General features: G+C 43.6%; 1 protein-coding gene across 2 annotated transcripts; it reads left to right on the forward strand.

Moving 5' to 3' along the window:
* Positions 1-10,415: 10,415 nt before the first annotated feature.
* On the forward strand, positions 10,416-118,178 carry MBOAT2 (membrane bound O-acyltransferase domain containing 2). 2 transcript variants are annotated; one of them, XM_024999544.2, is made up of 13 exons: positions 10,416-10,573; positions 58,277-58,422; positions 63,029-63,106; positions 85,460-85,555; positions 96,016-96,071; positions 96,731-96,785; positions 100,244-100,427; positions 103,734-103,926; positions 104,496-104,599; positions 105,531-105,595; positions 107,055-107,187; positions 108,770-108,921; positions 111,792-118,178. In XM_024999544.2, exons 1-13 carry the CDS (start codon positions 10,481-10,483, stop codon positions 112,015-112,017), a joined length of 1,581 nt encoding a protein of 526 aa, XP_024855312.1. In that variant the 5' UTR covers positions 10,416-10,480; the 3' UTR covers positions 112,018-118,178. The 2 variants fall into 2 exon arrangements, with proteins under 2 accessions (XP_024855312.1, XP_024855313.1); XM_024999545.2 differs by lacking the exon at positions 10,416-10,573 and adding an exon at positions 47,026-47,124.
* The last annotated feature ends 11,349 nt before the right edge of the window (positions 118,179-129,527 follow it).

Genomic DNA, 129,527 nt, shown 5'->3' on the forward strand with positions numbered 1-129,527 from the left:
AGAGTAAGTTTGCTTAGCCTCCCCCTTCCTCCAAACAATTTTTCCTGCTGTTGAGGCAATACTGCCCCTGTTGAGAATGAGTATATCATCTGGTTCCTAAAATCCTAAGTATCAAACAGCAGGAGGTAGATGTACAGAATGGTGGTGTGTAGGGTGGGATGGTGGTTACTATTTGAACAGTCCAGTGGTGTGACTGAGTGTTGTTCCTGGCTGTGCAACATCCATGTGTTCCAACACAGGATAGAAGTGAAAGGAATCCTTCCATGACACCAAAAAAAAAAAAGAATCCTAGGCTTAAGGCTCACTTTAGAGTTTAGAGAGCAGTCAATCCAGAATGAATAAGGAGAAAATAGCGTTCTGGAACATAAAACTGAGAGATTATATGATGCATATGATCATGGTGATAAGAGTTTTAGAGTCATGTGGTAGGATTTAGAGATGAATTAGTGATAGTTACATAGAAAACAGAATGAAGAAAATGAAAAGGCAAATGTTAACCCTAGGAAAAATATAAAGTAGTAGCAAAATGGAAACATGATCATAGTATACAGTGTGACTTATCTTTGAATGATATTTATGAGGTCATAATAATGAAAATTCTGAATATTTACTTAATCCAAAGTAGTGATACAGTTATATTGGGAGGCAAGTGTTGGAGGGAGAATGAGAAAAGAGCTGTATTCAGGCATAGTAAAGTTGTTGATGTATAATATTTAAAATGAAGAGGTCTTGAAATAGCATATAGAGACTTCCCTGACAGTTCAGTGAGTTAGACTTCGCCTTCCAATGCAGGGTGGTGGTGGAGATGGTGGTGGTGGTGGTTCAATCCCTGGTCAGGGAACTAAGATCCCACATGCCTCATGGCAGATAAACCAAAATATAAAACAGAAGCAATATAGTAGCAAATTCAAAAAAGACTTAAAAAATAGGTCCAGGTCAAAAAAACCTTAAAAAAATAGTAATATAAACTTTTGTTTTTAAGAAAATGCAGAGGACAATGCCAACAGAGACAGTTATAAGAGTTGACTCCAGCAAGCAAAACCGGAGTGGGGGCAGGTGGGACTAGGGACTTGACTTTTTCATGAAATACAGTGCTATTTGATTTTAAAATTTACACCTGTTTTACTTCACCTTGGTATGTACAGACTTTTCCACCATTTCTCCTCTTCACTGCAAGTATTTCAATAGAAAACACTGGTGATCAAAAATATCTGTGCCTTGGACTTTCCTGATGGTTTAGTCGTTAAGACTCTGTGTTTCCACTCCAGGTGGCAAGGGTTCAATCCCTGGTTGGGGTAGTTTCACTTGCCACCTGAGATCACTTAAAAAAAAGCCTGTCCCTTGATGCTGAGGTCATCCAGCTCTTTGCCCCGAGTGTACATCATACCCTCAGCGCCAGGCTCTTTTACATTTGCCCAGTTAATCTGCACTGGGGGAAACTGATCAGAAAGAGTGAACAAGCTCAAAGGTATGTTAATAGAGAAACACTTAAATGTCATTATTGTTGTTATTGTTCAGTTGCTAAGTCCTGTATGACTCTTTGCGACCCCATGGACTGCAGCAAGCCAGGCTCCCCTGTCCTTCACTATCTCCTAGAGTTTGCTCAAATTCATGTCCATTGAGTTGGTGATGCCATCCAACCATCTCATCCTCTGTCATCCCCTTATCCTCCTGCCCTCAATCTTTCCCAGCATCAGGGTCTTTTCCAATGGGTCAGCTCTTCACATCAGGTAGCCACAGGTAGCCAAAGTATTGGAGCTTCAGCTTCAACTGGGTTTTAGTTCATAGGAAGCAAAGAATCAGACAGTACTGAGCGACCTACAAAACTTCAGTATATGCATGAGTATTACACATTGCTAAAATGCAGATTCCAGTTCTTTGACCTAAAAATTATTGTTCTCATTTTTCTCCCTTTTAAAAAAAAAATTCTGATTCTTTATGTGTTTGGTATGGTCCAGGAATCTGGATTTTAAACAAGTGTCACAGGTAATTCTGATTAAGGTGGTACTGTGGAAGCCATGGAGACACACTCACTTGTTGAGTTGTGTCAGACATACTAGAGTTGATTTTATTTTTCTTTTATTTGAGTGACACTCAAGGAATTCCAAAGGGAACAATTTTAACTGCTTTCTCAGCTAAATATCTAGGGACCAGTAGCTGAATACATTTTACACAAAGAGGAATGGAGTAGCTTTATGCAATAAGATCAAGTTCCTGGCTCCTGTCCTAGAATAATGTAAGATCATTTCATTGGTTACCAGTTGGATGCTAACCAAAGAAAGATAAATATTTGTGGATTCAGAGATAGTATTTAAAGAAATACTGTAGAGAAGGATGAAGACTAATGCTACCTGGAATTTTCAAAATCATCAATCACAGTAATCATTTTTAAATGCATCACAATGTAATATGGCAAATTATAAATTATACATTCATTTGCTTAGTTCTTACCCATGAAATTCTTACATAAATTACTGTTTGTCTTTTTTTCATCCTTTTCCTCTGTGTAGGTTGTAAAGGCTCAGAATAGACACTGACAGTTGAAAAAAATAATATAACTTACCATAATATATTCCAGTATCTAAGAAGATGAAAAAGTTTAAACCTAGTTGTCATTTATTTTTGTAAGTATAAAGCTCTGTTAATACTTTCAGGTGAGATAGGCCAGGACTGTTGTAAATCATCTAAGTTAATGTCCTTTTTACACTCCAAATCTTAGCCCTTAGTGTTCCCCACCTCCCAGCCCCTATTTGGAGGCAGAAGCTAAACCAGCCTTTGTTTCTAATCTCCACCTCTACGTTGTATATTGTGTCTATGGTAAATGTGACCATATACTGTAAGGTCAGTTATTCCTAAAATAATAATGGTGAGGATGATAACGGTGATGGAGGTGATGATGGTTAGTATTTATTGAGAGCTTACAATGTTATAAGCATTAAGTGTTTTATGTGCATAAAGTTATTTGAATGGCATAAGTCACTATAATTCCCATTTTATAGATGAGAAGATTGAGACCCAGGGAGGTTAAAAAATCTTGCCCAGTATAAATTAAGTAACACTAGGCTTCAAACTCAGATATGCAGATGATACCTTCACTCTAAAGGCAGAAAGTGAAGAGTAACTAAAGAGCCTCTTGAGGGTAAAAGAGGAGGATGAAAAAGCTGGCTTAAAACTCAACATTAAAAAACTAAGATCATGGCATCTGGCTATCACTTAATGGCAAAGAGATGGGGGAAAAGTGACAGATTTTATTTTCTTGGGCTCCAAAGTCACTGCGGACAGTGACTGCAGCTGTTAAATTAAGAGACACTTGTTCCTTGAAAGGAAAGCTATGACAAACCTAGACAACATATTAAAAAATAAGGACATCACTTTGTAAACAAAGGTCTGTACAGTCAAACTATGGTTTTTCCAGTAGTCATATATGGATGTGAAAGCTAAACCATAAAGAAGGCTGAGTGCTGAAGAATTGATGCTTTTGAACTGTGGTATTGGAGAAGACTCTTGAGAGTCCCTTGGACAGCAAGGAGATTAAAAGTTAATCCTAAAGGAAATCAACCCTGAATATTCATTGGAAGGACTGTTGCTGAAGCTGAAGCTCCAATACTTAGGTTGCCTTATGTGAAAGGCCAACTCATTGGAAAAGATCCTGATACTGGGAAAGATTGAAGGCAAAATAAGAAGGGAGTGACAGAGGATGAGATGGTTAGATAGCATCATTTACTCAGTGGACATGCATTTGAGCACACTCCAGGAGATAGTGGAGGACAGAGGAGCTTGGCATGCTACAAACCATGAGGTTGAAAAGAGTTGGATATGACTTAGTCACTGAACAACAGGCTTCAACAACAGGCAATGTCATTTGCCTGTCAACAACAGGCAAGCAACAACAGGCTTCAAACTCAGGCAATCTGATTCCATGGCCAATTTCTTTACCTGGTACTTTCTATAATCCTACCTTTCTAATGCCTCAAAAAAGTTAGGGGTAATATTTCAAATGAAGAATCTGAGAAAGGGGCTTCTGTTGGTGGTGGCTACTGCTGCTGCTAAGTCACTTCAGTCGTGTCCAACTCTGTGTGACCCCATAGATGGCAGCCCATCAGGCTCCCCTGTCCCTGGGATTCTCCAGGCAAGAACACTGGAGTGGGTTGCCATTTCCTTCTCTAATGCATGAAAGTGAAAAGTGAAAGTGAAGTCGCTCAGTCGTGTCTGACTCTTAGCGACCCCATGGACTGCAGCCCCCCAGGCTCCTCCGTCCATGGGATTTTCTAGGCAAGAGTACTGGAGTGGGGTGCCATTCCCTTCTGCCTCCGTTGGTGGTTATTTCCCCCTGATTTGCATTCTGGTTTTGGATGTGCAACGCATTATTTATAAATTTAGTAATACAATTGATTTGAACTACCATGGGACCATTTGGTATATCTTTCATTACAGTTTTTCCCTTAGTTTTAATGTATTGTGATTTTTATAAGAACTATCATGTGATAGACAGTATTTTAAGCCTAGGTCAGAATTTACATACAAAAACCTAAATAAGAGAGAATAACTATTGGCTTTCAAATGGAAAATAAGTGAAAAGATAATTTGATGAAATAGAAACCAGGCCATAACCTTTTTATAAGGATGTTAATTAGCAGGTGAAATGAAAAGTCACTCAGCTGTGTCTGACTCTTGCGACCCCATGGACTGTAGCCTGCCAGGCTCCTCTGTCCATGGCATTTTCCAGGCAAGAATCCTGGAGTGGGTTGCCATTTCATTCTCCTCCTTAGCAGGTATACCTCATGTTTAACCAGAGGAGTCACCTGTTCAGGAGAGCAAGTCCTTTGGCCAGGGGACAGGGCTAGGTGTGGTAACCAGAGTTGACACATGGACATGATTGCATTCCTAATTCCTCACCACTTAGGGCTCTAGCATTGGTACTGTAAGCCATGGACAAAGCCCAGCATCTGGAAAATGACAATAATATAGGAAGGATCTAAGGAGAAAACATATGTTTTTCAACACTCACGAAGAGGGAAACTTGCTGAAAGTGATAGGCTTCTGAGGGGCAACAGAATTCTTTGGTGGGCTGGAAACTCACCAAAAGCTTTCTCTTTGTCCCAGAGCCAGCAACAGAAGAGGTGAGGAAGCAATTCCTGCTCTAGCAGCCAGACCGGACTATTTAGAAGAACAGTCAACATCTCTATTTGACGTGTCTCTGGTTAGAGACGTCAACATATTTAAGGAGGGGAACTCTTCTTATAATTATAGACAAGCTGAAATAACCTGAACTATTAGGCAGAACTGAGAAAATAAGTCCTTCTTAGCCTATGTGTTACCCCAAGTAGAGGCAATAGTACAGCTAGTGGTGATGGTGATTATGATGAAAGCTGTGGTGGGTATTTTGACTTACATTTAAGCTATTTCATAATCTGGACACAAATGCTATTATGCAAACATGGGGAAGCATGGGAGTTTGTACTCTGTTTTTCTACGCCTAAGCAGCAGAGGGTTTCAGATGGTGTCATTATAGTAAATAAGCCCTAAGGGGGTGCTCTTTTAATTGAGATGATTCATTGATGTAATGGTAGAAAAGCCAAATGAATCTATGAGGGAAATATTTCCCCAAGATCCACAGACACAACACAGAAATCATCACAGATCCTTGAGAATCACAGACACTGTTGAGAAAAAAGTTGATTAGATTTGTAGTAACTTACAGGTAGTTATGAAACCAGCGAAGCAACTGGAGGGCAATGCAATTCTCCAATTGGTAATAGGAGTTTGGCTTGTATCCCTTAGTCAAACAAAACTAGACTGAATGGCTCAGAGAGACAGAAAAAAATTCTAGAAATTCTTGGGAGTCATAATTTCAGAAGAAGGAGCCATTGAAATTACTTAGTTTTTTAATCTCTTAATGTATAGACAGTGAAATGGAAGAGGTTTGTTTGTTGTTAAAGGTCATTCTTAGAGCCAGAAAACAGCTGCTCCAGGACTTCAATGGCTCCAAGCAAGTCTCCTATCTCTACTGTTTTCTGTGCTTGTTACCTCTGGTTCAGTTTATTTTTTGATGTCCTAACTGAAGCATGTATGTCTTAAAGGGCAACTTTCTGAATATCATGTTTTGGTCTCAAGCTAGGGTTAGCTTGTTGTTGTTCAGTCGTTAAGTCTGACTCTTTGTGACCCCATGGACTGTGGCACTCCAGGCTTCCCTGTCTTTCACTATCTCCTGGAGCTTGCTCAAATTCATGTCCATTGAGTCAGTGATGCCATTCAACCATCTCATCCTCTGTCACCCCCTTCTCCTCCTGACCTCAATCTCTCCCAGCATCAGGGTCTTTTCCAATGAGTCAGTTCTTTGCATCAGATGGCCCAAGTATTGGAGCTTCAGCTTCAGCATCAGTCCTTCCAGTGAATATTCAGGGTTAATTCCCTTTATAATTGGCTGATCTCCATGCTGTTCAAGGGACTCTCAAGAGTCTTCTCCAGCACCACAGTTCAAAAACATCAATTAACGGTTAGTTTATAAGTGCTTAAAGATGCCAGTTGGTTACCTGGGGCTTTTATTATGCGTATGGTCCAATGCCCTTCATCAGAGTTATCCCAAGATATAAGAGCAGAAAATAGGCAAAATAATTGCCTTGCGAACTCAAATTTCATGACACATACCATTTTTATGAAACAAAAACAGCTTGGCAAATTATTCATTTCTTCTGAGTGGTTTATTCAAAGTTAAAATAAGTTGGGAAGGGAAACCTTCATTTTAGCAATCTTCAATTACTATAGCCAATTTAGTGGGGGAGACCTAGGTAGCCCCACTACCTAGGGTAGAGAGATGATGAGATGAGAACACGGGTAGATGATCATTTTATTATATATGAACTCTTAATGCTCTCACAATTTGGTCTAAGTAATTCTTGTTAAAATGTGCTTGCTACATTGAAAGCTCTTTCCTGCTAATTATTATTTCTCATACTAATATTACAAATATCTTTAAAAATAATTAACCTATTATTAATTTTATGCTGATACTTCGTTGCTGTGCGGGCTTTTCTCTAGTTGTGGCGAGTCAGGGCAACTCTCAGGGATCAAACCTGTGTCTCTTGCATTGGTGGGCATAACAATCCATATTTAAGGCACAGAGATTTAAGACGGATTTCTCAAGTTCATAGCTGTTTGGTGCAAAAATCAGGATAAGATGTTTGGGGTTAAAATATACGCACTAACATTATATATACAATAGATAATCTAGAAGGATCTGCCATTGGAGAAGCAAACGGCAACCCACTCCAGTATTCTTGCCTGGAGAATCCAATGGACAGAGGAGCCTGGTGGGCTACAGTCCACGGCGTCACAAAGAGTCAGACACAGCTGAAGCGACTTAGCACAAGAACCTACTGTATAGCAAAGGAACTATACCTAATATCTTGTAATAACCTATAATGGAAGAGAATGAAAAAAAGGAATATATATTTATATATACACATGTATAACTGAGTCATCTTGTTGTACACCTGAAACTGACACAACATTGTAACTCAACTATATTTCAATGAAAAAAAAATGTCAGGCCTAAAGTTCAGGTCTTTTGACTTTCAACCAAGTTTTTTTTTTCTCCTGGATGCATCTTTTCATTCTTTAAGATCAAGTACGTGACTTTTATAAGATGCATGTTATCTGAGTTAGGACAGTGAGGCATTATATATAATTAATTCAATTATTTCCCCCATCATCACAGTTTAATAAGAGCTTCAGGTCTAATTAGCAGATACTGGTCAAAAGGCCTGCATCAAATTTATGCTATCATCACTGAGTTATTAGCTTGAAATATGGGCTTCACTTCCTTCATTAGAAACATGAGGATGCAGTACTTTTACTATGAGAAAAATAGTCTCTATTTTCAGAATCACATCACATCTCTTGGATGGTGATGAACATTTTTTAAGTCTTACTATATACCAAGCACAGTCTGAGTTCTTAGGTAAGCTTTTATAACTTTATAATTCAGAGCTGGTGCCATTATTATGCTTTTACATATGAAGAAACTGAACCTTAGGTTAAGTAACTTGCCCAAGGTCTTGCAGCTAACAAAACACAGAGACAGATAAAACCTAGGTGGGTATGACTCCCAAACCGAAGTTGTTAATACTCTACTATACTATACCTATAGCTTTGACACAATTATAACATGATATTGACACAGCTAAAGTTACCAGTTGGATAATACTTTCCCCACTGCAGTTATTAATTGTAGTCACCTCAAATAGTGAACTGTGTTCTGTCATGTCCTACTAAAATAAAAATCCAGTCTAAAGAAACTTTTTTGTAGACAGTAGTTATTCTAGACCTGCGATTGTATCTTTATCCTACTTTAGGTTGTAGTATGTTCCCAACGTCAACTTTTTAAGTTTTTAAAACAGTATTTCAAGTTTTCCTTCAGTCTGTATGCTTAGCCACCTGTATATTTTTTCTATACTTCCCCAAAGTGGAGGAAGGGAAAAACAGAAAACTTTCTGAGATTAACAGAGGGCTCCAGTTTATTGGGATAATATGTTTGAATGCACAGCCCGTTGAACAGACTTGGTTTCTAACTGATTACAGCTCCCCACGGAGAAGAAAGGCCCTAGCTTTTTCATTCTTCTCTGAATCTCTTGTTCAGTTTGGTTGTTAGGATTAAGTTAAGCAAGCAAAGAAGGTTAGGCAGGAAGCGATTGAATCAATTAGTTCAACCGCCTCCTTTTCAGAGAGACAACTAAGTTCCAGGAGAGTTGATGATTTACTGAAGCCCGTGTATACAAATCTGTGCTGTCTCACTGTCCCAAGAGTCTACAATAGCTATCAAGAAAATGGCACGCTTGATAGCAGGTGAGAATTTCTGGGCTGGGTTTAAGAGCGAAGAAGAAGAGGGTGTAGAAATTACGAAAAACTCCCAAGGCCCATTTCTTGGATCCCAGTCCAGCCTTGGCTATTTATTCACAGTGCTGTCTTGGCCAAGTTATTTCTCTGTGGCTCCATTTCTTTAGTTGAGGGTGTTAACTAACTAAACTAAACTACCGTTTAGTTAACAGTACCACCCTCACGTGGTTGGTGTGGGGATTAAGTGAGCTAGACCTTTAAACAGAGATGAAAGCATTATGAAAGCGTTCGGCTGAAGTCTCATGAACCACTGTTTCTATCAAAAATTTCAGACGCTTAGATCTTCCAGTTTTGAGCTCTCCCATGCTCTATCCTGGCATTCCTCAGCGTTTGAAACCTTCTAAACAAAGTCGATACCTGCATTTTCGAAGAACTGAAATGGTTCACGTTTATGACACACTGAACAGATACACATTACACACACACCAGCACACATCGAACGCTGTTAACGTAACAGCACAATAGAAAAGAGTCTGGGGGAGCAGGCACTTCAGGGGTTATTAAGAAATGCTGAGAAAGAGCGTTCCATCTGAGCAAGGCGGTCCTGGGATGCGGATGCTGGCAGTTAAGGACACACACAGGCCGCAGGCACCCTGGGGCTGGGCGCCATCGCGGCGTCGAAGGGGACCAGTCTCACCCCTCCAGGCCCAGGTGGGCTGCAGGGTGACCGAAACGCACACTCAACCTGAAACTAGCCCCAAGTTTGATTTTTTTTTTTTCCCCACAGCAATCCTGTGATGCTGGCGATGGACAGGGAGGCCTGGCTTGCTGCAGTCCATGGGGTCGCAGAGAGTTGGACACGACTGAACAGCAATCCTGAAGACAAAGGCACTTCTTATCTAGGTCACCTTTTTGGGGGGTCTGTGGCCCTCCTCCTCCTCCCAGCCCCCCGCCCCACGCCTCGGCTTTGTCCCCAACTTCCCCCAGCACTGACTCGACGGCGCCCCGCACGTCGGCTCGCCTTTGTCCGGCGGCCGCCCGGCTCCCCTTTGTTGTCCACCGCTGCTCCTGGAGAGGGGTGGTCTGGCCGCCGTGCTTGAGGAGGAGGAAGGAGGGATAAGCGGTGGGGGGCGGGGAGAGGAGGCGGAGAAGCCCCCACTAGAGGCGGGAGGCCGGCCGCGAGCCGTCGGCCAGCCGCACCGGGACAGCCCCTGGTCCCCCCTCCGCCGGACTCTGGGGCCCCGGGGGGCCCGGGATGGGGGCGGAGCGCCGCGCCGGCGGCGGCCCCTGATTGGCTGCGGGCGTCGAGGAGCCGCGCCGCGATTGGGCCGCGGGGCTGTCTGGCGCGAGGGCGCGCGAGGTGGGGAGGGGGCGGTTGGAAGCTGCTGGAAGTCAGGGGGCGGGACGCGCGCGGGCGGCCCCGCGGGGCGCGGGGCGGGTCGGGGGGACGACGCGAGGGCGCGGCCGCAGGCAGGCGGGAGGGGGCGCCGAAGGAGGGCCGAGCGGGTGGCCGCCCCCCGGCCCCGCCCCGGCCCCGCCCCGCGCGCTCCAACCGCGGGCGGCCAGCGGGGCGGGCGGGCGAGCCGGCTGTATCCCCATCCTCTCGGGCACGCACGAGCGGCTCGGGCGGAGCGGCAGGCCGGCCATGGCCACCACCAGCACCGCCAGCACCACCAGCACCACGGGCTCCACCCTGCTGCAGCCCCTCAGCAACGCCGTGCGGCTGCCCATCGACCAGGTCGGTATCCGAGGCGGCCCCGCTGGTCCCGCGCCGCCCCCTCCGCGCGGGACCATGGGCGCGGGGCGCGGGGGCTGGGGCGCGAGCCCCACCGAAGGGAGGGGCGGATCTGCTTGTTATTGTCCTCGCGTAGCCAGGCACCGACTGCCCCCCTTCCGCCCCCCCGCCCAGCTGCCCACCCTGCCCCCACCTCTCCGGGGCAGCCCGGGGGTGGGGGGCGCCCGCGGGGCGCCCGACGTGCGCGCGTGCATGGTTGGCCCTCGCTCTCCGCCTGGGCAGCGCCCGACCCCGGCGGGCAGTCGGCGATCGAAGCCCTGAGCGGCTTCCAGTGCGTGGTGGGCACGAGTGTAGACAGTGCGTGGAAAGGCTGGGCTTTGCGGGAGCCTGGGGTGTCTGTGCCCTGCGCGCGTGGCACCCGACGCTCCGCCGGGAGGGGTGGAAAAAGGATGGATGTGCCTAGGTGGACGGCGCAATTGGACGCGCCGTGGTGTGGCCTGGAGGAGGCCAGCTTCGGGGTTGGCCACTGGCCCTTGGGGACAATTGGCGTTGAAGTGCGGCTTATTCGAGAAGGAGGCAACCGTTTGGCGAGGGGGCGGGAAGGCAGAGGTTCTGCAGAAAAGTCGAAGTGAGTTTAATGACCAGGGTTCCCAGCGGAGAAAGTGGCAACGTTGTAGACGGGGGACACCCTCCCCCGCTCCCAAAAAGCATTTGACACAATATAGGGGAAGATTTGACATTTCAGTCCTCACTTGGGAGTTTGTAAGGAAGGCCTAAAGGGTTATTGAGAAAGAAACAGTCTTGCGATGGGAAAAGCAGCGCCATTTTTTAATTCAGAAAAGAAAGTTTGGGAGTTGTCAAGAGTGATATTTAGAGCAGTTGGGGGCTCAGAGACCATTGCTTTAGCCCCAGGCTAGAGGTAGTTCGCTGAAAATTTTGCTTCAGATTATTTCAAGTGGATTTGATCTAGAAGTGTTTGCACTTTACAGGGGATCCTGGGTCACTGTCCTTCTCTTGAACGTGTCGCTGTCATTGATGTCATCAGGGATTTCATTTCTAATACAGGATTCCTCTGTGTCCAGACTCCGTTTCATAGCAGCAGGAGGGGACATTATCCCGTGCTTGACGTTGTGACACTTGGTACTTCGTGCTTCAGTGTTGGAAAAGTAAATAGAATATGTCCAATGAGTATGGAAAAATTCTCTGTTCAGATCTGAATTCCTTACTTATATTTCAATCATAGCTGTTGGTTCTCCTCCATCCATGGGATTTTCCAGGCATGAGTACTGGAGTGGGGTGCCGTCACCTTCTCCGTCTTAGTAAATACTATCCCCCATACATCTTTTTTAAAAATTAAAAAAAAATTTATTTTATATTGGAGCATAGTTGACTTACAATGTTGTGTTAATATCAAGTATACAGCAAAATGATTTGGTTATACATACGCATATATGCATTCTTTTTCAGATCCTTTTCCCATGTAGGTTATTACAGACTGTGGAGTAGAGCTCCCTGTGCTGTACAGTAGGTTCTTGTTGATTATGTTTTATATATAATAGTGTTTATAAGTTTCTCCCAAACTCCTAACCCGGTACATCTTAAATGAAAGTTAGAATGTGAATCTTGCTAATAGATTCAGGTGCTAATAGTGAAATTCATCGCGTGTTGTAAGAAAGTAGTCTTTTCTGTTTATTAATAAACTGATCAGAACTCAGGGTTTTTTGTCTTCTCAGTCCTGTGGAGAATTCTCACTTTCCTGAAGTGGAGCACTGTGTATGCCTTTTAGTGTATTATAAGCCCCTTGGCTTAAGTAGGTTGCAGCTAGGATATCAGCAAATGCAGGGTAGGTATCTGGTTTTTATTTAAACATGTTTTGCCATTGAAAGCAAGAGAGATAGGCCTATAGCTTTTCACTTGATTTAGGAACAGGATTGTGCTCTTTTTCCTCCCTCTTTCTCTCTGTTTCTCTCCCTATCCATGACATATTTTCTCTGCTGTGTTAATGCCTTTTAGTTTATATAATGCTTGTAACTTTAAAAGTGATTTGATGTAATGAAATCATTTAAAAAAATCTCAGCAATCAAGAGCAAGTTCATTTCGGTCCTGACATAAAGCAGGAGAATCAAGGGATGGTGACAGGACTTAAAATTTTGACTTTTTCTCCTTTATTATTTACAGGTATTTTTTCTTTTTTTGTTGATTTATTTTTGGGAGCACTGGGTCTTCCGCGTGGGCTTTCTCTAGTTGCAGCAGTCCAGGCCGCTCTTCCCTGTGGTGCGCCAGCTTCTCACGCCATGGCCTCTTGTTGCGGCACTCGGGGTCAGTAGTTGTGGCTCCCGGGCTTAGTTGCTGCGCTGCACGTGGAATCTTCCTTCAGTTGGGATCGAACCCACATCCCGCTGCATTGGCTGATGGATTCTTATCCACTGCACCACCAGCGAGTCCTCCACAGCTTTTGATTTTGTACTTTGAACACCTTCATTCTCTTGAGACTACTCTGAATTTGCATAGCCAGTTGTATTTTGGGTTGTTCTTCCTCTTAGCAAATCTTAATATTGGTTTAATACAAGGCTTAACTTTTTATGGTGATAATACACTGTTTTTTTGAAGCACTGAAGAATTGACTTTCTTTTTTGCTGATAAAGCACTTGGAATAACTAAAAACTCTTTTAGTAAGACTGGATAAGTAGTCATTGAGCCACTATTTTGAAGTTGAGCAAAACAGAAATTAAATTTGGTAACATGTAAATAATCAGGTCCCAGTTGAGAGAAAGCCTAAGAATTAGTTGTAATCAAATAGTGTGATTCAACTGGAGAAAGACAAATCAGGAAATGTGTAAAAATATAACTTGTTAGTATGTTAATTTGGTATGTGCTAATTAACAGTGTTTTGAAAAATTAGGAAATTATAAAAGCAGTTATCTGATATCAGAGGATGAGAAGGACCTTAGAGCCAGAAAATAGCTTTTTTTGATAGAGTGAGTATGAAATTTTGGAAATGATAGAGATTATGTATGGGATATAAGAATGCACATTGTAGGATCATGTAGGCGAGAAAGGAGGAAATATGTTGCACTGAGGCCAGGCGAAGAAAAGGAGCAACCTACTTAAGCCAAGGGGGTTGTAACACACTAAAAGGCATACACGGTGCTCCACTTCAGGAAAGTGAGAATTCTCCACAGGACTGAGAAGACAAAAAACCCTGAGTTCTGATCAGTTTATTAATAAACAGAGAAGAATACTTTCTTACAACATGCGATGAATTTCACTATTAGCACCTGAATCTATTAGCCAGATTCACATTCTTTCATTTAAGATGTATGGGGTTAGGAGTTTGGGAGAAACTTATAAACACTATTATATATAAAACATAATCAACAAGAACTTACTGTTTAGCACAGGGAGCTCTACTCCACAGTCTGTAATAACCTACATGGGAAAAGAATCTGAAAAAGACTGGATATATGCATGCTGCTGCTAAGTCGCTTCAGTCGTGTCCGACTCTGTGCGACCCCATAGACGGCAGCCCACCAGGCTCTCCGTCCCTGGGATTCTCCAGGCAAGAACACTAGAGTGGGTTGCCATTTCCTTCTCCAGTGCATGAAAGTGAAAAGTGAAAGTTAAGTCACTCAGTCGTGTCCGACTCCTAGCGACCCCATGGACCGCAGCCTACCAGGCCCTTCCGTCCATGGGATTTTCCAGGCAAGAGTACTGGAGTGGGTTGCCATTGCCTTCTCCGGATATATGCATATGTATAACCAAATCATTTTGCTGTATACTTGATATTAACACAACATTGTAAGTCAACTACGCTCCAATATAAAATAAAGTTTTTTTTTAATTTTTAAAAAAGATGTATGGGGGATAGTATTTACTAAGATGGAGAAGGCGATGGCACCCCACTCCAGTACTCAAGCCTGGAAAATCCCATGGATGGAGGAGAACCAACAGCTATGATTGAAATATAAGTAAGGAATTCAGATCTGAACAGAGACAGAATTTGTCTATACTCATTGGACATATTCTATTTTACTTTTCCAACACTGAAGCACGAAGTACCAGGTGTCACAACGGTAAGTATGGGATAATGTCCTCTCTTGCTGCTATGAAACGGAGTCTGGACACAGAGGAATCCTGTATTAGAAATGAAATCCCTGATGACATCAATGACAGCGACACGTTCAAGAGAAGGACAGTGACCCAGGATCCCCTGTAAAGTGCAAACACTTCTAGATCAAATCCACTTGAAATAATCTGAAGCAAAATTTCGGGCAGCTGGAGGAGGAAATGGTAACCCACTCCAGTATTCTTGCCTGGAAAATCCCATGGACACAGGAACCTGGAGGGCTACAGTCACTTGGGTCACAAAAGAGGTGGACACGACTTAGCGATTAAACAACAATATATGTACATATGGTATTAAGCATTTGAGTAAAAGGTCTGTTTTAATTTATTTTTTTAACATGTGGCAAGTTGTTTGGTAGATCATTGTTTTAGATCCAGGTTGCCAGTGTATTTTTGGAGGACAAGGTGGAGAGGAAGACCTTTCCTAATGCTGAAGTGCTGGTGGAGATGATTGGGGTGGGGAAAACCCCGTGTGGGCAGAAGAGAGAATCCTTGTATCCTTTTTTGGGGTCATTTTGTTGATTGACGGTTTCTATGTCTTCTCCCCAACTCAGTGCCATGTAAACAACCCACAAAGTGAAATACTATCTTAGGGAAAAGAGTAGTTTAAAACATTAACCGCTTTAATTCTCCTACAATTGTGTACTGTGATGAACCGTGTTCTATAGGTGAAGAAGCAGATGATATTCTCAGTTTTGAGCTTTTTTAAGATTATGACTTTTAGGAAAAGAAGGTGATTGGCAACAAAACAAGCAAATCAAAGGTCTGTTTTATTTTAAAATTGCCATTTGACTGCTTTAGGTTTTGGACACAAATATTTAACTCATTTGTCCCTCCTGTCTACCTTTACACTGGTAATGAGGCTCAGCCTTCATCCTGAGAACCCTGCCGTATTGAGGCAGTCTGCTGTGGAAGATTCCTTTTCATCAGGAAGACATATGGGCCTGAGAATCTTGACTCTGTATTTTGGGCCCTGCCAGTTAACTAATTTTGAATACGTCACTTTACATAAATGAGTTTCCCCCTGTGTAAAATGTGTGTTGCAGTTGGTTTTAGAATTCCATGATTCTGTGTTTGTTTCATCCAGCTGCCCCAAATTCTCTTTGGACTGAGTTGAAGGGAGTATAAATATGAACTTGGGGAGGAAAATGGACTAATAAATTTTGATGTTTTCAGCAGTAAGTTTAAACTGCCCATCTGGTTAGTCCCAGGGCAAACGCAAAGGACCGGGTGCCCTAGGTTGTAGTCTGTGTTGGTTTCCGTATCAGTTTCCCTTCCTTGATAGAAAGTAGTAGTACCGTGGCGGAGTAGAAATGGCGTGCTTGGTTTGGAACAAGACTCTGCCAGCCTTGTGCTTGTTGGCGAATTACTGTGTATTTCCTGAAGACCCAGTTTCCTCATCTATAAAATAAAGATAATAAATAGTAGCTATTTGTATGCCGAGGTATGGAAGCAACCTAGATGTCCGTCAACAAATGGGTGAAGAAGCTGTGGTACATATACCTAATGAAATGTTACTCAGCCACAAGAAGGAATGAATTTGAGTCAGTTCTAGTGAGGTGGATGAACCTAGAGCTTGTTACACAGAGTGAAGGAAGTCAGAATGTGAAAAACAAATACTGTATATTAACACATATATAGGGACTCTAGAAAGATGATACTGATGAAGCTATTTGCAGGGCAGGAGTAGAGATGCAGACATGGAGAGCAGACTTGTGGACCCAATGGGGGAAGCAGAGGGTGGGATGAATTGAGAGTAATATTGACATATATTTACCGCCGAAATGGCACCCCACTCCAGTACTCTTGCCTGGAAAATCCCATGGATGGAAGAGCCTGGTAGGCTGCAGTCCATGGGGTCGCTAAGAGTTGGACACGACTGAGCGACTTCACTTTCACTTTTCACTTTCATGCATTGGAGAAGGAAATGGCACCCCACTCCAGTACTCTTGCCTGGAGAATCCCAGGGACTGGGGAACCTGGTGGGCTGCCGTCTATGGGGTCGCACAGAGTCGGACACAACTGAAGTGACTTAGCAGCAGCAGCAGCAGTAAGATCGCTAGCTAGTGAGAAGATGTATAACACAGGGAGCTCAGCCCAGTGCTTTGTGATCACCTAGAAGGGTGGGATGGGTGGGGTGGCAGGGAAGTTTAAGAGGGAGGGGATATATGTGTACTTATGACTGATTCATAAGAAACCCATGGTTTCTGTATGGTAGAAACCCAACACAAAATTGTAAAGCAATTATCCTCCAATTAAAAATAAATAAAAAATAAATAGTAGCTATTTGTAGATGATTGTGATGGTTAAAATACATGACCTATGTAAAATACCCGGCTCCTTTACAAAGTATGCAGTATTTGGGATGTGTCTTCTATTTTTCTTTTGGGGAGCTGACATCTGTTCATATATATTCCATTTTAAGTCTCTAGGACTTCCTTTTTAGGAAGGGAAATTTCAGGCTCAGGTTCAGTCCTATCCCCCACATGGTGATTAAACTGGGATTAAAATCTCATTTTGAATTTGGAGTCAAAAGTGGTTTTTCTGCTTCCTCACTGTTCAAGAGTTCTTTGTCCTCTGGTTTGAAAATGCCTAAGTAGGCTCAGATAACCTTAGTCTCTGTTTACTGCGGCCCATCAGAGCTGACTTTCCAGGGAAATAAAACGGCTCACATACAGCTTTTGCCTGCAGTCAGTTTAGCAGGGGGGATTCTGCGATGATAGAACTTGGCAAGATTTCCTTCAAATAAAACAAGCTGCAAACAGGGGCCCCTGGAAGCGATCATGTAATGGTTTTATGAATGACCTGGGTCCTGCTTTGGTAAATATGTAGGGTGCGGAACAGGGCAGGGACAGCTGAAGTGTGAAAAGGTAGAACTGGGCTTCAGGGGATTTGAACAGGTGGCACGTGCCGCCTCCTTTGCTTATCAGAATCCTCGCTGTTCTTTCAAGCCCGCATCCAGTGCACTTTGCCCATGAATCTTCTCCCGAGTCCCATCTGATGTGACTGCTGTCGTGTTTGAGCCACAGAGGCATTTTGGATCTGGCGCTGTTCTGGCATTTATGTTCTGCTTAATGTTGTATGTATCCGTTAGGGTTCTGGTAGGAGACAGGCTGAACTAGGTAACCACAGAGACTCCAAGAACCATTTGCTAAGTGGTGGGCAGGTTTGGGGAAATCAGCAAGGACTGGATAGTCTTCCAGGGCCAACTCCTCTAGGCCTGGGGAGTGAGAGGAGGGAAAGGGAGAGTCCTCGGGAATGAGACCGCCCCCCCCCCCCAGGGGTGGAGTAGCAGCTGTGGCCCCCCCGTGAGGACCCAGCCAGCCTGCGGTGGGCTTGAGGGAGAGGGGAGGGGGGATGAATACCCCAGTCCCTCCATCCTCTCTTTCCTGCTGGTGACTTGGTCAGAGGGCAGGTTGATGCTTCTGCGGGGGGTCGGCGGGGGGATACAGTGCAGTGGAGAGTGGATCCCGAGGGCACTGAAGTCCTGTGCAGGACGCTACCATCACTGATGCGCCCCCCACCGTGTCACTCACCTCTCCACATGAGGAATACAGATAAAAGCCCTTTTGTCAGCCCTTAATGTGCGTCTTCATCCTGTCTCTTTCTTCGCAGTCGCATGTTTTGAAAGAACAGTTGGGTCGTGCCTCTTCCATTTTTCTCATTTCTGTTCACTTCCAGCCATCATAGTCAGGCTTCTGCCGCCAGTGCTAATAGCCACACCCAGTGGCAGGCTTTGCGCCTTGTAAAACTGATGGGTTATGTGCTTACAACTCTGCCCAGCTTCCAGGCTGCCCTTTGCAATGCCGTTCTCTCTTTTCTCTTTTCTTTGCTTAGGTTGCACCGGGTCTTAGTTGCAGCACATGAGATCACATGAGATCTCCAATTGTTGCTGCACACATGGGATCTTTCGTTGCAACATGTGGGATCTAGTTCCTTGACCAGGGATCAAACCCAGGCCCCCTGCATTGGGAGCTCGGAGTCTTAAGCACTGGACCACCAGGGAAGTCCCTGCAGTGCTTTTTAAAATGTGACCACTAAGACCTCCTAAGACCACTTGTGTCAAAAATCATGAGGGATAGTCGTTTAAAAATGTATATTCCCAGGCCCTCCCCAGAGCTACAGAATGAGGGCCAGGGAACCTACGTTTTTAACCAGGCTCCTTCTTAGCCCCTCTCCTACCATCAGAGCTACATGGCTACCTGGCCGCATTTTTTAGGGTTCTTCGTATTATTAAAAGGTAATGTGATACATTTTTTAATTGTTTGCATTTAACTAATTAGCTTGTAGTCTCCAAAATGTAATGCAGTGTAATTGTGCGGTTGACAATATAGTTACAGTTTTGGGGAAAGATAAAATCCATAGTGCACACTGGGCAGTGTGACCCTGAGTTTTTAGCGAATGGTGTACATGTCTCCTTGTAGTCCTGTCATTGTATCTGTAGTGACTGTACGTGTGACCTCATTGGAGAACATGTCAAGAGTCTAACTTTGGAATCCTTCCGGAGTGTGAGGCCTGCTCTGTGAGAGGCCCTACCCCCTCCACCGTCCCCCCCGCATTCTATGCCTGCTCACCTCTGGGAACCCTAGGCCTGAAGGAGAGGCCTAGAGCCTCCCTGAGCCAGTGGAGGCCAGCTCCCCTTCTGTTATTCAGACTCCACCCTCACTTTGGTCTTCTTTCACACACCCCTAGCTGTCTCCCAGCAGGAGCTGGAAGTTGCCAGTACTGCCAAAGGTTGTCAGGCTGGAGGTTAGATCCTGGTCTGCTGCCCACGGTACCTGCATGAACCAGTTACTTAAGGTTCCCACAGTACATCTTCCTATCTTTTAACTCCATGCCTTTGATCAGACTTCTTCTGCCTGAAATGCCCTCTGCACTCCTTTGGGCCAGCAAACCTGTACTTGGCAATACTCAGCTAAAGCCTGTGCCTCCTTGACGAAGAATTTTAAAGACTGAAAAATCCCACGGACAGAGGAGCCTGGCAGGTGACAGTCCATGGGGTCGCAAGAGTTGGACACGACTTAGCGACTAAACCACCACCACCATCCCATCCTTTCCAGTCCCTTGCTGCTTCCTCTGGGCTTCCTGTGTGTCTGACGCAGGCGCACACAGTAGGTGACGCAGGCGCACACAGTAGGTGAGTGCCTGCTGCTGCCTGAGGCTGTGCATCCTGGGTGGAGCCTCATCGAGGAGCTGCTTCTTGAACCTCTGGGGTGTTTCTGCCGTGAGGCTGGTGTTGCGGAGGAAGCTCAGAGAGGAGACAGACAAACGGACAGACAGTTGTCCTGTCTTTATCTAGAAGGAACAGAGAGCTGGGCATTGAGTGCCCCGCCCTCTCTCTTGTGGGTGGGGGCCCTGCAAGAGGGCTCCTTTCAGATACCACCCCCTCAGCCAGGTCCCCCAGCCAGCCAGCCCAGGAAAGCCAGGCTAGTGGCAGGTGTCACCAGGGGCTCCTCCCCGCGTGGCCCGTGGCCCTGGGGAGAGATGAAGCCAGGGGCCAGCCCAGCTGCCAATCAGATGGACCTCACTCTTCCATGAAAGTCCCAGCCTCCTACCAGCTCAGCATCAGACAAAGATGTCACATGCTTTCTGTTTTAATCCATAATCCTGTAGAGGCTTTTTTAATTTTTTGAGGTTTTCTATGCCAAACTGGTTATCTATAGAAGGTCAGAGCTATAGGTAGTATATACATTTAGATATATTTAAGTTACTCAGTTACATGTTATATTAAAATAAATAGCTCCCTGTTTATACAAACAAAAAATTCTGAATCCTTTCGTTTTCTGTTTGAAGGTAGGTTATAGGTAAAACTACAGTGTATGAAAGACATTTAAGTGATACTTACCTTGTTAAAACTGCAGAGAGGCGCTGCCTTTTGCAAAACACTAGTTTCAAAACCACTGGTCCTTTGGGTGTGAAATAAATAGTGATTGAATTGAGTGTATCTGATTTAACAATATGAAATTTCAAAGATAAATGTGAAGACTTGCAGTGAAGTACTAGAAATTAATTATATAGAAGGAGACTTGCCTGAGACTAGCATTAAATTTTATAAACCATAGGAGTTTCTGTTTATTGTAAGGTATTGTGACCTGACAAGGTCACGGATCAGATGAAGTAGTTAATATCAACGTGAGTTCCAAACTGTGTCCTGGCCAGGCAAGGAACATGAATGGATGTAAATGAAGGTATAAACAGCCTGACTATCTGGAACACCTATGCCCAGCCCAAAAGGAAAGCCCACATTCACATTCACTGATGGTTACCAGAGCTGGTTTTTCAGAGGAAGCCGGACTTCTGGATTTTTTTGTGTGAAAATTTGTGATTTTTAAAATTTTGCCCAACATTTTCTTAAGTTTTCTTCTTTTTTTTTGAGCCCAAACAATTTAGCTAAGGTCAGATTTTGCTTACTGGCCATTAGGAAGAAGGTAGCTGTTTCTGTTACAGTCGATAGTGGTCATTCCAATCTGAAGGACACTCTTCTCTGGAGACATCAAGGATACTTGACAGACCCCATGATAACCATACCAGGCAGTCAGGGCTGCAGAAAGCTCGGGGACCATGTCATGTGATCCTTGAAGATGTAAGTCTCATGTTTCATCACTTAGTAATTTTGTCCTTTAAACTGGCCAGCAGGATTTCAGATTAAGTTTTGTCTAACTAGTTCTTGTCATTTGGAAAGGGTCACATCTCAGAAATAATCTTGAACACTAATCTCATTAAAGTGGAAAGGTTGGAATTTCCCACAACTACCATTTTATTCTTTTTGCAGATGGAGCATTTCAATTATTAATGGACCTAAGTGGTCAAGGCTGTTTTATGGGGTGTGAAATTAGGAAAAATATGTCTGGCTAGTAGAGAATAAAGTCATACTTGGAACAATCTTGATTGCCAGATAAACCCCTACCAATTTTTAAGTTTTTTTTTTTTTTTTTAAGTGTACATTGAATTTTGGTCAGCATCTTTTATCTTGTGATAACTGTTTGGGCTTTGAAGTTTGAGTTTAATCTATAGTGAGTTTCACTGTGAGGTTTAAGTTTAATCTGTAGTGAGTTTCCCTGTGAGTGTTAGTGTGCCTTTTCTAATACTGGGATGGACACAGCTGTTCTTGTTAGCTGCTTACCAAGAATAGACGTGACGAAGACTTTTGGTGTCTGTGTAGAGCTGAGAGGGTAGAGATGGAGGGCAGGGTAGGGTGCCCTTGGCTGGTACTTTCGGGGGTGGTTTCGTGTGCTCAGTCTAAGAGTATCATCCTGCTGTGGGATCCCCATACCTTTCCTGTAGGATGAGACAAGTCATATCTTCTCCTTTTGTTCTTGGAAAATATTTTAAAAGCCACACAGTAAAGGAAAATCTTGGTTATATTTGGCATCACAGCTTTGAGCTTCAGCCTTCCATTAGATTTGAGTGGAAATTCTGATAAACTAGTCAAAATTGAAGAATAGAGTTTGTGGGGTCTTGTTGAACTGTATGTTTTTTCTTCTTTCCCATGTGGATTGGGAGGATTCATTTCTAAAGAGTTAGGTTTCTTTTTTTTCTTAATTTTAGGACGTATAAATTAATGGAGAAATAAATATGTTGTTCTGAGAAGGTTTTTGGCATAGGCTCAGTTTTAGCACATGGGACTATGAAATAATTTATAAAGGAACTCTGTTAGGAATGTGGCATTTGGTACGAAACACGTGTCAATTTAGAAAAAAATCCTGCGTGGAATATTAAAGATAGAAGGATGTTAGGATCATTTCAGCGAGGGCAAAATAGACTGAAATAGTGCCAGAAGGCTGGTCTTGGATTGTTTCCCCCCTTTTTTTGTATTGATTTTACTGAAAGCAGGAACCTCTGGAAAACAGTGAAAATATTAAATTGCTTTTGCCCATTCTGCCCCTAACTCCAGATTTGGTAAATGTACCAAATATCGGAGTTTTAGCTCTTGTAAAATGAAGGAGTGCTGTCAGTGACAGGCCAGCACCCTGGCCAGGCTGGTAACGTAGGTTTGCAAGGAAGACTAGTCATCTTTCTGTTGGACAGTGAGCAGCGAGCAGCGAGGGAAAGCCTAATGTGCGTTAGTAAAAGTTATATACTGGGGGAGATGGTCGGGGTCAAAATCAAGAGCCTTCTCTGAAACAGGGGCCCAAGTCAGCTATGTAGGAGCAGTGTGAAAGACAGACCTTTGATAAGTTGGCACCATTCTGAGAAACTGAGAAGGTATTAGTCTATAGTGAGTGTTGTTACTTTTAGAAGGTTTTTATACAAGGAAGCTGCTGGGTCGTCGGTATCATTTTAGATGTTAGGGATTACCGTTTTGGCAGTAAAGATGTAAAAGAATGAAGGTAGCACTGTCGATCCAGCGCGTGGTGTAGGACAGGGGTTTTCTCAGGCCCTGGGGAGATGCAGAGATAGCGTGAGCCAGTCTGGCTCCTGAGCTTCTAGTCTAGAGGGAGGGGAGAGACGGACGCACCTGTATGGCGTGTGAGGTGTTTCAGGGGAGAGGTGCCAGGCTTCGTTTGGACAAGGTCGTTTGGACAAGGCTGCTGCACAGAGTCCCACTGATAAGGGGCTTTAAAGACAATAGACTATACTTTTCTCATGTCAGTTTTGATGTAAATGGTCCAGATTGGTGGATAGATTGCTCCACCTGGTCCTACAGAGAACAGTGTTCTTCCAGCACCTTGTTCTGCTACTTCATCAGCCTGATTGTGGTTGAGGCTGGTTACCTGAGGGCAGAGGTCCTCACACGCGAGGTTTCGTGAGAGTCCCCTGCTGCTGCTGTTTGGGTGCTCAGTCGTGTCCAACTCTTGCGACCCCATGGACTGCAGTGCGCCAGGCTCCTCTGTCTGTGGGATTTCCCAGGCAGGAATAGTGGAGTGGGTTGCCATCTCCTTTTCCAGAGAATCCCCTGCAGCGCTGTTTAAAACACAGATTGCCCAAGCTACAACCAGAGTTTTTAATTTAGTTGAGTCTGGGTTTGCAAGTGTGAACGGTTCGCAGGTCATGCTACTGCTGTGGGTCTGGCGACCAGACCTTGAGAACCTGAAGAGGAAAGAAGAAGAAGACAAGGAGGGGGAAAGGAACCTCTCTGGGTCCCAGTTGTGGGCCAGAAGTGGCACATAGCGTGTTACTTGGACTGTATTTCCTTTTGCCAGTGCTCTGTCACATGGCCATAGGTCCCAGGAGGGGGCTGCATGGGGGTCAGGTAGGGAAAGAGAGCAGGGCTGGCTGTACCACCCTGGGACCTTCTGGAGAGAAACATCTGTAACTCGGGATTGGACTGGTTGGGACGAGGTAACATTTGAGCCAGAATCTTGAAGGATAAATTTTCCTGGGATCCCAGAGCAGAAGTACAGCTGGTAGTTAAGCAAACAGTGTTTGCAGAGGCACACAGGGCAGGCTCACCCCTTGAGTGAGTATGGATGGATGTCCAAGCTCCACTTGAGGCCTTGAGCTACAGCAACCAGAGGGGAGACAGGCAGGGTCTGGTGATGCCGCTGATTAAAAAGCAAACAGGTTTCATGGGTTAAGAGTCTAGCGGTTAAGGCTGTGGACTCAGGAGTCAGCTCAGGTTCAAGCTGTGGTTCTGTGTGAGTGGTCTGAGCCTTGCTTTATCTACGTTGCAGACCCTCATGGGTAGTAAGCGCTCTGTAAACGTCAGCAGTTGTGGTCATCGCACCTTTGGTGTGAACTGCTAGTGCGAAATGAAATCTTCCCCCAGAAGTCTCTGGTGAATGGTTGTCTGGCTTCTACATGAAGGGTTCTGTGATGGAGAGCTTGTTGTCTACTCTGGGGTAGCCAGGTCCATTTCTGCATAGCTGTCGTGGTTAGAGAGTTTGTCATCTTGGTGCTTACAGACATTCTGGTGTAATCCAGAAGTGGTCTGAATAAGCCCACTTCTTCATGATCACCTTTTGGATTGTGGGAGACACTCCATTCTGTCTTCACATGGTTGGCTGATGAACAGGTGCACGTTAGTAAATCAGGTATCGATACCCCTAAACCTTCTACTGTGGAGTTTGTGGGTTCCTGAGTGAATGTTTCTAGCTCTCCTGCACCTGGAAGTCCAGTTTCCAAGGATGACGTCTTTAGAGCATTACAATGTTGGCATCCTTGTTTGAAGACTTGTTGCTTTTTGCCTCTAATAATTTGCAGTTGTGTTTGACTCTTTGCAATCCCACAGACTGTAGCCTACTAGGCTCCTCTGTCCATGGGATACTCCAGTCAGGAATACTGGAGTGGGTTGACGTTCCCTTTTCCCGGGGATCTTCCTGACCCAGGGATCGAACCCTGATCTCCTGTGTTGCAGGCAGATTCTTTATCATTTGAGCTACAGGGAAGACCTCTATTATTTTAGTATGTACTAAAAATAAAAATAAAGCTACTGACCTGGTAATAAGCATGTTCTTTGAGAAATGTAATAGCTGAGACACTGTAGAAACCATTAGGCATGCCCCAAATACCACCTTTCTAGATTCAGTGGACTCGTTGTACTCATGGCTGATTGTTTTCAGGCATGAGAAAAAGAACATAACTGAAGAGCGTGGACGAAATATCGGAAATGTATTATCTAAGGTTGCCTCTAAATAAGGGTCCGTAAATCACAATCTATGTCTGATGGTTGAGTGTTAAAATCAATAGAGAGTCAAAGCTGAAAGTATCCAGACAGATCTCAGAGATTTCTTTGTCTTCAGCTCCTGTAATCACAACATGCCCTGTAATCATTTCTGCAAACATGTCTGTGGACTCAAAACAATAGGAAGTCTCTTAGAGCATTCTTACGAAGACCATTGGTCTCAGGTTTGATCAGTGAGAAGGAAATATGTTTTGGGAACCCCAGTTCACTTTAACACTTTTGTTTTGTCCGTATTTCTTACATATTTTTATTATGTATGTATGATTCATTATGGATATCATGGTATGTGAGTTTAGAGTTCTTTCTCCTTGTGAAATTGAGATGACAGAGCTAATTATTCTGCTTTTAATTCATTAGTGTAGAGTTCCCAAATAGAGCCTTTTCATTAAAAAGGTCATTTTTTCATGACTTAAAAGGAACTAAATAAGTAAAAATCCTATATGGTTCTTAAAGGTTTTTTTTATTTTATGATAGTACACTAAACAATTTTACAAGTAAGAGAATTATAAAATAATCTTTTCCTGACTTTTAAAACATTTATAAAATTTTCCTCAGTGGATATAATGTTCTTAAAGTTGTCATATAAATGAACCTTTCTCAACACTCACGTTAACTCATTTGCTTTCCTGTTAATAGTTTTTATACTCATCAATTATAATAGCATTTTACTGTCATAACAAGCAACTATTTATATATTAACAGACAGAATATTAATATAAAAGTAACATAAGATAATTTCAAGTGAAATGTAGAATGCTTATCTATATATATGTATATTTGAAAGTTAATTTTCGTTTATAAACAATAAATATGAATGACATGCACTGTTTATATTATTGGTGTTATTTTGCTGACCAGAAATGACAATAGGTTAAAGACCTCAATGTAAGACTGGAAACCATAAAACTCCTAGAAATAAGCATAGGTAGACCACTCTTTGACATAAATTGTCAGTCTCTTTTTGGATCTGTCTCTGAAGATAAAGAAAAAAAATGCAAAAATAAACAAATGAGACCTAATTAAATTTAAAAGCTTTTGCACAGCAAAGGAAACTACTGACAAAATGAAAAGATAACCTACTAAGTGGGGGAAAATACTTGTAAATGACATGACCGACAAGGGATGAATATCCAGAATATATAGACAGCTCATACAACTCAGTATTTTGAAAAACCAAACAACCCAATTAAAAAATGAGCTGAAGACCTGAATAGACGTTTTCCCAAAGATAACATGGAGTTGGCCAACAGGCACATGAAAAGACGTTCAACATTGCTAATCATCAGAGAAATGCAAGTCAAAACCACAGTGTTATCACTTCACACCTGTTAGAGAGGCCACCATCAAAAAGACCACAGATAGCAAATGCTGGTGAGGCTGTGGAGAAAAGGGAACTTTCCTGCACTGTTGGTGGGAATGTACATTGGTGCACCCCCTGTGGGAAACAACATGTGGTTACTCAAAAACTGAAAATAGAACTACCATATGATCCAGCAGTTTTACTCCTGGGTGGGTGTCTGAAGAAAGTAAAAACACTAATTTGGAAAGATACACGAACCCTAGCATTCATAGCAGCATCATCTGCGATAACAAAGATATGAAAGCAGTCTAAGTGTCCATCAACACATGAATGGATGAACAAGAGGATACATGTATGTGTGTGTGTAGTGTACACGTATGTACATATATACACAGGTACACATACGCTTGCATATATATAATGGAATATTAATCGTAAAGAAAAATGAAATTCTGCCATTTGCCACAACATGTCAAACAGACAAAGACAAATGCTGTATGTTTTCACTTATATGTGGAATCTGAAAAATAAAAGCAATGAATATAACAAAACAGAAATAAATTTACAGATCTAGAAAACAAACTAGTGGGTACCAGTTTGGAGAGAGAAGCAGGGAGGAGCAAGATAGGGATAGAGGATGAAGAGATACAAACTGCTAGGTATAAAATGAGTAGTCTACAAGGGTATATTATACAGCATAGGGAATATAGTCACTATATTATAACTTTAAATTGAGTACAATCTATAAAAATACCGAATCACTGTATTGTACACCTGAACATAATATAATGTTGTATGTCAACTGTACTTCAATTTAAAAAAAAGAAATGGTAGATGGGTTTATCTCAAATGATAAAATTGAGATAAGTGACAAATGCCAGGATGCTGGAAGTGACCAGGAAAAGGCATTAGGCCTTTTTTTCCTTTCACAGGCCATGAGTCAAAGCAAAGCAAAATAGAGGATTTGAGCTGAGTGTCAGAGTGAAACCAAACTTTAGTTCATCTATAACGAAAATTGAAAAGTGGGTGAAATTAGTTTCCTTTTGTCTGTTTTTTGCTCATTGGAAACTGATTCTTCTCTATTTATAACAAGTGGATGTGTTTGATATTTGTGTATCTCCGGTTTCACGTGTTTCAACTAATGTGTCATGTACCTGAATAGGGAACTGAATATAGTTTGTATGTTTTCTGTCTGATTTTAAAAGTAATATATGTTCATTTATAAAGTGCAGAAAGGTATAAGATGAAAATTTAAAAATCACTCATTGCTCTTCAACTTTCGCAACCACTTTTTTTTAGTGTGTGTATTAAAAAAAAATTGGTTGCATACCAAATATAAGATTTTTGTAACCTCTTGTTTTTGCTTAACACTTTGATAGTCACTTCCAATTTTATTAAACTGATTTTCAAAACCAATGTAATATTCCATAATTTGGCTAAATCATATGTAATTATTCTTCTGTTATGTACAATTTTTTGCTACCATGATTTTGTGACAGACTTCTTTATATATACATTTGGTGTATATTTGCGGTTAATTTCCTTAGGAAAAGAAGCTTCTTCAGTCTGAAGCAGCATGCAGAATCATTGGTTTTGAAACAATTATTAGAACTTTTGCTTTTGCTCATGTTATAGTTTCACGGTTCACATACTGTTGAAGCCTGGCTTGGAGAATTTGCTAGCATGTGAGATGAGTGCAATTGTGCGATAGTTTGAACATTCTTTGGGATTGAAATGAAAACACCTTTTCCAGTTCTGTGGCCACTTCTGAGTTTTGCAGATTTGCTGGCATATTGAGTGCAGCACTTTCACAGCATCATCTTTCAGGGTTTGAAATAGCTCAACTGGCATTCCATCACCTCCACTAGCTTTGTTCATAATGAGACTTTTCCTAAGGCCCACTTGACTTCGCATTCCAGGATGTCTGGCTCTAGGTGAGTGATCACACCATCATGGTTATCTGGGTCATGAAGATCTTTTTTGTATAGTTATTCTGTGTATTCTTGCCACCTGTTCTTAATATCTTCTGCTTCTGTTAGGGCCATACCGTTTCTGTCCTTTATTGAGCCCATCTTCGCATGAAATGTTCCCTTGGTATCTCTAATTTTCTTGAAGAGATCTCATCTTTCCCCTTCTGTTGTTTTCCTCTCTTTCTTTGCATTGATCACTGAGGAAGGCTTTCCTGTCTCTCCTTGCTATTCTTTGGAACTCTGCATTCAAATGGGGATATCTTTCCTTTTCTCCTTTGCCTTTCACTTCTCTTCTTTTCATAGCTATTTATAAGGCCTCCTCAGACAACCATTTTACCTTCTTGCATTTCTTTTTCTTGGGAATGGTCTTGATCACTGCCTCCTGTGATCAGTGTCACTAACTGCTAGCCATAGTTCTTCAGGTACTCTGTCTATCAGATCGAATCCTTTGAATCTATTTCTCACTTCCACTGTATAATTGTAAGGGATTTGATTTAGGTCACACCTTAATGGTCTAGTGGTTTTCCCTACTTTCTTCAATTTAAGTCTGAATTTGGCAATAAGGAGTTCATGATCTGAGCCATAGTCAGCTCCTGGTCTTGTTTTTGCTGACTGTGTAGAGCTTCTCCATCTTTGGCTGCAAAGAATATAATCAGTATGATTTCAATATTGGCCATCTCGTGATGTCCGTGTGTAGAGTCTTCTCTTGTGTTGTTCAAAGAGGGTGTTTGCTATGACCAGTGCATTCTCTTGGCAGAACTCTTGTTAGCCTTTTCCTTGCTTCATTTTGTACTCCAAGGCCAAATTTGCCTGTTACTCCAGGTATTTCATGACTTCCTACTTTTACATTCCAGTTCCCTGTGATGAAAAGGACATATTTTTGGGGCGTTTGTTCTTGTAGGTCTTCGTAGAACTGTTCAACTTCAGCTTCTTAGCATTACTGGTTCAGGCATAGGCTTGGATTATTGTGATATTGAATGGTTTGCCTTGGAAACGAACAGAGATCATTCTGTCATTTTTGAGATTGCACCCAAATACTGCATGATGTGAACTTCCAGATGTTCAAGCTGGATTTAGAAAAGGCAGAGGAACCAGAGATCAAATTGTCAACATCCGTTGGATCATCGAAAAAGCAAGAGAGTTCCAGAAAAACATCTACTTCTGCTTTATTGACTATGCCAAAGTCATATATGGATGCGAAAGCTGGACTATAAAGAAAGCTGAGGACTGAAGAATTGATGCTTTTGAATTGTGATGTTGGAGAAAACTCTTGAGAGTCCCTTGGACTGCAAGGAGATCCAACCAGTCCATACTAAAGGAAATCAGTCCTCAATATTCATTGGAAGGACTGATGCTGAAGCTGAAACTCCAGTACTTTAGCACCTGATGTGAAGAACTGACTCATTTGAAAAGACCTTGATGCTGGGAAAGATTGAAGTTGGGAGAAGGGGATGACAGAGGATAAGATGGTTGGATGGCATCACTGACTCACTGGGTATGAGTTTGAGTAAACGCTGGGAGTTGGTGACGGACAGGGAGGCCTATGGTGCTGCAGTTCATGGGGTTGCAAAGAGTCGGACATGACTGAGCAACTGAACTGAACTGAAGCCTTTGACTGTATGGATCACAATAAACTGTGGAAAATTCTTCAAGAGATGGGAATACCAGACCACCTGACCTGCCTCCTGAGAAATCTGTATGCAGGTCAAGAAGAAACAGAACTAGACATGGAACAACGGACTGGTTCCAAATTGGGAAAGGAATATGTCAAGGCTGTATATTGTCACCCTGCTTATTAAACTTATATACATAGTACATCATGCAGAATACTGGGCTGGATGAAGCACAAGCTGGAATTAAGGTTGCCGGGAGAAATATCAATAACCTCAGATATGCAGATGACACCCTTATGGCAGAAAGTGGAGAGAAACTAAAGAGCCTCTTGATGAAAGTGAAAGAGGAGAGTGAAAAAGTTGGCTTAAAACTCAACAGTCAGAAAACTAAGGTCATGGCATCCAGTCCCATCACTTCCAGTCCCATCACTTCCGGTCCCATGGCAAATAGATAGGGAAACAATGGAAACAGTGAGAGACTTTATTTTGGGGGGCTCTAAATCACTGCGGATGGTGACTGCAGGCATGAAATTAAAAGGCGCTTGTTCGCTGTGACCGGTGCACTAAAGCGCGGCCGAGAGGAGCTGCCGCACGTCCGAGGTCAGGGGAAGAAGCCGGGAGGACTCCATGCCTGAAGGGCGGCAGCCAGGAGGAGTTACCCCACGTCCGAGGTCAGGGGCAGCGGCCGAGAGTGCCAGGCTGTGATGGTGCAGAAACGGCCGAGAGGAGCTACCCAAATCCGAGGTCGGGGCAGCGGCCGGGAGGAGCTACCCCACGTCCGAGGTCAGGGGTGGCAGCCGAGAGGAGCTACCCAAGTCCGAGGTCAGGGGCAGCGGCCAGGAGGAGCTACCCCACATCCGAGGTCAAGGGGGGGTGGTGGGGAGGAGTTACCCCACACCCAAGTCCAGGGGTGATGGCTGGGAGGAGCAACCCCACGTCCAAGGAGCGGTGGCTGCGCGGGCGCAGGAGGGCCTAGAGGAGCTATCCCACGCTGAAGGTCAGGAAGGGCGGCGGCGAGGAGATGCTCCTTGTCCAAGGTAAGAAACATCGGCTGCGCTTTGCTGAAGCAGCTGTGAAGAGATACCCCACGCCCAAGGTAAAAGAAACCCAAGTAAGACGGTAGGAGTTGCAAGAGGGCATCAGAGGGCAGACACACTGAAACCATACTCACAGAAAACTAGTCAATCTAATCACACTAGGACCACAGCCTTGTCTAACTCTATGAAACTAAGCCATGTCTGTGGGGCAGCCCAAGATGGGCAGGTCATGGTGCAGAGGTCTGACAGAATGTGGTCCACTGGAGAAGGGAATGGCAAACCACTTCAGTATTCTTGGCTTGAGAACCCCATGAGCAGTATGAAAAGGCAAAATGATAGGATACTGAAAGAGGAACTCCCCAGCTCAGTAGGTGCCTAATATGCTACTGGAGATCAGTGGAGAAATAACTCAAGAAAGAATGAAGGGATGGAGCCAAAGCAAAAAGAATACCCAGCTGTGGATGTGACTGGTGATAGAAGCAAGGTCCGATGCTGTAAAGAGCAATATTGCGTAGGAACCTGGAATGTCAGGTCCCTGAATCAAGGCAAATTGGAAGTGGTCAAACGAGATGGCAAGAGTGAATGTCGACATTCTAGGAATCAGCGAACTGAAATGGACTGGAATGGGTGAATTTAACTCAGATGACCATTATATCTACTACTGCGGGCAGGAATCCCTCAGAAGAAATGGAGTGGCCATCATGGTCAACAAAAGAGTCCAAAATGCAGTACTTGGATGCAATCTCAAAAACGACAGAATGATCTCTGTTCGTTTCCAAGGCAAACCATTCAGTATCACAGTAATCCAAGTCTATGCCCCAACCAGTAATGCTGAAGAAGCTGAAGTTGAACGGTTCTATGAAGACCTACAAGACCTTCTAGAACTAACACCCAAAAAAGATGTCCTTTTCATTACAGGGGACTGTAATGCAAAAATAGGAAGTCAAGAAACACCTGGAGTAACAGGCAAATTTGGCCTTGGAATACGGAATGAAGCAGGGCAAAGACTAATAGAGTTTTGCCAAGAAAATGCACTGGTCATAGCAAACACCCTCTTCCAACAACACAAGAGAAGACTCTACACATGGACATCACCAGATGGTCAACACCGAAATCAGATTGATTATATTCTTTGCAGCCAAAGATGGAGAAGCTCTATACAGTCAGCAAAAACAAGACCAGGAGCTGACTGTGGCTCAGATCATGAACTCCTTACTACCAAATTCAAACTTAAATTGAAGAAAGTAGGGAAAACCACTAGATCATTCAGGTATGACCTAAATCAAATCTCTTATGATTATACAGTGGAAGTGAGAAATAGATTTAAGGGCCTAGATCTGATAGATGGAGTGCCTGATGAACTATGGACTGAGGTTCGTGACATTGTACAGGAGACAGGGATCAAGACCATCCCCATGGAAAAGAAATGCAAAAAAGCAAAATGTCTGTCTGGGGAGGCCTTACAAATAGCTGTGAAAAGAAGAGAAGGGAAAAGCAAAGGAGAAAAGGAAAGATATAGGCATCTGAATGCAGAGTTCCAAAGAATAGCAAGAAGAAATAAGAAAGCCTTCCTCAGCAATCAGTGAAAAGAAATAGAGGAAAACAACAGAATGGGAAAGACTAGAGATCTCTTCAAGAACATTTCATGCAAAGATGGGCTCGATAAAGGACAGAAATGGTATGGACCTAACAGAAGCAGAAGATATCGAGAAGAGGTGGCAAGAATACACAGAAGAACTGTACAAAAAAGATCTTCACGACCCAGATAATCATGATGGTGTGATCACTGACCTAGAGCCAGACATCCTGGAATGTGAAGTCAAGTGGGCCTTAGAAAGCATCACTACGAACAAAGCTAGTGGAGGTGATGGAATTCCAGTTGAGCTATTTCAAACCCTGAAAGATGATGCTGTGAAAGTGCTGCACTCAATATGCCAGCAAATTTGGAAAACTCAGCAGTGGCCACAGGACTGGAAAAGGTCAGTTTTCATTCCAATCCCAAAGAAAGGCAATGCCAAAGAATGCTCAAACTACTGCACAATTGCACTCATCTCACACGCTAGTAAAGTAATGCTCAAAATTCTCCAAGCCAGGCTTCAGCAATATGTGAACCATGAACTTCCAGATGTTCAAGCTGGTTTTAGAAAAGGCAGAGGAACCAGAGATCAAATTGCCAACATCTGCTGGATCATGGAAAAAGCAAGAGAGTTCCAGAAAAACATCTATTTCTGCTTTATTGACTATGCCAAAGCCTTTGACTGTGTGGATCACAATAAACTGTGGGAAATTCTGAAAGAGATGGGAATTCCAGACCACCTGACCTGCCTCTTGAGAAATCTGTATGCAGTCAGGAAGCAACAGTTAGAACTGGACATGGAGCAACAGACTGGTTCCAAATAGGAAAGGGAGTACGTCAAGGCTGTATATTGTCATCCTGCTTATTTAACTTATATGCAGAGTACATCATGAGAAACGCTGGACTGGAAGAAACACAAGCTGGAATCAAGATTGCCGGGAGAAGTATCAATCACCTCAGATATACAGATGACACCACCCTTACGGCAGAAAGTGAAGAGGAACTAAAAAGCCTCTTGATGAAAGTGAAAGAGGAGAGTGAAAAAGTTGGCTTACAGCTCAACATTCAGAAAATCGAAGATCATGGCATCCGGTCCCATCACTTCATGGGAAATAGATGGGGAAACAGTGGAAACAGTGTCAGACTAGATTTTTTTGGGCTCCAAAATCACTGCAGATGGTGACTGCAGCCATGAAATTAAAAGACGCTTACTCCTTGGAAGGAAAGTTATGACCAATCTAGATAGCATATTCCAAAGCAGAGACATTGCTTTGCCAGCAAAGGTTCGTCTAGTCAAGTCTGTGGTTTTTCCATATGGTCATGTATAGATGTGAATGTTGGACTGTGAAGAAGGCTGAGCACCGAAGAATTGATGCTTTTGAACTGTGGTATTGGAGAAGACTCTTGAGTGTCCCTTGGACTGCAAGGAGATCCAACCAGTCCATTCTGAAGAAGATCAGCCCTGGGATTTCTTTGGAAGAAATGATGCTAAAGCTGAAACTCCAGTATTTTGGCCACCTCATGCAAAGAGTTGACTCATTGGAAAAGACTCTGATGCTGGGAGGGATTGAGGGCAGGAGGAGAAGGGGATGACAGAGGATGAGATGGCTGGATGGCATCACTGACTCGATGGACATGAGTCTGAGTGAACTCCGGGAGTTGTTGATGGACAGGGAGGCCTGGCGTGCTGCAATCATGAGGTCACAAAGAGTCAGACATGACTGAGTGACTGAAATGAACTGTTCCTTGGAAGAAAAGCTATGACAAACCTAAACAGCATATTAAAAAGCAGAGACGTTACTTTGCCAACAAAGATCCGTCTAGTCAAAGGTATGACTACTGTTTCCATTAGTCATGTCTGAATGTCAGAGTTGTACTATCAAGAAAGCCGAGGGCCGAAGAATCGATGCTTTTGAACTGTGGTGTTGGAGGAGACTCTTGAGAGTTCCTTGGACTGCAAAGAGATCCAACCAGTCAATCCTACAGGAAATCAGTCCTGAATATTCATTGGAAGGACTGATGCTGAAGCTGAAGCTCCAATACTTTGGCCACCTGATGCGAAGAGCTGACTCATTGGAAAAGATCTTGATGCTGGGAAAGACTGAAAGAAAGAGGACAGAGGGTGACAGAGGATAAGATGGTTGGATGGCGTCACTGACTCAATGGATATGAGTTTGAGCAGGCTCTGGGAGTTGCTAATGGACAGGGAGGCCTTGCCTGCTGCATTCCATGGGGTGGCAAAGGGTCTGATACGACTGAACGACTGAACTGATCTGTATTACAGTTATTTTCTCCTTTAATATTTTACTTTTTATTGGAGTATAATTGGTTTACAATGTTGTGTTAGTTTCTGCTGTACGACACAGTGAATCAGCTGTATGTTTACATATATCCCCTCCCTCTCTAGCTGAGCTCAATGTGCTATACAGAGGTTTCCCACTAGCTCTGTTTTATATATGGTTCATTTCAGTTCAGTTTAGTCGCTCAGTCATGTCTGACTCTTTGCGACCCCGTGAACTGCAGCACGCCTGGCTTCCCTGCCCCACTGCCTTTACCAAGTGCTGAGAGGACTGAGGAAGGGACCTCAGAGGCGTGGCCTCTTTTTACACCTTGCCTCTGGCAGAGTGAGGGGTCTTCCTGCCCTCTTTCTGTAGGTGTCAGATTACTAGGTTATTTTCCCCAGTAGACAAGTCTTCCCGTCTCTCCATCCCTAGTGCCTCCCTGTACAGATATATTATATGCGTCACATACAAGTTTATGATGATTATATTTCTAATTTTCAGAAACATGATAATGAATTTTAAGCCTCCAAACCACCTGGAAGTCTACCAGCAGAATTTCACTGTTGTGTTCCCATTCCAGTTGGGTTTCGTGTTGACAGAGTTAGTCACCATGAAGGGGAGCCACACTTGGGTGGGTCGGCTGGCAGTGTCAGGGATGTGGGAGGCTGGTGTCCCCGGCCTGGCTCGTGCTCAGAGGTCCTGAGACCCCGCCAGCGAGGGTCACAGTTAATGGAGTAGACACTCCGTTCTTCCTTCCCTCCTTTGGGAAGCCCTGCCTTATGTTCCTGAGAATAAGAAGGAAAACTTCATTCTTCCTTGATTTCTCTACTTGTAGGTGAAGAAGAAACAAAAAGCGGTCATCCAACTTTAGGGGATGTATTGTGAAGGGAGCGACATCAGGCACTTAGTGCAGATCCTGACAGGCTCCCCAGGTGGGTCAGGGCTAAGGACCCCACCTGCCAGTGCAGGAGATGCCAGAGATTGGGTTTGATCCCTGGGTAGGGGAAGATCCCCTGGAGGAGGAAATAGCAACCCACTCCAGTGTTCTTGCCTGGAGAATCCCACAGACAGAGGAGCCTGGCGGGCTATACAGTCCATGGGGTCACAGAGAGTCAGGCAGGACTGAGCAACTGAGCCACACATACACAGATCACATGTCACAGTCCTGCTCACTTAGGATGGACCCCCAGGCTCCCCCATGGTGTGGCCTTGCTGACCTCTCTGACCTTATTTCCGACCATTTTTTCTCTACTTTGTCTATATCTCTCCCTCACAGCTGCCTGCATGCTGTGCCCGTGTTCCCCCCTGGGCCTTGGCCCCAATGCTTCTGCTTCCAGATGTCTCTGTGGCTCACCCCCTCTCTCACTAGCTTTCAGCTCAAGGCCTGCTAAAGGCGGCTTTCTCTGATCTCCCCATCCCCACATAGAACCTCCTATCATTTTGCCTTTAAAAAAAAAAAACCTTTAGCAATGCAGATACTTTTTTATACATTGAAAGTATGTTGAGATTATAGGTTGTAGTAGGGGATTTTTCTCTTGGCTGTGCCAGGTCTTAGTTGCTATATGCGGACCTTCCTTTCCGCATGTGGGATTTAGTCCCCTGAGCAGTGGGATTGAACCTGGGTCCCCTGCTTTGGGAGCAGGGAGTCTTAGCCGCTGGACCACCAGGGAAGTCCCTGTCTTATCTTCTTAAAATAGCAACCTTCCATTCTTTTATAAACTTTGACATTGTATATTTGTTTATTGTCTGTTTCTCTCACTAAATGTAGTGTCCACAAGAGTAGGGACTTTGTTTTTTTTCTGCCGACTGGTGCCTGGAACAGCGCTTGGCACGTAGCAAGTGCTCAGTGCAGACTTGTCTGTTGTGTTAGAGAACTGTTGATATGATGACTGTGTGTGTTCTTTAGATTTTATTTCTTAAACCTAACAACATAATTTGTAGCAGCAGTGATAGGACAAACCAGCTATTTTAGCATGCACTTCTATTTCCCTTTTGCAATTCCTGTTAAGCTTAATGGGGTATCAGTTTGGGAATTTATCTTTCTTTTCTAGGGAGGCAGTGGTTTTAAATGGTGATATTGCTGCTTTTGAGAAAGGAAACTACCCTCTCTACGCTGTAGAAGTCTCCGTTCCCTCGTATGTAAAATAGAATGATGACGTTGGCATTTTTAGGTTCTTGTAATCAATAACCCTTCTTGCCAAATTCAGCCCTGGCTGAGGGAGAGAGAAGAGAGTCAAATGTGGATCAGATTGTCAGTCTTACTGATAAAAGCTGGATTGGAGGATGTGACTTAGGTGTCCTGCCACAGGGAGCTCCCAGTCCTTTGCTGTTGTTGTTCCATCCCTAAGTCGAATCCGACTCTTTGTGACCCCGTGGACTGCAGCACGCTAGGCTCTCCTGTCCTTCACTGTCTCCTGCTCAAACTCGCGTCCATCGAGTCGGAGATGCCATCCAACCATCTCGTCCTTTGTCGTCCCCTCCTTCTGTCCTCAGTCTTTCCTAGCTTCCAGGTCTTTTCCAAAGAGTCAGTTCTTCTCATCAGGTGGCCAAGGTATAGGAACTTCAGCTTCAGCATCAGTCCTTCCAATGAATATTCAAGGTTGATTTCCTTTAGGATGGACTGGTTTGATCTCCTTGCAGTTCAAGGGACTTGCTCAAGAGTCTTTTCTAGCACTGCAGTTTGAAAGCATTAATGCTTTGGCGCTCAGCTTTATGATTCAACTCTCACATCTGTACACAACTACTGAAAAAGCCATAGCTTTGACTGTATGGACTTTGCTGGCAAAGTGATGTCTCTGCTTTTTAATACACTGTCTAGGTTGGTTATAGCTTTTCTTCCTAGGAGCAAGCATCTTTTGATTTTGTGGCTGCAGTCACTGTCCGCAGTGATTTTGGAGCCCAAGAAAATAAAATCTGTCACTGCTTCCCTTTTCTCCCCATTTATACTTGGCATGGAGTGATGGGACCAGATGCCATGATTTCCACTTTGGAATGTTGAGTTTTAGGCCAGCCTTTTCAGTTTACCCCTGTCTTGCTGTGTCTCGCTGTGCAGCACGGTTCACCGAACCCGTGGTAGGCAAGGCCTGAGCTCCGAGGCTGGAAGAAGACTTGAGGAACCGTAGGAGCTGCAGACACGTTTACTCTCTCCTGACCAGCAAGGCAGCCGTAACACAGCCTGTCTCCTGCCTGATGCAGCAGCCTAGCAGCAGCCACAATGTAACCATAATGTAGCCATAACACGGCCATACCATAGTTTCACATAACATAGCCATGATGCCGCTCCACTGCAGCCCCAGTACACCAGCAGCCAGGGCTTTCACGGCAAAGCTCATACAGGCGAACTGCACAGAGTCGCCCAAGACCAAGCGAGTACCTCGTGACGCGCGTGCACAGTACCATCAGCTATCTCTGGAGTCACGTGACCGTGCAGTCATTGTTTACAGAACGTGGGGTGAGAGAGCCTGACTGGCGCCCTCTTGTTCATTTCCCCACAACCTCCAAGTTAGTTTAACTCACACAACACAGGCAGAGCTGGGCACCTGCAGGTTCCCCCAGAAGGAACTCGGCTCCCTCCGTCCGTGTCCCACACAGTGAAGCAGGCTGAGGCTGGCAGATCTAAAGAAAGCCCGAAGGCTCAGGGAAGGTTTTCTTTCCCTGATGGGGAGGATGGGGAGGGTGGGAGCATTGCCCTGGAAGACACCTCTGGCCCCAGGAACGGAAGGCTGCCCCCCAAGCAGGGAGTACCTATTGTGGGGAGGGCTTTTGTAAGATATTTTCTCTGTAAAGATTTTGGAACATAGTAAGTGCTGAATAACTATTAGCCATTACTGTTATAACACCTGTGCATATCATGACTTACAACAGTTATCCTACTGTACTCTAATAAGTTTTTTAAAAAAGCTATTCACTAGGGTAGATTTTAAGCCCTTGAGGGAAGGAACTCTTCATTATCTCTTGAATCTCTAATGCTAGACCAGCTAATGTTGGCTTGTAGCATCCATGAAAGAATGTTTGTTTGAGAAGAAGAATGGCTTAGTGGAAAGAACGTGGGTTTTGGAGTCAAGAAAAAGGAATCTGCTTTAAATTCTTTTGATTGCAAAAAGGAGATATGAAAGAGTAAATACCAAGAAAAGGAAATGGAGTAATACCTGTATATTTAAAAATTTTAATGATAGTTGAAACAATTTCTGCTTCATTGAAGAAATTAGCCAAATGAAATAACACAGACCTGAAATGTTTCAATTTATCTGGGTTTCATTGTGTTTCTCTCCTTCCCATTCATAGGTGGTCAGTTTTCAAATGTTAGAATTAATTAATTTCTAATTAAAACCTAAGGACACAGTAGGAGAAATTATCATTGAAGTGTACAGCAAGGTCTTTTTTTGTTAGGTCTCAGGATGAACAGTAAGTGATACTTTATGGGAGGGTGTAGATACATTCGCAGAGTTTAAGGAGAGTGGCATCATCGGTAGTAGGGAGTCAGCAGCCTGCCTTCTCCATCAGCCTGTCCTTGAATACAGGCTTGTTGTGGTCCTCAGTGTTGTTTTAGTTTTAGCAGTTTCGGATCCCTTCCAGCGTTGTCACGCTCTCTCCCGACGGCGCGGTGGCAAGGTGCAGGCTGTAATGATGTCAGTGCCCCTTTTCACTGGGGTGAATGTTACCTGCTTTCACTCTCACAGGGACAGCCTTTCAGCCTTTCTCCTCCTTTACCCTGGGGCTTCCCTAGGCTTTTCCATTCGTGATTTCACATGCAGATTAAGATGTCATCTGGGATGGGAAGGGAGGTGGGAGGGGGGTTCAGGATGGGGAACACATGTACACCCATGGCTGATTCATGTCATTGTATGGCACAAACCACTACAATTGTAATTAGCCTCCAATTAAAATAAATAAATTTAAAAAAAATATGTCATCTGGCAGATTCTCAAGATCAGGTTTGGTCTCAACAACTGGGCGAGTGTGGCTCCCCGTGGCCACAGTGGGGTGGGGTGCGTGCTAGCCTCGAAGTCCCCTCCCTTCCCAGGGAGGGAAGGTCCCTGGAACATGTGGCCCTGGTAGGGTCCCTCCTGTGCACGGGACATGAAAGGACTTGCAGTCCCATAGTCCAGAATTAGCACCTGCATATGGGAAAACAGTAATTTTTCTGAACACCTGTTTTTAAGATGGGGAGAGTCGTGACTGTTTTCCAAGTTGTTGCGAGTATTATTTGTTCACTAGAGGATGTAAGATGCCTCAGATGCTCTAACGGCTCAACAAAGGGTATTTCGAAACCCAGGCAGGTGTTGTGACGTCACCTCCACGTGGTGGGTGCTTCTCTCTGCTGGGCATTGCTGTTCCTTCTCACTGTCCACTTCATTTCACTGCCCCTCCTGACTGCGCCCCGAGGCTCTGGATGCAGCCAGCCAGCCAGGGCGCAGCTGCCCAGGGAGCAGCGGGGCTCAGACTGGAACCTGGAGCTGGCGACCCTTGCACTGTCCCCTGCCATGGGCACATGTGCCCATACGTGCTTTTGATAGGCGGTTACTTCTGAAGTGAGGTGAGGGGGATAAATCAGAAGTTGGGGGTAAGCAGAAACACACTACTGTAAATAGAATAGATAACCAACAAGGACTTACTCTAGTGCAGGGAACTATACTCAATATTTTGTAGTAAGCTATAGGGAGAAGGAATCTGAAAAATAATACACATATATGTGTATGTATACGTGAAATCTCTATGTGACGCACCTGAAACTAACACGGCATTGTACATCAGCTGTACTTCAGTAACGTTTTTAAAAAAGTATATCATGGAAAGGTTTTTTTTGGTGTGTGAATTTACTACTTAGAAGGTAACTTTTTTTAGAATTATGGGTTTGTTTGGTAAGTCACTTCTAGTAGGATACAGAATAGAATCCTTAAAAACTGATCATTTTTGTTGGCAGTTAGATAGGAAAGAAAACTGTTTCCTTTGTTCTGTGGACTGGGGAGCATAAAATTTTAATGGTCATTGTTTCTCTTTGGGGAGGAAAAAAGCTTCCAAAGACTTAGTTTTAGACAGAAAAGGAGTCAAATTTTAAAACTTTGTTTTATGGGACAAAAAATTTTGTCCTGTAATTTATTGTTTAGAATTTTTTAAAATTAAATTTAAATATACAAATTTAAAATAATAAATAATAAATAAATTGTGTCCCATAATTTATTATTTAAATTTTTCTTTATATAAAAAATTTTACTGTTAAAATTAACAATACTTGCCCACTGTAGAAATTTGGAAAGCATATTGCTAACTTAGAATTTGAATTCCGCATCCTTAGGGATGGCATGTGCACTTTGAGAGTTTCTCTTTCTCTCCATGGGTCGTGGTCTCTTGGAGCCTTCCCCCTGCCGTCTCCACTGTGGGTGCACTGCTCCCCTGGCCTCTGCACAGGCTGCATTCTGCAGCTTCCTTTTGCTGCATTTGTGAGCCAAATTCTTTCTCTAATCCTTGCCTTCTTATTTGCTCTGGACCTTTATTTTTACTGAAGCCCATCTCCAAGTAACTACCCGAGAAAGAGTATAAGGACAGTAAGTTTTCTGAGTCTTTATGTATTTGAAATTATCTTCATGCAGCTTTAGGTTGAAAAGAACCTGCCTGCAATGCAGGAGACCTGGGTTCAATCCCTCAGTGAAAAAGATCCCCTGGGGGAGGAAATGGCAACCCACTCCAGTATTCTTGCCTGGAGAATCCCATGGATGGAGGAGCCGGGAAGGCCATAGTCTATGGGGTCACAGAGAGTTGCAGGTGACTGAGTGACTAACACTTTCACTTTTTCACTACCTTTCCCTTTTAACTTTTAAGACACTGTGCCATTGTTTTTCAGTGTACAGTATTGTTGATAAGTCTGAAGCTAGTCTAGAATCTCTTCACATGTAGTTGACCTGATTTTCTTTCTTGAAGAGTTGTGGGATCTTCCGTTTTTTGATGTTCTTAAATTTCACATTATGTCTGATTACTGATACTTGGTGAGTTTGTTCAGATCGAAGACTCATGTTCTTTAGCTCTGAGAAATCCTCTCGAATTACTTATTAGATAACCTCTCCCTTATTTTGTCTTTGTTGCCATTGTTTTCTTTCTGGACCTCTTATTTATAAGATTTTCACATCTTGGATGAATTCTGTATCTCTTGCTACCTGTGTTTTCTGGAGATTTCCCTCAACTTTATATGTCAACCTCTGATAGATTGTATTTCTCAAAAAATAGTCATAGTGATCTTTCTGGCACGTGTCACTCCCTATCAAGAGGTGGAATGTATTTCCTTGATCCTGGCCAGGTTTGTGACTGCTCCAGCTGACGGAGTACAGTGGAAGTGATGCTGTGTGATGTTGAGGGGTTAGGTCACTAAAAGGCCACAGCTTCTGTTGCTGTGGGTGTGTGTGGCTCTCTGTCTGTCTCAGAATGCTGGTCCTTGGAACCCAGACAGCAGGGCACACGTGATAGGATTTTTGAAAATGAACTTTTAATGTTAGAACAGTTTTAATTTACAGAGAGTTGTGAAGATAGAAAGTTCTTATATAACACGCATCCACTTTTTCCTGTTGTTAATGTGTTACATTAGAATGCTCCTTTACACAATGGGTGAACCAGTATTATACATTATTATTAACCTAAACTGCATGCTTTAGTTGGATTTCCTTAGTTTTTATTTAAGGTCTGTGTGAGTTAATTTGGGGTGTCATTACAAATAACAATGACTGAATGACCTCAACAACATTTCTTTCTCATGTTTCTGGAGGCTGAAGTGTGAGATCTGGTGCCAGTGTGGTGAGGTTCTGGTGAGGCCTCTCTCCCTGGCTTGCAGATGGCTGCCTTTTTGCTCTTGTGTTCATATGGTCTTTCCTCTGTGTGTGGGGGGGCGGGGGGTGGGAGGGAGGAAGGGGAGGAGAGACAGGGCAGGAGCTCCCTCTCTGGTATCTGTTCTTAGAAGGGCACCAATCCCATCACAAGGGCCCCACCCTCATGACCTAATTACATCCCAAGGGTTCCATCTCCAGATTCCATCACATCAGGAGTTAGGGCTTCAGTGTGTGAATTGAAAGTAAAAGTGATGGTCGCTCAGTCATGTTCAACTCTTTGTGACCCCATGGACTATATGGTGTATGGAATTCTCCAGGCCAAAATACTGGACTGGGTAGCCTTTCCCTTCTCCCGGGGATCTTCCCAACCCAGGGATCGAACCCAGGTCTCCCACATTGTGGCCGGATGCTTTACCAGCTGAACCACAAAGGAAGCCCAAGAATACTGAAATGGATAGCCTCTCCCTTCTCCAGCGGATCTTCCCGACCCAGGAATCGAACCGGAGTCTCCTGCAATGCAGGCGGATTCTTTACCAACTGAGCTGTGAGGGAAGCCAAGTGTATGAATTGGGGGGAAGGGGGTGGGCACAAATATTCAGTCCATAACAAGGTCCTTCTTGTGACCCAGGACCCTGAGTGGGATAGTCCACACTTAAATTCAGGCGTCATGTTTGTTGGGTTCCTCCAGACTGTGGCAGTTTTTCTCAGATGTCCCTTGTTTTGGATGAGGTGTCCAGCTTTGAGAGTCATCAGGGATTGTGTAGAAAGCCCTTCAGGGGGGTTTGTCTGAGGTTTTCCTCGTGACTGATCTGCCCGGTGGGTGTCTGGGAGATGGAGCCCAGAGGTGCCGGTTACTTCGGTCATGTTGTGTCCAGGGCACGTGCTTTCCACCTGACGTATCGCCACTGGTATTGGCCTGGTCTCCTGGCCGAGGTGGTGCTGCCAGCCCTCTCCAGGGAGGCTTCTCCCTTCTACCCCGACTTTTTTCCACACCGTCATCTGGAAGAAGGCAGCTGAGCAGCCTGCACTGGCAGGGCAGACCCGCCGAGGAGCTGAATGGAGAAATGAGCTTGACTGGTTTCCTTTTCGGAAGACCTTGTTAGTGTGTGGTGCACTGGAGGAGGACCAGGAGGAGCCGAGTGTGTTGGCAACAAAGCAGAAGGCTTGCCCAGGGGCTCCTGAAAGGTGGAGCAGCCGTGACTCCATGATGTCCTGGATACACGAGGAGAGGAGCTGGTGGGGGACGCCCGTCTGGTGTGCTTGGCCTAAACAGCCGGGCACACAGTGGGGGCTCAAGGGGGAGGTGGCTTTGGAGCATGCGGAGGGAAGGACCGAGAGCCTCCTCTGGCCGTGTTAGACTCAGGGAGCTGGTCAGACTCGAAGAAGGAATGATGAAGAGACCATTGCCCTTGAGTCTGGAGTTCGGGGTGGAGGGCTAGGGCTCAGGATTCGATTTCCAGAATTCCAACTGTGCTTTCAGACTAAGACTTTGGCTTTGCTAGAGGAGCCTCTGGTGGTTTGATCAGAACGATGAGGAAAATTCAGAATCAAACGTCCTTTCTGAGAGCATTGTGTGTAAAAAGAAATGCTGATTTTGGTCAGTATTAGCAGCTCTGTGTCCCAGCTTTTAGAGCCAGCCCAGTGGTGGAAGATTCAGAATTCGATTTGGACATCTTACAGCTTTTTGGGAAAAGATGGGAAATTTTTAGTTTTTGTCCCTGAGGAACTGTGTACATATATTTTGGGGCTGCAAAGACAGCCAGTTGTGTTTTCTCCTCCTCAGAGGGAAGCCGGGTCGGGGTCGGAGCCTCCATCCAGCTGGATTTCCATGTGGCCGCTGCCTGTGGCTTGGTCTTCTCTCAGGCAGGATGCCGGCCCCTTCCGGCTTCCTTCTGCTCTTGCTCCCTCTCCTGTGACCCGTGGGGTGACTACCTTTCCTGTCTTGATCTCTCTCCTGGTGATGATGAAGAGAGGGAGGTGGAAGGATTTGCATCATATGGGGCCGTGATAGGACTTTCTAAAGATCTTTGACAGTTGTCCATCAGATTACATAACACTCGACTGGTGCTGCTGATGACTTAGGTATAAGCTGCTGCATTCGTGGAACTTGGGCTTCCCCAGTGGCTCAGCAGAAAAGAATCCAACTGCAATGCAGGAGACATGGGTTCGATCCCTGGGTCAGGAGGATTCCCTGGAGGAGGGCCGGGCAACCCACTCCAGTATTCTTGCCTGGAGAATCCCATGGACAGAGGAGCCTGGCAGGCTACAGTCCATGGGGTTGCAGAGTCGGACACAACTGAACGACTAAGCACAGCACAGCACATGGTTCTTTCATTTTTCTCCGCCAAAGTTCTGTGCTTGTTTGTAGAGCGTTTTTGTACTGGTGCATCTTACCTTTTCTGGGGAGTTGTTTATAGGAAACAGGTTTGCAGGAGATGATACACCAGTACTGCGTGCTCTTAGAGGATGAGGGATCCTCACCCTTGCCCCCAGCTTCAGGAAAAATCTTCCTGAGCTCCCTGGGTGCCCTTCTTGCCCCTCTTAGGGCTCATCCAGGAGAGAGGAGTCACTGTTGGAATCTGGGGTTTATCATCTCCTTGCTTTTCTTCATAGTGTTAACCACGACATAACGTTTAGTTTTGCCCAGTTTTGACTTTTGACCTTTATGCAGATGATGCATACTGTATGTTTTCTTCTCTGTCTTACTTCTTCCATCAGGCTGCATTTGTGTTGGTGGCTGTAGCTGCGGTTCTTACATTTCCACCCTGGTCTGGTGTGAATACACTCTCACTTGTTTGTGTCCTCCTGTCCAAGGATGTTTGCGTGGTTTCTGGGTTTTACTGTATAAATAATGCTTCCATGGACGTTCTTGTTCACAGGTTCTTGTCACATGAACAAGAACCTGTGAGAGTTTCTCTAAGTTTATTTCCTTATGGGTCAAGTTATGGTCATGGAAAATGTATCTTTAACTTGGCTAAATAATGCCAAGCTGTTTTCCAAAGTGGTTATAACCAGAATACACAGCCGGGAATTCAATTTCTTTCATTCCTCATCCATACCAGCACCTGGCTCCTACTGTTACCAGATTGATAAATTTTGGCCAGTCTCATGGGCGTGAAAAAATACTTTGTGATTTTACTTTTCCTTACTCCTAAACAAGTGAGGTTAATGTGTTTTCATATAGTTCCTGGCGATTTGTCTTTCCTCTGCTGTGAAGTGTTTAGTCCTGTCTTTTGCCTGTTTTTAAACTGGATAGTTGTTTCTTTAAAAAAAATTTTTTTAAAGAATATTTCTAGTAATTCTATCCTATCCTATATTAAAAGCTTCCTGGTGGCTCAGATGGTAAAAGAATCTTCCTGCAAGGCAGGAGACATGGGTTCGATCCCTGGTTTGGGGAGATCCCGGGAGAAGTGAATGGCAACCCGCTCCAGTATTCTTGCCTGGAGAATCCCATGGACAGAGAAGCCTGGCAGGCTACAGTCCATGGGGTTGCAGAGAGTGGGACACAACTGGCGACTAACACTTTTATCCTGTGTTAGTTATACCTGTATTTTTAAAACTATGTATTTATTTATTGTCTGTGCTGGGCCTTATTGCAGCATGCAGGGTCTTTGATCTTTGTTGTGGCATGCAGGATCTTTTTAGGGACAGCGAACAAGATCTAGTTTCCTGACCAGGGATCAAACCGGGGCGCCCTGCACTGGGAGCACAGAATGTTGGCCACTGGACCACCAGGGGAGTTTTGTCTTTTTCATCTTGGTTTTTAGAGGTTCTCTCTGTTTTGGATTCTTCATTATATGTAATGCAGAATATCTTCTCCCCGTTTGTAGCTTGATTTTCCATTTTCCTATGGTGTCTTCCAATGAAGACATCCTTGATTATTTATTTTAAAAAGTAATTTTAAAAATCAAAAAGTTGTGATAACATGTACATATATAAAATTTAGCATCTTAACCATTTTTAACTGTATGGTTCAGTAGGGTTAAGGATATTCACATTGTTGTATGACAGATCTCCAGAACTTTTTCATCTTGTAACATGGGAACTGTGCACCCATTAAACAACTCTCTTTTCCTCCTTCCTCCAGCCCCCGGTAACCATGAACTTACTCACTCTCTGTGGGTTTGATTGTTTTACATGCTTGGTGTAAGCTCTTGGAGCTTTTTGGCCGCATCATGGAGCTCCCCTCTGGGGGTCTGAACCAGCCAGCCAGGTAGGCAGACTGTCAGGTAAAGGATCAGAAGGGTCCATCATGTTTTGTTTGGGTTTAGGGAATATATTTCATGATCTAGAAGAGTGGACAGAGATTACTCTTATTTTCATATTAAGAAACTGTTGTATAAAGTGATATAAATGTGATATACTGTGGTATAAAGTGATGGATGCCAGAGGTGACCCAGTCAGGGCTGGAGTGGGGGTTTCTGTTGATGGTCTGTTAGGTGGTAACAAGCTGCTTCATTTAGACCCGCAGCCCGGTCTCTTCTGTGCTCTTTGTCATGTGTGGTTCCTAGCCAGCTGGTTGCATGCCCCTTGGCTTATCCTTTGAGGACAACCTCTGTTAAAGTCAGGGGTTCACAGACTTGGACTGTTCTAACTTTAATCGGGGATGTGTGCTCACAACGCACCTCCAGACGGAGCTGCTTTCTTGTGAGTCATAAACACCACCTTCGATGACTTAATTATGGGACTTTGTTGGCTCTGTGGTGCTGCTTAATATTCACCTCAGAGTTGGTGTAAATATTTGGTAATCTGGATGTGCAGATGGTCTGCCAGCTGTGGCTTCCTTTCGAGCCTGGGAGCAGGAACTTGTTAGTGGTTTTCATGGAGTCTCTGCATCAGGACTGGTGGAGCCTGGCCTCCCAGGACCCCCACGTGACTGGACACAGGTGCATCTCTTGCGGCTGACTTAGCACCTGTCACTGTGGCGTTTGGAGGTCAATTACTTACTGTGATTTGGATCCAGGAATTACTTTTCAGCTCAGGCTTAAAATAAAAAGACATCAAGCAACAGGAGGACGAGATGATACATAAATTTGGAATAATATTGTGACTGGAATAAGATAACAAAACTCGAGTTTGCAAGTATTTAACACACATGTGCTAAGTGCTGGTCATATGTCAGAAATAGATGCTGAGAAATAAAATAGACAAAAATCCCTGTTTTAATGAATGTGCATTCTAGGGATATCTTAATGAGTGACTCTAGGGTAATTCACAGTGCATGACAGCATGAGGCACAATGATTGATGATTTTCTGGGTAGCAATATCTGAAACCTTTAAAAATTCTAAAAAAAAAAAAGTTCAAAGTGCTTACATTGGCCCATTCACTAATGTATTCTTTAAGTGCTTAATGGCTAAGTAATTCTAAAGGGAAGGAGTTCATAACCAAAGCTAAGCATTAAATGTTAGTACTTTTTATGTTGACATGATTGTTATTGAAAAGTATACTGTTTTTGATGGGAAGCAGTATTATTTCAAAATCAAGACATTTGTAAGTTGGTATTGTATTGAACTGAAATCTGATGATAATGAGGCAGCCCGGGAGAAAAGTGAGTTTTTTGCATCATTTGAAGCCTTTTATAATTAATAGGATAATGGAAATTGACTTTTTTTTTAGGATAGGTACTTTTTACTCAGTAGCACTTAGGTCCCCATGGACTGTAGCCTGCCAGGCTACCTTATGCATAGTATATGTTAAAAAACGATTGAGTAGCACAGGAAACTATATTGAATATCCTGAGATAAACCTAATGGAAAAGCATGTAAAACAGGAATATATGTGGGACTTCCCTCATGGTCCAGTGGTTAAGACTTTGTCTTCCAGTGCCAGAGGATATGGGTTTGATCCCTGGTCTGGGAGCTAAGATCCCACATGCCTCATGGCCAAAAAACCAAAACATAATACAGATGCAAATCCAGGACTTTAAAAAATGGTCCACACTAAAAAAACAACTTTAAAAAAAGGAACATATATACGTGTATAACAGTCACTGCTGCACAGCAGAGGTTGGCGCAGTGTTGTAAATCAGCTATACTGTGGTAAAAAATTTAAAAAAAAAGATTGGGAATGCTGCTTTAGCTTGGAAAATGTAGGGGGCTTTTGAAGATGTGATGTTTGAGTTCTGATGTGAAGGGTGCAGTGTCCTGTCTGCGTTGTGTGCATTTCAGGTGGGGGTTGGGGAGCCTTTGGCCTTGAGGTGGAGACTGATCTGCTGTTGGTCACTGTGGATCAGTTCGCCTTTTCTAGAAATTGATATAAATAGAATCATTCTCTTCTTTTGTTCTAAATTCTTTTATAAACTTAAATTATTCTGAGATTCATCTATGTGGTGTGTGTCACAATAGTTCATTCCTTTTTCTTGCTAAGTAATATCCTCTGTGTGAATGTGCTATGATTTGTTTATTCAGTCAGTGTGAATTTAGATTCCTCTTCCTTTTTCCCTTCAGTAGTTCTTCTGCTTTGCTAATATTATTTGTAACCACCTAAGAGATAAACATTTCACACACTAGCACACTCTTTCTCACTCCAAACACTCCCAGTAAAAGGGGAGATGCCTCCTTGTTCTTATATTTATTCCTCTTTATCCTGTTAAGCGATGAGCTCCTAGTCAGTCACTCGTCAGAGGACACTCAACAAGCCCTGTTGATGGGAAGCAGACCAGCCTCTTTGTGTCTGTGCTGTGTGTGATATTTTGGGATGTGTGTATGGCAAGTTTATTTTATCTGGATTCAGCTTGTTTCTGCAGATTGCTTTTACTTGAGCTTCATAATTTAGCAGCTGTAGATGCAATTAATCGAATACGTTTTAATTTCACAGGTGGACAGAAACAAATTCCTTCTTAGATGATAGGAATCTTGTATAGATGGCAAGACTGAAATTAAATATGCTCTCGTTAACATGGTAGGTAGGAGATAGGTCCTTTTCATTGCTGGCATCTTGAATAAATCCCTTGCTTTCTGCTTCTGTTTTTGGTGCCTTTGAAAAAGCTGACTGCTTTTTTGGTTTCTGCAGATGATCTGAGAATACGCTTCAGGATCTGTCAGTTAATGAACCCCCGGGAGTCTGGCTGTTTTTAATGATGTTGAATTTAGCTTGGAGTAGGAGGCTAGGGGATGTCTGGGCTTTCACCTTGCAGCTCTCCATGCTGTTGTCTGGGGAGGATGAGAGGAGAACACTTAAGGGACAGGCCTGTCCTGGTGGTCGTGGGTCTTTGCTGGCTGAACCCGGTGTGTTTTGCTTATGTGGGATTAGGATAGACAGTTGCTGTATAATCTGGGAGCCAGGATGGAGTCCCAGAGGCCTGCCTGATGCCAGTCCCCTTTCTCCCAGCCCCCTCCGTGGCCATCATTGTTCGCGTTGGTCTGTGTGTCTTCTTGGCACCTCTCCATTTTCTGAGTGCAGGATCTGCCTTGTCTGTGTTGTTTCTTCTGCCTAAACAGTAATTGTCTACAGAATGTTCAGTAGAATGCGTCAGGTCTCTAAGAAAGAAGGTGAAATACGAGCTGTTACAGTTTGAGTGCCAGTGGGCTTCCCAGGTGGCACTAGTGGCAGAGAATCCACCTGGTGATGCAGGAAACACAGGAGGTGTGGGTTTGATCACTGGGTCGGGAAGATCCCCTGGAAGCGGAAATGGCAGCATACTCCAGTATTCTTGCCTGGAAAATTCCATGGACAGAGGAGCCTGGTGGGCTACAGTCAGTGGGGTTGCAAAGAGTCAGACACGACTTAGCAGCTGAACAAAAAAAAAAAGTAGTTTTACCACTCACATGGGCATCCCCACACAATATGGTTGATTGCTTGTTTATGGGAACGTTTTATAAATATATGTTTATGTGTTGTATGTGTTCCTCTGAGTTAAATTCAAGAGATGTATGCTTCTTTCATATAGAGCATGTGTTTAGTCCCTATGCTGTAAGAAGCTGTAATTTTTCACTTTCATTGTCTGTGTAGTTACCTATTGTATGACTGTACCACAGTATATTTAGCCATTTTGCTGGTGGTAATGGGCGTTGGGTTTTTTCTGGCACTTGGCTATTAGGAACAGCACAGTTCCGAACATTCTTGATCATGTCTCCAGGCCCTACATAGTGGCCTGGCTGAGTCACAGGGAGTTTGTAGCTATAGTCCTGTAAGAAGACGCTTAGCTGTGCCCTCAAGTGTTTGGGTCAGCGTGTGTGAGAGACCCCATCACTCCACACCTGTATTGTCAGACTTCGAAACATTTGGCAATCTGGTATATAATGGTATCTTATGTGGATTTAATTTATATTATTTCCTAGAGATTTAAAGAATGGTTCTTGCATTGCATTTGGGCTCCATCATATCTACTTGACTTTGAGGTTGGTTGATGAGGACACATTTCTGAAACATAAAGCATACCAGCTTTGCCTGGGGAATTAAAAAAAAAAGAATTTGAAGTTCTGTTTCAGACCAGGCGCGGGCTTGGTGGGATGTGGGCTGGGGGCGTCTCGCGAACCGTGGGGTGGCCTGGGTTGGGGGCCAGCGGCCCAAGTTAACTGACTTTCCAACCGCTTGGAGCCTCCACGTGATCCAGCCGCCGGGCGGAGCCTAGTTGGGCCATGGCGATGCTTCCACCCACCCTACCACTCGCGCCCCTGCCTGAAGGCTTGGCCCTGATCCCCTTATCCACGCTGACTGATTTGAAGGTGCGTGGCGTCTCCTCGTTCTCGGCCGCTATGTGTCCCTCTGCGGAGGGCCACTCCCCTGCCCCAGCCAAGCCCCTAGTCTATTTCCAGTTCAGACCTGCCTTCCTCTGAAAGCAGGACCCTGTCTACCCATATATCCCGCTACCCCTGCTCTCCACTGTTTGGGCACCATGTTTTTTTCTCTCAGAGCAACATTTTTCACTCTTGGTAGTTTTTTCTTGTGTAATTGTTGGATTGTCATCTGAATTTCATGCAGCATACAGTTGTCAGATCATGCTCCTTAGTGGTTCTCAGAACGTGACCCCATCAGCAACTTCAGCTTCACCTGGACATTTGTTGGAAATGTAAATTTGTGAGTCCCATCCCAGCCCTGCTGAATCAGAAGCTCTGGCAGATGGGCTGTGTGTGTGCTTAGTCTTGTCAGCCATCTTCTACTCTTTGTGACCCTATGGGCCATAGCCCACCAGGCTCCTCTGTCCATGGTTCTCCAGATAAGAATACTGGAGTGTTTTGCCATTTCCTCCTCCAGGGGATCTTACCAACAGGTATGGAACCCACGTCTCTTACGTCTCCTGCATTTGGCAGGCAAGTTCTTTATCACTCACACCACCTGGGAAGCCCAGGAATCTTTAAAGAAACCCTCCAGGTGATGCCACCCTATTAATAAACTCTTGAGAACCACTGCTCTGGAACAGGGTGCCAGAACATAGTTAAAACCTCAGTATATACTTGCTGTGGAGAAGGCAATGGCAACGCACTCCAGTACTCTTGCCTGGAAAATCCCATGGACAGAGGAGCCTGGTAGGCTGCAGTCCATGGGTTTCGAAGAGTCAGACACGACTGAGCGACTTCACTTCACTTTCACTTTCAGACTAGGGGAATAAAAATTCTGGAGCAAGTATTCAAGAATCTAGTTCTAGTCAGCGGTGTAGCTGGTTACTGAACAGCTGGACTTACACTTACCTGGATACAAGCACAGTGCTGAGGATGCTACAGGTTGTGTCTGTGGGGCCTCGAGGACCCCTCTGATCCTTGTCCACGGGCTCTGTGCCTCGTTTCCCCAGCTCTGCCCCTATAGGGTCTCCCCAAGACAGCCTGTTTGCCTTGTGAGCCAGTGGCTGAGGATGTAAGTGTGCTATCCAAAAGCCTTTTATACTGATATAAAAGTACCGTTAGATATAATTTGTCTTCCACTGATAGAGATACAGAGGCAGTAGCTGATTTGGGGGGTACTTCTGTTATTTGTTGAGTATTGCACATCGTTTTAAAAAGTTTTATTGAAGTAGAGTTGATTTACCATGTTGTGTGAATTTCTGTACAGCACAGCGATTCAGTTATACATATATGCATATTTATCACAAGATACTGAGTATAGTTCCATGTGCTATACAGTAGGACCTTTTTGTTTATCCATTCTGTATATAGTAGTTTGCATCTGCCAATCCCAAACCCTCAATCCCTCCCTCCCCCACACCCTCCCCCTCAGCAGCCACAAGTCTGTTCCCTCCCTATGTCTGTGAGCCTGTTTCTGTTTCGTCACTTCAGTTCAGTTCAGTCGTGTCCGATTTTTCACGACCTGCAGCACGCCAGGCTTCCCTGTCCATCACCAACTCCCAGAGTTTACTCAAACTCATGTTCATCGAGTTAGTGATGCCATCCAACCATCTCATCCTCTGTTAAACCCTTCTCCTCCCACCTTCAGTCTTTCCCAGCATCAGAGTCTTTTCCAGTGAGTCAGTTCTTCACATCAGGTGGCCAGAGTATTGGCGTTTCAGCTTCAGCATCAGTCCTTCCAATGAGTATTCATGGTTGATCTCCTTTAGGATGGACTGGTTGGATCTCCTTGCAGTCCAAGGGACTCTGAAGAGTCTTCTCCAACACCACAGTTCAAAAGCATCAATTCTTCGGTGCTCAGCTTTCTTTATGGTCCAACTTTCACATCCACACCTGACTATTGGGGAAAAATAGCTTTAACTAGATGGACCTTTGTTGGTAGATAGATTCATTTGCGTCATATTTTAGATTCCACATGTACGTGACATCAGGTGGTACTTGTCTTTCTAGTGTTGCCCTTCATGTTGAGCTGCCTTGAAATTTAAGGTTTTTCTTCATGTAAGTCAGTTGTTGGCTCATTATGGAATGCCGAGCTCTGACGTGGAGCTAATTAACTTGTATGGCATGGGTGGCAGTTTACACATTTTTTCATACGAGGTGTAGCTGTTGGTTTGGTGTGTCCGTGGGAGGAGGTCCTCCTCTGATGTCACTATCTTGGACCCTTCCTTCCCTAAATGCTTTTATAAATTTATTTTAGAGCATTATTAATAATTTCTTCAAATAACCTTAAAAATAAGTGACTCTTACTGTTAGTTCTTTTGTTGTTGTTCCGTCATTCAGTCGTGTCCGACTCTTTTTTGACCCCATGGACTGCAGCCCACCAAGGCTCCTCGTCCATGGGATTCTCCAGGCAAGGATACTGGTGTGGGTTGCCATTTTCTTCTCCAGGGTATCTTCCTGGACCAGGGATCCAACCCTCATCTCCTGCATTGGCAGGCGGGTTCTTTACCATTGCACCACCAGGGAAGCCCTGCTATTTCTTTGGAGTGGCATAAATTTACCGAGGAGCAGGCTTTAAGCCTGTGTGCATGGACACTGCCTTAATTGTGAGATTGAACCATATCATTTCATGTCAAAGAAAATTCTTCTCTCACCCCCTCATGTGAAGCATGCTCCTTAGAAGGCATCTTCCAGTGTGCCTACAACAGCTGTTTTATTAGGTACTTCTGTGTGCAACTTTTCACTAAAGGCTTCTTTTGTATAAAATGGGAAGTGTTACAGAGGAGTCTTAAATGAGCTAGAGTTTTCACCCTTGCTTCTTTCTCTGTCCTGTGCCCTGCTTCCCCTCTCACCCGCCTCACTCCCAAACTTCTTGGGGGCAGTTTCTTTGAAGGCACATCAGGTCATTTGTGTAGGTATATTTTCAGAAAAATGGTGTTGAAAAAAAGGAACATAAAGTTGTTTCAGTCTAAATTTCTTTCCATTTGGAAGAAAACTTGTGCGAAGGATTGACCCATAACAGCGGGAACAAGTGTACACAGGCTTGTGTGTGTGTTATTGTGTGTATTAGGTGTTGGCATTTTGTTAACCAGATGGACGTATTTTGCAGATCACAGATTCCTGTGGTCCTGCCCTTAGCCATCAAGTTGGACCTTTGAACGTTCTCTAGAAGTAGAGAGGCAGCCGGGGAGCAGCCTAGACACAGACGTGGGTTGGAGCCTGGGGTGCTCACTGTTACTGTAGGTGTCCTTGAGCTGGTGGAGTGAACTGGGGAAGCAGCCCCACGTTTCACGGATCAAAGGATAGAAGCAGGGGAGAGTGCCCGCACACGTTGGGTCTCCATCCCGGCCTTGTAGGTCCCTTCCTTCTTGTTCTCTCTCCTCTCCAGCATGCGTTGCCTCCCCTGACCTACCCCACACATGAAACAATGACTAAGACATGGTTTCAATTCACAAGTGCTATTTGGACATCTGGGTGTGTACCCTTTCCTTCTGTATAAAGGAACAGTCTGGATATTCCCACCTGCCTGTCCTAGAGGTTTTTTGCTTGATATCAATTGTGCTAGTCCCTCCTCCTGGAGCTCCCACCATCATCTGATGGGCTGAATCCGTCTCCTTTGCAGCCCGGCTCTCCAAGGCCTGGGTACCAGGTGTGCCTCGGGCTCCTCCCATCAGGGTGATCGACGGCACCTGCTCCCGGGGTTCACTCCCGGGCACTCGAGCTGAACCCTAGTTCTCTGTGCTTTTGGAGCAGGAGCCCGCTTTATGCATCTAGGTGTCTGTCCCCTGCACAGTGGTCCTGGCCCCTCGTGGATCAGGTCTGAATTATTCACCGCCGGGTTATCTAAATCCAGAGACCTCGCTTGCTCATCTGTGGCCTTCTGCCCTGGACGTGCTGTCACCAGGCTCCCTGGGGAAGCTGCAGTTGCCAACTCAGGCGGCTGGTCTCAGCTCTTGCTCCCTGTGGCCTGACGGTGCCTCATGAGCCTCCTCTTGCCCTGCTCCACACAGCACGCTGTCCTTGCAGCCCTGACCTTGCCGGGCCATGGCTTGCAGGCTGTGGGGTTCTGCCCTGGGTCCCCCATCTCTTCTGCTGCGTGCATCACTTTCAGACGCCCATCTGCTCTGAGGGCCTAGACATGCTCCCCAAGTGTATGCATTGGCCTTCCCCTGCCCGAACTCCCGCCCCATGCTCTGGGACTGAGCGCAGGCGAGGGGGGTTCATTCTCCCCTGGACCCTTGCGCCCCGCATGGGCTCATGTCTCCGTCCCCTGGTACTGGCAGCCTCTCTTGGCGTCTCAGGCCCCGGTCGGTGCCCCAACGGCCTGAGCCTTCTCTGAACCCGCTCAGCCCTCCTGGCTCAAGGAGGCCGGACCAGCCACGGCCTCCAGCCAGTTCCGTGCACCCCTCGCTCTGTCTCCGGTTGGCGGGCACAGAGCTTGGGTCCCATCACTCACTCATTAAATCACCTGTGTTTCTGCATCATGCATGGCCTCAACCCTGAGTGCCTCCTCGTGGCATGCAGAGCCTCACCGTCTCCGAACAGAGCCCCCCGCCTCCCGCCGCATTCCGGACCCACCCCCCCCGCCCCCCGTATTCTGACCCCCCCCCGCCCCCCACCCATCCTGACTCCCTCCCCCCTCCCCCGTCCCCGCATCCTGAACCCCGCCCCCTCCACCAGCTCCCGCATTCTGACCCCTCACCCTTCCCTCCTCCCTCCGCACCACCCAGTGCTTCCTTCACCTTGGGTTCTTTGGTTTTTGTTTCTGACACCACCGTGGTTCTCACCCCTGGAGGATGACTGGGACCTGTGTTCTTCTTTTTGAGTTGTCGACTTTGGCGCCTGTCCCCAAAGATACCTGTTCAGTGTCTGGAGTGTGAGGTCTGATCTCATTCTCTTTACCTGTAACATGAGTGTTGAAACGAATGGTTATAGAGGTAACAGAATTCTGCGTGCGGTGGTTCTGGAATGCTTCTATAGTAACTCACGGTTTGTCTTAGGTTAGACAAGTGCGAAAAGAGAGGGAGGGCGCGCGGCCTTGGTGCCTCCTGCGCCCCGCTGTCGTTGTGCTCATGTCACCTGCTCGGTGAGCCACTCCTTCACGCGCGCTCCTTTAGGGTGTTCTCAAAGTGCTTTCTGCCCAGCCTTTAATAACTGAGTTGACGTTCCTTCCATGTGTACGTGCTTCCTTTTTTCATTAGATTCTGAATCCATCCAGGGCGGGCAGTGAGACTTATGCAATTTATGACTCCTATGCTCTGCCCAGAATAGATGCTCCATGCATTTTTGTTTCGTTACAACATATTTGAAAGAAAGTTTTTAAACTGTAGGATGCTTTGTAGATGTGAATAATTCTTAACGTCTGTATTCATTTTTCTGGTATATCTACTTTTCGCTTAATTAAAAAAGTGTTCTTGGAACCCTTTAGGAGAAAAAAAAGTGCTTATTAGAACCTGTTGGAATGACATTTTGGTTGTACTGAGTTTAACTGTTTCAAAGAACAATGGTCTCTCAGGCAATGTACAACAATGTCCAACTGTTTTTCTCCTTGTAATGCAAGAAAAAGCACATAGCTCTCTGTGTCTCTGGGCAGAGATATCTCTGTGGATCTGTGGCGGCACTGACGTACGGCCGGGTGATTTATTCCTAATTTAGCTTTCTGAAACAGTGGTTTTGTTGTTGTTGTGTGTTTCTTACAGGTTCCTAATGTCAAATGGAGTTTTCTTTTATTTGTAGATTTTAAGACCTATGTTTCTTCGTGTTCTAGGAGAACCTACTTCGTAAGAGACAGAAAAGGAGGTTTTTCTCGAGTCTTTAATACCACAGGAGAGGCTTGTTTGTAGTCTTTTTTAAAAAAATCATTTTATGAGGGCAAAAGAAATGTTAAGAAGGGAGAAAAAGGAGCCGCAGTCCTGTTAACCAGCTTGTAAATCATTCCTGTAAATCGAGGGCGATGTTGTCCCTATTGTTATGAGGATGTTTAAGGACTGGCCTTGATGGGCTCAGCGGTGGTCGCTTTCTCTCATGGCTTTCCGGGGGCTCCTTCCTCTTGTTCACCTGCTGACCTCCTGGACCAGTCCCTGAGGCCCCTGGAGCTGAGATACGTAGTTCCTCTCAGCGCTGGCTTTAGACCAGCAGCATCCCCTTGACTCCTCTGGCAGGGATGCCACCAAACTCCTAACGGCAGAGGGTACATCCCACATACTCTCAAGGATCTTGACTGGATCTTAACCCAGAGGAGTTTAGAAGCTCAGAACCCTTCTTGTCGACCAGTTACAGAGTCGCCCAAGTCATTAAAATAAGTTTATCTTTCCCTCTAACCATGTGGTACTCTGTGCTTTCCATTTCTGCATCTGCATCCCCGTGTCTTCCAGATTCTTCCCGGGCCCCTCGCAGCCTCTCCCACGCTGGGCACCAGTGTCCCTGTTGCGTGTAGCACTGACGTGTGCATCAGCCCTTCCCTTTGAACTTGAGGCTGTCATCCTGGGAAAGACGCCCTGGTTTTTGTTTTCGTTTCTTTAGCAAACTGGAAGATCTTAATTTTAAGTAACTTTGGTGTTTTTGTCATGAGAATTTTAATGTAACATCAAATGAAAAATTCAAGTCTGTGTTGCTAATACAAAATTTTAATTTTTCTTTGCAGGTCAACTTTGTAGTGTGCCAACTCTTTGCCTTGCTAGCAGCCATTTGGTTTCGAACTTACCTACATTCAAGCAAAACTAGCTCTTTTATAAGACATGTCGTTGCTACCCTTTTGGGCCTTTATCTTGCACTTTTTTGCTTTGGATGGTAAGTAATTATTTTGATCATATTTAATGAAGATTTTGGATGTCTTTGTGAATTGAGTGTGTAGAAAAATACACTATGTAGAGTTTTGCCCTTATATTTACCTATAACGTTTTACATTTTTTATTTTTAATAGAAAAGATAAAGAGTGGAAAGTGGGCTCTGTCTCTTCAGTTTGGGCTCAGAGGATAGTTTACTGTTTATAACTTATGAAAAAGGACAGATGAAGAAAAAAGACATTAAGACATTTTATTCTGTCATGAGTAGCTCTTCTACCTATTTTGAGATCTTTTATGCCAGGAACAAATGAACCATTTAAAATAACTTGTTCCTTTCTGTGCAAGTGGCTTGTAAGAGGCTGGTAAAGCCCATCAATAGAACTCTGTTATCATTTCTTATATTCTGCCATTAGCTGAATGAGGTTTTTGGTTGGGTTGGTTTTGGTGGGGAAGAATTATTTATGAATGGAAAGCTTTTATTTATGGCCCTTCAGATGCTCCATGTGTCTGTGTTTCTTCCACTTTGCTCCTTTCTTCACTATCAGGACTATTCTTGTAATAAATACAGACACACCGTAGTTCCTCTTTGTCTCAGATGACGGTGGTTGTAGGAGGAAAGCACAGTGTCTTGGCTAAACAGCAGAGGTACTCAGAAGGATTCTTGGTGATTCCTCCTGAATTTTCCTTCTTCTTCTTGTTCAGTTGCTCAGTTGTGTCTGACTCTTTGTGACCCTGCAGACTGCAGCATGCCAGGCTTCCCTGTCCTTCACCATCTCCTTCTTAACTGAGAGCTTATGCTGCTGGCTCACTGGCTATGTTTGCTCTTTGGCAGATTGTTGTTTGAGATGTAGATTCCCTGAGAGAATGCCAGTGCAGCTGCTTGATGGATGTTTAGGGTAGTTCCTGTTGTGGGGTTGTAGACTTGTAGATTTTGACGATGACTCCGTGTTTGTTCTGGGAGGTTGTTTTTGATTCTTACCCCACTCCAGTACTCTTGCCTGGAAAATCCCATGGATGGAGGAGCCTGATGGGCTGCAGTCGATGGGGTCGCGAAGAGTCAGACACAACTGAGCAGCTTCACTTTCACTTTTCACTTTCATGCATTGGAGAAGGAAATGGCAACCCACTCCAGTATTCTTGCCTGGAGAATCCCAGGGACGGGGGAGCCTGGTGGGCTGCCATCTATGCGGTCGCACAAAGTCAGACACGACTGAAGCGACTTAGCAGCAGCAGCAGGGCTGAAATATACTGGTATTTCTTAATCTAGTTTTTCCCTTTGGCAACCGTACATGTGTCCTAGAAACTCATGAAAATTCAATTAGGGATTATTTATTCCTTCTCGGCCTTGCTGCCCTGTGACCAGTCCTCTGATAGGCCCTGCCAGTGGTAGGCGTGTGTGGAGTCCCTGGGTTTCTGTGTGATTTCTTAAATCAGATCTAGGCATGGTTTCTCCCCTTCCTTGATAACATCAAAGTTTTGTTCAGTTTCTCAGGGGATTTCTATTTAAACTTATCTTAAATCATGCCATGGGTGTGTATGTGTGTGTGTTTAACTTTGTATCACAGAGCTTTTCAAATGCAAAAAGAACAGAAAATAATAGAATGAACCCTCAAGGGCACATTATCCAGCTTCAACAATTGTTAAAATTCCACCATTCCTATTTCATTCTTTCCTCAACTTATTTTTCTGCAATATTTTCAAGCATATTCCACTTTACACATTTTACCCATACATAGGTCAGTGTTCAACGTGTATTTTGTCGGCATTTTTTTTTTCATTAAAAATTTATTTTATTTTATTTTTAATTGGAGGATAATTACAATATTGTGTTGTTTTCTGCCATACATCAACATGAATCAGCCACAGGTATACATATGTCCTGTCCCTCTTAAACCTCCCTCCCTCCTTTCTCCCCATCCCTCCCCTCTAGGTTGTCACAGAACACCTGACTTGAGCTCCCTGAATCATATAGCAAATTTCCACTGGCTGTCCCTTTTATACATGGTAATGTATATGGTTACATGCTATTCTCTCTAATATCCCACCTTCTCTCTCCCCAACTATGTCCAAAAGTCTTTTCTCTATGTCTGCATTTCCACTTTCAGCAGCATGTTGTAAGGGGTGGGGAAGGCTTGTCCAAAGTGAACAGCTCCAGACACCCTTCATTTTGTGGTCTGTGGACACAGAGAAGACCGAGATGTCATCCGTGTTTCCTGGGCCCGTGTGACTGGGAGTCCTGCTGGAGGGAGAGGTGTTTACTGATGGGGGAGGGTGCTTTCTTGCTGTGATATCTTCTCAGATACTCTATCCCAGTGTCCCGAGGAGCTCACCGTGAGGTCAAGTGGTCATAAGTATGTCAATTTATATGTGATAACTAGGATTTTAAAAAAGCGTACTCTATTCTTTCCTTGAAGGAGAAACTTCTTATGTTCCTTTCTTTGGGAAAAGATTGTTTATGCCTCTGCATCAGGTAAAAGATAATTCTCTGCTACTTGATATAAGTGGGGAAGTAGAGTGTCCTTCTGGATTGCATTTTAGCACTTTGTTTTGTTAGCCTCAAAGGCAATCCTATCTCCTATTGATTTTGACAAGTTGTCTTTTGGAAGACTGTGTTAGTGGTTACCTAAATATAATTGACTCTTACCTACTTGTATTTGGCCTCAGCTTTTTTTTTTGAACCATCATCTATAAATTTCTTTTAACTGAGAATTAGTTTATACTTTTAATTACTTGTTTAGCTGTTTGACAGCAGTGCAGGGTAGTGGACTGGAGCTTAGACTGAATCCAGACAGACCTGGATTCCACGGTGGGTGCCTCAGCCTGGCAGCGCTGTGACTGGACACGTTATTCAGCCTGGTTAGCATCACTTTTCTCTCCTGTAAAATGGAACCAGTGATGGTGGTCAGGTCTGAAAGACATAATAGGCAGAAGGGAGCTTAGCACAGTAGCTAGTTCCTTTTTGTTTCAGTTTATGGACACACATGTTTTTCTGATTGGTGGCTTTCTGGTTATATAGTAGCATTCCAGGCCAACATTGTTTCCGTGTGTGTGTGTGTTTCTTTGTGTGTGGGTGTGTGTGTTAGGCAGAGGCAGAGGCAGAGACAGGCAGATGAACTCTCTATAATGGGTAAGATAAGTCTCTTTTATACCTGTCTTGGAGCCTACTTCTTATTTGTAACATTTCTGTGGAAAGTTAAAAGTAATTAAGTAGCTTTTCACAATGGAGGTGCCTGTTATTCTATGATGCTTAGGTTAGAAAGTAATTTTAATCATAGTTTAAGATCTTTATTAATACTTTAAATTGTATACAATGATTTCAACATTTTTTTCATACATTATTCATGCTGTCAAAGGGGAAAGAAAATAGAAATTTTGCATCTGTGTGTGTGCTTGCACATGCGTGCATGTGCGCAATCTTAGGGATAGTTTGGAGGGATTTTTTTTTTTTTTAAGTATTTATTTATTTGGCTGCTTGGATCTTAGTCATGGTACGAAGGCTCAGTAGCTAGCTGCGTAGCATGAAGGATATTAGTTCCTCAGTCAGGGACTGAACCCACATTCCCTGCATTAGAAGGCAGAGTATTAACCACTGGACCACCCAGGGAGTCCCCGGAATGGATTTTAAAACCAGAGATCTAAATCATGTTTTGCCTGACTTTTGTGAAATGGATGGCTAAATTAGTTCTCTCATTTAATGGTGTATTTCTACATTGCTGCTGCTGCTGCTAAGTCACGTCAGTCGTGTCCGACTCTGTGCGACCCCATAGATGGCAGCCCACCAGGCTCCCCCGAGCCTGGGAGTCTCCAGGCAAGAACACTGGAGCGGGTTCTTGCTCCAATGCATGAAAGTGAAAAGTGAAAGTGAAGTCGCTTGGTCGTGTCTGACTCTTAGTGACCCCATGGACTGCAGCCTACCAGGCTCCTTCGTCCATGGGATTTTCCAGGCAAGAGTACTGGAGTGGGGTGCCATTGCCTTCTCCAATTCTACATAAGAACATTAGAAAACACTATATTATTTCCGTGAGAGTGTTCCATAGATGGATTACTGCAAATTAAGGATTGACTAGATTTGTATAAGGACACTTATTTGACTCGAGCCATTGTGTTTTCAGAATAGATCAATTTGGGTGAACCCGCTTTTAAATGAATTCTGATATTTGGTATTTTGGGCTCTTTTGTAAGTAACACTTGCAAAGACTACCACAGATCCACAGCTGTATTGGCGCAGTCAGTCAGGTAAACAATTAAGTGACGTCCGTCAGGACGATTCTGAAGTCCCAGTTTCTTGCTCCTTTTCATACTTGCGCCTTAGTAATGGAAAAGCGGTAATGGGACCCCATGGAGCTTTCGTGTAGCTGGGAAATGTGGGATGCTCAGCCCCTAAGTGTGGCTTTCTGGAGTTCTTAGTTTTCCAGCCCTTGTGGGGCTTGTAAGATGAGACTCCTCTAAGGTATCCACAGAGTGTTAGGCTTTGGAGGTTTTGCTTCCTTGTTTTTTTTTCTGGGAATGTTCTGAGTTATGCATAAGCCCTTTTTATCCTAAATCATTTCAACTCGATGTTTGTGTGTAGGCCCTTCTAACCCTTCTAACAGTGCTCTTACTTTTTACAGGTATGCCTTACATTTTCTTGTACAAAGTGGAATTTCCTACTGTATCATGGTCATAATAGGAGTGGAGAACATGCACAAGTAAGTGCTCACTTTATTCACGTACAAAACAGGTTCCAACATAATTGAATCGGGCCCAATAGCATTCTACCACGTTAAAAATTATTCTGAATTATGATCATTTTTTCAAGACTATAACTGATATAAAAGCAAAATCCTCGGTATGCATCACTCTTTCATGTACTCAAAGCAGGGCTTCTCAGCCTCAGTGCTGTTGATGGCTGAGACTGGATCATTCTTTGGTGGGCGGGACTGTTGTACGCCGTGTAAGATGCTAAGCACCATCCGTCGCTCCTGCCCACTTGATGCTGGCAGCCTCTCCTCTCCAGGCTGTGACAACCATGGTTGTTTCCAGACAGTTTCACATGTCTCTTGCGGGGCCAGACCACTTCTGGGTAAGGACCACTGGCTTAGTCTTGGGTGACAGCAGTGCAGAGATGGAGTAAGCAAATAGATTAGAGAAAGATTTAAAAGGCACGTGTGGAAGGACTTGGTGATTGATGGGAAAGAAAGGTGTCAGGGTGACGCCAGGTTCCTGGTGTGAACAGTAAGGTAAATGGAAGCAGAATTTCTGAGCATAGGGAAGCCTGGGGGTGGGGAGCATGTCTAGGGGATAAGCATTTCAAACAATGTGTGTGTGTGGGTGTTAGTCGCTCAGTCTTGTCCGACTCTTTGCAACCCCATGGACTGCATCCTGCCAGGTTCCTCCGTCCATGGAATTCTCCAGGCAAGATATTCACCTAAAACAGGGCTTGGTACATAGTAAACACTCTGAGTATTTGCCGAATAGGTGCCTGTGGACTTTATAGAGTGTCTGTGAGACAGTTAATTGATGCTGGGAGCTGGTGTGGAGGTCTGGGCCAGAGATGGACACTGGACACTGGAAATAGATGTGGTTGAACACCCAGGGGCCGAGGTACCCACAGACCGTGGTGGCAGATCCTTGGGAGTGTTCTGTGTTACCTGTGGTGCACTGAGTCTCTGAGTCCTGACATATGTGTGGCTTCAGGAGTTTTCATACAAGGAATGATGGGCCTGTAGCCAATTTAATAGTTTTTTTTTTTTTTTCCCCAAATCTCATTCTGTTCTGTATCTTCGGTGATTCATGGGTCGCCCCATCTGCTTTGATGCCATGTCTTCCCTCAGTTTCCAGCAGTGCCCCCTGTCTTCCTGGATCCTTCTCCCTGCTGTGTGCCAGCACTCCAGGTTCTTGGTGTTTTGACTCTAATTTTTTTAAGAAGAGGGGTAAAATATTTTGATTATGTATCATGTGAAGCAGTTTTTACACCATCGCAACTCTGCTTATGAAATCTCACACAGATGACAGGTTCAAAGTGATACTGTACTTAATATCTGAGAAAAGGAGCTTCATGTTGTAAATCTGGAAAAAGAAGGAACATCTGATGGGGTTACTGAAAACGGAGGACCTGTATATACCTGTGTGAACGGAAGTCATAACATGCTTCTAAGTAGGGAGTGCGTGTGTGTGGTGTGCGCGTGTGCACTAAGTCTCTTAGTTGTGTCCGACTCTTTGTGACACTCTGGACCATAGTCCACCAGGCTCCTCTGTCCACAGAATTCTCCAGACAGGAATACTGGGGTGGGTTATCATGCCCTCCTCCAGGGGATTTTCCCACTCCAGGAATCAAACATGCGATTTATTTCTTACCTTTCCTACATTGGCAGGTAGGTTCTTTACCCCTGGCGCCACCTGAGAAGCCCCCAAGTAGGAAGGTTAGTGAATTCATATTCAGTCAAAGGAAGCGGTTTATTTTTCTGAAAGGCAGTGGCAATCGGTTAAGCTACCTTGTAGCGCTTCAGCCCCCTGTCTGGTTTGGAGCCCTTAGCCACGTGCAGCCTGTAGATTTAAGTGAATCAACGTCTAAAGCCCAGTTGTTCAGCCACACTGGCCACATGACACGTGCTTGACCCCCACAGGTGGCCAGTGGCCTGTGTATTCAGCAGCACACAGAGAACATTTCTATGGTGGTAGAAAGCTCTGCATGGTGCTGTGGCTGCGGACCCGCAGGCGGAGACCGTTCGTTTCGTTACTCTTTACAGTATGTTCTGTGCCCGCATGTACTGCCAGTGTTTAGAATTTGACACCATCAGTGGAGCGGGTGAGGGTAAATGAGTTTGCCACAATAGTTGCAAGTGTTGGCAATAAAGAGGAAATAATTAATTTAGAAAGTGTGTCTTTTCATCTCTTTTAACCCCTTCCATTTCACTTTATACTGACGTTTTTCTGTTTGATTTTGCCTTTTTCCTTCTTTTTCTTTCTTTTAATCCCTTTTTTTTCACTCAGACTTTCACATTAATTTTAAATGTTCAATGAGTTCCAACTTAAGAATTTAATTCAATTATGCTCTGTGGGACTTACAGCATTCCTCTGTTGTTTAAAGTTATTGTTTATGTAAATATAATACACTTCTGTTTATTTCTTTGACTCTAGTTTTACATGATATGTATAATATGTTTCTTTGAACATCGAGGGTTTAAATTTTTTTAAGTGAAGGATTTGGACTCCCTGAGTATTTAACAGTTTAAAAATTCTTGGATCTCTTTTTTTTTGTACATTTTGTAAGCTATTCATAGTGTAGTTTTTGCAATCTCTGTAACAAGTCCATTTGTAAATTAAAATATTTTAATATAGTATAAGCTTTATTTTTGTAGCTTCCTTTAACACTTACATGTATGCTATTTTATTCTGATCTGTAATGAGATAATTTACCTTTAAAATTTATTCTAGAATTCAGTGCTTTTTCTAGTCTACATTTTCATATAAGCTTTGAAATTTTTGAGGAAAAATTTAAAAACCTTAAGTGATAGAGGCAAAAAGAAGAAAGAGGATTTAGGAATAGAAGGTCCTATATATTGGGATATTGATTCTCCTTAATTAGTTTGGGGAGAAATTAACTTTCACAAGTTTGCCCGTCATTTCTAAGATCGGGGGTTGGCAGACTGTGTGAAGGGCCAGAGAGCAAATATTTTAGACTGTATAGGATACACAGTCTTGTCATAGCTTTTTTCAGTCCTCTTGTTGTACACTGGACAGTATGTGAACAATGAACTTGACCATGAGTCCATCAGACCTCATTTACCAAAAAGAAAAAAAATGTATTTTAAAATAAATATTTGTGATCCAGGGAGTCCTATAGGCACAAAAAGTAGTGTTTCTTACAGCCAAAAGATGTTGAATGTTGATCCCTCTTGTAGTGGGAATTTAGCTTCTGTAATTGAAATATTCTCATTTTCACATGACTGTGAGATAATTGCCCAACTATCTAAACTACGAAGGAAATGACTAAATTTTGGTTGTTAAAGGATGCTTGCAATGTTTACATTATCATCACAGAACTTAATGTGTCTTCTTGCCAATAAAAAGGATGAGAGAAAAAAAATCAAAAAGCAGGTGGCCTGTATTTGGCCAACCCCAAGTACTCAATGCACTCCTGCTCCAGGGACATGAAAAGACAGAGGCAAGCGGACACATGCTCTTCCTCTTGGTTTCCAAAATAAAGCTTGCCAAATGGTAATTTTAAACCTGTGATAGCACAAATGATGGAATAATGAACTTTATTACTGATTTGCTGTGAATTATTGTGATGAAGCAGATGGTTTCTAAAAAAGCTGGTTAGAAGAGGCAGGAGGGTAGAGCCGTGTTTCCGGCCCACCGGCTGCGAAGTGGGAGGCCTTTTCCCTGCAGAAGGTAGCACAGCGTGGCTGGGGCCTGTGGTGTACCAATGGACTCAAAAAGCTTTTGTGGACGGGCATGGGAACCTAAGTGCCCTTCATGTTAGTTTTGTGTTTTTTAACTTTCCTATGGGAAGACTTGTTCTGAGTTCCAAAGAACACCCTCGGATTTTGGAACACAGCACAGGGACCTGCCCTTCAGTTCTGTTCAGTTCAGTCGCTCAGTCGTGTCCGACTCTTTGCATCCCCATGAATTGCAGCATGCCAGGCCTCCCTGTCCATCACCAACTCCCGGAGTTCACTCAAACTCACGTCCATCGAGTTGATGATGCCATCCAGCCATCTCATCCTCTGTCGCCCCCTTCTCCTCCTGCCCCCAATCCCTCCCAGCATCAGAGTCTTTACCAATGAGTCAACTCTTCACATGAGGTGGCCAAAGTACTGGAGTTTCAGCTTCAGCATCATTCCCTCCAAAGAAATGCCAGGGCTGATCTCCTTCAGAATGGACTGGTTGGATCTCCTTGCAGTTCAAGGGACTCTCAAGAGTCTTCTCCAACACCACAGTTCAAAAGCATCAATTCTTCAGCACTCAGCTTTCTTTACAGTCCAACACTCACATCCATACATGACCACTGGGAAAACCATAGCCTTGACTAGACGGACCTTTGTTGGCAAAGTGATGTCTCTGCTTTTGAATATGCTATCTAGGTTGGTCATAACTTTCCTTCCAAGGAGTAAGCGTCTTTTAATTTCATGGCTGCAGTCACCATCTGCAGTGATTTTGGAGCCCAAAAAATCTAGTCTGACACTGTTTGCACTGTTTCCCCATCTATTTCCCATGAAGTGATGGGACCAGATGCCATGATCTTCGTTTTCTGAATGTTGAGCTGTAAGCCAACTTTTCCACTCTCCTTTCACTTTCATCAAGAGGCTTTTTAGTTGCTCTTCACTTTCTGCCATAAGGGTGGTGTCATCTGCATATCTGAGGTGATTGATATTTCTCCCGGCAATCTTGATTCCAGCTTGTGCTTCTTCCAGCCCAGCGTTTCTCATGATGTGCTCTGTATATAAGTTAAATAAGCAGGGTGACAATATACAGCCTTGATGTACTCCTTTTCCTATTTGGAACCAGTCTGTTGTTCCATGGCCAGTTTAACTGTTGCTTCCTGACGTTCATATAGGTTTCTCAAGAGGCAGGTCAGGTGGTCTGGTATTTCCCATCTCTTTCAGAACTTTCCACAGTTTATTGTGATCCACACAACAAAGGCTTTGACATAGTCAATAAAGCAGAAATAGATGTTTTTCTGGAACTCTCTTGCTTTTTCCATGATCCAGTGGATGTTGGCAATTTGATCTCTGGTTCCTCTGCCTTTTCTAAAACCAGCTTGAACATCTGGAAGTTCACGGTTCACGTACTACTGAAGCCTGGCTTGGAGAATTTTGAGCATGACTTTACTAGCGTGTGAGATGAGTGCAATTGTGCGGTGGTTTGAGCATTCTTTGGCATTGCCTTTCTTTGGGATTGGAATGAAAACTGACCTTTTCCAGTCCTGTGGCCACTGCTGAGTTTTCCAAATTTGCTGGCATATTGAGTGCAGCACTTTCACAGCATCATCTTTCAGGATTTGAGTTAACTGGAATTCCATTACCTCCACTAGCTTTGTTCGTAGTGATGCTTTCTAAGGCCCACTTGACTTCATATTCCAGGATGTCTGACTTTAGGTCAGTGATCACACCATTGTGATTATCTTGGTCGTGAAGTTGTACAGTTCTTCTGTGTATTCTTGCCACTTCTTCTTAATATTTTCTGCTCCTGTTAGGTCCATACCATCTCTGTCCTTTATCGAGCCCGTCTTTGCATGAAATGTTCCCTTGGTGTCTCTAATTTTCTTGAAGAGATCTCTAGTCTTTCCCATTCTGTTGTTTTCCTCTATTTCTTTGCATTGATCACCTGAGGAAGGTTTTCTTATCTCTCCTGGCTATTCTTTGGAACTCTGCATTCAGATGCTTATCTTTCCTTTTCTCCTTTGCTTTTCGATTCTTTTCTTTTCACAGCTGTTTGTAAGGCCTCCCCAGACAGCCATTTTGCTTTTTTGCGTTTCTTTTCCATGGGGATGGAAAAGAACCTGCCCTTATTTGTGTGTAAACAGCAGCCCCGTGAGATGGTTAACACGGGGAACAGCCTGTTAGCCTTGGGAGATTAAACTGAAGTCTTTTCTTGATAACTTGGCAGGTAGTTTTCAACAGAGCAAATGACCTACAGGAAACATATAAAAGATATAGACACATCCAGTAAAACTGCACCTGCCTCATGGGTTTGCCAAGCTTTGTATGGGATTACGTCGTCAAAGCTGTAGGAAAGTGATCTTCAACCCACAGTCACATGGGCTTAGCTACCCACCCCTTTGTACAAACCAGAGACAGTGGAGATGTGGTCCTTCCCCTCTGAAAGGCACCCTTGAGTTGGAGGTGTTGCACAGCGTCAGCCATGCAGCAAGCTTTTGTTACATTATGCTGGGACCCACTGATGGATAAAAGGATGGGCTCAGTCTCTGCAGGACATTTAAACTGTCAAACTGGTGGTCACACGGTAATTGTTATTACAGATGAGGGTGCATTCAGGGCTAAGGGAGCAAAAGGAGCTACCAGCTTGGAGAGTAGTAAAAAAAAATCTTCATCAGCCATTTACTGTGTGTTCAGCAGAATGAAACAGTTGAAAACAGAGCACAGATATTCGATGTGAAGTAGAACTTATGCTGAAATATATTTTTAAATATTGGGAGATACTAAAACATGTGTTCCTCGGAATCCCCTTGAAGTGATGATAAAATTGAGCAGCGGGCCTTGGACGGGAGCAGCAGTCAAGTTTAAACTCCACCTTCTCCCCAGGTGGCCGTAATGACTCATTGGAAAAGCACTGGGTTGGGGGCAGATGTTTATGGGTCTGATTCAGGGTCTGCTAAATTTCATTAGCTCTGGGACCTGAGTCACATACCCTTTACCTTTCTGAGTCTAAACTGCATTAAAACCAGCTGACTCACCTGGGCGCACAGGTTTGCTTTTCCCTGCATCCAGGGCTACGCTCCCAAGAAGAGGGTTCCCATGCTGGGAGAGCTGCTTTCTGAGGCCATTCCTGGGCACCAAGTGCTTTGCTGGGTTTTTCTCTTCCCACTGATGTCACATCAGAGCTGTTGTTAGGGTTCGCGAACTTGCTTTAATTCACCTTTTCTCCTACCAGACTATGAACTGCTTGTGGGGGTAGGGGGTACCTTCCACTTTTTATAATCCCGGTGTTGAGCCTATGGATGATAGAAGCTCAGAAGAAGAGATTCTCTGTTCTGTTGAGGGCATGTTTGTGGGCTTTTTTTTTTGCATCTCTCTTTTTTTTAAAGATTTTTTTTTAATGTGGAGCATTTTTAAAGTCTTTATTAATTTGTTACAATATTGCTCTGCTTTATGGTTTTTTTTGTTTGTTTGTTTTGATCTGCAAGGCATGTGAGGTCAAGGCTAAGCTTCACTTAGCATGTGAAGTGTTAGTTGCTCAGTTGTGCTGGACTCTTTGCAACCCCATGGACTGCAGCCCACCAGGCTCCTCTGTCCATGGTATTCTCAAGGCAAGAACACTGGAGTGGGTTGCCATTTCCTTCTCCAGGGGATCTTCCCGACCCAGGGATTGAACCCGGTTCTCCTGCATTGCAGGCAGATCCTTTACCAACTGAGCTATGAGGGAAGCCTGACCAGGGATCAAACCCACACCGTCTGCATTGGAAGGTGAAGTCTCAGCCACTGGACCCCCAGGGAAATCCCTGGCATCTCTTTTTGGTGGGGTATTTCTGAGCAGAGGATATCCATCTGTGCGGAGGGCCTTGAATGACATGCTTGGTGGGTTGACCAGCGGTCTTTGGTGTTTCCTTCCTCCCTCCCTGCTTATCTGCCCCTGAGGCTGGTTGTGGAGCCGCGGCCCTGGGGCTGGGGCTGAGATCAGGGAAGGACCAGGCAGTTTTAGCTGATGTGCTTTTAGCTCAGTGTTCCATGCCCCTGAGGAGCAGGTGGGACGGGGTCCATCGTCTCCTGTCACCGCAGGTACTCACAGGACTCCTGCAGTGTGGATTCCTTAATAGAGATATCATGAGGAACTCTTGACTCCACTGGGGAGGAATGAGGATTTTGGAAATGCCATCTGGCAGGCAGAAGCCTCAAGTCAGTGACTTGAGATCTGGAGATCTGTCCTCACGAAGGTAATGAGCAGTGGTTAATGGCTCAGCGGAAACTCTGCAGGGGAAAGTACTAACGTCCCTGAGGACAACCCGCGATCCCATGAGAGGGAATAAAACGTGGCAGGAAGGAACCTGGACTCTAATAAAAGTTTTTCTTTTCCGCTCTCTGTGGACGGTACTTGAAAGCCTTTCAGTGGCTTGGAGTGAAGGTGCAGGCCCTTTGGGTGTTGCTGTGCTGTCCTGAGCTAGAAGCTGTATTTCAACCAGAAAACCATAAGTGATTCTAAAATGTTTTTTTACATGATCTTATCCTGATAGCAGTTAATGTTGCAGCAATCATTGTGTATCCATTGCTGCACAGGGTGCTTGGATTGCACTAACCCTAGCAGCAGCCCTGGAGGTGGGCGCACCAGGGGATCTGCTTCTCCAGTAGCAGGTTAGTAAGAGGGGAACCTGGGATGAGAACTGGGTGTGTCTGATCACACCCAGCGCCCAGGCTTTTTGTTTCTGCACTTTATTGCTTAAGCATTCGGCTTTATGATATGAGAATGTGTCGTTAAAAAGAAGTACCCGGAACTGATCGAGGGGAGGTAATTGGAGCCAGCAGGGTCCTGAGCACAGCGAGGGACTTGTATGTGTTGGTTGCTCCTCCTCAGCACAAAGATACAGATAGTTTTTATCCAAAAAGATGCAATGGCCTTTAGGCATATTATGCTTAGGATCTGAGGTTTTTAAATATTCTCAATTCTCATAGAAAGGAAAACCTGTTACTTGGTGAGAGGCAGTAGGATGTCCAGGCCTTGTTGGATTCTGAAGAATCTTTAGAACATAGCATCATACCCTCTTGGGCATCCCTGGTGGCTCAGTGGTAAAGAATCCACCTGCAATGCAGGAGACCTGGCTTCGATCCCTGGGTCAGGAAGATCCCCTTGAGAAGGGCATGGTAACCCACTCCAGTATTCTTGCCTGGAAAATCCCATGGACAGAGGAGCCTGGCGGGCTGCAGTCCATGGGGTCACAAAGCATCAGACATGACTAAGCGACTGAACACAAATACACACATCATATCCTCAAACCCTGTGCTTGGGAAAGGACCTGCTTCAGATTCCATTATACTGTCTAGTCACTGTAGTATCCCTTTTGGAGATTTTGAATTCTAAGTTGTGTTTCCAATTGTAAGCTGAATCTCTGTTAAGGACCCAGTCATCCTTGGGCAAGGAAGGGAGGTTTCTTTCCCTTGGGTCAAGGGTTTCTGTCTGAAGTAGGAAGAATATATTAATGTGGAGATGAAGACAAGACAAACACACATCCCTTGGAAAATAATGCTGTTACTTTGGGTTTTGCTGTTACATGTGAATGTGTTAGAATAAAAAGGAATTTGCGCAGGTGGACTCAGGTAATGGGGCTGTACCATAAAGAAGGCTGAGCGCTGAAGAATTGATGCTTTCAAACACCATGCTATTTATATAAAATATGTGGTTCACGGTGAAATTTTGTGAGAGAAAAGAGTTGCATGAATGGTGTATTTCTTTTTCTTTACTTTTAGGTAAGAAATGAGAAAGTTGTTTGGGTAAATTAGGGCTTGCTGAATGCTGAGTCTGCCTGTGGTGTATTGTTATAGTAAATACCTAGGCTTGATATGGGCAGGTTGTCTTCTCTGTGTTAGAAACAGTACGATGTAATAGAGTGTTTGGACTTGAACTTTGGAACTTGAATGGTGGAATGACTTCTGTGTTCAGTCACTTTGTTGAGTGCTCTCTACAAATATTCCACTTAACTGTCCCTACAGTCGTGGTGGTGTTAGTCATTCAGGCATGTCTGACTCTCTGTGACCCCATGGACTGTAGCCCACCAGGCTCCTCTGTCCATGGAATTCTCCAGGTAAGAATACTGGAGTGGGTTGCCATTCCCTTCTCTAGGGTATCTTCCCCATCCAGGGATCAAACCCAGGTCTCCTGCATTGCAGACAGACTCTTTACTGTCTGAGACACCAGGTCATTATTCACTGTACAGAGAAGGAGACCGTAGTTCCAAGAGGTGAGGTCACTCAGACCAGTAGCAAAACCACTAATGATCAGTCCTGGACGTTTGTGAAATTAATTTCTGTGGTTATTGCTGATTTATGGAGATTCTTTTAAAGTTTTCTTTTTAATTAGAGGAAAAGAGATTCTCACCTTCTTACCAGATAGCATAAACAGCCTGGGTTATTTTTTGAAAGAAGAGCAAGTGTGTTGGAGACGTAGTGACTGGGTTTGTCTTCATCATCATTAGAACGCAGTGTTGGGGTCTTTTTAAAAGGCTTTACCTCCCAGAGAAATATTTGAATAAAAGTGATTTTATTCTCTCAATAATCTACCTTAATTTAAAATTGTTCAGTCTTTTGCAAGTTCCATGCTTGAGGCTGATACTCACTTAATTACATAAGTATAGACTTTAAAGTGCTACTTTAATGTCACTTGACCTTGACTAAGAAAAGACTTTTAAGTACTTTCTGATACATAAATTTGTATAGGGAAAAGACAGTGATCCCATCCTGCTTGCTGCTGCTGGCTTATTAAACAGTTCTTATTTAGAGTACGTATGGAGAGAGAATCAGAAGATAAAAGGGCAAAATATTTGATGACCTGAAAAACGGTAGGGCATTTTGCTGAAAGGGTGTTATAGGCAGGTGAGCCTGGGCACCTATTTCTCTCAAAAGTGTGAGCTTTTGCTTACACTTAGTGAAGCCCAGAGAAGAGATGGGATTGCTCGTCTTTTCCTGGCCTGGAAATTAATCTTAGTTGGTATGATAGACTATGTGCCTTAGCAGGACTTGCCTTGGGAAGAAGGTAACAGTTTCAGGATGGGGTTGGCACGATTTGCCTTTCAAAGTTTCAAGAAGTCTCATATAGAACTCATTTTGTTGGAGCATAGCTTCATTTCAAAAACATGAATTATTAGAGCGCTGTTATTTAGCATAGTACAAGATAATAGATAATAGTACAAGATAATAGAATAAACTTTTTTCCTTAGACACGAGAGCTTTAGAAAGTGTTCAGAGAACAGACTTTATTGAAAATAAAATCCAACGAAGAAAATGATAAAAGTTAAGAAATGAGTAGGATGGAACCCCAAAGGACAATGGACAACTTTAATTACAAGTAAATTACTCTTAATAGCTAAACTGCCAGTGATATTTATTAAAAACAAACGCTAAGGTGCTTTCCCATGCGGTCCTTACAGCCACCTGTGCTGTAATACTGTATCTCAGCTTTATTGTTGAAGAAAACAGAGATTCAGAGACCTAGATGCTTTCCCCAGGTTTATACAACTGGTCCCCAGCAGGCTCAGAATTTGAAACCCAGTCTGTTCAGCACCAAAGCCCCATGCAGCCAGCTGCTAAACTCAGCTCCCCACTGACCTTCACAACATGCGGATTTTCCATGGGAATCAGGCAGTGTCCTGTCCATTTTATTTCAGGGTTGTTTTCCTTCATTGATAATTGGTGTGTGTGCAAGTAATATAAATTAATCTTAGTTTGAAAGCTGAATTGGGAAGCTAACATTCTTTAGTTGTACTTCTTGGGTTAGTTTGTTAATTTATCCAGACTTGGCAGCTGAGCAGTGAAGCCAGTGGGATAAATCCTCACTTCTTCCTTCATCTCTCCCCGCCCCACCGCCGCCTGCATTCGCCAGCACCTTGCTTCATCAGTCTCCTCTCGGGTTGTGTGAGGCGTGGACACCTGAAAGGCATTTGAGACCGCCCCTGGCGCGGTCAGCTCTCAGTGGGTGGTGGGGATGCCCTGCTGTCCTTGTGCTCCTCCCGACCCCTCCAACCCCTCCAGCCCGCCGTTGCTCTGTAGCTCCAGCTTCCTTAGATCGCCGCACACATCGTCTTCCTTGCTGCCCTTGCTTTGAAGATCTTCACAGAATGAACTGAATCACCTTTTTCCTTTTCTGCTTTTCCACCTATGTGGTTTTCACCCCGAAGGGTAATGGAAGAAAGGTGAGTGATTGTCTGTGCAGGTGGGAAGGGAGCTCAGCACCCTTTCTTACAACAAGCAGCCCCTGAAGAGCCAAGACTGATAGGTTCCTGGTCTTCCCGTTGGGAGGGGCACTGGGTCTCTGACTTGGAGGGTGGTCGTCCCTGGGGTTGCAAAGAGTTGGACACGACTGATCGACTAAGCGCAGCACAGCACAGGAAAACATGAAGCCTTTTATAGACTTTAGTTTTCACGGTTCTGGTTTTAGTAGCAATTAGAATAGACTGAAATTTGGATGCATTTTTGTGGGTAATTGTCTTTCTCAATTTAAGATTCTGTCATTACACTGACTTCTAGAACAGTTTTTGATGTTTTTAAAACCTTTAAAACTTCATTTCTGTGTATTTATTGATTTAAGGACTATCTAATCAGATGATATTTTTAACTACAATCCAGACGTCTGAAATCTTGATGTAAACTATAGAAGTCTATGCCTTTTTTCCCCCTTTTCTCTTTCCTTTTGGCCAAGTGCAAAGCGTGTGGGATCTTAGTTCTCTGACCAGGGATTTAACCCATTCCCTCGGCAGGAAAAGCACCGAATCCTAACCGTTGGACCACCAGGGAATTTCTGTAGAAGTCTTTGCATTTTGAGCAATAAAATCATCGTGCTTGATACCAAGAGCCAATACCCAATTTTATTTCTATCTTTGAGTCAACTTTGGAAATTTTCTTTATAAAACACCAGTAAGTGACTTCGTTATGTTACAGAGACAGATGTGGGAGCAGAGTTAGATTTTATAAAAGAGCTGATTAGTCACCACATGGTTTGGGTCCTTTCTGTCGTCTGTAAACAAAGTGAGAAAGAAAAGGACCCAGTGCCCTCATGTATCCGTGTCTCGGTTTGTGGCTGGTCTAGTGAATACAGCTGAGCTCCTTTCTTGTGTCATGAATAAGGCTTTGTAAAAGAACAAACACAGCCCCTCACGACTTGTATTGTGTTTGTAGCTCGTGGAGACCTTGTCGTTCCAGGTGAGAGGGCTCCTCGGCGGGGAACCCGGTAGGCCCTGTCTTCCGAGGATCAGCAGTTTTATCAGGGAATGTAGATGACCTGCACGTCTCTAGGAAGACAGGAAGAGAGAATCTGGAGTCTCCCCATCCAGGGAGAAGCCCAAGTGGGGACCTTGGGGAGAAGGTCCCTTCACCCCAAGAGGACAGCGGCACAGTAGCGACTGGGAACAGAACAGGGGCCTCTGAGTCTTGTATGAAGATGATGTGGTGGCTGGTTTTTGCTGGTAAAGCAGCTGGTTTTGTAAAAGTGTTTTAAAATTCTTCTCTTAAAGTCACAGACTAACAGAGCTGGTTTCCAGCCACAGAGCTCAGCTCATGCTCTGAGTGAGGGCTGGCAGGCTTGTTCCACCCTGGGGGCTTTTCTAGGTGTGGATATATTTTCAATTTTTAGAACTTGAATTTACACCCCCCCCCACCCAGAAATCATATTTCCATACAAGCCTACCAAATCCTACTTTAATTAACTAAAATCCACAAATTTTCTCACCCCAAAGTAGCAATAAAACTGGTCAAAACCATTGTTGGGCTCTGAAAATTTACTCAAACAGCAATTCGAGAAGCTTTTATTTAAAAGAAAACTGTTGACCTTTGAGTGAAAACAGTGGGAACGGTGGTGTTCCTGCCTGGGCTCCCCTCCACCCCTCATTCCCTGGCAGAGAGTTCTCCTGGGGCAGAGACGGCCGCAAAGACCACAGCTTTGGTTGACTCGGTTCGGGGTGGAAGGCAGAAAACCCGGGCAGTGGCTCACAGAGGACATCTCTAGCTCTCCCCTCCTGAGGATTTGGTCTAATGTTTAGCAGAGAGTTCTTGGCAGCAAGAGAGCCATGGAGAAACTATAGAAGATACCGATACAACCATGGCTGCCTGGAGACTGCCTCCATGTCAGGGGATTCTGGAGGGCCTGAAGGACAGAGACGGCCAGGGCGGGCTTGAAACCTGATGGACTGTTGGATGAGCTCTCAGACCCACACCTGGAACCCTCAGCAGAAGCCTTACTGGTAGCAGATTTTTAAGCACAAGCCCTGACTAGCCATTGACTGACCACTGAGATTACAGACACAGGGGAGACTCCTAGAGTAAGGCTGAAAAATAAAACCGTGAATTTAAAAATCGGAGGGGAGATGTCAGCCGCTGTGTACCATGGGTAAGAGAGATGCAACAGAAACAGCACACTCCAAAATCACTGCAAACAGTGACCACAGCCATGAAATTAAAAGACACTTGCTCCTTGGAAGGAAAACTGTGACAGACCTACTGTGTGCTTAATCGCTCAGTCATGTCCCATTTTGGCAATCCCCATGGACTGTAACCTGCCAGGCTATTCTGTCCATGGGATTCTCTAGGCAGGAATACTGGAGTGGGTGGCCATTCCCTTCTCCAGGGGATTTTCCCGACTCAGGAATTGAACCTGGGTCTCCTCATTGCAGGCAGATTCTTTACCATCTGAGCCACCAGGGAAGCCCATGACAGACCTAGACAGTATATTAAAAAGCAGAGACATTACTTTGCCAACAAAGGTCCATCTAGTCAAAGCTATGGTTTTTCCAGAAGTCATGGACAGATGTGAGAGTTGGACCATGAAGAAAGCTGAGCACCGAAGAATTGATGCTTTCAAATTGTGGTGCTGGAGAACGCTCTTCAGAGTCCCTTGGACTGCAAGGAAATCAAACCAGTCAATCCTAAAGGAAATCAACCCTGAATATTCACTGGAAGGACTGATGCTGAAGCTGAAACTCCATTTGGCCACCTGATGTGAAGAGCTGACTCATTGGAAAAAACTCTGATGCTGGGAAAGATTGAAGGCAAAAGGAAAAGGGGACAACAGAGGATGAGATGGGTCATTGGCATCACTGACTCAATGAACATGAATTTGAGCAAACTTTTACATATGGTAATAGTAGCGCAAAGGACACAGAAGAAAATGGAGCTGTATTGGAACAAGCTTGCTGTTTTATTAGAATTAAGTCAGTGTTGATCTGAACTAGGTTTCTGGCCTGAGCGGCCAGGTGGACTATGTCATGTAGGAAATGGGGTGGCTGGGGAGAGGCAGCTTACTGGGTAGGGGGGGCTTTCTTTGCATGTTACATTTGAGAGGCTTCATTAAATATTCATGTGGGAACAGCAGTCAGACAAGTGTGGTGGTCAAGGTAGAGGGTTTCAAGCCTTCAATGCAATGATATTCAGAAAGAAATGTGCCTGGAAAAGAGAAGAGGACTGAGGCTTCATTTACCAACTGGTCTGGAGTCACCAGCTAGGAAGAGACCAAGCCAACTTTCCAGCCCAAGCCAGTTTGAACTCCAGAGTCGACTTCTGTGTTTCTTGATACGCTCTAATTTATAAACCTGACTTTTTCTCCTTAGTTTCTGCAGCCGATAGAGTATGAGGTATTTTTTAGTTTCTCCTTGGAAACCCTCAGCACTTGCTGTCACATCCCCATCTTAACTCATAACTTGTTTCTTCCTGCTACATAACTGCTCCTCTGACTCCCAGCCTTATCTCTTACCATCCATCCTGTGAATGGGTTAGTCTCTGTTACTTGCCTAAAAACTATTTCACTAGATCACTCGTTGCTCAAAAATCTTTGAACGCCTGCAGGAGAATAGCCAGAAATACTCAAGACACTCATGACCCTTCCGAATACCCTGAACCCTATTTTATGCACTAACTTATTTCCTGTAGTTTCTCCCAGTTTTCACTGGTACATGTCAGGCTGGCCACTCCTGGGTCTGGGCATTTAGCCTCACAGGGAGGCATCATCTCCTCTGTGTCGCTCCTGTTCAATATTTGTGGCTACATCCACATCAGCGTTGTTCCGGGAGGAGCCCTCAGTTACTTCCCTGGCCTGCAATGAACATCTTTTCACACTGCTTCCGTTCTGCTCTGCCACTTTACGGAATGCCTTCTCTTTGTCAAGCTCAGTGCCAGGCTCTCATAGACTCAGACGTCTGAAATCTTCAAGGAGTGCCATCTAGGGAAGGGTACAACATCTAAGAGAACAGTTTTCACAAGATGTGATAAAGATGCTCTAAATAGACATGGTGAGACAGGGGTGACTGGCATCTCAATAGCTAATCCTGGAAAACCCAGCACTGTCACTCACCATTGGCTGTCAGACGCTGCGGCTGTGCTCCCTGGCTTGATGTCAGGTTCCTGCAACGGAGAAGTCGTATCTCACTGTTCTTTCTGTTCCTTCTATAAAAGGCAAGTGTGTTGAGTTAAAGTGAGATCTGTAACAGACAAAACTCTCCGAAGAGATAAGGCATGTGATTTCAAAATGTAAAGAGTGGCTACTGTATATCTTTATGAGAATGTGTTTATAAATGTGATAATAATGGAAGAGGGCTTCTCTTGTGGCTCAGTGGTAAAGAATCCACCTGCCAATGCAGGAGACACAGGTTTGATTCCTAGGTTGGGAAGATCCCCTGGAGCAGGAAATGGCAACCCACACCAGTATTCTTGCTGGGAAAATCCCATGGACAGAGGAGCCTGGTGGGCTGTAGTCCAGGTGAAAGTGAAGTCGCTCAGTTGTATGTGAGTCTTTGTGACCCCATGGGCTGCGGCCTGCCAGGCTTCTCTGTCCATGGGATTTTCCAGGCAGGTATACTGGGGTGGGTTGCCATTTCCTTCTCCAGAGGATTTTCTCGACCCAAGGGTCGAACCTGGGTGTCCCACATTTCAAGCAGACTCTTTGCTGTCTGAGCCACCAGGGAATCCCGGGCTGTAGTCCAAGTGGTCCCCAAATGTCAGACATGACTTGGCAGCTAAAAAGCAATAGTGGAAGGAGCCTTTCAACTTGGCTTAAGAGATCACCTAGTTAGATAGTTGATACTCACTGATTGGTTACCTGAGGATAAACTTAACCTTTGGTCCTAATACCTTAGCAGAAACAAAGTATCTTAGAATGTGTTATTGTGTACAAAGTAAAAACAGCAAGAAATGTTAAGGATTGCATTTACTAAAATTCCATTAAATTGATAACTGGACTTTTAGAATAAGATGCAAGTACTATCAAAAAGATTTTAGAAACTGATGGTTTAATGATGGTTATAAAACTAAATTTTGAGGCTTCCAGTAATTGTAGTAGATTCAACACACACGTTGATCTGAAACTCAAAGAGGCTGAAGCTGGAACCTAAGTGCTGGCAAAGCTGGTGCTATTGAGGATGAGCCAGTCTCTCCTGACAGGTCCAGGGTGGGTGGAAAGTGGCGTCTGGGGAGCAGAGCCTGTGTGCAGGCTGTGCAGCTGCGGACGGCTTGGTCCTGGCGATCCGTGCTGGACCCTTTGAAACTATGCCTGTGTTACTTTCGTAAAAGTAGAGTGAGATGAAAGAAGGGCCAAACTCACTCTGGGTTGCTGGTTTTAGAATAATGGCCTCATTCTCAGGTATGCCACCCCGTAGAAAATGAATTCTTCAGGTTGCCGCGCGCATGACAGCCACTAACTATAAACGAACAGACTTGATTAATCATAAATTTTTAAATAGGAAACTTGAACAGTTTATAAGCAGTCAGTCTTTCCAGGTCCCTGCTGACTTTATCAGACTTAAGGTCCTATTTTGAAATATACCCAGAAATAGAACACTTATCTTTTGTTTTACTTCATTCACCTGTAGGTCCCAACTGTTATGCCTAATAGTTGTGTTCGTATGCACATGACTGTGTGTTTGTATTTAAAGGCATGGGATTGGATAAAATCCTTTTGGAGATGGGTATAAACGGAGAAGAGGACTGAACCCTGGAGTCCCAGGTTGAGAAGGAATCTGCAAAGGAGATTATAAAATTTGTTTCCAAATAATTTTAAAATCAACTTTCTTTAGGTAAAAATTACCTTAAACAAAGTAGGACCACCGGTTCAGTGAGTTTTAACAAATGTCCAGACCTGTGTAACTACCCCCCAAATCCAGACACAGGACACTTCATTCATCCCCCAAGGTTCCCACATTCCCTTTGTAATCTATACAGCCCAGCCCCCTGCAACCTGCTCGCTCTCTGCTTTTTACCACCTTTGATCAGTTCGTCTGTTTTAGAATTTCATGTAAATCGAACTGTATAGTAAGTAGGGCTTCCCAGGTGGAAATCCCATGGACAGAGGAGCCTGGTGGGCTACGACCGTGGGGTCCCAAGAGTTGGACGCGACCAAGCAACTAAGCACACACCACAGTTAGCCCTCAGATGTGTTGGCCTTTGCTGAATTGGGGCCGCACCCAAAGCCCCCTGAACTTAAGCACCCTGAAAGTGATGAGTTTCGTTTGACTTCAGCACATTAAAACAACGGCTCACTTATAAGTTTTTGTCTTTCTCTCCATCAAGATTTTGAACCTTTTGGTGATGTTGCCTGTTTTCCTCATATGGGAAGAATTCTTTTTCAGTTCTCGACATTTCAAGCTCATTAATTCCCATAGTCCCTGAGCACTTTGTTTTTCCCTGAACAATTTCCACTTCATATCTAATATCTAGAGAATGGGTATTTTAGATGTGGTTTCTCTTTTTAAAATGGGGCTGTAATTCAACACTTACATTTGAATGAATAATAAAATGTTCTCTCTGGAACTCTTCAAATCTTGTTGATTTCATTTTGTTATAAAGGATGATAATATCAGAAAGCTTTTAAAACTGCACAGAGCAGAAATCCCAGCTCATAGTGGTATAATGGTAACCGGTGCAGAGAGATTCCCCTTTCCAGTGAGAAGTCATGAGGCGAGGCAGTTCTTGTTGATTAACTCAGCAACTCTGTTTTTATGAGGGCATCAGAAAGTCCTGTATTTTGTTTTATTTAGCTTTTCTGCTTCACCATCTCACCAGATTGTCTGTAGGCTAGCTGGGCTTGGTCGACATCACAGTAGCAAGGGTCCCGTGTTGTGTTTTGCCTAGTTGCTTACCTGTGTCCGACTCTTTGCAACACCAGGGACTGTAGCCCACCAGGCTTCTTTGTCCAAGGGGATTCTCCAGATAAGAATACTGGAGTGGGTTGACATGCCCTCCTCAGCAAGTGTCCTACTTGCTATTTAAGGAGAAAGCCGTTCCAAAAGCTCCGTGTCATGTTTCACTGACTATACTTAAGTTTCATGCCCACCTGTAAACTGTCAGTTGCAGGGAGTACGAGACCACAGTGACTGAGTTAGTCAGTCAGTCTCCCTCCCTGTGTATCTGCCTTTTCTAAGGGAGAGAATGAGGGTTCAGAAGTAATGTCACTTTCTCAAGATCACACAGATAATGGGGCCATTATTTAAATCTCAGGTCTGCTTGGATTTTATGTGCATGTATGTTTTTCTGTTTGAAGACATTCAGTGAAACATACGCCCTGACCACAGCACTGATGAGAATACCATGCATGTATGTATTGGCCTGTATGCCTGTTTTCTTCTGCTGATGCTGAACTTGACAGATCAGAGGCTTTCCCTGTCACCTTTCCCTGCAGCCTAACTCGAAAGATAACAGTGAAAATGTGGTACTCTTTGGTATCGCTTAGGAATGCATTTCAGTTCTGGATAATAGGAAAAAACTCAGCACCTCAGATTTTTTCTGGACTTAGGTTATTCAGAGCCAGTGTAGCTGCTCAACAGTGTTTATTAAAGAGGCAGGTTTCTTTCTTGTTTTGCAGTTCTGTCCTTCGCCTGTTAGCTCGCTACTTCAGGAATGCAAGATGATTGCTGCTACAGCCATCAGATCCTTTTTCTGGGCAGAAGGAATTCACACCACACCAGCTACTTGTATCCCCTCTTTTTTCTTTGATTCTACAGAATGCTTTCATTGATTTTTGACAAACTCATAACTAATCCATGATCGCAATTCAATCATGAGTTGACAGAATTAGACCACAGATTTTTCTGGTTCAGTGAAGAAGTTGCTCACATCATGGGCAAACAAATGTGGTTCAGTTAATGAATGTTGATTGATATTTTTGTTTATGTTAATGAGTAAGTTGAAAGTGAAACACTAAAGATACAGAAACTTCTGTATCTTGACGCTTCTCTCTTTTTGTCCATAATGTGAATAAGAGCAACTTCTTTGCTGAATTGAGGAATAGTTTTTGAATGCTAGAAGAATAAGATTTTCTGGGTTTTGTTGGGGATGGAGGGTACACAGTGTTACAGCTGCAGGTCATGACATACTTTTAAAAGTTTAACCTGTATTATTAGCATTCTCTTCATTGCTTCTGATTCGGGTCAGCAAACTTCTTTCATAAAGAGCCAGATAGTAAATATTTTAGGCTTCGAGGGCCTTGTAGATGCTGCTGCAACTATTCAGCTCAGGTGTTCTGAGGCAAAAGCAGCCATACACAGTATACATGTAAATGGCCATGAGTGTGGTCAAACAAAATTTGATGGACAGAAGCAAAGCAGGGAGCAAGATTTATCCTACAGGCTTTGGTTTGATTATTTCTGGTTTGAATAATCTGTTCAGTCGGTAAGTCTTGTCTGACTCTTTTGTGACCCCATGGACTGCAGCACTCCAGGCTTCCCTGTCCTTCAGTATCTCCTGGAGTTTGCTCAGATTCATGTTCATTGAATAATCTATAGTGTTTGCCAATTTTCAAAGTGTAAATACTTTTACACCACTAAATTTGGCTTCCTATATTGAATCATTTTTGCATTTATCCAATAAACCCTGCTTGGTCAAGGTATCTTATTTTAAATTACAATTAGTTTTAGTGTGCTAAACTCTTATTAAACATTCTTTCAGTTATCTAGTGCAGACTTCTTTGCTCAGGAATAATCCAGGTAGATCAGAATTACCTATTTGTCTGAAGTTTGAAAGGACCCTTTCCTAAAACCTCCTGAATGGTCTATTTGAAAATACATTGGGTTTTTATGTTTTTCTGTTGATTTCTTCTATATTATATATGTTTAGAAAGTCCTTCACTAATTTGAGGACATTTGAATATTTATCCATAGCTTGTATGTGTTTTAGTTTTATACTGTATATTTAATTATTTTATCCATCTAGGATTGTTTCAATGAAGGTATAGCTCCATTCACCCACCCAAATTGTTTAACTCATTAGGCGATAATCCATTCATTCCTGCTAATATGCATTGCAGCCTTCATTTTACACAGTAGTATATATTCTAGAGTCTGTTTGTGAATTTCTGTTCTATTGATATGTAAATTATTCCCCCAGATGATGTTTTAAGTTCTTTTTTAAAAATAATTAATTATGTACACAATGGAGTATTACTCAGCCATTAAAAAGAATACATTTGAATCAGTTCTAATGAGGTGGATGAAACTGGAGCCTATTATACAGAGTGAAGTAAGCCAGAAAGAAAAACACCAATACAGTATACTAATGCATATATATGGAATTTAGAAAGATGGTAACAATAACCCTGTATATGAGACAGCAAAAGAGACACTGATGTATAGAACAGTCTTTTGGACTCTGTGGGAGAGGGAGAGGGTGGGAAGATTTGGGAGAATGACATTGAAACATATATAATATCATGTATGAAACAAGTCGCCAGTCCAGGTTCGATGCACGATACTGGATGCTTGGGGCTGGTGCACTGGGACGACCCAGAGGGAGGGTATGGGGCGGGAGGAGGGAGGAGGGTTCAGGATGGGGAACACATGTATACCTGTGGCGGATTCATTTCAATATTTGGCAAAACCAATACAATTTTGTAAAGTTTAAAAATAAAAATAAGTAATTATGGCGTGCTGGGTCTTTGTTGTTATGCACGGGCTTTCTCTAGTTGCAGCAAGGGTGGGGGGCCCACTCTCTAGTTGTGGTCCCGAGCTTCTCAGTGTGGCAGCCTCTCTCGTTGCAGAGCCCAGGCTCTAGAGCGCGGGTTCACTAGTTCCAACACGTGGGTTTAGTTGCCCCGCAGGATGTGGTGTCCCTTGCATTGATGGGCGGATTCTTAACCACTGGACCACCAGGGAAATCCTGATGTTTTTAATTACTGTAGCGCTCTCCCATACATCTTAAGACTGAAAATTATTAAACATTTATGTTTATAAAATGTGAGTAAATACCACACACTGTTTATGATTTTAGATGATCGAGGACAAGTTTTAAAAATACTCTTAAGAACTTGTTTGATGTGTGTTTCAGCCAAATATTTTCATACTAGATTTTGTTTTCTAAAAAGAAAGAAAAATAGATACCAGTACTTACCATATTCAGTTTTATGTTGTGAGCATGACTTTCAGATGCATAATCTGTTATATGGAGGTTTTTCAGAAGGAAAAAATGAATAAAAGTAGGAACTAAATGTGTTTATCGTTGAAAATGGTACAAAATTCAAGGAAACTGAAGCAGACACTAGTAAAGAGTTTTTACAATTTATCAAAGAAAGCCATTTGCGGCGTAGATCTCATGATGTTTACAATTTTTGAACCATCTCATATAGTTAATATGTTAGTTTAAAATGTATTCTTTAACAAAATGAATCTTTTTATTTCGCTAATCTAGCTTGTTTTTGTTTTCCAGGTACTGTTTCGTGTTTGCTTTGGGATACCTCACAGTATGCCAAATCACTAGAGTCTATATCTTTGATTATGGACAGTATTCTGCTGATTTTTCAGGGTAAGATGAAAACTTTGATTCAGAAGTCTGTTTATTTAATCCTAACATGTTGGTTGAAAGACAAAATATAGTTCCATTTAGTAGTTCAAATGAAAAACTCGTTTAAAATTCTTTTTGTAAATTTAACATTTTTCTTCTTGGAAAGTGGTCTTTTATAGTGATGTGTAAGTCACAAAAATAACCTTTTTTTTAAATTGACTTTTGTAAAATTTCTGAATATATGAGAATAAAATTTGTTGTATTATATGCCGATATTGAAAGCATTTTCTAATTCTGGGCTTCCCTGGTAGATCAGATGGTAAAGTGTCTGCTTGTAATGCAGAAAACCTGGGTTCGATCCCTGGAACAGGAAGATCCCCTGGAGAAGGAAATGGCAACCCACTCTAGTATTCTTGCCTGGAGAATCCCGTGGATGGAGGAGCCTGGCAGGCTACAGTCCATGGGGTCGCAAAGAGTCAGACACGACTGAGCAACCTTACTGGTTCTAATTCTGTTAGAAATTTTTGGAGTCACTTAATAACTATTGAAAATCAGCCCCTTTGAGCCTGCTTCCTTGCTGCCCTTCTTTTCTTCTTCTCCCTCCCGCCCTGCCTCCCTCCCTGCCTCCCTCCCTCCCTCCCTTCTTGGAATCCCGTTTGTACAGTGTTTCCCCAGCTGCTCTGTAACATCTGATTGCTTGTTCGTGCTTCTTAACACACCGTGGGACTGTCTCTGGACGCAAGTCCTTGGACTAGCTTTGTCAGTCTGAATTTGCATGAGGATGCACTTGAACATGTATTTTTCTTTCATGCATTTCACATCTATGAAATGTTTTACATTCTCATACTCAATATTCTAGTGAGTGGTAGAAATAACTTCAGGCTTTTTTTTCTTCAGAGGAAATTTAGTCCTTCCTTGGTTCTGGAAGGGTCTTTTGCCTGTAACAGAACTGATTGAATGTCTCTTATGAGATAAATGCAGTCCAAGTCCTTAAAAATGAACTTGTTCACTGTCTTTATAAAGGGACACCTGCTAACATCTGCATACTGGGTGGGGAAGTTGAAGATAGAACTCTATGGTGTATATATCAAGCCTGGCAGTTTTCTCTGCTGAAAAAGACACGTAAGACCTGCTTTTAAGTAGGCCTTGAGTTATCTGTACAGGATAAATAATGACCAGTAAATTCAGTGGAAGGATAAGTAAGTGGAAAAAAGTAAATGAAACAAATCATGGCATCTATGAATAAATTGTTGAATACTAGAAAAGAGCCAATGTTGTGTGAGCTTAAAGAAAAGTCACTGTTGTAAAACAGGAGAATTTCAGAAGATGAATTATCTTTTTCTCCTTAATGATATCAAAGTGGATTTTACTTTTGTTAAACAGATTTTAAAATCAGACTTGGATAAAAGACTATATCTCAAAGAACAAATAAAACCAAGACAAAACAAAATTTATTAAATACACTAAAAAACTAGATAGTCAAATTAGCAATATATTGAATAGAATTGAGAAATAACCTGACATACAGAAGAAGAAGAATAGATGTTGGCTATCAACTTATAAAGGACTTCCCTGGTGGCTCAGATGGTAAAGCGTCTGCCTCCAATGCGGGGGACCTGGGTTCAATCCCTGGGTCGGGAAGATTTCCTGGAGAAGGAAATGGCAACCCATTCCGGTATTCTTGCCTGGAAAATCCCATGGACAGAGGAACCTGGTAGGCTACAGTTCATGGGGTCACAAAGAGTCAGACATGTCTGAGTGACTTCACTTTCACTATCAACTTATAAACTGCAGGAATTCTTAAAGCAAAAAGCTATTAGCAGAATCAGTAGGTGTGTTGGGCCACCTTGAATCTTGATGAACTTGGAGAGGTAGCCTAGGTCACGTGTTGTTATCTTAGTGTAATGAAAATAGGAACTAGCTACGTATATTTTTAAACTGCCACATTTACTAAGTAGTTTAACGTAGCAGATTTCAGTTTATTAATAAGAATTGGTAGAAGTACAAATTCATGTGATCCAATGTTCACTGGAGCTTCATAACCCCGTCTTCATTTTTATCTTAGTCATTACCTTTTTTATTTCCCTTATCTGCTATTCTAAACTTTCATCACTCTCTAGCTCTAGGGGTGGGCTACCCACTATCAAAGCACATTACTCCGTTGACTTTACATAAAGCAAGTTTATTTCTCATTCACACCCAGCCCACTGAGAAGGGGGCCTCTGCTCCCCACGACCATTCAGGGAACCAGGCTTCTTTCTTGTGGCCCCACGTCCTTCAGGGTCTCTAGAATCCTCTTGATTAAATCGAGGGAATGGCATATCCCGTAGTGAGCTGAGCCCAGAGAGAGCATGCCTGCCCTCCACTTTCTCTCCCATTCTGTTGGAAAAAACTAGTTACATAACTCCACAATTTAGAGGATAGTGTACATTACTAAAAATATGCATGTGATAGGATCTTAAGTATTTCACTAAAATAAAAATTTTTCACTTAAATATAATTTAAAATATTTAAGTATGTTGAAGAAATACAACATAGCATTTTACAGATGGAAAACCTGATGTAAAACTCCCAGTTTAATATTTAATTTTTATCCACTAGGAGAAAACATCTGAGCATCATCAGTGAACTGGTACAAAGAGATAAATCAGCTCAAGGAGACCATTGTGGCCGAACTAATTTAGAGTGCTCCCTTTTGTTTTAATGTGCGCAGAAGAGAAAAGAAGCATTTAGTAAGCCTTGAGTGTTACAACACATGAGCACAAGAGATCCTGACTTGCTCCTAATTAGGGTAGATACGGGAGCCATCCAAAGTGGTGTTGGCAGTCTGAGGAAGGTAGAGCTGAATCTACCGACCCGTTCTTTGTGCTAAGCTCTCCAGTGCCCTGAAGTTAGACACGCAGGGAATGAAGCCAGGCTCTTGCTGAGGAATCAGGTGGGAGCTCTTCTGTACCAGCCAGTGTAACTTGCAAAGGTGTGGAATGCTGATATTGTGTGTGTGTGTGTAGATAGAGAGATAGGCTCAAGATACATTTAAAATGCTGAATAGATAAAAGGGACTTGCCTCTTAATAAAAGCTTCTTTTTCCAGAAAGGTTGAAAGGCTAGGTTGTTAGCTGACATGTTGGCCTCAGGAAATAGGTACAAGAGAAGTATAAAACAGTTAAATAGCTTTCCTTTATATCAGCAATAACTGGTTAGAAAATGTCATAGATAAAGGATCGGAGTTTCAGAAGCAATAAAAACAATGAAATGTTTAAGATAACATGTAAAAAGAAATGGAGGGACCTTTGTGTAGACCTTTGGTAGTAAACTATGAAGCTTTACTATAGGACATAAAAAAGACTGACGAAGCATCTTGTTTATTCAGAGAGTAACATTCAATGTTGTAAAAACAGACCTTTTTCTCTAGTTAACCTGTAATGCGGTGGAGGTTTTGAGGGAAATTAGGCAAATTGAGAAGTTTCCCTGGAAGTGTTTGAGAGGAGCAGATTCAGTATAAAAACATATACTGCTTGTCAAGCAGACATCATTTGAATATTGTAGGACTGACATAGGAATAGCCAAATCCAAGAAGCCTGCGTAGAGAAACAGATCTCTGGATCTGGGATATAAATGTACAGAATGACAATGCTGGGACTATGCATCAATGAGGAGCACCCCTCTCGGTTACTCAGAAAAAGAAAGGTGAATGCTTGCCTTCTTGTAGATGGAAGCAGGAACAGATTTTGGGTGACAGGAAGGAAATGAATTCTGATTGGAATATGTTGATCTTTGTGGAGCTGAAGTGTTGGTTAATGCATCCACTAAAAAAAGGTATATGTGATATCTATTTTAAAAGATACATATAAATATATATAAAAGATATATATTTTCCATTGAAATCAAGAATACATTTTAGAGCTAAGCACAGAGCATCAGATACTCAGTCGGTATCTTATGACTGGCTGCCCCGTGTGTTCGTGCAGTTACCATTTTTTTGCATCGGCACGGTACGTTTTGCTGGGGGCTGAGTACTCTGTAGGTGACTGTCCTGTCAGTAGAAGAAGGGAGGGACTGTTTGTTCTAAAAGCTTCATTCTGGCTCTCTGTGCTCATTGAGCTGAGTCCTGGAAGGGCCCCTGGTGCTCTCTGCCATGCCCAGTAACTATGTTGTAAATAGTGTTGGCATAAATTATTCAGCTGATAAACCATCCATAGTGTTCTGCGTATCCTGTTTCAGCCGGTGGGGGGCTGTCTTCTGACACCTTAACCTGCATTTGGTTAGGGAGTGCGTTCCGCCCAGCTGCTACTCATGTAGTTCAAGTTCCTGGGAGAAAACAGGCACGGTCTCTTACGAGGTTTGCTCGGTCTGTTCCCCTCCCTACCTGAACCTTTCCCCCTGATTGTTTTTTCCAATTTATTTATTTTTAATTGAAGGATAATTCCTTTACAGTATTGTGTTGGTTTCTGCCATACATCAACATTTTCCCCTGACTTTATGTTTGTTCACAAAGCAGTGTGGTATAATGATATTTATCAGAGAGATCTGCAGTGTTCCCTTATGACTCTAAAAAGTTGATCAGTTCAGTTGCTCAGTCGTATCTGACTCTTTGCGACCCCATGCACTGCAGCACACCAGGCCTCCCTGTCCATCACCAACTCCCGGAGTTTACTCAAACTCACATCCATTGAGTCGGTGATGCCATCCAGCCATCTCATCTGTCGTCCCCTTCTCCTCCTGCCCCCAACCCCTCCCAGCATCAGAGTCTTTTCCAATGAGTCAGCTCTTTGCATCAGGTGACCACAGTATTGGAGTTTCAGCTTCAACATCAGTCCTTCCAGTGAATATTCAGGACTGATTTCCTTTAGGATGGACTGGTTGGATCTCAAAAAGCTGATCACTGGCCCTCAAAGTCCATGCCGTGTGTGCCAGGCCTCGCCTCTCTGCCTGCCTCGTCTGATGCTGCAGCTGCATAACTGCTTCCATGTTCTCATGCTTCTTCTACTGCCCATAGGCTTCTCCCTGCTGGAAACACCCTTCCCAACCTGCCCGCGTGTCCAACCTCCTGGCTCCTAGAGGCTCAGATGAAGTGGCTCCTGTTCCAGGTGTTTCCCCATAAACTTGCTTGGTTTCTTTGCACTTGTCTTCAAACGCTTGGCCCTTAACACTTTTCATGTAGCTACTCGTGTACCTGTTGAGCTCCTACTTCAGTGAGCAGGTTCCTTCAGGGGCAGCGCTTAGCAGTTAATTATTGCAGCCATCCAGTACCTTCTGCTGAGCAGTGGTTCTGGTATCTATTGAACAAGGGTTTTATCAAATATCTGCTGTGCCTCGGATACTGTTCATGGCCTTTGTCCTGTTGCTGTTTTATTTAATCCATACAGTGGCTTTATTATCCCCATTTTATAGATAAGAATTTGGAGGCTGGGGAGTTAAACAGCTCCCCCGTGTCCACAGTTGATGAGTAGTGGAGTCAGGACGTTTTCTGGCTCACGTGTCCAGCTGCCTGTCCACACCTCTCTGCCCAGTTGTCCAGTCAGCATCTCGCACTGAACTTGCCTGACCCGGACTTCCCAATGCCCCTGTCCTGTTCTTCCTGCATTTCTTCCCAGCCAGCTCCGTCGTCCTTTTCCTTTCCTCTGGTCAAAACCCTTGGTGGCCTCAGGTCTCAAGCCCTATTCTGATCCACTGTCGAACAGTCGTCAGGTCCCGCTGTCTTTGCCATCAGAAGACGACTGGGATGCACTACGCCGGGTCTGTGCTGTCATCCTGCTCTGAGATGCTGTCCTTGCCTCCTCTTACCCCCCAGCACCCCACAGCCCTCTCTACCCAGGGGCGAATATACCTATTAAAAGCTAGTGAGTGCCCTGCCTGTTGGCCTCCACGGTCCCCAGTCTCTCTTGGGTCTCAGCCCTGTCCTCACAGTCCCTGCAGGAGCCTCCTAACTCTGACCGTCCCAACACATCTGTCTTCAGCATCTGTCCTGTCTTTACTCACCGGCTCCAGCCACATCCCCGTCCTCACTAGCCTCCCAGCAGGCCAGGTCAGCCTAACCCGGGCAGGGGTGCTGGTGAGCCCGCCTCTGCAGGGCTTGGTCCCTGACTCAGCTTCTCTGTGAAGCATCAGCCCTGGGTGAGGCCAGTCCCCACCGGCCTCCTGGCACTCCTCTCCCCATTCTGTTTTGTTCTTCTGCTCAGCACACAGCAGCAGCTGGCACACCGTGTATTTACCTCTGAGTTCAGTTGTTATCCATTCCTCCCCTGTACACAAATGAGAACCCTGTCTCATTCACAGCTGTGTCTCCAGCACCTGGTGCCTTGTAGGTGCTCATGAGATACTTGTTTTCAAAATGAGCGGGTGAAGGGCCTGGATGGATGGATGGATGGCTCTCAGAAGCCTTTTCCTCCCCTCTCAAGGTGCATTCTTTTGGCTTTAGGTCCGAGGGGTTTGTTGGTTTCAATGGGTTTTGCTGTTTGCAGACGAGCCCCTGAGTACTTTAGACATGCCTGAAAGTGGACAGGTCAGTTTGCTCTGTTGTCAGGCCCCTGAAACCTGGTGGCATACTGACCTTGTATCTTCTGTGTGTGTGTGTGTGTGTGTGTGTGTGTGTGTGTGTGTGTGTGCGTGCGCGCGTGCTTGTTGCTCAGTCGTGTCCAACTCTTTGCAACCCCATAGATGGCAGCCCATGAGGCCTCGCCGTCCATGGCATTCTCCAGGCAAGAACACAGGAGTGGGTTGCCGTTTCCTTCTCCAAAAGTAACTATAGAAAGAAAGAAAGTGAAGTCTCTCAGTCGTGTCCGACTCTTTGCAACCCCATGGACTGCAGCCCACCAGGCTCCTCCATCCATGGGATTTTCCAGGCAAGAGTCCTGGAGGGGTGCCGTTTCCTTCCCCGCTTGTAGGTGCTCGTAGTTGCTTTGTAGCAGTATCCTTAGAGTTTAGCAGTCTCCTGGAGATGACAGAACGATTTAGAAAGAGATTGTTCTTTTTCAGCATTCATTCTCTAGTGATGTTTACCTAGAGTTTGAGTTTGACCGTGTGGCAGAACTAAATCCTGTAACTCTCATTGTAGAGAAAAAAGATGGTGTGTAAAGGTTTTAGTTGACTAAGAAAGTCAATTTGCATCTTTTTAAAAAATTATAAGAAGTCTAGAGTCTCTTTAGTTCTTTACGTCTGATGGGTATATATTTTTTTATATTACCTGAAGCTGTTTTATCAGTTGAGTATTTATTTTGAATAGCTAGATTCCATATTTTTCCAGTTCCAAGTAGAGTGCCGGGGGAGAAAGTGTCTGTAACTCCACCTCAATCTAGCGATGTTGCTCTGCAGAAGGTACAGGTGGCTCCATCCAGGCCCCCCTTTGCTGGATGAAGGCACCGAAGCCAATTGCTTGCCCTCTCCCATCCGCGTTGCAGCCTCCACCCCAGGGAAACAGGAGAGTCTGATTCACAAAGGGCTGGCTCAAACTTTTTAGGACCTGGAAGGCGATTAAATAGTGAATGCGAAGCAAACAGGTAGTTAAAATGTTAATAAAGGTGTAAGTGAAAACTGTGAGTCACTCCTATTGTCCCCATTCAGGTATTTGCGAGCACAATGCACTGTTAGGAAAACCACCCCAGTTGGTCTCTTTGTAAACCGTGGGAGTGTTTTCATTTAGAACCATCTTCTCTACACAGGAGGTTCTGTGTGATGGGTGAGGCCAGTCCTCCTCTCCTTTCAGTCCACTCTGTCTCCTGGTCTCTGTCCTGTGCTTGTGCTGGACTCATCTGGCCACCTTCCCCTCCGCTTGACTCTCCTGAGCTCTCATGAGTTTGTTTATCCTGTGCCAAACTTTTTTTACTTTCATTTATCAAATACTCCTTCAGAGTCACTTTGCAATAATTTTGTCTTCTGTCATTTTATTCTCACATTCACCACTCCCTGACCCCAGCCCGTGACAAGTTGGACCAGAGGCTGTGGAATGACCACCGCTTTAAAACCAAAGGAAATGTTCAGGCTTAATGATTATCTGTTAAGGAAACAGTAGGTGATGTGAGACGTTTTTGCAAACCGGTCAGAACCTTGAGCCCAGTTACTTGGCAGGTAGAGCTTTCCAGGTGGCACAGTGGTAAAGAATCCCCCCGCCAGTGCAGGAGACATCAGTTTGATCCCTGGGTCAGGAAGATCCCCTGGAGAAGGAAATGGCAACCCACTCCAGTATTCTTGCCTGGAGAGTCCCATGGACAGAGGAGCGTGATGGGCTACAGTTCATGTGGTCCACAGAAGTTGGACATAGCTCAGTGACTGAATGTGTGCATGCATGCACACACAAACACACACAGCAGGTACCGAAGGTGCAGAGGTGAATAGGGCAGGGTTCCTGCTGTTAAGTAGTCCATGGGTTTCGTGGTGACCGAAAAATAAGCCAATAATTACAGAACAGTCTGGTGACTGTTTTCAAGCACAGAGGAGAGCAGACATGAGGGAGGGAGTCTAATCAACTTACATAAGGAGTGATGGGTCTTGAGTGGGCACTCAGAAGGTTGGGTTTACGTGGCAGTTTAGAAATATTCACCCAGCACATATCCTGGGCCAGGCACTGTGCTCGGCGCTGGAGGGTCGGTGGTGAAAAAGACCATTCGTTCCCTGTTGCATGAACCTTCTAGAGTGCAGACAGCTTTTAAAGCCCCTCCATAACTGGGTAAATGAAGCATCCGTGAGTGTGAGAAATTCTTTGAAGAAAGCAAACAGGAAGCTAAGATGAAGTGAAAGGTGTGTGTCCCATTTGGGCAGAGGTGGCTTCCTGGGCGGTACAGCTGCCCACAGGCCTCTTGTGCAAAGTGACTGTTAAGCTGAGACTTGAAGCAGGACACAGGTCGCCCTTGCAGAGCAGCTCCAGGGAGTGTGGTCTGGGCGGAGGCCAGCATTTGGGGAGAATGGAGTATTTGTATGTGTTCCGCCTTCTTTTTCTTCTCCTCCTTTTTTAATACTTACTTATTTGTGTATGTTTGGCCGTGGTGGGTCTGCATTGCTTCGCGGGCTGTTCTCTAGTTGCGTCAAGCAGAGCCTACTCTCTCGTTGAGGAGCACGAGCTTCTCATTGCGAGGACTTCTCTAGTTGCAGATCACAGGCTTAGCAGTCATGGCACACAGGCTTCATTGCCCTGTGGCAGGTGGGATCTTCCCCGGGCCAGGGATCAAACCTGTGTCTCCTGCACGGCAGGCAGATTCTTTACCACTGAGCCAAACTGGGGAAACCCTGCTTCCGCGTTCTTTCCGCCCCCGTGAGGGAGCATAGTTCTTAGACACAGCAGTACAGCCTCGAAGCACCCAGTCCCCCAGCTCAGCTCACTTTCATGAGAGCCCGCACTCTGCACGCCCGGGTCTCCCAGGTGACAATGGGCACAATGAGACCATGCATTCAAAAAGCACATATAAATATTTGCCTTTGGGGGACATCTGATACACATGAACTGAGCAATTTAGTATGTCACTGAGTTGAAAAATAAATTTATTATTTTATTGGTTGTTTTTATGATGTTTTAAGGTGATGTGAGAATTAAAATCCAGAGCGAAGGGTATTTTCTTACTCCTTTTTGAGCTAAACTATGAAATAAATTTAGGCAGGTGAGAAAAATGATCCTTTTCCCCTGGAGAAATCGAACTTTCAAGGAATTTTTTGTAATCCTCAAAGGCATGTAAACTATCTTCCAAGGTTAAAACGGCAGCTGGCTGTTGAAGGCAACCTGGGGGAGCATTTGGCTGAGGAATAATCTCCCGAGAGAGAGTGGTGTTCACCTCGGAATGGACTTTGAAGGGAACCGAAGAAGTTTCTCTCGCTAGTACTTTGAGTTTAAGAGCAGTCGTCATGTGACGGGGTCTCTATGAGATCTTGTCTGTTAGGTAACGGGGAGTGACCTGCAAGTTCTTGGGGCCGAGCTCTGTATATCTCGTGCCAGTGGTGGTTCAGTTGCTAAGTCGTGTCCGACTCTTTGTGACCCCTTGGGCTGCAGCATGCCCCCCGCCGCTTTTCTGTCCTCCAGCATCTCCTGGAACTTGTTCAAACTCATGTCCATTGAGTCGGTGATACCATCTGACCATCTCATCCTCTGTTGTCCCCTGCTCCTCCTGCCCTCAGTGTTTCCCAGCATCAGGGTCTTTTCCAATAAGCTGGCTCTTGGCATCAGGTGGCCAAAGTATTGGAGCTTCAGGTTCAGCATTATGGGTTAGATTATGCCCTCTTAAAAGATATGTTGAAATTCTATCCTCATGGTCTCCTGTAAAGGACGAGCCTCTTCTTAAAGCAAAGCAGAAAGCCCATATTCCCTGTCTTCGGTCCCTTCCCCAGACTCAGCAGCCCTGCAGTTCTTTCTTTAGAATCCCTTGGGGTCTTTTTTTATGTTAAAAAAGTTTCAGGATTTTGTAGTCATATAAGCAGAATAAACTCTTTCATATATCATAAGTATAATTTTAAATTTCTGCTTTTAAAATATTTATTTTTTGTTTTTTTTTTTTCCCACAGCCCAATGATGATAATTACCCAGAAGATCACTAGTTTGGCTTATGAAATTCATGATGGTAAGATTTTGGAAATTAATCTTTCATCACTGAAAAAGTCATATTCTAACCACCTTTTGTTTGAGAGATTACCATAACTTTCTGTTGTTTGTTAGAGGAAGGAAACGGAGGAAGGGAAGATAGGAAAAATACTGAATTCTGCTTTGGCTTCCCTGGTGGTTCAGATGGTAAAGAATCTGCCTGTAATGCAGGAGATGTGGGTTCGATTGCTGGGTTGGGAAGATCCCACCAAGAAGGGAATGACTACGCACTCAGTACTTTTACCTAGAGAATCCCATGGACAGAGGAGCCTGGTAGGCTACAGTCCATGGGGTCACAAAAAGTCAGACACGACTGAGTGACTAACACTAGGTTTCTAAAGTGTGCTCATTTTCCTTCCATAGGGTCCATGGGGTCACAAAGAGTCGGACACGACCGAGTGACTAACACTAAGGTTTCTAAAGTGTGCTCATTTTCCTTCACTGTGTATTCTTAATTTTACATTCAGTTCAATGACAGAGTCTGTGCTGTAATGAGAAAGAAAGGGACCAGTTATACCAAAATTGGGATTATGGCATGAATTTCAAATGAGGAAAGTGATGCAAGTGTGAATGGGAAGAAGTACGCTTCTTTTCTTGGGAGAAAGCGTAACTGATAAATTGTCTGTTTTTATTTCTCAGGGATGTTTCGGAAGGATGAAGAGCTGACACCGTCACAGAGGGGATTAGCGGTCAGGTATGTGCCTATAAATCGTCTCCCGCTGAGGTTCCTGCTGTCTCTGCTGGGACACCCGTGTACTCAAAGCCAAGTCTGACTTGTCCTCCTCAAGGCTCTTAGTTCATGAGAACCAAACCTCCCTCCGTCTGCAGCAAGTCTGGCTGGACTAGGCCTGCCTTCATAGGCACCCACTGAGTACTATCATCGTACCTCCTGTGTACATATCCTGACTCCCAACGGGCTCTGAGTTCCCGGAAGACAGGGAGACTGCATGGTCTTCATGTAGTAATTATGAGTAATAATTGCAGCTACCGTTTGTAGATCAATGACTTGATAGCAGGTCCTGGGCTGCGATATGTTAATATAGCACAAAGATGCTGTGTTTTGAAGTAATGAGGAACCAGCAGGATACTCACCTTGCTGCTTGAGGAATTCCTTCTGCGGTAGGCTGCTATGTCATTTATTGTGGTCCCCTATGGATTCTTCTAAGGACTAGCTTAATTTCTTGGCAGGGCCTGCCTTAATCTAATGTAATTAGAGATAAGGTACTCATTTTACTTGAAAAGCATCCTGCAAGCACCTTGTTTGCTATAAATCTGGGACTAATATATGCATGGCTGTCAAAAGAAGGAGATTGTGCAGTAGGAGGCCCTGCCCGAAGTGCTCACCTTTGATCCCATCTTTAAAATGACTCTCTTTTGATGTTCACTACAGCCAGCCTTTATAGATCAGTAAATATGCACTTGAATTTATTTGTTTGGTGAGAGGTTAGTTTGTTCTGGGCTCTGTGATCCTTGTGAGTCCTTGTCCATCCCAGGAACTGCTCGTTAATAGACAGTCCTCCCAGGTGGCCTCCTGGCAAGACCCCAGAGCTGGTTAAATTCAGCTCTGCTTGTCTGAACAGTGGAAGGAGGCAGAGAGGACTCCTTTCAGATTTGCTACCCAAACGTAAAAGCACAGAGCTCATTGTCGCCCACAGTTCTCTCACATTTCCATGCACAGTTGATATCAATGTTTATGGAATGAAGAATGAGTCTTCCATTGATACCATAATTAGAGTATTACAGTTAATGTTCAGTTCGAATTTTAATTGCATGTATTACAGTTATTGGCTTCTTTCCTAACATGACTTGTCATTTGATATGACAGTTGAGCCAGAAATGACTTCAGCAAGTTTCGTAGATCAGAATTATCTCCCATCCTTCCAAATTGTGATACATTGTTGGATATGGTAAGATGAGCTGCGGCTTAGATAACCTGGTGTTGTTCTGGTCTTGAAATAAGCAGTGTTGAAAATGAGGCTCCGTTGCTGGAGCATAACGGGCTCTTTGCAGCTTTGTGACGACGGGCACTTGTGCTGTGTGTGAGGTGGTGATAAAGTCTCTATCTCAGCCCAACATGGGAAGAACTACCAAGGAAAATCTGCCAGAAACACCTTGCTCCCATCATTTCTGAGTCCTCAAGAAAAAGTACTTAAGGTTCTAAGCGCTTTGAAATGTAGAAAGGTGGCTCAGTGGTAAAGAATCTGCCTGCCAAGCAAGAGATGTGGGTTCGATAACCTGGATTGGGAAGATCCCTTAGAGAAGGAAGTGGCAACCCACTCCAGTGTTCTTGCCTGGGAAATCCCATGGACAAAGGAGCCTGGAGCATAGTCCATGGGTCACAAAAGAGTTGTACATGACTGAGCGACTAAACAACAACAACAAAATGTAGAAAAATTTAGAAGGCATTTTGAGTAAGTGGTGACCTACCTGAGTGTCAGGTGGAGCAGAGCACTGTTTTCTCTTCGTTTTATGATTATAAAAATACTTATGAGGAGGTTCTGTTGACTCCTCTTGGCCACAGAGAGCGTTTGGATGTTTTTTTTTAAGATCATGTGTCATCTTAGAGAGGCAGATGGGGCTATAACATGTTTATGAGCCTCCTTATCATCCCCAGCTGTAGCTGCTCTTTTATTTGTGGTGGTTTATAGTTGTCAATGGATGGAAGACTTGACAGATGGAGCTGTTTTTATATATATAATATATATATATATATATATATTTTTTTTTTTTGGGTGTGGCAGGTCTTCGTTGCAGCATGTGGGATCTCTAGTTGTGGTCCAGGGACTTAGTTGCTCCATGGCATGTGGGATCTTAGTTCAGTCCCTGGCCAGGGACTGAACCCTCATCCCCTGCATTGCAAGGCAGATTCTTAACCCCTTGACCACCAGGGAAGTCCCAGAGGTGGTTTTAAGGTATAAAAAATTCACACTTCTGATGCATTTTCATAGTGTCCTGTGTTACTGGTTTTCTCCAGGTTTCCTGCATCGAGAAGTGGAATGCTTGGTAAACTTTAGATACCGTGTGCCATTTGGATGGACCAGAGAGCAACTGAATTAAAAATGCTGGGAGACATCCTTGACTCCTTTCTCCCTCACTCCCCACCCCAATCCATCAGCAGACCCCAGGGCTGTGCTGCCAGGCTGGACTCAGACGCAGTCCCCTGCATGGATCCAGCCCCGTCACCTCCCCCTGGATCCCACATCCTCCTGCCTGGTGGTCCCTCCTCCACCCTCCTCTATCCACACACAGGGGCTCGAGGGGTTCTTTTGAAAACATAGGTATTGAAAACCCTACTGTAGTAAAGAAAAGAATGGCAACCCACTCCAGTGGTCTTACTTGAGAAATCCCATGGACAGAGGAGCCTGGTGGGCTACAGTCCTTGAAGAGTCACAAAATGACTGAGCCCCTACACCACCACCACCACTGTGGTTTTTCAGCACATTCTGAATAAAATCTGAAGCTTCCACCATGGCTTATAAGGCAGGCCCTGTGTTCCCCACCTTGGCATACTGACGCCCCTCCCACCTGCCTCCCCAGCTCAGCCCCTCCAACTGCATTGGCCTCCCTGTGGCTGGACCTGCCCCAACTCTTTGCTCCCTGTCCCTGGAGTCCTGGTCCTGGACATTCACATGACTCCCTTACTCGTCTCATGATCAGAGAAGCCTTCCTGGCTTGTTAATGAAATGCCCCCTCCCCCTTGTAGCACTTAGCTGTCTGTTTTTTATTCTTGATTTTCTGCAGCTGTTGTATAAGTTCTCTGAATGCAGAATCCCCCTGCGGTATTTACTGCTGTCTCTAGACCCAGGAGCATGGGCACACATAGATTTGTAAAGTGAGTGAGTGAGTGACTAGTAAGAGATGAATCTTCTGCCCTATCTTGTCCACCTTGACTTTGTTTCATCGTGAGGAAATCAGATAGAAACCCTTTGTCATGGCTTATAGAGACCCGGGTGGAAACTCTTTTATCCAGAAACACCACTGAGCATTCCTTCATCCTGAAACTTTAGATTCTTATTGTTTGGAGGCAGATGAAAATCACAGCTTGCTTTATTTTGGAAATGGTAGGAGGAGTCAAGGTGGGAGCTGATCACTCCCGTCGCTTTTTCACAAAGCAAACGTCTGTCTTACACATAGCGTGTCTCTTTGTTGCAGGCGCATGCCCAGCCTTCTGGAATATTTAAGTTACAACTGTAACTTCATGGGTATCCTGGCAGGCCCGCTCTGCTCTTACAAAGACTACATCACTTTCATCGAAGGCAGATCGTACCATATGACGCAGTCAGGTGAAGATGGGAAAGAAGAGATACAGTACGAAAGGACAGAGCCATCACCAAATGTAAGACCTGGAGATTCGTCTGCAGCATTTCTAGCATGTATTGATTAGCCTTGTTTATTTCAGGAGACCAGTGTTGTCATCTTTTTCTTTAAAAAAAAAAAGATACCCATCTTTTTCTTTAAAAACATTTTTCAAGGTAAATGACTCTTCACATAGTACCTAGTGGTGATGCCGTGTAGAAGTACAACCATGATTAAAGAACAAAAGTAAGGTACCTACGAAGTGAGGAAATACTCTATAGTCATGGAGTATTTTACAGGAAAACCCTTATGAAAGGTCACTCTCCTCCTTAGGTTCTGAACACCATAAGTAAGAGGTTGTTGACAACAGCATATATCGCAGTTTGAATATATTTGAAATTAAAATTCCAAGGGAATTCCCTGGTGGGCCAGTGGTTGGGACTCTTCACTTTTGCTGCCAATGGCCCAGGTTCAATCCCTGGTCAGGGAACTAAGGTCCTGCAAGCCACGTGGGTCCAGCCAAAGAAACAAAACCAAATAAATGTGTCTAACAGTAAATTTCGGAGAAGGCAATGGCACCCCACTCCAGTACTCTTGCCTGGAAAATCCCATGGATGGAGGAGGCTGGTAGGCTGCAGTCCATGGGGTCGCTAAGAGCCGGGCACGACTGAGCGACTTCACTTTCACTTTTCACTTTCATGCATTGGAGAAGGAAATGGCAACCCACTCCAGTGTTCTTGCCTGGAGAATCCCAGGGATGGGGGAGCCTGGTAGGCTGCCGTCTATGGGGTTGCACAGAGTTGGACACGACTGAAATGACTTAGCAGCAGCAGCAGCAATGATAAATTTAAATTCCATATGTACATAGTTCACACAGTCAAACAGTAGGAGTTATTTACAGATCACTCAAAGGCAGTAAGAAACTCTTTGTGTTACGAGTGGGGTGTGGAAACTCCTTGAATGCCAGGTAGGTCAGTCAGGACCCTGGTGGTCCGTTCGCTGGGGGCCTCCCAGTTGTCTTCAGCTGCATTAAGGTACAGGTTTGGCTGCTGAACCAAGGACCAAAATGACCGTGGTTTAAACAAGGTGGGAGTTGTGTTCTTCTCTCACTCGACAGCTCATGTGTCAGCGGTTATCCATGGATAACAGGGCAGCTCCATGGGCTGGAGCTCCAGATGCTCCCAGGTTTGCCATCCGTAGGGTGTTTCCCTCATCTCCATGGTCTAAGATGCTCGCCACGGAAGTTACCATGTTACTCGTGACCACATAGCTACACTTAGCTGCAGAGAAGACTATGACATGTGACTTCAGCATGTCCAAACAGAAAATCCTTCACTGTGTAAGAAGCAGAGGATGGCTCCAGGGAACCCCTGTCAATCTCTCCTGTGATGTCTGTAGGAGTTTTCTCTGGGGCTGTTTGGGTTCTTGAGTGAAGACTTCTCCTGTCTTCTGCCCTGCGTGTCCAGACTTGACTGCTGGTCCCCGGAGCTGGACACTGAGTGAACAGGGGTGGGGGGTGGGCGCTGAAGGGTATCACGTTTCAGGACACATCACCCATGTCTCCACATTCATTCCAGCCCTGGTGTAGACCTGCATCCCTAAACCTGGTCCTTCTCTAGTTAGGCTTCCCTGAGGGTTAACTTCTGACCTCCTGCCAGCATCGGGGAGGGGTTGTCCATCTGCTCAGCGGGAGGCCGTGCGAACTGGGGGTTACATCTGCCTTCCCAGCTTTAGGCCCCCTCACCCCCTGCCTTTCCAAGTTCCTAATGCCACACTGGCTCAGCTGTTTAAGGGGGTGTCCTGGGTGTGTGTGCCAGCTGGTGTTTGAAGTCAGGTATGTTACTTTAGGGTTTCCCAGGTGGCTCAGTGGTAGAGAATGCGCCTGCCAGTGCAGGTGACGTGGGTACAATCCCTGGGTCAGGAAGATCCCCTGAAGGAGGAAGTGGCAACCCACTCCAGTACTCCTGCTGGAAAATCCCGTGGACAGAGGAGCCCAGTGGGCTACTGTCCATGGGGTCGCAAAGAGTCAGACAAGACTGAGCACGAGCACGCAACAGCTTCTGTTACGTTAACTGTTTTAAACTGAGACCTAGAAACTGTGTGTAGTTTAGACTTAAGGGCCATGGTATTTCTCACTGTGTTACTAAAAGGATACAGCCAATATTTAGGTTCATGTGTGAGGTCATTTGGTTCATCTCACTTCATTTATAATTGTAGTTTTTCTCTAATTACCTGCTGCAAATCTCTTTCTATTCAGATGTGTAGCTTAGGTATTTTGGAGGTGGAGGGTGAAAGAAAGGTAGCATTACTTTCCTAGAGAAAGCTTTGAAAGATGAGCAGGAAAATGAGAATAAGAACAGTTGCAGCAAAGAGCCCTTTACTGTCCAGCATCTCCTGACAAGCAGCCCAAGAATGAATAAAGCTTTTTTTGTGCAGAAATAAAGTGCAGGAATCTGGCACGTGCTCTCACTCTTGCCTTTGAGCCTTGCTTTTGGCCCCATTACAGAAAGTGTTAAATAAGTGTTTATCTGCAAATTACTGCAGTTAATTGGAATATTATTTGATTCCTGTATGGGACACTAATCCAAGTATTTTGTTTCATTCTTTCATCTGGATCCAGCCTCTTCTTTTGTCTACTTCTTTTTTTCCCTCCATAGCCTGTAGAATCTTCTTTATATAGAATCAGATTGAAATATTCTGGCCTCCTGAAAACACAAAAACGCCATGAGTTGGGTTCTCTTGAGGTAATTTAACCTTACCAGAAAAAAGTAAAGGTCTGCCTTTTCTTTCCATCAGAATCTTTTGTATAGATCTTTTGTTTTCTTGCTTGTATTGCTTTTTTAGTACTATCATCTTGAACAAAATTGCATAAAAGAACTTACAGGTTTAAAGAAATTTAAAAGTTGTTTATTGTAAAAATAATTTCCATGAAGTACCTAGAACTTGGAAACCAGGGAAAAGGCACAGTGGAAAATAATAAACCGTGTGTGTGAGTGTGATCATATAAAATCTGTACCCAAACTTATTAATGGTAACATTTTTACATAGTCATCCTATATACCTGTGTTTTCTTTTAGATTATAATTTTTTTAATTACTGAAAGTCCTGCGAATACAAATTGGGATTTCTGGTGTGATTTGAGCCATGACCCAGAGGTAGACATAAGGCTTCGCATATTCAAACTGTGAGACAGTGAAGGCTTTAAATGCTGAGCATGACAGAGTTCAGGACTTTTGACCGAGTTATACAGGCTTAATAACTATATTCAGAGTGAATCTGGTGATAATACCTGGAAGGAAGTAAAAGGAGTACGGATTAGGTTTATGACAACTTGTCTTGCTTTCAGGTTGCAGTTATTCAGAAACTCTTAGTCTGTGGACTTTCCTTACTGTTCCACTTGATCATCTCTAAGATGTTACCTGTGGAGTACAACATTGATGAGCATTTTCAGGCCACAGCTTCATGGCCGACCAAGGTGATCTATCTCTACGTCTCTCTTTTGGCCGCCAGACCCAAGTACTATTTTGCATGGACATTAGGTAAGTAACATGTGAATAGGCTTTGCATTAGCATTGGACGTGTCAATAGCCAGGAGGGCGCCCTCTTGAGGATGTGTAGTTCAGGACCGATGAGAAAAACTAGGGTCATCTGTGCAGGAGAAACAAATCTCACAGTTCATGTCCTGTGTATAAGGACTGATCCTGGAAACTGTTGAAAAGTATTGGTCACTCAGTTGTGTCTGACTCTTGGCAACCCCATGGACTGTAGCCCCACCAGGCTTCTCTGTCCATGAGATTTCCCAGGCAAGAATACGGGAGTGGGTAGCTATTCCCTTCTCCAGGGGATCTTCCCAACCCAAGGATCAGAACCCAGGTTTCCTGCATTGCCAGGAGATTCTTTACTGTCTGAGCCACCAGGGAGGCCCTAAAAACTGTTAGATTCTAACAGCTGGATCAAGGCCCACTTTAGTATAATATCAGATAAAATGAGAATAAATCCACTTCAATAGAGTTCAAGGGCATAGTCTATGATAACATACGTCTTCTGGGGCAGCACGGCAGTTTGTCACACAGGTTCTTAACACTTCCTTTTCCGTTGTGTCCCGCAGCCGACGCCATCAACAATGCGGCAGGCTTTGGATTCAGAGGGTATGACAAAAACGGAGCTGCCCGTTGGGACCTAATTTCCAATCTGAGGATCAAGCAAATAGAGGTTGGTGCATCATCAAGCAGTCAGTCACCGTAGGATTCTTACGTGGCATAACTTGGTTCCATAGATTACAACATGATGTTCCAAGAATGGTACTGAAAGATTTGTAACAATCTCACTCTTTCACTCAGCCAGTATTTGTCGGTCATCAGCGGTGTGCCCCAGGCCTTGGGGATCTGGTGAATAAGGCCCTTCTGGGCTTGAATCCAATGCTGCTTACAGAGATACAGAAAGACTGGCTGTGATCAGAGAGGCAGAGTGGTCCAGCTTGGACTAGTGGCCCAGGGAAGGCGTCCTGGAGGAAATGATGCTGTAGGCTGAGTTTTTAGTAGGAGGCAGCCAGGTGCTCCAGTCAAAGGTGGCAGCCCAAGGCGGGGGGCAGGGTTGTGGTCCTTGTTGTTACCTAGCGGTACTGACAGGTGAGGCTGGAGGAATAGAGGCCCTGCTGAGCACAGTCTTACAGGCTTGAGTGAGGGGCTGGGAAGGTAGGAAGATGTACAGACCACTCCTCCCGGGGAGCAGGTCCAGAGGGCCTGAGACTCCCCAAAGTGGGGTAGGGGAGGGGCTGAAGGAGGTGAGGGCACAGGGGGGCTGTGCCAGTAGTGGGGCATCCAGGCTGTGCCCAGTGACTGGCCACTGCTGTTCATTCACGTGCTCTGCAGGAGTGTCTTGGGATGATTCCACGATGGCCCCTGTAAGTGTTATTAATGCACTGGAGAAAACAGCGAGAAGTCCATTTATAATGCCTTACGGGTGTTCCCCACAGTAAACCCCTTCTGTAGAATGATGTTACTCCGTTAGAAAGCAGTGTTTAGGGAAGAGACCGCACCTGACTGTCACTGTCACGCGTGTACTCTCAGCCCAGTAAAATGTGGCTTACCTTTACAGCTTCATTATTTTGTCCGCCGAAGAAAAAAGTTCCTTTGTTTTTCAGATGTCAACAAGTTTCAAGATGTTTCTCGATAATTGGAATATTCAGACAGCTCTCTGGCTCAAAAGGTAAGCTCCTTCCAGAACCGTCTTCAGCTATGCTTTGGCCTCTGGGTCTTGAGACTGAGCTTCACTGGGTTTACATTCTTGATTAGATTAAATTAAATGAATGCTGTGACTTTGTGTTAACCAGGAAACACACTTACTGTCCTCCAAAGCAGGGTGGTACCAAGCCTGAGAACTGTTTAGCCTTGAGTCCTAAATGCAGCTACCACAGACCTCTCCATTTGCCTTTAAAGGTGCCCACCAAGGTCTGAAATCGCCAGTACGTCCCTCATTCATGGGAGATTTGACCAAACAAAAGTGGCTACATAACCACCATACGTATGCATTAGATTTTCCACAATAGTTAAAATATTCCAGTAGAATAGACCTTTATATGTTGGGTGCAGGATCTGAAGACTGAACCTCTGCAGTTGGAATTCAAGGTCTTGTAGAGTAGTCTCCACATGCTGATCCTTGTAGTAAGGATGATGATGAGAGGGCAGGAGGCGTGCAGGCACGGGGCGCGGGGGAAGAAGAGGCACTGGAGTTAAGAATCATAAAGAGGAGGTTGTCACGGGCACAGGGGGAAGACAGAGGACTGATTACAGGAGGCAAATTTAGGACAGTGCACAGAAACTCCCAGGGGTCCTGTCTCCTTGTTCCCGATGGGATACTGCCAGGTTTTGAGTTTATTTCATAAAACACTGCTCTTGTGATAGGGGGACTCTAAGCACCATTCTCTGTAATGCCCTTTGTTTATTTATTTTTTTAAATTTAGATTTATTTTAATTAGAGGCTAATTACTTTACAATATTGTATTGGTTTTGCCATACATCAACATGAATCCACCATGGGTGTAGATGGGTTCCCAATCCTGAACCCCCCTCCCACCTCCCTCCACATATCATCCCTCTGGGTCATCCCAGTAATGCCCTTTATTTATGACAAATAATGACCTTTACTTCTTGAAACACCCAAAATATATTCTCGTCACTTCATGGTGCCTTGAAGTCTCCCCAGTGGCTGCACATTTTCTGAGCTAATTGTTATGTTATTTTTGTTGTTATATTTTAAATTTCATACCTTAGGAAAATCTCATTTTCATGTAAGTTCTCCACCTATGACAGGAAGACTTTTAAGCACAGCCTGCTTCCCAGTAGAGTACAGTTAGATCAATTGAAAGTCCTAAATGTTAGTGAAGAAAATAATAAAATAATGTAAGATAAGAATAACTTTTATATTTATTAAAGTTTTTCTGTACATAGTACAGACTCCCCACACACTAGAAATGACCATTTTGGTGATACCAGTAAGAAGACAGAAGTAAAAAATCTTTTTATAAACCTCATAGGAGCCATAACCTCCCTGAGGCTAATGGCCAAGCTAAGGTGTGGTTGTTTTCCTAAATCCTGACTGGGACTGAAAGAATGATGGTTGTGGGGGTGACAGGCTTCTTACAACTCACGTGTGTCGTGGTTTCCAGGGTGTGTTATGAACGTGCCTCCTTGAGTCCCACCACCCAGACCTTCTTCCTCTCTGCCATCTGGCACGGGGTGTACCCGGGCTATTACCTGACCTTTCTCACCGGAATGCTGATGACGCTGGTGGCGCGAGCTGTGAGTATGGGGGACACCTTCTCATCCTGCGGGGCCAGTCACATGGACTGGGGGCGGAGGCTGCCCGCCCACTGAGCAGTCTCACTGCTTTCACTGGGCCAGCCCTGAGCTCCTATTGGTATGCTTGTTGCATGTGTTGAGTGAGGCAGGCAGGCCCCACCCACACTCGGTTCATCTGAGAGGAAGGCAGAGTAAAGTGAAACACGGGAAAGCCAGGTGTGCCAGTTCTGAAAGAGATGGGAATACCAGACCACCTGACCTGCCTCTTGAGAAACCTTTATGCAGGTCAGGAAGCAACAGTTAGAACTGGACATGGAACAACAGACTGGTTCCAAACAGGAAAAGGAGTACGTCAAGGCTGTATATTGTCACCCTGCTTATTTAACTTATATGCAGAGTACATCATGAGAAAAGCTGCTCTGGAGGAAGCACAAACTGGAATCAAGATTGCCGGGAGAAATATCAATCACCTCAGATATGCAGATGACACCACCTTTATGGCAGAAAGTGAAGAAGAACTAAAGAGCCTCTTGATGAAAGTGAAAGAGGAGAGTGAAAAAGTTGGCTTAAAGCTCAACATTCAGAAAACTAAGATCATGGCATCTGGTCCCATCACTTCATGGCAAATAGATGGGGAAACAGTGTCATACTTTATTTTTCTGGGCTCCAAAATCACTGCAGATGGTGATTGCAGCCATGAAATTAAAAGACACTTACTCCTTGGAAGGAAAGTTATGACCAACCTAGGTAGCATATTGAAAAGCAGAGACATTACTTGGCCAACAAAGAGCCATCTAGTCAAGGCTATGGTTTTTCCAGTGATCATGTATGGATGTGAGAGTTGGACTGTGAAGAAAGCTGAGCACCGAAGAATTGATGCTTTTGAACCATGGTGTTGGAGAAGACTCTTGAGAGTCCCTTGGACTGCAAAGAGATCCAACCAGTCCATCCTAAAGGAGATCAATCCTGGGTGTTCTTTGGAAGGACTGATGCTGAAGCTGAAACTCCAGTACTTTGGCCACCTCATGTGAAGAGTTGACTCATTGGAAAAGACTCTGATGTTGGGAGGGATTGGGGGCAGGAGGAGAAGGGGACAACAGAGGATGAGATGGCTGGTTGGCATCACCAACTCGATGGACATGAGTTTGGGTGAACGCTGGGAGTCGGTGATGGACAAGGAGGCCTGGTGTGCTGCGATTCATGGGGTCGCAAAGAATCAGACACGACTGAGCGATTGAACTGAACTGAACTGACTGAAGCAATTGTTAACTTTGGGGGAGAAGCTTTTAATTTTGATACAATTTCAAATCCACAGAAAAGTTATAAAGAAGCTCCTCTGTGCTCTTCACCCAGATGCACACATTTTGCCCCCATGTGTCACCATGCTTTTTCCATAGTTTTTATACCTATTTATAGGTGTATTAGTTTTCTCGGAACCAGCTTTGCCCATAGTAACAGTACCATTTTGGATGCCCAGCAGCAGTGTATGAGAGTTTCATCTATTCCACATCCTTGAAACAGTTGATGGAGTCGGTGTGATTCCATAAGCATTGTTAAAGATGAATATTTCTGTTTATTTCAGGTGAGAAATAACTTTAGACATTATTTCATCGAACCTCCCCAGCTGAAATTTTTGTATGATGTTATAACATGGATAGCAACTCAGATAGCAATAAGTTACACAGTTGTGCCATTTGTACTTCTTTCTGTAAAAGCTTCACTCATGTTTTACAGGTAAGTGTTAACTCTTAACAAATGTGGCATAGGAAATTTGTAAAAAAAATTTTATTGAAATATAGTTGATTTACAATTTGTGTTAGTTTCAGATGTATACCAAAGGTTTTCATGTATATATTTGTGTGTGTGTATATATACATATATATATACTTTTTAAGATTGTTTTCCATTATAGGTTATTGCAAGATATTGAGTATAGTTCCCTGTGCTGTATAGGAGGTCCCTATTAGTTATCTGTTTTATACATAGCAATGGGTATATTTTCATTCCAGCCTCCTAATTTATTTCTCCCCTGTGCCCTTTTCCCTTAGGTAACCAACCATAGGTTTGCTTTCTGTGTTTGTGAGTTGATTCCTGTTTTGTAAATATCAATAAATTCATTTGTATCATATTTTGAAATTTAGGAAGGCTTCTTGCTTTTAGGTAGAATAGAAAAATAGAACCCAACATATTTCCTTCAGTTAAGTGCATCGTCAGTTACTTTTACATCTTAAACCTAGCAGTCTTAAGTTTATTTATGGAATGATTAACACCGTTCAGACTTAGAGGGCTATCACCTGGGTACCCACTGCTTCAGATCTCTCCAAAGTGTCACTGGAAAGTGGAGCTCTTCTTTCTACACCTGGTCATGAACTGCATGGTTGTGGCGATCATTTCATGACATATAACAGATAGAATCACTGTGTTGCACGCCTGAAGCTAATAGTGTTACTTGTCGGTTGTTTCTCAATTTAACTGAGAGAGAGTGGAGAAGGCAATGGCACCCCACTCCAGTACTCTTGCCTGGAAAATCCCATGGACGGAGGAGCCTGGAAGGCTGCAGTCCATGGGGTCGCTGAGGGTCGGATACCACTGAGCGACTTCACTTTCAGTTTTCACTTTCATGCATTGGAGAAGGCAATGGCAACCCACTCCAGTACTCTTGCCTGGAAAATCCCATGGACGGAGGAGCCTAGTGGGCTGCCATCTATGGGGTCACACAGAGTCGGACACGACTGAAGTCACTTAGCATCAGCAGCGACAGAGAGAGAGGCACCAGGGTAGCTTTGGCCCACGGGCCGAGGTTGCTCACCCCTGCTCTAGAGCCAAGGCTGGTGAGAGCCCCCTGCTCGAGAGCCAAGGTTTGGGGGTTTGTTTGTATGTTACAGCAGATGCTTATGAGTCACTGGAGATATTTTAGGGGCGGAAGTAAATACTAGGCTGGCCAAAAAGTTCATTCAGGTTTTTCAAATGGACTTTTTTTGCCAAGGCAGTATATCCTCTGATAGTCACCAGAAGCTATTAATAAAGTCCATGGACCAAGAGTTTAGGCTATCAGACTGCTAACTTCAAAAGAAAAGGAAAACCTATAGAAAATGAACAATAAAGAATATGATGAAGTAGTTAAAAAAGTATAGCTTGTTCTTTATAACAAATTATTAATTCTCTTAATTTCTTCAATCAAAAGATAATCAGTTGCTTAAATTTCTCTGTGGTTCCCTTTTCACTCTTACGGTTCACTGGTACATTGTCAGCTCTTGTTGTTGTTGTTAGTCGGTCAGTCGTGCCTGACTCTGTGATCCCATGGGCTGTAGCCCATCAGACTTCTCTGTTCATGGGATTTCCCAGGCAAGAATAATGGAGTGGGTTGCCATTTCCTTCTCTAGAGGAATTATTGTCATCTCTACATGATAGAAATTATTATTTTGAATTCCATATTTTACCTATTTGTCTTCTCTCCCTCACCCACCAAATTCCCCTCCCCCGTATTAGATAGTGATCTGAGATCAAAAGCTTTATTCTTTCATAAATTCTTTATTACCCTAGCATTTAGAATGACAGCAAGAGTATATGGTCACAGAATTATTGAATTGAATATGATAAGAGTCATACGGGAAGACATAAGTAACTCCTGCTAAAATTTCCATTTTCACAGAATTATTACATATGTTTAAATGTGATTGAGCTATTGATTGGATATTCTGTCTCAGGAACATTGAGATTTACAGCTATAGAAGCAGTAGGTCACATTGGTTTATATTTAATTTGAGGCATGATACTTCTAATAGTATTTTTAATAATGTGATCTTTATTTTGTGACAGTAACCATCAAGAAGCTATATTGCTTATCTGTTACATCACTGGGCTTCTGTGATAGCTCAGTTGGTAAAGAATCTGCGTGCAGTGCAGGAGACCCTGGTTTGATTCCTGGGTTGGGAAGATCCTCTGGAGAAGGCTACCCACTCCAGTATTCTTGGGCTTCCCTTGTGGCTCAGCTGGTAAAGATTCCACCTGCAATGCGGGAGACCTGGGTTCAATCCCTGGGTTGGGAAGATCCCCTAGAGAAGGAAAGGCTACCCACTCCAGTATTCTGGCCTGGAGAATTCCGTGGACTGTATAGTCATGGGGTCACAAAGAGCCTGACACAACTGACGACTTTCACAACGACAACATGACATCACTGGAATATGTGTGACTATTTAATTAGGGACAGTATGTAGTAAGCAAGGGTTTTACTGTGTCTTTACCACCTGTATTCTTTACTCAATATTTGACTCTGTAGATTTGAGAGATATTTTCAGATCTATGCAGCTATTAATAAGTAAATTTTTATTTTTGTTTTATTTAGTTCTGGCCTTAGGACCCTTACAAAGGAATGTAATATGATGTCTAGTATCATGCTTGTAATTGGCCTAGGTTTGTACAGTGCTTTATAAATACCCATAGGCATACATGATTTGAGTTTCATCCAAGGGGGATTGTTCTTCTAGAATAATGTAATAAATATACACATCCTAAGGGGCTTGGGACAGTTGTGACAGATGTCAAATCAGGTCTTGTTAATTATCGGAATCTAATAAAGTAAACTTTTCCTTTTTTTCTTTTAGCTCCTGGTATTACAGCCTTCACTTTGCTTGTATCTTAGTATTATTGTTGTTGCCGGTGAAAAAAACTCAGAAAGGAAAGAGTACACATGAAAACGTTCAGCTGTCACGATCCAAAAAGTTTGATGAAAAAGACAATTCTTTGGGACAGAATAGTTTTTTCAGAACAAACAGTGTTTGCAATCAGAATCAAGAAATAACTTCTAGACATTCATCATTGAAGCAATGATGAGGAAAGCACTCTGATGGCTATTTTCTGTATGTTAAGGGGAACCAATCTTAGCACCTTTCAAGGGGTCTGTGTCTGTTGGGGAAGGGATCACATGGGGGGAAATCAGCCGGTTTTAGGTAGGCAATTCCCTGTATACCAGCTTGGAAATGGGGCGAAATACCCCTCCCATGCCATGTCTGGTGGGCCACGCCTTATCGAAAAATATTTCCATTATTTCAGTGGGCACTCAGGACCTCAGCATATGTCCGTAGGGTCGTATGTGTGCCCTGTTGCTGAATGTACGCTGTGTGTCCCAAGGCACTGAGAGAGGGAAAAATAATCGTGTCACTCCGGATGACTGAGAAAAATTAACTTCTCCAAATGAATGTCTTGCCTTAAACCCTCTATTTCCTAAACTGTTGTTTCCTAAATGGTCTTTTCAAGTGTGGCATTGTGTGAACGCTCTTTCAGTATTTGCTGTTGTGTGCTGCACAGGAATTCCAGAAGAATTTGAACAGAATTATTTAAGATTGTGGATACTTTAAAATGCAATGAACATCGCAGTATTGGAAGGGTTTTCCTAAAGTTTCTCAGATGACTACAGTATGTAGCAGAACTGTAAGCAGTGGTGGATGCCAAATTGTAGGTAGTTTATTTTCCTGGAGAATTTGATCACCCTGTGTCAGTGAGAGAACCCTCAAGGAAGGATTCCTTAAACATAATAAAAGGTTGGTGATGTGATATTTTAAGCTTATTCTTCTTCTTCAAAAAAGAGAGAAGATGACAAACGAAAGAAGGAAGGCGTGAATGAAGCGCTGCACCTGGCCCGTGGCACCTGTGTTTGTACACACGCCTGCACGTGGCATGGGTCCGAGGCTCAGTGGAAGTGCTCTTCACCCCGATTTACCTGAGTTGTGTGTGATCCTGTAAGACATAAAAGTTTAATAACTTTATAATCACGTTGGATTTTTAAGAGATGTATCAAACATAAATTATATAGAATTATAAAAGGATAATGAAAGTAATAGCGGGAGATTGCTTAAAGGCTTTGAAAGAGACATCATTGAGTGAAATTACTGTCTAGCGATTCACTTTTTTAATCCTTGAACAGTTGAATTCATATTTGGTTACGTTTTAGGAAAACAGAAACTTCAAAGCCATTGGATCTGAGCCACCTTTGTAGAGAACAATATAAATTAATTTCTAAACTCGTTTATCTTCTCTCGTGAAAGTTTTACCGTTAACTCTCGTTAACGAGTTTCAGATTCTTAAAGCAGAAAATGTGCTTTTTATCTTACAGGCCATTTTCACCGTAATTCATTTTGCCTTCAGTGGCTGGGTTCCTCCTTTGATCCCACAGTCTTATGATGCTTCAGCAATGAAAGCAGAGGAGAGGGTTGTGGTGCCAGCTTGGTATCAGGGTTCCGGTGGCCCAGGGTGATGAATGATGGGCCGACAGGGAGAAGGATGGGCAGGGTCTTCTGACTTCAGTTTTCTGTGACCCTTCTTTTGTGGAATTTATTTTCTTTTTTGCCTTAAATTTTTAAATGAAATGCAAATTGTCTATCTATGATGAGTCTCTTTTTTTTCTTCCCTTGTCATTAATAAATTTGCAAATGAAAGTTAATGACAAAACAACTCTTTGGCTTAAGCTGTGTAGTATTTCATTTCAAGACTAAAGGAAAAGGAAATGTGCTTGGAACTTCTGAGGTCTAATCAGCAAAAATACCTTCCCAGAACTTTAGCAATAACCTTGTCTTTGTTGATACGAAATGTTTTTACTTTTCTAAAGGTAATTTTTTCCCCACACCTGATGAGGTTAGTTAGCCATGCCCTGTTACCTCCTAGGAAAGGATGGATGGCTAAATAAATTTCTCTGTTTTCCCACACACTTGAATTTAAGTGAGCTGTGGAATTTGAGAGGCTAGAAAAGAGTAATCATGGAAAGTATCTGCTCCCCCCGCCCCAACCCCATACCATGCCTCCTCCATTTAATGCTGCAGAGAATCTGATCACTATTTAAAAAACACAGAGAGAGTAAAAGACAGGTCTAGGCATGTTTTTGCCTGGAGAATCCCAGGGACGGCGGAGCCTGGTGGGCTGCCGTCTATGGGGTCGCACAGAGTTGGACACAACTGAAGCAACTTAGCAGCAGCAGCAGGCATGTCATAAATGAAAACAAGAAAGTGTAATAAAAGCTTTTTTTGTTCAGCCTGCCTAGCCATTAACAAATAATCATGATTTAGTTCTATTATCTGATTATATTTAATTTCTCAGCCTGTAAACCTTGGTGATGGACAGGGTGGCCTGGTATGCTGTGATTCATGGGGTCGCAAAGAGTCGGACACGACTGAGCGACTGAACTGAACTGAAACCTATTATCACACTTAGCTATTTTTTTGCTCAGTGAATGTTATCATAGCACTACCATCTAGAAAGCAAGGCAGTTGATGAATTTTCCAATTACTTTGAAAATACTACATCATATACATATATACAGTTCTACTGATTTCCATCCCCCTGGATTATCTAGATTTTTGTTTCTGTATGACATGGGTTTTTGATTTTTGGAGAATCAAAAATTTTGGAGAACTTGTAAGTATGCAATCTAGAAGACAAACTAAAGAATTCTGATTCTCAGCTTGACCTTCCTCCTCAAGAAGAGACTTTTTCTGCTCTATAAATTGAATATATCTACTTGAAGTGTTGTAAGGGTTAATACTTTACTTCTAATTATGGTAGAAGAATTGAAAACTGGTATATCTCTACTATATTAAAGGGATTCATTGTAATATATGATTGCTTTTTTAATCAACAGGATTCAGTTCATTTTTATATTATTTCTTCATTCTTCAATTATCATGAAACCACTCCAGTTATATTTTTGGTTATTATTTTACTACTCAGGGAGAAAATGAACAAAATAATTCTTTTTCCCACAGTTTTATTTTTTGAAACCATGGCAGTTAATTTATTTTGATGTATCTCACCTGTCACCATTTTACAAATGGCTTTTTCTTAGTTTTTAAAATAAACATTTTTAATCGGAGCTCAGGGTAATTGAAGAAATTTATTTAGCTTCTAAAATACCCAGTATAATAGAGAAGGTTTATTTGGCTTCCAAAATGTCCAGCCACCACTTATGCCTCCACCATACTTTTGGTTAAAAAAGTATTTTTGTTAATTGATTCCCACTATGTGAAATTCCACAGATACCAGGTTTGAGGGGAAAAAATCGCAGTATTAAAGAATGGTTTTTAAATATGAAGGTAAGGGATTTCCCTGGTGGTCCAGTGGTTAGGATGCCGAGCTTCCAATGCACGGGGCACGGGTTGGATCCCTGGTTGGAGAACTAAAGATCCTGCAGCTGTGTGGCACGGCCAAAAATAAAATAGAGAAGTTAAACTTTTATATATGTGTGTGTGTGTGTATATATATATATATGTGTGTACATATACATATATAAATCAAAAATGGAGGTAACCCACACCAAAGCACTGATTGTCCTGGGAGGAGACCTGGGCATTCATGAGACACTGTCATTAGGGAGCTTTGTGACTTGGACATGTGACCTGCCCTCCAGAGGAAATTTCCTTAAGAAGGAAGCCCAGAGGGTGAGTTCCCAAAGTTTATAAGCAGTTGTGTTTGTAACGATTGGAAACCATTTGCAGCATCTGTAAGAGTTACCATCAGGATTATCTTCATGGTCATTTACTTTGACAACTTGAGCTCAAAGCCCTGACTTTTCAAAAGGTTTTTGAGACAACAGAGGAAAACCTTACAATCCATTAACTCAGAAGGCATGGCAGCATTCCATTTCTACTGAATACAGCCCTTAAAATGAAGCTTTCATAATGAAATAATGTCCACTGAAGAAAGTATTTTCTCTTTTTGCTTTCTCTGCTTTTTTGGTTTCTGTCTGTGCTATGTACAATTGAAGAAGATACGTGCTAAAAAATACTTTAATGAATTGACAGTTTTATTGGACAGGGTTTATCAACTTCTCGAATATTATTTCATTTAAAGAAAACTTAGTTATACCTTATTCTAAACTACAGAAAATAATTACTTTAAAATGTTGCCATTAAAATAATCCTAAAATGTATACTTTTATTCAAGGACTAGATGACATATAGGACAAGAATCTTTCCTGTTTAAAATGTATACCTTGTAAATTTCATTTGTAAATTCATGACCACCTCTGGCCATTTTTGCTTTTTTTGTTTCCTTATTTTAAGTTGTCCTAAATTACTAGTTTATTGATTTGAAGAGTTCTGCATTTTAGTTGAAAGAAAAAAATTACTTGAGAGAATAATTGTTTCAGAATGGTGCCTCTTATTACTGTGTCAGTGAAGCATTTGTCCCAAGTTTTAGATATAAACCAGTATTTTGTGGAGTTTTATTCAGCCACTAATAGTCCATCCTGGCTGAAGTTGAATATACCAAATTTGACAGAGGTGCAGAATTATTTCTAAATAACACTGTGAAATGTAATCCTAACTGCCCTCAAGGACCTAATAAAGCTACACTTAACCCGGTGTACATTTAACAAACACCTGCTCGTTTATACACTTAAGTTAGATGCTGAAGTTCTGCTTTCTGTACCTTCCTTGTAAAAGTGCTAGTGTAACAGGGCACACTCCTTATCGGGAAGAGGAAGATTGGCATTAAAGAGATGCCACTCTGAAATGTGGATTTGCAAGACTAGGATGCAGAGGGTCTCTATGGTGTTTTTCTTCAGCACCACGTAGACAAATCTATTTATAGTAATTTATTACAGAAGAAAATTTTAAATGAAATTTTCCACATTGGCATTTTGTAGGACTGCTCTTAGAATCAGTGACTAAGCTGCTTTTTCAGGCTCTTGTACAGAGCGTGCAGCCAATTACATTTTACTTGGTGGGCTGCTTAATAATGTTTTTATATATTTTCAAATAATATTTATTTTAAGAGGTTTTTAACATTATGCAAACCCCAGTAAAGAACTGACTCTACAGGTCATTGATTGAGAAGGCTTTCTGAAATGGAGCCTAAAGACACATTTTTATGCCAACTAATTTGTCTTGCCTTTAAAACATTATAACTGCCTTCTTTCAGTACATCTTTTATAAAGCAAAGAAATAAAAAACCCTGAGACTTTATGTTCTATGAATGAGAGTATAAAGATCCATGCAAAATGACTAGCTAAAGCTTACTCGGTGATGCATAACCATCCCTCCAGTCACATTTTATCAGATTTTGCTACTATAAAAAGAAATGGAAATAATAATGGAAAACCAAAAGTTAGGGAGCACCATCAGTGGAATAACTAACCATTTTCTTCATAACACATTTGAAATGGAAAAAGTGACTGGCTGCCTTTTACTGGAGTCATAAATGACTGTATCCTGCCCAGTCTCTGTGCTGGAGTTACTTTGAGAACTTGATCTGTTAATATTCCTCTTTGTTTTTTCTTACTCAAGGGCAAACACATGTAAAGAATTCCAGATATGCTTCTTTTATGATATTAAGTATTTCTGGTTCTGTATCTACAGGTTTGTCATCAAAGTACATTTGCTCCTGACTTTTTATTACAGGACAGAGGAATCAAGTGTCTAGCACACACTCGTTCCATCTCCAGTCACCTGTACACAGCTGTCTCCCCAGACCTGCAGGAGCATGATGGAAAGCAATAGGAATGAAAATAAAAATAATTGTGGCGAAACAAGAGAAACCCTCCTCCATAGAGTGTGGAAATGTGTGATTTCATTCCTGCCTTCCTTTAAAGGTTGCATCTTGATGTCTGCGTAGGAGTAGTTGAACATTGTCACCCCAACATGAGGGGCTCCGAGCTCCAGCAGCTGGTATTCAAAGCCCTTCACTTGCCGTCCCTGGGGGAGAACAAATAGATCGTGGTGTTCTGTGCTTTATGTTTTTATGATTCCAAAATATTTTTTTAAAGAAGTGTTATTTTTTGACAGATCCATGAAATAGTTCCTGTTGTCTGGTAAATGAAAACTACCACTGTGTCCGTTACACTGTGACGTGATGTTTCATAACCACACGTTTCTAGTCTGTGTCCCAAGAGCTGCCCTGGTAGCTTATTGCTGGGTTTCAAAGATGTTTTTAACTGAACATCTAAATGTTTTTTTTCTAATTTATGTGTCTTTAAAAATGATTAAACAGTAGTTTAAAATATATATGTGTGTGTTTGCTAATTGCAGAGCCTTTAAATTCAGTCTCTAGAGCTGACTATCCGAGAAGTAATGGTCATGAGAAGTAATGGTCTGTTTCATTGAAGGATTCTTCAGTTGGGTGGTAATACTCCCAGGAGTCATTGACTTTTTAACTGGTTTAAAAAAGATTAAAAAGAAACTATTGTCAGTTATAAACACTTGGGGAGACAGAACAACCTTAGGTTAGTAGTATATAGCAGCAGAGGATGAGATAGTGCAATGGCATCACTGACTCAATGGACATGATCTTGAGCAAATTCCAGGAGATAGCGGAGGACTGAGGAGCCTGGCATGCTTCAGTTCGTGGAGTCAAGAGTTGGACACGACTCAGCGACTTTATGTTCTAAAAGAACAAACAGCAAAGTGAGGAAGATGCTGCCTGTCCTCAATTACAAAGAAAAAGAGTTGACTTTCCCAGTCCTGCTGTTGGCATGTCCACTGCACTTGTATCTGGATCTGGTTTTTGCTTTTGTAAAACAGAGTGTTGGGACAGCCACTCGGTCTCTGTACCGTGATTACAGACTTAAGGGAATTTTGGAGTGTACTTCCGGTTCTTGCAGATGCGGTCTTGGACAGCTGTGGGGAAAACATATTACATTGTACTTTTGTACAGAGATGCTAGATGAATACCTACGAGTAAGTCCAGTTTCAGTCCTTTCTTGTTGGAAGGCAGCGACGGCAGGTTTGAATGACCCCACATGGAAGTTCGTGAAATTGAGCCATGACTAGGAATTGCCCGCCAACACAGTACCTCCATCAGCTTGTCCTGACAGGCTCAGCAGTGAAGGTAACTTGATTCACTTCACAGTAGGAGAGGCTGGGAGGCCAGGTAATAACAGGACTCCCCTTGTTTATAGATGAACATTGTAAGAGGTTTTGTATTTTTTTCTATCAATTCTTCATTCCACAATTATTTAATGAGTTCCAGCCCAATGTATTAGGTAATGAAAGACTAAATCAGGTCCTTGCCATTGAAGAGCTAATAAATAGTCACCATATAATATGGTAAATGCTTTATTAGAGGCAAGAACTATTGGCGGAGTCGGGGGGCAGGAAGAGGCACAGAGGAGTTGGCACTTGGGTTTGCAAGGAAGTGTTTTATTGGGCTGAGAAAGAGGTGCAAGGGGAACTAATTAGAAAAACAGTTTGTGGTTACTATTCAATCGCTAAGTCGTGTCCAACTCTTTGCGACCCCATGGGTTGCAGCATGCAGGTTCCTGCCCTCCACTATCTCCTGGAGTTTGCTCAAGTTCATATCCACTGAGTTGGTAATGCCATCTGATCATCTTATCCTCTGCTACCCCCTTCTTTTGCCTTCAGTCTCCCAGCATCAGGGTCTTTTCCAATGAGAAAAGCATATGTCAAGAGATTTATAGTGTTTACACAAATAGAATAAAAACAAGGAGAGTTACGCAAGTTTTGTTCTACTATGTGCTGACTTTCTATTTAACAATAACTTCATTCCCCTCAGTTAGAAAAGGGAGTAATAGGAAAACATTGTTTAGCCAGTGCTTAAAAATAAGACTTTACAAGCTATTTCAAGCATATAGTTCAGTACAGAACATTAAAACAGATTCTTATGTGCCCACCACTCAGAATAGATGTTTTTGCTTTGCCACATTAGGTTTAAAGTTTTTCTTTTTTTCATAAAAAGAAGATTGCACACAGGACCAGCTCCCCTGCCCCTGCCTTTTCCCCCTCCCCCTCCCCCTCCCTCCTCAAAAGTCACATCAATGTGAGCCTTTGGGGTAAGCTTTTCATTTTATCACTTTCATTCTTAAAAGCTTAGACATGTGACTTAAAAATAATTTTGTGCTCACTTTAGTTTTCTCGGTGTTTATAGCAAGATGGGTTATGTTGGCTCAACCTGCTTGTTGCTAGAGCCGCATGTCAGGTCAGATTTTTAATGTCATTAAAAGATGGCATTTCTCTTTACTGGTAAGACCCTGTCTATTATGATGGGTCTTTTTATTTTTTGAGTCTGCTTTGTTTTGTGCTTGAGTCTTCTTTTTAATTGCATCATCCCAAGTGACATCCATGGTGTCCTTTAGCCCAGACTGATACTCCTCCCAGCAGAAGGGTAGGTCTCGATCCACTAGCCAGGGTACAGCTGGATGCTCTGTGCCCAGGAGAGAGGTGCCATTCACCCATTGCCATCGCTTGTTTGCAGGATGAGCATGACAGCTTTAGAAAAGCAGGCCTAGGATCTGAGCTTAGCTGCCTGCTGTTGATAACCATCAGTGGGGAAGTCAGCTGCCCAGCATCCTGAGACCGAAGGCCATGAGAAGATGAGGCCCTTCCAGTTGGCCAGACGGGCTGCCAGTCCCCTGGAAAGTTGAGTTCCTGTTTTCTCTCCTTGCTTTTTTAATGCATGAGTCATCAGCCTCAAGAAGAGGCTATAGAAAGATAAAATAGCAAGTACTGGAAATCCATCCTACAATCCTGAGCCTCTACAATAAATCTTACAGGAAGAGTCAGCATGGCACCCCTGCTGCTTAATTGTCCCCAACACTCACCGAGCCACTTCTGCAAGGGTCGTTTCTTGCCTCTTACTGAGTGGGGTGGTTAATTCTCTTTTTGTGTCATTCAATCTCCGCCACATTTGGTTATGTTGACCACTCTCTTGAGGTTCTTTTCTCAGCATCTGTGAAACTGTCCCTGGCTTCTCCTCCTGCCTCTGGAGAATCGCTCTTAAGTCATCCTTCGTCTAACTACCCCTCACTCCCAACTCCAGCAAAATATCTCCACCCGGAAATCACAAGCAGACTCAGAACATCCAAACCTGTCATCCTGTTCCATCACCCCCAAAACGTGTGATTCCTCTTGCCCTGCTCTGGTCATTAAATGTCGTGACTGTTTCCTTCATTTCCCAAGTTGGAAGCCTGTCCATCCCCTCACCTTTTCTGCCTTGCCCACCATCATGTGTCGCCAGCCCCCGTGTGTCCTCTCTCCCGGTCTAGTGGCTCCATTTCCACCAGCCCTGGCTCCCCATTCCTCACCTAGCTCATAGCAACGACCTTCCAACTGGTCCTCCATCCTCCAGCTGTCAGTCTCTAAAATGCGGTCTTGAGTCATCTTGCCAAAGTCAATGGATCGGGTTTTTCTTTTCCTGCTTCAAAAATGAAACTGTTAACTAAAGCCTTTGTGATAAACTCAAAACTTTCCATGATATAATAACCCCTGCTTAGTCCTCAGCGTGCTTCTCTCTGCTGATTTACCCCCTCCCAGTTCAGACATAGTGCCATAGATTGAATCTGGCCCCCAAAGTTCATGTTGAAATCCTAACTCCAAGGTTATGGTCTTTGGAGTGAAGTTTGGGGTGAGTGATTAGGTCATGAGGGCAGGCCTTCATGAGTAGAGTTTATTGCCCCTACAAAACACTCTAAAAGAATCTGAAGAAGAATATATATATACATATATATATATATATATATATATATAAAATATACATATAAAATATTCATATACATATGAATGAATGAATCACTTTGCTGTATGCCCAGAACTAACACAACATTGTAAGTCAACTATACTTCAATAAAAAAATAAAATTGAATTTTAAAAAGACCCCTGAGAGCTCCCTTGCCCCTTCCACCATGTGAAGATAGAGCAAAAAAGTTGGCCATTTGCACCCTGGAGGAGGGCTCCCATCAAAATCTGACTGTGCTGGCATCCTGGCCTTGAACTTCAAACCTCCAGAACTGTGATGAAGAAGTTTCTGTTGTGTATAAGCCACCCAGTCTCTGGTGCCTTGTCACAGCTGTCTGAACAGGCTAAGGCACCTTCTCCTCGAGTCAGGTTGGGTCATTATCCTTCCTCATTATCCTTCCTTCAGTCTCTCTCCCTTGCCCCTTACCTGCTGCCCCTTTTACCCAGAAATCCCATCTACACCACATCCTCCCCACCCTTCCCTTCCCACTAACTCCTGCTTCGTCATCTAGGGGCAGCCTCTCTGTCACTAGTCAGGAAGGTTCAGTGAGCTTGCCCTGTGTGCCAGGCACTAAGATGAATGTGAGTGTGTTCAGTCGTTCCATCGTGTCCGACTCTTTGCAGCCCCGTGGACTGTAGCCTGGCCATCTCTTCTGCCCGCCAGGCTCCTCTTATCCATGGAATTTTCCAGGCAAGAATACTGGAATGGGTTGCCATTTTTTACTCCAGGGGATCTTCCCAATCCAGGGATCGAACTCAGGTCTCTTAAGTCTCCTTCATTGGCAGGAGGATTCTTTACCACTAGCGCCAGCTGGGAAGCTCACTAAGATGAATGCTAAGCATCAAACATGAGGTGCTTTTCCTTAGGCAGCTCTTCCTGAACCTTGCCATCACAGGTTCTCTATTCTCATATGTACCTTACCCTCATCACTCAGTGCTGTCATTGTTAATACATAATATATATTTGCTCAGAGTTGTGCAGCCCAAGGAGGAGGTTGGGTGATGAATACTGAACAACATGCAAATTCATGAATTATCTGTATTTACTCCAGACTAATAAACTAAGTCTTTTAGCTATGGGACCTCCATTCCCAGGGACCCTCATTACTGGCTGCAACTTGTGGTTGACATAGGGATAGAGTCTCAGAGTCCCCACACTGCACAGGAGAGACACAAACATGTCAAGATGCTTACGTACTAAAGGCCACATTTAGGGCACGAGGACCACGTACATCTCAGGTGTGGGTATAAACAGAATCATTTAGAAAGGCAATCATTCTATATATGTGCTAAACTGAAGCAATCTATAGTTCTTGATACAAATAAATTACCTTTTACACAAAGCAAGGGCGTTTTGTGGAATTTGATAAATTTTAGAAAATCTACAGTATGCCAAAAACCATAACAGTAAGACTGAAGGTGTTTCGGATAAACTATAACGTCCTAATGTAAAACACAGGGAACTATATTCAATATCCCATGATATACCATTATAGGAAAGAATATACAAAATAATGTGTATATATATGTATGTATGTATGTATAATATATGTGTGTATGTGTGTGTTGTGTTCAGTTGTTCAGTTTTGTCTGACTCTTTGTGGCCCCGTGGCCCGTACTCACCAGGCTACTCTGTCCATTGGGTTTTCCAGACAAGAATAGTGGAGTGAGTTGCCATTTCCTCCTCCAGGGGATCTTCCTGACCCGGGGATCAAAACTGCATCTCTTGCATCTCCCGCATCAGCAGACGGATTCTTTACCACTAGCACCACCTGGGAAGCCCTATATATACATAACTGAATCACTTTTCTGGACAGAGAAATTAACATTGTAAATCAATTATGCATCAATGCAAAACAGACTGAAGGCGTTTTGTAGACAAGGTTAAGTGTTTTCTATCCAAGCCTTCAGTTTAAGAATTACTCATCGGTTCCTTCATACCCACACTAACTGATGTCCCCACCTTTTACATTAGGCACCACACAGCTAGTAAAATGCATTCAAAGGAGTCAAACAAACACCCACCGTTCTGTCATTGACAACCAATTTTGATATTTTGGGGTTATTTCTAGTCTTTTTTTTCCTACTGCTAGATAAAGAGATATATTTTACAAAATAATTTTGTAAGCTTTTTTTTCACTGATATTTTGTATCTCTCTTTCCCTATTTCACCTAATACGTTTACTTAGAAGGACAATATCAAGAAAAGAAAAATGAAGGCTGCAGATTAAATAAGCCACATGAGTGTCACTTTAGTCGTGTCTGACTCTTTGTGACCCTCTGGACTGTAGATCGCCAGGCTCCTCTGTCCATAGGATTCTCCAGGCAAGAATACTGGAGTGGGTTGCCATGCCCTCCTCCAGGGGCTCTTCCTGACTCAGGGTTTGAACCCACATCTCCTGCCTCTCCTGCATTGCAGTCAGATATTTTTACCACTGAGCCACCGGGAAAGCCCTTAAATAAGCCACATGCTCACTGAACTCTACTGCACCCTGTAAAAACCAGAAAATCTGTTGTCAGGTTCATTTATAAATGTATGTGAAGCAGTAGGAGAGTAGGTCACATCTGCTTCTCTGGCTTTATACTGGGTGCACAGTATTTCCCTGAAAGTGATTTTATTTCAAGGACACATCAGGCCATATATAGATAAAATGTATTAAGACTTGTATCAACTTTCATCAAGAACAGATAAATAGACAATGGAATGATTCAAGACAGATCCAACATAAGGAAACAACCCAGATGACTGTCATCTGACTCTCTGAATCAGTTTGCTAAGGGAGAAACTGACTAACAGTGAAGAACTATGGAATTTTATGCCAACAATCATGTGCCCCTGACATTTTATTCCACCAGGAATTTGCACCCATAAGCCACAACTTAGTAAATATTTTTAGTATATCATGGTGGCGCTTTTTGGTGCAACTTCCTCTGTGGATGGCTAAACAATTTGAGCTTCATGCTGCCATGAAGAGTGCATGAAAGTGTCTTTTACATCGAGTCATAGCATTTGAGTACGTTTATGTTTGCCCGGTTATCTCTATTTTCATCAGTATTCAAAATGGAAAACCTAGCTATCCCCCTACAGCTCTGTACAGTCCACCACCGACTCTCTCCCCAGCCTGCCACTACCCTGGGATTCATGGCACATTTTTGGTAAAATAGCCTCTATTTCCTCAAATTTCCTACACCTTTTGTGCTAATGAAAACCCAGGCCGTGACTTCCCTTGAAGACTTCACAAATGGTAGCTGGTTTTCCTTGCTCATCACTGGGCCTGGAGGGAGGGTGGGTACCTTCCCTCCTCATTGGCATATGTAAACAATCACCCCTGCTTTCTTCCTAAAATGCCAGAATTGAGAAGCTCATGTCATCCTACCTTGCTGCCACCAACAGACTTCCCTGATCACTCCCCACTAGAAAAGATTAAAGCCTGATTATTGTCGTTCTCCAACACAAGACCCTTGATGATCTCAATATCCTTGGAGAAGAGCCTGCTAACACTCTGGCCTCCCAGTTGCCTGCCCAGCTGTCCTCCCACGATCCAGCCCCCATTCTACTCAGATCCCCTGTAGATGTGTGTTAGATCTTGTTATCGTCAACAGTCTCCATTTCCTGCCTTTCACTCCCAACCACCTCCCACTCTCTGTCTCACACCCTTTAGTAGACAGACCCCATCAACTTTTTTTTTTTTTTTAATTCAGGGGAAAGCGCGACACCATGATCCAGTGATCTTAACTCACGTCCTTACTCCTCCAGGTGGCGCTCGTGGTAAAGAATCCACCTGCAATGCAGGAGATGTAAGAGACACAGGTTTAATTCTTGGGTAGGGAAGATCTTCTGGAGGAGGAAATGGCAACCCACTCCAGTATTCTAACCTGCATAGACTCTCTGCTCTGTAATTAGTTTGTAGCAATGCTTACTACTGCGGCTTGAGCCCTGTTGACTGCTACAGGCTTCTGTCCTAAAAGCACAGAGATTCTGATGAATTCTATGTTGCGTGATCCAGCAAAGAAGAAAAATGAAGTGCTAAACATTGCAAAAATATGTTCTCAAATAAAAAGTTTATTTTATATATGTGTATACCAAATACTTTGGGACTTCCCTGATGGCTCTGTTGGTAAAGAATCTGCCTGCAATTCAGGAGACCCAGGTTTGATCCCTGGGTGAGGAACATCCCCTGGAGAAGGGCACAGCAACCCACGCCAGTATTCTTGCCTGGAGAATCCCATGGACAGAGGAGCCTGGCCGGTTATAGTCCATAGGGTTGCAAAGAATTGGACATGATTGAGTGACTAAGCACATACCAAATAATTTATATATATATGCTAAGCTTTTTAGAATAGTCTTAGATTTACAGAAAGTGTGGTAAAGATAGTATGGCATTTCCATGTACTCTACATGTTTCCCAATGGTTAACATCTCACATTAGCCACAATAATAAACCAATGTTAAATAAAGTCCACACTTTATTCAGATTTTCTTGGCCTTTTTGTTTCAGATCTCTTTTTTAGAAGTCAGGGAACTCTGAGTGGTAAGTTAAGGGAGATAGCTTCTTCAAATGTTTCTGTATTTTTCAAATACTTTATAATGAACACATATTCCTTTTTTAGTCAAAGAAAAACATTTTTTTAAAAAGGTGGTGTGTGAAACATCTTAAGATTTCCGTGGAAAATCTGATGTACAATGAAATTGAAACCATGTGAAAAGATTGGACTGCTGAAGTCATTATCTCAATATGCTGATCCTGTTGAAACAGATGAAAGTGTGATTAAAATTATAGTCTTGATGGGAAGAGTGGTGAGAACCTGAAAGCTAACTCATGTTCTTCCCTCTCCGTAACATCACATGACAAGTAGGAAAGCCAGAGTCTTGAAGTGATTTGAGTGATTCTGAAGCAAGAAACCCTTAGGATGCCTTTGCCAGAAAGATTTAGGCAAGCTGCCTAAACCCCCAAAAGACCAATGGATAGAGTGATCCATTTGAAACAAAATTGAGGAGAAAGCATTTCAGTTCTATTTTTACAACTGTCATATCATCACAAGATGAGGGTTTGAGTCCACAAATATGAAAGGAGTCAACGGCATTTGGCAGAAGTGAGAAAATATTTATTATCACAATAGATAAAATTTACTAAATGTAACCACTATGTAAATGGAGAAGAATGGGCTACAGTGGAGTTAAGAAGCAACTTTAAACAAGGTCCTACTGTAGAGCATAGAGAACTTTACCAGTATAATAATGGAAAAGAATATTTAAAAGAATGTATATATATGTATGGAGAAGGCGATGGCACCCCACTCCAGTACTCTTGCCTGGAAAATCCCATGGATGGAGGAGCCTGGTAGGCTGCAGTCCATGGGGTTGTATAACTGGATCACTTTGCTGTAGAGCACAAATTAACACGACATTGTAAATCAACTATGTTGCAATAAAAAAAGGGAATTAAAATTTTTTTTTTTAAAAACCACTTTATTTTTCCTGAGGATAGCTCCTGTAAACGCTCCCTGTCTACTTCTTGTTTGCTGGACAACATTTCTGATTGGCCTTATAATTTTCACAATCTTTTCTCCTCAGTCTTGGATCATTGAATATCACCTAATCACGTTTGGTCATTAAAAATCCTTATTTTAGTAATGAAATGCCAAATCTGGACTGTTAATAAAACACCTGAATATAAGGTTTCTCCCTTCCCCAGTTTAGACTTGCCATAGAAGAGAGGCGTGTGTGCGTGCTAAATCTCTTCAGTCATGTTCAACTCTTTGAAGCAACACTATGGACTATAGCCCACCAGGCTCCTCTGTCCATGGGATTCTCTAGGCAAGAATACTGGAGTGGGTTGATGTAGTGGGAATTTCTAATCATGTACTTTCACAGCCTTGAGAAATTTCATAGAAATCAGATCAGATCTGTCGCTCAGTCCTGTCAGACTCTTTGCGACCCCATGAATTGCAGCACGCCAGGCCTCCCTGTCCATCACCAAATCCCGGAGTTCACTGAGACTCACATCCATATCGAGTCAGTGATGCCATCCACCCATCTCATCCTCTGTCATCCCCTTCTCCTCCTGCCCCCAATCCCTCCCAGCATCAGAGTCTTTTCCAATGAGTCAACTCTTCACATGAGGTGGCCAAAGTACTGGAGTTTCAGCTTTAGCATCATTCCTTCCAAAGAAATTCCAGGGCTGATCTCCTTCAGAATGCATTGGTTGGATCTCCTTGCAGTCCAAGGGACTCTCAAGTCTTCTCCAACACCACAGTTCAAAAGCATCAATTCTTCGGCATTCAGCCTTCTTCACAGTCCAACTCTCACATCCATACATGACCACAGGAAAAACCATAGCCTTGACTAGATGGACCTTTGTTGGCAAAGTAATGTCTCTGCTTTTGAATATGCTATCTAGGTTGGTCATAACTTTCCTTCCAAGGAGTAAGCGTCTTTTAATTTCATGGCTGCAGTCACCATCTGCAGTGATTTTGGAGCCCCCCAAAATAAAGTCTGACACTGTTTCCACTGTTTCCCCATCTATTTCCCATGAAGTGATGGGACGGGATGCCATGATCTTCGTTTTCTGAATGTTGAGCTTTAAGCCAACTTTTTCACTTTCCACTTTCACTTTCATCAAGAGGCTTTTGAGTTCCTCTTCACTTTCTGCCATAAGGGTGGTGTCATCTGCATATCTGAGATTATTGATATTTCTCCCAGCAATCTTGATTCCAGCTTGTGTTTCTTCCAGTCCAGCATTTCTCATGATTTACTCTGCATATAAGTTAATAAACAGGGTGACAATATACAGCCTTAACGAACTCCTTTTCCTATTTGGAACCAGTCTGTTGTTCCATGTCCAGTTCTAACTGTTGCTTCCTGACCTGCATATAGGTTTCTCAAGAGGCAGGTCAGGTGGTCTGGAATTCCCATCTCTTTCAGAATTTTCCACAGTTTATTGTGATCCACACAGTCAAAGGCTTTGGCATAGTCAATAAAGCAGAAATAGATGTTTTTCTGGAACTCTCTTGCTTTTTCCATGATCCAGCGGATGTTGGCAATTTGATCTCTGGTTCCTCTGCCTTTTCTAAAACCAGCTTGAACATCAGGAAATTCATGGTTCACATATTGCTGAAGCCTGACTTGGAGAATTTTGAGCATTACTTTAGTAGCGTGTGAGATGAGTGCAATTGTGCGGTAGTTTGAGCATTCTTTGGCATTGCCTTTCTTTGGGATTGGAATGAAAACTGACCTTTTCCAGTCCTGTGGCCACTGCTGAGTTTTCCAAATTTGCTGGCATATTGAGTGCAGCACTTTCACAGCATCATCTTTCAGGATTTGGAATAGCTTAACTGGAATTCCATCACCTCCACTAGCTTTGTTCGTAGTGATGCTTTCTAAGGCCCACTTGACTTCACATTCCAGAATGTCTGGCTCTAGGTCAGTGATCACACCATCGTGATTATCTGGGTCCTGAAGATCTTTTTTGTACGGTTCTTCTGTGTATTCTTGCCATTTCTTCTTAATATCTTCTGCTTCTGTTAGGTCCATACCATTTCTGTCCTTTATCGAGCCCATCTTTGCATGAAATGTTCCTTGGGTATCTCTGATTTTCTTGAAGAGATCCCTAGTCTTTTCCATTCTGTTGTTTTCCTCTATTTCTTTGCATTGATCGCTGAAGAAGGCTTTCTTATCTCTTCTTGCTATTCTTTGGAACTCTGCATTCAGATGCTTATATCTTTCCTTTTCTCCTTTCCTTTTTGCTTCTCTTCTTTTCACAGCTATTTGTAAGGCCTCCCCAGACAGACATTTTGCTTTTTTGCATTTCTTTTCCATGGGGATGGTCTTGATCCCTGTCTCCTGTACAATGTCATGAACCTCAGTCCATAGTTCATCAGGCA

The sequence above is a fragment of the Bos taurus genome, chromosome 11, assembly GCF_002263795.3.
Source record: "Bos taurus isolate L1 Dominette 01449 registration number 42190680 breed Hereford chromosome 11, ARS-UCD2.0, whole genome shotgun sequence".
In the NCBI taxonomy this organism is placed as follows: Eukaryota; Metazoa; Chordata; class Mammalia; order Artiodactyla; family Bovidae; genus Bos; species Bos taurus.

Coding starts and splice junctions, on each gene's coding strand:
- MBOAT2 (XM_024999544.2), top strand. CDS start 10,481: ATGGCCACCACCAGCACCGCCAGCACCACCAGCACCACGGGCTCCACC. Junction 96,072..96,730: donor GGCTTATGAAATTCATGATG/GTAAGATTTTGG, acceptor TTTATTTCTCAG/GGATGTTTCGGAAGGATGAA. Junction 104,600..105,530: donor TGAGGATCAAGCAAATAGAG/GTTGGTGCATCA, acceptor TTTGTTTTTCAG/ATGTCAACAAGTTTCAAGAT.